This window comes from Sminthopsis crassicaudata, chromosome 4 (assembly GCF_048593235.1).
Source record: "Sminthopsis crassicaudata isolate SCR6 chromosome 4, ASM4859323v1, whole genome shotgun sequence".
Classification (NCBI taxonomy): domain Eukaryota; kingdom Metazoa; phylum Chordata; class Mammalia; order Dasyuromorphia; family Dasyuridae; genus Sminthopsis; species Sminthopsis crassicaudata.
In genome coordinates this window covers 352,351,480-352,490,825 of record NC_133620.1, presented here as the reverse complement: position 1 = coordinate 352,490,825, position 139,346 = coordinate 352,351,480, and the positions used below count along the sequence as shown (strand labels likewise).

Below are 139,346 nucleotides of genomic sequence, written 5' to 3'. Positions count from 1 at the left end.
CTGATTCCACTTCTTAAACTGAAATTGGGCTATAGGTTTGGCCTTTTCCAAGAAATAACACCTTTTAAAATTCTTATGAAACATCTATAGGAAAGGTCTTTATTGGTGGGAAACTACAGTAGATCTTTTCTTCTTTCAATTAAGGGGTTTTTCTATTCATTCCACAAATATTAAGTACATATCATGAGCAAGGAAACATGCTAGACATGGTGGATATCATGACAAAACAAAACAAAATTATTCCAAATGAGGAATTTAAATTCTACTAAGAATGTAGTGAAAATCTATGAAGGAAAAGAACACTAACAATTACAGGGATTAGGTCAAGAAAGATTTCTAATCAAAGGAGGCATGTGGGTTGATAAGGATTCTGAGAAGTGGGGGAAAGGAGTGAGTTCTTACTAGGGATATAAGAATAGAATCTGCAAAGAAATGAGAGGATGAGATGGAATGTTGAGTATGGGTGATAGCTAATTCTTTTTTCACTTAATATTTTTTCCAATTACATGTGAAGATAGTTTTTGACATTCACTTTTATAGAATTTTGTTTCAATTGTTTTCCCTCCTTCCCTTCCTTCCCTCTCCCCTCCTCAAGATAGCAAGCAATCTGATATAAACTATATATACACAATCATTTAAAACATATTACCACATTAGTCATGTTGTGAAAGAAAATCAAAACGAAAAGGAAATGCCACAAGAAAGAAAAGAAAAACCAGAAATATCAAAAGAGTGCTTTGACTGGCATTTAATTTCTGTAGTTCTTTTGTTGGATGTGGATGACATTTTCCATTCCATGATGAAATCATTTTACTCCTTACCAAGACTAATCTATCTGTTCAAGAGATGCTATTTCATTCCCTATTATCCAACCCATTATCCACTCTGTCATTCTCACATTTTCTCTTATTTTAATATCTCCCTTTATATTAGCAACTTTCCTACTGTCTTACAAATATGCCATTGTCTCCCCGATCCTAAAAAAAAACCTCATTTGATCTTTCTATCCTAGTAAAATACCATCCTATTTCTTTCATGTTTTTTTGGTAGCTAAATTCCTGGAAAAGATCTAAATGTCTCCATTTTCTCTCATCTCATTGTCTTCTTAACCCCTTACATTGTAGCTTTGTACCTTATCATTACACTGAAATGATCTCTTGGTTGCCAAGTCCAATGACTTTTTCTCAGTCCTCATTCTCCTTGATTTCTCTGTAGCCTTTGAGAATTTTGATCATTCTTTCTTTGTTGATACTCTTTTCTCTAAGTTTTCAGGTTTTACTCCTGGTTTTGCTTCTATCTAACCACCCCATTCCATCTCAGGTTTGCTAGATTCTTTTCCAGATCACACCCTTTATAACTATAGATTTTGCCTTGGGTCCTTTTTCTTTTCTCTCCCTGTATTACTTCATTTAGTGATCTCATCTGCTACCATGGATTTTATTACCATCTTGATCCTGTTGATTTTCGAAACTATCTTTCCTCCCCCAATATCTCTGCTAATGTTTAATCTCACATCTCCAATTGCCTTTCAGTCATTTTGAAATGATATACAATTAAAATCTTAAACTCAATATATCCAAAACAGAGCTCATGATCTTCAGCTTAAAACTTCTCCCACTCCTACCTTTCTTTTTATTGTAGAAGACAACACCACCATCCTCTCAGTCCCTCAGACTCGACAACCTAGGAATCATTCTGGATTCCTCACTGTCTCTTCCCCACCCCATATTCAAGCTGTTGCCAAGAACTGTCAATTTTCACTTTGCAACGTCTTATATATGCTCCCTTCTACTCCTCTGACATTGTCACTACTTTAGTGCAGACCTTTATCACCTCCCACCTAGATTATTGCAATAGCTTGTTTGTGGATCTGCCTGACTTAAGTCTCTATTCCAATATATTCTCCATTCAGCTGCTTCCTCAGATGCACCTTAATTTTCTTTAAGTCCCAATGTCATCTTTGACAGTTTTCTGGATATTAGGTGAAACTTCAATTATCTTAAATTGCATTTTTCTTTTTAGTTATTTGGAGCAATCTTTTATAACTCACTTTTAAGAACTTGCAATTCTTCTTTTGATAACTATTCATAATCATTGACTACTTTCCCAGTTGAGAAATGGCTTATATTGTAAATTTTCTGTGTTGCCTGGATATCAGAGATATTTGATGTAATTTCCCCTTAATTTTTAAGTAATCAGAATGATATGTTTTATTGCTTATAATAACTATATTCCTTGTGTAGTTAAGAATTTCCCCCCAATTCATAGTTGTGAAAAGCATCTAATTTTCTTCTTTTCTAATTTTTTAAATGATGACCACATTTATTTTTTCCCTCTTTTTTTTTTTTTTTTTAACATTTTATTGACATTTTTTTAACTTCAGCTTCAATTCTATTAATAACTGGATTTTAAATAGTTATTATATAACTTTAAGTTTTCTAAAACAGTACACAAAATATTATTATTTGAGCCTCACAAAAGCTCTGGGAGATAGATATTATTATTATTATTATTCATATTTTATGGATGAAGAATATGAGATAAACAGAGGTTAGTTAAGTGATTTGCCCAGGTCACACAACTAGAAAGTGTTTCAGGTCATTCTGATTCCATGTCTAGTGCTCTATCCATCGTGCTTTCTCTCATTCCTTGAGAGCATTACTCCTTATAATAAATAATAAAAAAGAAAGGAAAAATAGTAATTCAACAAAACTAACCAACTCATTAACCAAGTCTGGTGGGAGTATGAAGTGTTCTAACCATAGTCCCCTACTATGAAAGAAGGTTAGTGCATCATTATATTTCTTTTTCAGGACTGAGCTTCATCGAAATTTCCATAACATTTCAACTTTGTTGCTTTCTTTCCACTTATACCATAGTAGTTGTTGTATATATTGTTTTGTCTGGTTATTTCACTTTAAATCAATTCATGAAAGTGTTCCCATTTATTCCTTGTTTTTCATACTAATTCTTTCTTATGGTAGTGCTCCCATAGTGATGGGTACATTCCATCATATCCATAAACAATTTGTTAAATTATTCTCTAATCAATAGATTTTTCTTTGTTTCCAATTTTCTGGTATTACAAAAAAGGCTGCTCAAATATTTTGTTGTACATGGAATGTTTCTTTTAAAACTTGACTTCCCTAGAGCATATGTCTTGTGACAGAATCTCTGAGTAAAAACAGGGATATTTTAGTCACTTTCTTCACAAGATTCCAGATTGATTTTTAGAATGGGAATTTCACAAATTGACCAAAAGTTCACTAGTGTGTCTTTCCACAACACTGCCATCATTTAACCATTATTACATTTTGTTATCTTTTATCTTTTATTTTATTTAAATTTAAATTAAATTAATTATTTATATTTTATTTAATTTTACCTTATCTATTATATTTTATCATTTTCCAATTTGCTAAGTATGAGATGAGATCTAAAAGTTTTTTGATTTGCATTTCTTTTGCTATTAGTGAACTAGATGATGTGACCATATTTATTTTTGTTCCCTCTTTTATTTTTTAACATTTTATTGACATTATTTGTTCATGTATTGACTTCAATTTTCTCCCCCACTTTTTTATTAAAGCTTTTTATTTTCAAAACATATGGATGGATAATTTCTCAACATTGACCCTTGCATGGCCTTGTATTCCAAATTCCAAATTTTGCCTTCTTTCCCTCCATCTCATCCCCTAGATGGCAAGCAATATATTCAACTTCAGTTTTCAATGTAATTGCTACTAATAACTGGAATTTATGTAGTACTTTAAGACTTCTAAAATAGTTTCTAAATATGATCTTATTTGAACCTCATAAAAACTTTGGAAGGTAGTTGCTTTTATTATTCATATTTTATGGATGAGAATCTGAGGTAAACAGAGGGTAATTCATATTATTAGTTCAGTTGTTCATATCATTGCTTATAGTTTGCAATTCTTTTGTGATCTATCTCTTTTGATCACTTAAATGCAATATTTGAAAGCATATGTCATTGAAAATGGCTTTTGATAGCAGAACTATTTGGTAGAATTTTCTCCCCTTAATCATCAGTTTCTCTTCTCATCCTAGTTGCTTTGATTTTGTTAGTTCCCAAATTTTTCAGTTTCATAGTATAGAAAATATCTTTTTTAAAAAATCCTTTATAATCTTTTATTCAATTTTTTGTTAAGAATTATATATCTAGACATAGTTATTATCTACTTGAGTTCCTCCTTTTTCTCCTCCTCCACTTTTTCCTCCTCCTTCTCCTCTTCTTCCTTTTCTCCTCCTCATCATCTTCTTCCTCTTCACCCTTCTTTTCATTCTCCTCCTCCTTCTCCTCTTCTTCCTCCTCCTTTTCCTTCTCCTCTTCTTCTTCCTCATCCTTCTCCTCCTTCTTTTCCTCCTTCTCCTCCCTTCTTTTTACTTTGATTCAATAAATACATATTAATCACCTACTATGGGGAAGCCAGCTAATATTGCTAATTTAAAAAAAACTGGGATTCAAATCCTGTCTCTGACACATTAGCTTTATAATTAGGGGCAAGAGACATTCTCCTGTTTAGGATAATTCTTTAAGTCACTAAGTTATAGCTAATTTGTTGATCTTCATTAGTGGAGGAAGTTTTCACACTAATGAAATTAAATTCCAGAATAGATGAAAACATCGAGGAAATCCAGAGGATCAGGTTAGGTTGCATCCTTTCATCCTGATACTGGCTTGTGCTTATAAAAATACAGATTCTTAGAATGCCAGAGAAATATAATTATTTAATTGGGAATGGGATATTTAGTTATAGTTGCCTTTTTAGACCTGAGGCACTTATAATGCATCACTCGCCTTAACTGTCAAGGGAAGCCCTAGAAGGTATTATAGGCTAGCCTTCTCCTATGCCAATGATCTCCTAATTATTTCCATTATTTACTCCTCACTACAAACTTTTGAGATTGGTCATGTTTATATCCCTAATTTACTCTGCTCAGTTGACTGAGAGGGTAGCCTGTTTGTGACTATAGTCAGAGCCTGGATCAGAAATCGCAAGAGCAAGTTTATACTTTTTTTTCAAATTGGTTTCTTGAATGTATAACATTGGGTTTCCAAGTGAATTAAAAAAAACTCAGAAGAAAAATTTATTTCAAAATCAAATCGATTGTCTCACCCAGTAGTGCTTACCTTGTTAACCAGGAAAGGCTAAAATTAAAATTTCAGATCTTTCTATTTATTTTGGTGACAATCAAAGCAAAATCATAGAATCTTGAAATGGAAGGATTCTTAGAGGTCATCCAAGTTTTTACATGTCATAGATGAGGAAGTGGGGATTCTGCAAAGTCAAATGCTTTGCTTAACATCATATGCATAACAAGGAACAAAACGTTGGTTCAAACCTAAACCTTCTGAATCTGGATTAAGGGCTCTTTCCATTTTACCTCTTATTCCATCAGCATTTAATAAGTGTTTACTATGAGATGTACATCATGCTGGGCACTGGGGACACCAAATACAAAAACAAAAATTCTTTCTTCAAGTGATTTACAAAGAATTATTAAATCAAACTGGACATACAGAAAATTCCAAAAAGTTACCAGATATTTGGATTGACATTTTGAAAAAAATAACAAAAACTATTCAGTTAGATTGAAATTTTGTAATAGGGCAAGAAGGGAAAAAAAGCTTGTCTCTATGATGACTTTCCTTAGAGTTACAAAACCTAGGTTGAATCTCATTTCTGCTTCCTGTAAAATCTTGGCCAAATAAACTTTTTTGACCTTAGTTTGACTTGTAAGATGGGCACTTTATTATATTACTTCTAACTGTAACTTTTTGTTTTCCTATGAATTTATCCTAGCATTTATTTCATGTCCAGTTTGTGCATAGCAAACAGAAATGTTTGTATTTTCTTGAAACTTTGAAGAATTGGAAGTCATTTTGGCAGTTCTCAATTTACTCCAGATATAGGATTCTTTCAGAGGTAATCTGATTAAGAGGGAAAAAAATGCACATTGCTGTTTCATATTTTATATATCTGAATATATTTAGAGATTGTGGCTTAATCAGCGTGAGGCACTTCCTTAGATCCTAACTGATCAGCTTAGTTGCTGAGTCCTATTCAGTTGTCCAAGTTGTCTTAGCATAAATATGACTTTTCCAGAGTCACACAGCTGATAAATGTCACAGGTAGAATTTGAACCTGGCTCTCAACCTAATGCTGAATCCATTCCCTCAGTGGTGTCAAAATCAAATAGAAACTGGGATCACTAAAATGTACATAAAGAATTTTGTAGGCCACACATTGACTTAGAAAGCCACATAGTAACATTATCTATGTTTTATTTTATTTTTATTCCTAAATATTTCTCAAATGATTTTAATCTACTTAGGGCTAATTCTAGAGTGTTATAAGCTATAATTCAGGTCCTTTGGCATATGTTTAACACCTTTGTAGAGTACCAAGTTGACTCTTTGATACTTGACGGTAAATATCTTAAACATCCAAAAAGGCTCTTTACCTAGGCTACTTGAGTCATGGTCTGCAGTATGGAATTTCTGCTATTAGCTTTCTAGGGATCATCCAGTTTAACCTCCAACATTACTGAGAGATAATAGTTAAGAGTTGTCTCATCTTCAGCATATGTTTAATGATAAAATGAAATGTAGCACTGGTAAAAAATCTTGAAAAGAAAAATCTTTGCAAGAGTCTGGAAATATTCTTTATTAATAAGTAGAACAGGGACCAACCTGACAAAGAACTTCTTTGAATTTAGCTAGGGAAAGAAAGAGGTTATGGAAGAAAGAAAAAAAAAGAAGGAAGGAAAGAGAGAAAGATAAAAGACAAGAGGAAAGGGAAGAAGGAAAAAATGAAGGAAGGAAATAAATATCAGTATATACAACTTTTATTAAAAATGCTAATCATTGTGCTAAGTCCTGGAAATAATGCATAGAATATTCTCCCTATCTTCAATGAATTTGCTTTTTAATAAGATAGTGTGTGTATCTATCTATCTATCTATTTATCTATATATACATACACACATATATGTATATATACATGAGACTAAAAAGACAAATGACCTTTGGAATTCATCTATACATAAATATATGTGTATATATACATACACATATATACTTCTTTTGGTGGACAGATTAGTCAGTCAAGAAACCTCTACTAAGCAATTATTGTGTGCCAAACAACATGCTAAATGTTAAGGATACAAGAAGGGAAAAAATGGTCTCAACCTTCAAGGAATGAACATTCTAATGCTGAAGGGACTGACAGGCCATGTATGGCCAGGGATGAGGGAAAATTTTGTAGCCTCTAGTCTGGAGAGATGTTCCTGTTGTTGGGCTATGGAAAAGTCAAATAACTAATCTGATCCTAAAGATTTGAAAGAGTGAATGTAATTTCCAGAGCCTATAATTTCATCATCACAGATTGCAGAGAGCAGCCCATTTTATCAATATGTAAACTTTTTTTTCACTAAAGACAGTTTTGATATGTTGGATTGATTATATCACTTGATATACTATACTTTGAGGTCCTATGCTTTTATTGATGTGGGAGCTTTCTCTGTTGACTCAGGGAAATCCCTTTTTTGAGGTAGAGATGGTCTTTGAGAAGTACTGTGATGGATCTGAAGACAACTTCATAAGGGACTGTGAATTTAGCAAGACTGATCATTTAATGATGATCTATCTCCCAACTTGGGGGAGAGTCTTTTCATCTTAGGACCTGCCAGAACTAGTACTCTGTTGACATTACCATTGAGAACCTAGAGTTGGCTCCATGCTATAATATGATACAAGGGCAAGACTCTAGAATGTAAGCTTCTTGAGGGTAGGGATGATTTTTAGTTTTGTATTTATATTTCCAGTACTTTGCTGATTATTGGATCGAACTGAATTGGATTACATACACCTTATTGGGTAAAATTTTTGCATGCATGTAATTTTTTGATATTTCTTCTAAAGAGATCTCATTTTAGGAGCATGTCCTATATGAAGATCCAATAAAATGTGCATTCTTTTATAAAGGAGAGGAATAATAAGGGAATATTATTATATTGGATAATCCATTTTGAAAGAAGTAAGGATGCTATTGTGAGAAATATGGAAGGCAATCTGGAGGGAAGAGAGAACCAGATTTGGAGGTAGAAGACATGATTTCAAATCCTACCTGCCATTAATTGTCTTATATGATTTTGGACATAATCACTTAACTTTTCTGGGAATTAGTTTATATCTATATTTATATCCACATTTAAATCTCTACCTCTATGTCTATGCTTACATCTACATGTTTATGTTTTTGTCTCTCTCTATAGCTAATATCTTGAATGAGGGGGACTGGGCTAAATAATTTCTATGGCCCTTTTCAACTCTAATTTTATGGTTCTACAACCAACTTCTCATTTAATTATGTACCCATTTTGGTAATCCCCATTGGTGATTCCTTTTAGTTCTTAGATATTATAATCCATTCCCAAATCATTTTCCTTTGAACATGTTCATTTGATCTCAGTGAGATTTTGTTGATTTCCAGAACTAGACCTTGGTACATTCCCTGTTCATTTGGGTGATTCTTTGATTTTCTTTTCAAATTACCTCTCTACTTTCTAAACATCAGCATTCATTTTCCCCAGTTGTCAATTTCTCAAAGACCCCAAAGAGTCAACAATTCACTCAAGTGACTATAGAGAAACTTGTTTCTAACATTTACCTAGTTTCTATAGTTATTCTCAACTCTAGTGGTGCTTTTCTCAACATTAGCTCTGGGAAAACATTAGAAAGAAAAAAGTATACAAAAGACTCCCCAATCTTTTCACTGAAATTAATGGCAGAACTTGAATGATAAAGGGAACATCTGATAGACATATAGCTCTACCCTAGGCTGGGAAGTCAGGGTTCCTTGCTGTCCTCAGACCTGAGTCATGAAGGCTGCCTTTTAGGACTGTGATGATCCTGTATCTTTAAAGACAACAGATGAGGCACTTATTTCTCCACCAATAGCATCTATGAAGAGTCCTGACCTAGCACAAGCCAAAGTGGAGACTTTTATGAGATGAGGCAGGACTCTTTGAAGGTCTCTAACCAGAGTATTTTTGGAAAAAAATTGACCAAAAGTGAAGGAAGGAAACAATGCTAGCTGATGAGCTCACACCCACTTCTTGGGGTATAAAAGGCCCAGGGAGCCAGGTAGACCTCACACACCTTGAACATTGTACTACCCCTCCAACCACCCTACTCATCATCATGCCTTACACCTGCTGCCTTCCCAGCATCAGCTGCCATACCACCTGTGCTTCTAGGCCCTGTTTGCCTTCCAGTTGCCATGGCTGCACCCTCCCTGGAGCTTGTGACATCCCTTCCAATGTGGGCAACTGTGGATGGTTCTGTGAAGGTGCCTTCAATGGCAATGAGAAGGAAACCATGCAGTTCCTCAATGACCGCCTGGCCAACTACCTGGAGAAGGTGCGGCAGCTAGAGACTGAGAATGCTGAGCTGGAATGTAAGATCCGGGAGTGGTGCCAGCAGCAGGTCCCCTATGTCTGCCCAGACTACCAGAACTACTTCAGGATCATTGAGGAGCTCCAGCAGAAGGTAATGGCTTGGGATATCTAACAAGTGCTTAGAGACAATGAAACCATTTATTTAAAAGCTAGCAGGAGATTTTGAAGTCTAAGAGATACTCAATGTGGGCTCTTTCATTTCTAGATCCTGTGCACTAAGTCTGAGAACACCAGGCTAGTGGTGTGTGTTGATAATGCCAAGCTGGCCTCTGATGACTTCCGAACCAAGTGAGTTTGAGTAGGAGGAAAGAAAATAATGTCTCCCATTGAAGAAAAATTCTCAATTTAGAATTGAATTGCAAAATGGAATCCAGAAGAACTAATTAAACAGATAAATGGAGCTATAGAGAAGGAAATCTTTTTTTTTTCTTTTTAGATGACAAAGCAACTTTGACCAATGTTGTCCATAGGAGTCTCAGACAACTGCTTTTTAATTCAACTTTTTGATCACTGGGACAATTTTGTCTCCTTTCTAACCCCTCTTTGTAGGGATGGAAAGAAAGAAATTGAAAAAAAATTTCCAGTAGAATATAAACTACTTAAGTATAGGGCCTGGCTTATTTTTGTCTTTGAATCCTTAACATTTTCATAGCATCTGATGCAAATAGATGCTTAATAGATGTGGGATTGTTTGCCTCTGCCTTAGCAGCTGATTAAAAAATATTTGTCAAACTGAAATGAAATAGACGCTCAAACAAAAACTACAAAGTTAAAAAACATTAAGGCAATATTATTCAACTCGTGTTTTTCCTTTGCTTTTCACTTGTACTTAAAGGTATGAGACTGAGCTGTCCCTGCGCCAGCTGGTGGAATCTGATATCAACAGTCTGCGCAGAATCCTGGACAATTTGACTCTGTGCAAGTCTGACCTGGAGGCCCAAGTGGAATCCCTCAGAGAGGAGCTTGTTTGCCTAAAGAAGAACCATGAGGAGGTGAGAAAAAATCTGCAAAGAAAACATTTTTGGGTATAATGAATAGACAGTCAATCTACTGGATAATAGACAACAAAGGCACTTTCTTGGTTACTCACTTGTAAGTACCAGGGAATGAAGATGGAAAATTTATTTAAAGATGTGGGACTAGATGAATAGATAGATACATAGAGATAGATAAGTAGATAAGAGTTTTTACTAAGAAGTTACTGTATACTTGGTATTTTGCTAAATAGTGAGGATACAAATAAAAATAACTCTTACCCTCAAGGAGCTTATATTTTAATGGGGAAAAGACAAGAGGTACTGAAAAATGAGGCTGGGGAAGAGACTACAAAATGCAGTACTTATTTGGTCCACAGAAAAATGAGACAAAAGGTTTATGCACTGGGGTGGCAGGGAAGTGATAGAGACAAGGAGGGAATTCAAGTTTCTGTTGGGGTAGACATGGTTGGAAAGTGGGAACTAGTCATTTATTTTCAAATATTTGTCTGAAGCAAAGTTGTTTAAGGGACTAGGATGAGAATCTGGGCTAAGTAAATCTCTCTTTTTAAAATTCCTTCACTGACTACAAAGCATCACATAGAAATGATTTGCAGGTCTAGTTTTTTTAAAATCTTACTTTTCAAGTTCTTTCTCATGCTCCCATCTTACATCTCCATTTAAAAAAAGAAATATACTCATGCATTCCATTTTTTTTTTTCATTTAGGAGGTCAACTCCCTGCGTACCCAGCTTGGTGATCGACTCAATGTGGAGGTGGATGCTGCCCCAACTGTGGACTTGAACAGGATACTGAATGAGACTCGGGCTGAGTATGAGGCCTTGGTGGAGAACAACCGCAGAGATGTGGAAGAATGGTTCACCACTCAGGTAAGAATGTAGCCCATGGCCACTTGCACAACCAGAAACTTCCTGGGGTCTTGAGGATCACATGCTCACCTTTTTGCTCTCCTTTTGTGACATTTCAGACAGAGGAACTGAACAAGCAGGTGGTAACTAGCTCTGAACAGCTGCAGGACTGCCAGGCTGAGATCATTGAGCTGAGACGCACTGTCAATGCTCTGGAGATTGAGCTGCAGGCTCAGCACAACCTGGTGGGTAATTTTCAGTATCCTTTGAGGTAAAACTGAGTCACTTATCAACCATATAGTCAGTGAAACTCTAGGCTTGGAGTTTCCATGGAACTATATGGAAAAATCCTTTAGAAGAGCACCTCCTCTGAAATTTTCTTCTTTTTTCCATCACAGAGAGACTCTCTGGAAAATACACTGACCGAGTCCGAGGCCCGTTACAGCTCCCAGCTGTCCCAGCTACAGTGTATGGTCTCCAATGTGGAGTCCCAGCTGGCTGAGATCCGTGGTGACCTGGAGCGACAGAACCAAGAGTACCAGGTTCTCCTGGATATGAAGTCTCGGCTAGAGTGTGAGATCTCCACATACCGTAACCTGCTGGAGTGTGAGGACTGCAAGTAAGTCTCATGCCAGAGATTTTTGGAAAAGTCTATCTCTGTCTTTGTCTCTATCTCTCTTTTTCTCATACACAAACACATACTGAAATTAAAAAAATTGTACAGATCTTCCTGTTAAACATTGTCTAGGAACAGACATATATATATATATTCTTTCTCTACTAATTTAAATCCTCTAACTTCCTAGGAGGGGTATTTGGTAATAATCTCAGTTTTCTCTGATTTAATTCAGCCACTCAAAACCCACTGGTGGCTGAACCTAAGCTTTAATAAAATTTGTGGGCTTTGTTCTTAGAGGGATTTTTGCATAGACCATTCCCATTCCCAACCTAACCTAAACAATTGTGTTTTTCCAGGCTGCCTTGCAACCCTTGTGCCACCACCAATGCCTGCGGCAACTCCTGTGGGGGCTGTGGCAGATCTTGTTCCCGCACTTGTTGAAGTCCTATCTTTCAGTCTCACCATGTAAACTCATGATGGGAAAGGTCATTTGATCCTGACTTCTGACTTTGTTCAGTTCTCAAAGCCATCAGCAATATTTTGGTTCTTTTCCCATCATCCTCACTTCTGTCAACTATACCACCATTTTCAGGATCTCCCATGTACTGCAGTGAGTTCCAGAGCCAACACCAAGAATAGCATCATCAACTCCCAATTGGTTGGAACAATCCTAAATGGAAAGCATTAAAGCGTCTTAATTTCTGATGATGCCCAACTCCCTGTAACTTTGTCATGGGCTATTACTTTGGGGTGTTTCCTGTACAGATGGTGTTTCCACCTTCCTTGCATCTTCTGGAATGCAAGGAGGCACCTTCATTTACCTTCCAATAAACTTTATTTCTTTGCATTATAAATGTCATTCTCATCTATGTTTACTCTCTGAAATGCATTCTTCATGTATGTCTCATAAAAAACCTTCCTAGTCAAGAGAATGAAATGCTTTCTATGCTCATCATATACTATGAACAAACACTGATCAAAAGTTAAGGGGTAATTCCCAAAATTATTTAGGGTGACTGTCCCAGAAAACATCTACAAAAGTCTATTTTATGCTATCCTTGGTCCCTTCTTCCTCCATACCAATAGATGGAACCCAAATTAGGGCTGGATTCCTCATCATTCATTTTCTTCTGCCAATCATTTAATGGAAACAGCTGTTAGATCACTAATGACACCTTCTAGTCAAACAAAAAATTATCTTTCCAAGCCTCTGGTGTTTTTTTTCCTTTTTCTCTTCTGATGTTTTGACATGGCAAATACTGAACTTTATTATTATCCTACCTCAACTCAACCTCAGCCACACATGAAGATGGCCATGTCTTTAATCTTGCCATTACCCACAAATGTTCTACTTCCATGATCATTAATGCTGAAATTTCTTTAGTGGATCATCATCATCTCCTATCACTTCCTCACTCTATGCTTTACTTTGTGCTTATTGTGACCTGCAATATTCTTTATACTTTCCTAAGACTTTACTTTTGTCCTTTCTCAATCTCAGTCCACTAGTAAACATGTTTAATTTTAGACTGTTCTCCATTCTTGAATCTCTTGCTCCCTGGTCCTATTCTGCTATATTTTGCTCTGCTTTTTTTTCCAAACCCCAATCTTACATTACTTTCATCATCCAACTTCTTTATTCCTACTCATGTGCTGCACTATGGAGCTGGAGAAAACCATATAACTTAGCTGACTAGATCCACTATAAATTTGTTAATTAATCTCAACTGGGCCGTCACTGCTACAAGGAAATTCTTTACTTCTCCTCAGTTGATTTTCCATCACAGTCACCACATTGATTGGTTCAAATCTTTTCTACACTTGTAACGCTACTTTGCAGTTTCCCTGTCAGTAGGCTAAGCATTAGCATTAAGGTTCACTCAGTAGACTCTATAACTCTTAACTGTGTCATCTCCTATTCAAATGACATAGCAAGAACAATGATTCCAAAACATTTCTCCCATAAACCTAGATCATATTCTTCCATCAATATACCAGCAGCCACATGAGAGAGTGGGTACAAACTTAAATCATAATTACAATGAAGCAAATGTATAAGGGAAGGCATATAACCAATGCAGCTCACAACTCTTCAATATTCCCAATGTCCCTTCTCTTTCTGAAAATATAGGGCTTTAATGTCTCAACATTTCTCTGTCTCTATGCCTCTGTCTGTCTGTCTGTCTCATTCATACACACACATGCAGAATTCACAGCTGGAAGCTAGATGGGTAGCTCTTTTGATAATCTAGGCTGCTCTCTTTCTGGATTTGGAATGCTCTGCATATGGTCTTGGTTGACTCTTCATAGATAAATGGGTTGCTTTGATTGATGACTATAAGTGAGCTGCTCTGCTGCCAGCTTGGATTGTTAATTTTTTGGGGGCAGTTGGATTTTCTCTTTAAGGTGATTTTTTTAAATTTCCCCTCCTACTTCCTTTTTCAAACTCAGCTGAAGTTCTTTTTCAAAGAGCAGAGACCCTTACTTAGCCTAAGATTGAAAGAAACCTTTCTAGTTCTGGGGTGAGGAATATTTATTAAGTACTTAATACTATGTTCCAAGTACTGTGGTAAGCACTTTACAAATTTACAGAAAAAGGAAAATGACAAATTTTCTTTTTTATTATAATTTTATTTTTTCTGTTTATACATGTATATTCATTATTTAAAATATACATTGCTTTATGAATCATGTTGGGAGAGAAAAATCAGATGTTTTGAAATGAATGAAATGAAATGAAAAAACCATGAGAGGAAAAAAACAGAAGAAAAAGGAAAAAAGTGAAGATGGCATATGTTGAGTTACAGAAAATGACAAATTTCTGAGGGAATATAGGAAAGTTGTTACACCAATGAGACACTGATGGAGTTGTGAACTGATCCAGTCATTCTGGAGATCAATTTAGGATTATGACCAAAAGATTATAAAAGTGTATACCCATTGATGGAGTAATACTGCTCTTAGATGTGTACTCCAAGGAGATCAAATAAAAAGGAAAAGGACCATATGTATTTAAAAACTTATTATGCATCTTTTTGTGGCTGCAAAGAATTGGAAATCTAGGGAAAGCTCATCAATTGAGGAATGACTAAATAAGTTACAGCATATGAATATGATGTAAAATATTCTGTTATAAGAAATGATGAAGGGAATGATTTCAGAAAACTTGATAAGACTTTTATGAACTGATATAAAGTCAAGTGAACAGAATCAGGAAAACAGTGTACATGATAATAGCAATATTGTAAGGATAATGAAGTTGAATTTAAAACATTACATTCTGAAGCATGGAGTTCAAAGAGAACATTCTAGGTATATGGAACAGATTATGTGAATACAATGATATGAAAGATAGAGATACAGTAAGTTTGACTGGATAGAGTCAATAAAGGGAAAAAATGTAAGAAAAGTCTGGGAAGGTAGAGTAGATTCTAATTATGGAAGCCTTCAAATACCTGGCTGGATCAATTTATATTTTATTTTGGAGACAATAAGGAGCCACTGAAAGTTTTTTGATCCGAGGAATATCAAGGTCAAATTTGTTCCTATAAAGATAATTTTGGCATCTGTGTAGAGGATGGATTCCTCAGAAGGAAAGACTATATCTAGGGAAACTAATTAGCAAGCTATTGTAATAGTCTAGTCAACACATCATGAATAAATGCCTAAATGAAAGAAATTAAAGAGGCAGAATCAATGTGACTTGTATGTTGATTGGAAATACAGGGTGAAGGAGAAATAAGAGTCTTTGAGATGGGTGATTTATTCTTTGCCTAATGTTATTTCTTTTAGTCTATGTGAACATAGTGCCTGACATTATTATTCCTCCCCTCCTTCAACCCCATCTCATAAAAACCACCTCAGGCTAACTACCTTATTTGAAAGAATATGATAAAAACTTATGCTTGTATAATGTGTAAGATTTACAAGGCATTTCCCCTATACTAACCCTTTGAGATAAGTAGTATAAGTATCTTTATTTTCTAGGTGAGAAAACTAAGAGAGGTGAAGTGATGCAAGGACCACATGGGTGTCTGGGATAGAATTTGAATGCAGATATCTTGATTCTAAGCCCAGGCTTTTTTATGCCTGGAACTTGTTCATACTAAGGTGTAAATAATTGACAATCTCTCATAGATGTACTTATCATTTTATTAAAAACAATCACAAGGAAATTTCTAGTGGTGGATTTTTCAGATGTTAGCCTTAGGCAGGTAGAAGGGTTGTTTGGAGATGGCAATGAAACTTTTCTGAATCCATAAGAAGAGAGCTGCCTAGTTTGTCCATATAGAAGCCCTGCCCTGACTGCTACTGACTGACAAGTGTATGTATCATCTTATCCTCTGAGATACTATTACTTCTCTAAAAACATTTTTTAAACCTCAAAAACAATTTATCTGTCATACTATGTTCAGATCCTGTACTATGGTGTTGGTCACAATGGCTTAACATTGGGTTGGTTGATATTTTGTTTATCCATGATGTTTACCCCAGACCCACTGAGTTTTTACTCAATTAAAGTTTAATATGGGTTGAAGTTGACTATAAAAAGAATAAATGAAAAGTAATAGAAACAAGGAGAGGTTAGCAACTTTGTTACACCCTTCCTCATCCCAAGCTCACTCAGTCAGAACTATATGATATGATTATAATTCTGTAATAACAATAATTAAACATTGCTTAATATCTATGGAACAGGCATGGCATCTTGGATACTGGGTGCAGATCATAGAAAGTTGTGGTTCTTCACTTCTTTTATTGAGATAGAATAAACACCTAGACAAGCTTGGCAGCATTGGCTGGAGACCAAAAAGATAGTTTTTTTTCTTTTTCTTTTCTTTTTTTTTTTCTTTTTTAAGAAATTTCTGTGTTTTCCTTCAGCTTCCTCTCTTCACCTTTCTTCTCTCCCTTCTTCCTTCCCTCCTTTCCTTCCTTCTTCCCTTCCTTTCTTTCTCCTTCTTCCCCTCATTCCCTCTTCCCTCCCTTTTCCTTTCTCTCTTCCCTCTCTCCCTCCCTTCCTTCCTTCCTTCCTTCCTTCCTTCCTTCCTTCCTTCCTTCCCTTCTTTCCTTCCTTCCTTCCTTCCTTCCTTCCTTCCTTCCTTCCTTCCTTCCTTCCTTCCTTCCTTCCTTCCTTCCTTCCTTCCTTCCTTCCTTCCTTCCTTCCTTCCTTCCTTCCTTCCTTCCCTTCCTTCCTTCCTTCCTTCCTTCCTTCCCTTCCTTCCTTCCCTTCCTTCCTTCCCTTCCTTCCTTCCTTCCTTTCCTTCCTTCCTTTCCTTCCTTCCTTTCCTTCCTTCCCTCCTTCCTTCCTTTCCTTCCTTCCTTTCCTTCCTTCCTTCCTTCCTTCCCTTCCTTCCTTTCCTTCCTTCCTTCCTTCCTTCCCTTCTTTCCTTCCCTTCCTTCCTTCCCTTCCTTCCTTCCTTCCCTTCCTTCCTTCCTTTCCTTCCTTCCTTTCCTTCCTTCCTTCCCTCCTTCCTTCCTTCCTTCCTTCCTTCCTTCCTTCCTTCCTTCCTTCCTTCCTTCCTTCCTTCCTTCCCTTCCTTCCTTCCCTTCCTTCCCTCCTTTCCTTCCTTCCTTTCCTTCCTTCCTTCCCTTCCTTCCCTCCTTTCCTTCCTTCCTTTCCTTCCTTCCTTTCCTTTCTTCCTTTCCTTCCTTCCTTCCTTCCTTCCTTCCTTCCTTCCTTCCTTCCTTCCTTCCTTCCTTCCTTCCTTCCTTCCTTCCTTCCTTCCTTCCTTCCTGAAATTTGGAAAATCTGGTTATTCACTACTTGAAATATGACTTTTATCATCTCTCTCCAATTCTCATTTCAATTTCTATTCATTTTGTTATTTTTCAATACATATTTTATTCTTTAAAAATGTCTTTATTTCTCAATAAATTACCCTTCCAATTCTGTATCCCCTCGCTATCCCTAGCAATAGAAATCTCCTTTGCAACAAAGACATGTAGTTGAAATAAATCATTGGCCACATATGGCAATGAATGTCACATTCCACACCTATAGTCTATTACCTGCATGCTAAGAAAAGATACATTTATTTCATTATTAGCCAAGGTTGTATCTTGCCTTTGATTAGAATGAATATTATTTCAATTTTGTCCTTTAAATTTCTGTATCTGCTACATACATTGTTCTCTTGATTTTGGGTACTTTGCTTTGCCTCTCATTAATATATTTTTCCTTAAACATTTTTTGTAACTTACTCTCATATTGTTTCCCTCAATAACTCTATGTACTTTGAGTCTAACTGGTTTATTTAAGCAAGTATGCACTGCACACCAAATCTCAGATTAAATTTGGGAATTGAAGCCCAATCTTCCAAAGGGACTAGTTGAAGGGGACGGCATTCATTTGTGTAGATAGTATTTTACTTATTTATTTAAAATAAATCAGTCATCTTTTTTCAAACTTTCACACTGACATTTGTGTGATGCTGCTAAAAATGGACCAGGGGAGAGTAAGTCTGCCTCTCATCTAAGAGTACCAAGCGAAGTCTGGTGAAAATAGTAGATAGAATGCTGGACTTTACATTAAGAGAAGTGGTTCAAAGTCTGCCTGAAATACTATCTGTGTAATTTATAGGCAAGTTCTTTGAACTCTCAAATCATCAGTAAAGTGGAACTAATAACATATTACCTATTTCATAGCATTATTGTAAAATTATTATTGCTGTTTATTATTATGGGGGCAGCTAAGTGGAACAGTGACTATAGTGCTGGACTTAAAACCAGGAAATCCCATTATCTTGTGTTCAAATCTGGCCTCAGACTCTTACTGGCTGTGTGACTTTGGGCAAGTCACTTAATTTTGTTTGACTTAGCTTCCTCATCTGTAAAATGAGTTGGGGAAGGAAAGGATAACCACTTCAGTATCTTTGCCAAGAAAACGTCAAATAGGGTCATGAAGAATCCGACATGACTAAAAACCAATTTATTATTATTCTCCCTTTGAAGAACCTCAGCTTTTTCTCCCTTAGAAAAATGAAACATTTTTAAAGCTTCCAATTAGTAGGGAGCTTTATTTGTATAAATTATGTATTATACATATTATATGAATTATATTAAATATTATATTACATGTTCTATTATGCATGTATAACATTACATTCAATTCTATTACATTATATCATATTATATTACATTACACCCTAAAATTTTTTTTGTTAGAGTAGAACCAATCTTTGTCTTCTTTGGTAAGAGAAGCATTATCTCTTTGTTGATAAAATTAAGTTGGGTTTTAAAATGACCTTGTCCATATTTGACATGTTACACAGTTCATTTCCAAGGAGCAACAGCTTTCTATCATCCCTGAACTAAGGTTCAGGTTTGGAGAAGACCAAGGTAGCCGGGAAACAATGGAAAGAGAAGTAGTTCTGAAGTCAGGTGACCTTGGTTTAAATCTTGTTTCTAGCCTGAATAACTTTGGTTAAATAACTCAACCTTTGTGAAGCCAAGTCCTCATTTGTAAATTGAGGAAGCTGAACCAGACTATACCTGAATAGTTTTCCAGATCTTTCTTGCTACCTGTGTGACCTTGGACAGGTCAACTAACCTAAGCTAGTTTCCTCATTTGTAAAATGAGGATGAATGACAGGATCTACAAGGTCATTTCTAGCTATAAATATTTGGGATATACAATGCAAATTTCTGGAATAGTCATGAAGGACAATTATAGAATTGTAGAATCTTTAGAGGTCAGAGCCTCCAATTCTAGTGTTTTCCCTTCTGCATCAACCCTTCCTCAGGGGATAGCTTCCTGGCCGACTTTGCCTGGAAGGAATAGATGACTTTAATAATCCATTTGATCTTAAGATACAATAATCTCCATTATATACCTCAACAACAATACTGTATGAAGATGTATTCTGATGGACGTGGCCCTCTTCAACGAGATGAACCAAATGAGTTCCAATAGAGCAGTAATGAACTGAACCAGCTACACCCAGCGAAAGAACTCTGAGAGATGTCTGTGAGCCACTACATAGAATTCCCAATCCCTCTTATTTTTGTCTGCCTGCATTTTTTATTTCCCTCACAGGCTAATTGTACACTATTTCAAAGTCCTATTCTTTTTGTACAGCAAAATAACTGTTTGGACATGTATACATATATTGTACTTAACTTATACTTTAACATATTTAACATGTATTGGTCAATCTACCATCTGGGGGAGGTGGTGGAGGGAAGGAGGGAAAAATTGGAACAAAAGGTTTTGCAATTGTCAATGCTGTAAAATTACCCATGCATATATCTGGTAAATAAAAAGCTATAATAAAAAAGATACCATAATCTCTACACTGGCATATTCAGGTCTCAGTTATATTTTTTCAGTAGCTTCATCACAAAGATCTTCCAAATTTCAACCCAACAATACTTTAACTTTTTAGAATGGGAAAAAAGAGTCAAGGATGATCAGCTCAGAGTGTATATATGGTGAAGTGTAAAGCCAGCAGCTCTGACCCCAGTCGTTGGGGACACCATGAGATGGAACTGTCCCTCAAGGACCCCACACCCAGTGAATAAGGGGAAGTGATGGGTTGGCCACTTTGAAGGTGAACCATAAAGCTCTTACTTCACCAAGAAATACAATTGGTGAGGAGTCCTGACTTAGCAAGAAGCCCAAGTAAAATCTTTTATGAGGTGAAGGACTCTTCTGAGGTCATTAAATAACAGACTGAGAAGTGCTTCAGAAACATTGCTAGAGGATAAAAAAGGAGAAAATGCTATATACTGTGACCACACCTACAGATGAAAGAATATAAGAAGAACTTAGAATAGGAAGGGGATTCATACAACAGGAAACAGGCAGACTTTGCAGTTCAGGGGACTTGACTGAATTTACCATGCCTTACAATTGCTGCCTTCCCAGCATCAGCTGCCGTACCAGCTGTGCTTCCAGGCCCTGCCTGCCTCCCAGCTGCCATGGCTGCACCCTCCCTGGGGCCTGCAACATCCCCGCCAATATAGGCACCTGTGGCTGGTTCTGTGAGGGCTCCTTCAATGGCAACGAGAAGGAGACCATGCAGTTCCTGAATGACCGCCTGGCCAACTACCTGGAGAAGGTTCGGCAACTAGAGAGGGAGAATGCTGAGCTGGAGTGTAGGATCCGGGAGTGGTGCCAACAGCAGGTCCCCTACGTGTGCCCAGACTACCAGAACTACTTCAGGATCATTGAGGAGCTCCAGCAGAAGGTCAGTCTGATGGCTGATCTCAGCTAATTCATGCATCTGTTGCATGGAGAAAGGAAACAGGCAGAATTATCCAAAATACTACATTTAAGAGAGTTAAGGGAAAAGCTTTAGGGATACTGGGAAAGGCAGGTAGGATCCCATTAGGATCAAGAGAATGATTCAAGATCTTAAATTATAGTAACTTCACATTGTTCTCAGAGGTGTTATCTCATTTAAAAATCATGAAGAATTTCTATTTCATCTTGGCTCAATTACCTTCTGAATTTCATAGCATTTTCATTAATAAACAGTGATCAACATCAGAGGCACTGAATGAAGACCCAAATAATTCATCCTTCTTAAATTGCCAGCTAGTATATAAATTGAACTAGATAATGGATTCTTAACTGGAGTTCTATGAATTTGTTTTATTAGTATTTTGCTTAATATATTTCAACATAATTTTTCCTCCCTTATATTTTATTTTATTCACTTAAGAACATTATTTCAAGAAGGGGTTCATAGGTTTCATTAGACTTCCAAAAGAGGCCATGCCACAGAAAAGGCTCAAAATCACAGCCTTATCAGACTCAAGGATCTGTAATTCCATTGTAGCTGATGTGCGTAAAACTTTAAAGCAGGTAAAGCATAGTTTAGATATTTGGTTTTTACAATAATCCTTGGAGATCTATACTATAGACACTATATCTCCATTTATAAGTTGAGGAAACTGGATTTCAAAGTGGATAAGTGACTTTCCAATGGTTACATAACTAATAAAGTTCCAGAATGGGCTTCAAGCCTGGATTTTTTTTTCAAGACCAGTTATCAATGCAGTCTTTAACATTTAGTCACTTAAGTCTTCTGGGGCTGTTTCATTTTCTGAAAAGTTAGGAGGGTTGACTAGGTGCCTTCTAAGGCCTTCTTCAACCTTAAACTTCCTCTTTAATGCCTCCTATTTTCTTCTGGCCCTGTTTCCATTAACCCCTTGGAGTAGTTGGGGGCAGATTTTTTTCCTTAAATGTCATAAATAAATGGCAGAAAACATCATGGAATTTAAGTGTTATCCAAAGTTATCTCTATGAGATTGGATGCATGAAGCTGAAGATAATCTAATGTGGGGGGGGGAGAAAGAGAATGGGGAAGGGAAGGAATGAGGAAAAGAGAGAGGGAGGAAAGGAGACAGAGACAGAGAGGGAGGGAGGAAAGGAGAGAGAGATAGACAGACAGAGAGAGAGAGAGGGAAGGAGGAAAGGAGAGACACATACAGAGACAGAGAGAGAGACAGAGTGAGAGAGACACAGAGAAAGAAAGAGACAGAGACAGAGACAGAGAGAGAGAAAGGAGAGAGAGACAGAGAGAGAGAGAGAAGGAGAGAGAGAGAGAGAGAAAGAGAGAGAGAGAGAGAGAGAAAGAGAGAGAGATGCAGTTCTGAGTCTGTAGAATAGGAAACTGGTTAATCTAAGTAAGCCCTAGTAATTATGTGCAACTTGGATTGCTGGTGCCATTCCCTTGTGCAAATATTATGTAATATTTCTGGTCTGTGACAAAGAGATGAACTTTTGATTGGCTGTTGGGTTGGAATTAGGGTGCATTCAGGAAACACTAACTACCAGAGTGAATTTTTTTCTCCTTGATGGTATAAGTATGAGAAAGACATTTTGTAAGCCTCTGGATGGGAAAAGGACTTAGGTTGTCTCTTAGATTTGGAGATAATCTAATCTCACCTCCTCATTATACAGCTAAATAAACCTCTCAGACCTGAAGGCTAGAAAAATTAAGAAGTGTGTTCAAAGTCACAGAACTAGCTAGTGGCAAAGTCAGAAATAGAACACAGGGTTCCAGATTCCCATTGAGGTGTATCCTTTCTGTTCTATCATATTACATTTATCTAAAAGCTGAATAATCAATTAATCAATAGAAAAAATTATTAAGTATCTATTAAGTGTGAGAAACTGTGGTAAACAGTGGGGAGACAAAAGACAATGGCTTGCTTCAAGGAATTTACAATCTAATGGATTATGGAAAACAGAATTTGAACTGGAGATGTGATATTGTCATCCATGATGAGAGGATGATAGTTGATTTTTTTTTTGATTTATGAAATGAAGAATTATTTCTAAGTATAATTCAGCTCATACTCATTCATTCCTTTAGATCTTATGCACCAAGGCAGAGAATACCAGGCTGGTGGTGCAGATTGACAATGCCAAGCTGGCTGCTGATGATTTCAGAACCAAGTAAGAAGTTTTGAACAGTATGATTTGCTAAATGAATAGCCTCAACATGTAGTGACTTCTGTATTCCTGTATTCAATTTGACACTAACCCCTCCCCACCGGGGTTAAGTGACTTGCCCAGGGTCACACAGCTAGGAAGTGTTAAGTGTCTGAGAACAGATTTGAACTCGGGTCCTCCTGAATTCAAGGCTGGTGCTCTATCCACTGCGCCACCTAGCTGCCCCCTGCATTCCTGTATTCAAACAGAGTCAAAATGATTTATTCCTATTGAGGGTATTTAATCTGGGGCATATACTTTTTCTTTAAAATTTTTTTGATAACTATCTTTCAATGTACTTAGTTTCCTTCATAGTCATATGCATTTTATTTGAAACATTTAAAAACATGGTAGCTAGGTTCTGATTAGTGAGAATAATGAATCCTCTGAAAAGTGGACAAATTATTCAAATTCACACCACACATTTCCACTAGGCTTAAACCAATTACAATACTTTACATAATTATAGCTTTGTATAGTATGAATTTGAGAGCTTTTTATGAGATACATTATTCACACTAATTGGGATGAAGCTGAATTCTAAGAAGGTGGCCTTTTGGCTAGACTAGACTGCCAAAGGAATCTATAAGCTCCAAAAAGTGAAGATTCCTTGGCCTAGGATGGTATCCCTAAATACATTCTGATTCTATATCCTATGCTCCTATGAGACTGGTTTATGAGAGTGGGGGATTTTCCCTTTGTACTTTTGCTTTCTTTGCAAGTCTTTTGACTTCCTTTCACATTTTAAAGGTACCAGACAGAACTGTCCCTACGTCAGCTGGTAGAGGCTGACATAAATGGCCTGCGCAGAATCCTGGATGGGCTGACCCTCTGCAAGTCTGACCTGGAAGCCAAGGTGGAATCCCTGAAGGAGGAGCTGCTCTGTCTCAAGCAGAACCATGAGCAGGTAAGGGAATATTGCCAGACTTAGGTATCTTGTCTAGTGAGAAGGGTCTGACAAGACTATATAGAGGACAGAAGGAAATGCATTTTCTGTGTCCAAGAAAGTAAATATTTCTTGAGCAAGAAATGATCCTTGTTTTAGTCAGTAAACAAACAATTATTAAGCACCTATGATGTGTCATGCATTGTGTAAAGTTCTATGGATCTAAAGAAAGGAAAGACAGTGGAGGTACATGAAGAGCTCATTAGAGAATAATTAATCCACTCTGCTTTGTTGGCATAAAGAAACGTGGTCATGAAATGCAGTTGGTTAAATATATATCTGATAGCTTCATAGTACTCATTAAGCTTAGCATCTGCACCAATTCAGAGATCAGCAAAATTTCTTTGAGCAGCAGGAGACAAGCCAAGTCTTTCATATTATAATTAACCTGAATGTAGTAAGCATGAAATCTTGGTCCCAAAGTCCCTGTATGAAAATCATGACTAAAAATTGGGCATAGAGTCTTGTAAAGAATAGAAACTAGAAAAACATTCTCAATAACATCAATAAATATTTTCTACAAAAGGCAATGATAATAACACTGTAAGTCTTATAAGATTGGCAAAGTGTTTGATATTTGAGAAGTAGGTACTACAAACTATTGATCCCATTTTCCTATTGGAGAAACCAAAGTTCAGATGAATTGTCCAGGATTAGTTACATAATGAGCACTTATTAATCAAATACTATGAGTCAGGAAGAGTAGCTAGACAGCATTATGGATAAGTGTGGGACCTGGAGTTAAAAAGATCTCAATTTAAATTCAGGCTCAGACACTTACTATATATAATTCTGAGCAAGTCACTTAATCCTGTTTGCCTTGGTCTCCTCATCTATAAAATGAGCTGGAGAAGTCAACAGCAAATCATTTCTCTTTGACAAAAAAAACCCCAAATGGGATCATGAAGAGACACAATTGAAATGACTGAACAACAATAAAAATGTATCAGATACTGTGCTAAGTTTTGGTAACACAAGGAAAGGCAAAAACTTAATCCCTGATTTTAAAGAATTTATATTTAATGTAATTATGTACATTCAAGATTTATATGGAATGGGTAGGAGGTGAGCTGAAAAGCTTCCCCATGAAGCTAGTGATGATCCAAAGAAAGTTTTGAATCTAGCTTACTCTTGAGTATATGTCCACTCAATCTTCCTTCTATTAGTATTCTCAGATAATGAAAAAGATGTTGATGGTCCTGAGGATGGTGATAGTGAAAAAGACCGTACTGAGGAAGAGTAAGAGTAACAAGGAAGAAAAAAATAGGAGGAAGAGATGCCAGACTCCAGGAGATAGTAAATACTGAAGGAAAACCTGGAATAAATGGCAATGAATAAATTGTTTTTATCATTTTAGAAAGGGTATGATATAATGAATTAAGAGCCAGTGAACCCCAGGAAGGCCCATGTACAAATCTTGTCTTAAATACATATTGAGGGACCTTGGGCAAGTATAATGGCTTATAGTCATTGGGTGCCAGTGAATGGACTTGAACCCAGTAGACAAGTTACAGTGCTCCAGGAAAATCTTGGAGACTATAATTTCAAGCCCAGTTGCTGACATGTATGAGTAAAAGGAGTTTCATTACCTGGGAAATCCTTATACTAATGAAATCATAAGATCAGAACTTATTCCTATCTTTCTCGTGAGTCATGGAGATGGTGACATAATGGATGGACTGTTGAAGTCAGAAAAGGGCAAGTTAAAATCCTGCTTTTGCTATTTACTAAGTGTGTAACCTTGGGCAAATGATTTAGCCCATCTCTCTCCCATTCTTAACCTATCTTCCCATTTATAAAATGGGGACAATAATAGTATTCATCTTGTAGGGTTATAGTGTGAATTATTGTATGAAAAAAATGACTAAGCAAATACTATTACTATTTTCTTCAAGCTTTATGTTCCCAGAGAGCTGAAAAGCTTAATTACTGCTTCAAGGGGAAAAAAAAAAAACTTGATGTGTTTAATAATAATGCTCTTATAAGAGACTTTATGAGCAGCCTCATTTCTGCTGGGTTCCTCCCTTTTTTCTTCCGTAGGAAGTCAACACCCTACGATGCCAGATTGGGGAGAGACTCAATGTGGAGGTAGACGCTGCTCCAACTGTGGACCTGAACAGGGTGCTGAATGAGACTCGGTGTCAGTATGAGACTGTGGTGGAGAACAACCGCAGAGATGTGGAGGAATGGTTCACCACTCAGGTGAGGATGTAGTACACTTCCTCTAATTCACCAGAATGTCAGGCAGAATTTGTCAGTCCATCTTCACCAGCTGCCTCAACAAACTTCCTGACCAAAACCGATTTCTTTTTCAGACAGAGGAATTGAACAAGCAGGTGCTGTCCAGCTCAGAACAGCTGCAGAGTTGCCAGGCAGAGATCATTGAGTTGAGACGCACTGTCAATGCTCTGGAGATTGAATTGCAAGCTCAGCACAACCTGGTGGGTTGCCCCTTGGCTTTGAGTTCACCTTGTGACTCCAGATGAAACAATCAATCAAACAATCAATGAGTCCACAAGCATTTTTTCTGTACCTACAATTCACCAGGCATTCTGTTAGGTGCTGGGGATAAAAACAAAAGACAAAGAATCAAAGAGTTCTTTCTCTCAAGTTGCTTACATTCTATTAGAAGAAATAACACACACACACATACACATATATATATATGTGTATGTGTGTGTGTATATATATATATGTATATATATATATACACACACACATATATATATATATGTACTTTTGTAAGAGAAGGGAAGATGCTAGCAATTGGAGGGGATCAGGAAAGACTTCTTATAGAACAAAGAACTAAGCCTGGGAATAGATTTCAAGGGTCTTTGAATTTAACTGAAGAAAAATATTTTAATTTTCACTCACATCTAACTGAAATTTATCATTTCCTTCAATTACTTAAAGACATGATTCTGGAAAAAGGTCCATAGATTTCACAACACACACACACACACACACACACACACACACACACACACACACACACACACACATACACCCCCCCACCCCCACAAAATTAAGAATCTTGGTTATAGATAAAAGGCTTGGCTAAAGATTGATAAGGATTTTAAGAGATGCAGGTGAGGAGTGATTGTATTCTCGGCAAAGGGGGGAAATAAGATAGGGTATCATGTATTGAGACAGCAAAAAAACCAGGTTGGCTGGATCAGATGGTGGGTAAATATCAGATAATGAGACTGAAGAAGTGAGTGAAAGCTATGTATAAAGGGTATTAAATGCCAAACAGAAGGGGCTTGTATTTTTTCTTAAGGAGAATAGAGAAGCACTGGATAGATAAAGATAGAAAAACAAGTAATGTTCACAGGGAGACATCTGATTTTTTTCTTATTTATCATCTTTATAAGGTGACTATGAAACTTAGGGAGACATTTTTGGAAGTGTCTTACAAAGCCTTGAATAAATGACCTGATATTCTTTTCTGTCCTTCATCACAGAGAAATTCCTAGAGAACACCCTGACAGAAACTGAAGCTCGTTACAGCTCCCAGCTGTCCCAGGTACAGTGCATGATAACCAATGTGGAACACCAGCTGGCTGAGATCCGTGGTGACCTAGAGAGGCAGAACCAAGAGTACCAGGTCCTTCTGGATGTCAGAGCACGGTTAGAGTGTGAGATTTCCACGTACCGTGGCTTGCTGGAGAGTGAGGATTGCAAGTAAGTCATCCTGTGGATTTTGGACAAAGCAACATATGTGATTCCAAATTATGACCAAAATCTAAAGCAAAGGGACCCAAAGAGCAAGAAATTTGTTACCAAAGTTTGAAAATGTTAATCTGTCTGCATGGCCTTTCAGAGTATGTTGTTGGGAAGAAAATGTCCACATTATTTGCTCTCCTTCCCCGATTTAATTTTTTAGAAATGTCCTTATCATTCATTGTAGTAAAAAAAATACCTTCCACAGAAAATAACAATTTTGGCTGTCTTTATCAGTGAGAGGTCTCCTTATAAGCTTCCAAGACCCTGGATAAGTTCAGTAACTTGAAATCAATAAGACTTGGGTCCAAACGCTACTTTAGAGACACTCATTAGCTGTGTGATCATGGGTCAATAACTTAAACTTTCTGTGTCCTTGGTCCTTTCCTCATTTGTAACAAGAGCAGCTCGGACTCAATAGCTTCTAAGGTTCCAACTATGATTATAGGTCCTATCATTTCTCATGTAGAGGAAGAAATGCATTTTTAGTATTGGAAAGTTGCTTTGAACATTGAGAAGTTAAGTGACTTGTCCAGAATCACTCACTCAACATATGTTAGAGGTAGGAATTAAAGTCAGATCTTCTCAACTTTAATACCAGTTCTCTGAATTGAAAGTTATGTTGGGAGTTTGATGCATACCTAGATAGCATAAAATGGTATCTTCCAAGGGAGTGATGCCATCTTAGGTAACTAAGCATATGTCAAACCCCCACTATACAGGGTTAACAGTCAATTCATTAGAGAATTAAATCCAGATTATCAGTGCTATGCCTTGATTTTTATATGACAAATAGAGAATATGTATATGTGATAATGTATATTTTTTTGATTGTATTACTGTCCACATTATACTTGTTGGTGAGGAAATGATTCTTATATTTACATTTCCATAATTTTGTCTCCCCAGGCTTCCCTGCAATCCCTGTGCTACCACCAATGCTTGTGGCAAGCCCATTGGCCCCTGCCCAATCAGCAATCCATGTGTCCCCTGCACACCTTGTATGCCTCGTTCTCGTTGCGGTCCTTGTAATTCCTTTGTACACTAAGTTTCCCAACATCCCTCAGAGAGTGGAGGACAGAGGGTCATTTGTTCCCAACCTTTCATCCAACCTCCTCTCACAGTGATTATATCCTGCCAAATAGAAGAGGCCAAAGAAAGATTAGAAAGAAATGGGCACAAATTTTCACAAAAATTGTCCATGATTCGAAGAGACTAGAATTTGCTGGTTTTACACATTGAAGTTTCATGTTCCTGGAGGTTTTTGATTTTCAGATGTTTGAAGATTATTCCCTTCAGAAAATGTCATCTCCTCTGTTGCTTTAACCTCTCCTATTTTCCTTGCGGTTCCCCTGTCATGCTTCTAATAAACTTCTACCTTTGCAAAGCACTGATGATTCTCATGTATATTCATTCTTTCCAAAGTGTATGATGTTTATATTTCATAAAAAGCCACTTGAAAGCAAAGGGTTAGTCACTACTCTGGGTTTACAAGTAGTCATCGTCATGAATAACTCTCGTTAACAAAACAGGCTTTGAGATACCTTAAAGCACTGCATGAAACTGCATGAAAAAAGCTCCCTGATCTGAGTAGGACAAGTACTTCAGTGGATTGTAGCTTGTTTTAGTAAGATTTCCCCAAAAGATATTTTTGGTAAGAACTTTCCCATCCATTGGAGACATCTTGGCAGAGATACTGGAATAGTTTGCCATTTCCTTCACTGTCTCAGTTTAAAGATGAGGAAACTCAAGCAAATGGGGTTAAATGACTTGCTCAGGCCCATATAGCTAAGAAATGTCTGAGGCCAGATTTGAAATCAGATAGATGAATTTTACTGACTCTAAAGTCTGGCACTCCAACCACTGTACCATCTAGCTACCCAAATGAGTGGAACCTTTTCATAGTAATCTCCACAGGAAGCTAGACACATTCCAAGGATTATACCAGTATTCAAAATGTGCTGGAAATATCTTTTGGGGAAATCTTTTCAGAATTTATGGCAGGTTAATAGTAGCAAATCTATGTTTTTTTTTTCTTTTTTTTTTCTGAGCTGTTTTTAACCCTTTGGAATCACCAGAAATCAAATCATGGAAAACCAAGTCTAGTGAATGAGGTGGGTCATGAAGTTGAGTAAATCTCTTTTGGGTCCTAAAAAGAGGTATGACAAGAAGATAATAAGGAGAAGTCTTACATGGGGATAAAGGTCTAAAGGTCATTCTTAAAGAATTCCAAGTGTGTTGGGACCAGAATTCCAGAATTGTGAGTCTTCAGATACCATTTTCATCATTACCCAATGAGCCATGAACCATTAAAGAAATTTTGATTCCTGTATGTCAATATAATTGGTTTTTATTTTTGATCATATGCATTTTCTTACGTCTTTAAAATATTATTTCCAGGGTTTCACTACACTTCCAAAAGGGCGTTTAGCACAAAAAGATTAAGAACCTTTGATCGATCTAGAACAAAAGATCTATTGATTTAAATCAAAAGATCCATTGTAAACCTAACAAGTTTACTAACAAGTAAGGGGAAGCCTCTTACTTCCTAGGATAACCCATTCCATTTATAGATAGCTCTTCTTGTGAGGAAATTCTTTCTTATAGCAAGTCCAAATTATCCCACCCCATCCATCGGATAATTCTTCAATATTTTAACTTTCCCTCCCCACTCTCCAATCTCCCCTTCCTCCCCACCTTTTCTATTTTTCTCTTTCTTTCTCTTCCCTTCCCTTTCTCATTTCTCTCATTTTCCTCTTTTTCTCTTGTTCTCTTCTGTCCTATCCTATCCTCTCATTTCTTCTTCTTTTCTTATCTCTCTATTCCTCTTTTTTTTCTCTCTTCTCATTGTCTTCCTTCTCCTGACCTCAAAACTTTTTGTTTCTTGACTCATTTCCAATATTACTGGAATAACTTTATAGCTTCTCATGGTAATTACTTCAATGGTGACTTTTCCCCCCAAACATCTTCAGCTGATTGATGTATGAAATTCTACCATCAGAAAAGTATTTGTTTTTTTTAAAAAAGCTTTCCCTCCCTGAATCTCATTTGATCTCACAGGTTCTGGAATGCTTGTAAATAAAATTAGCATCACTACTCTTGAGTCCCAACTTCTTTATGCCAAAGTATGAGAGGCTGACAGCATGACATAATTTCTTTAGCCACAAGAAAGTATCTTCCCTTCTGTCATTAGGCAAGCATAGATGCTCAGGACGAAGGTCCATTAGTTGTCTCTTTGCTGATCGCTGTCATTCTAGTTTAGGAGTCTAGAAGATGTCATTTGCAATGAGGGACATGAATTATAGCTGTCATGCTTCAGGGATTAAGTAGCATGAGGAGAAGCCCACCCTCTAACCCTGTTATCTTTCCCCTTCCCCTTTCAGTCTCTTTCCAACACAGAATTGAAATGTTGGTGCTAATGGAAACATCTAGGTAAGGAAACCTCTAACTCTAACATTCTTAACAATGCTCCAGTCCCCAAATTCCCTTCACATCCTTAATGTGAATTCATAATATCATTAGATCATATACATGGACTAAAACAAAGCTACTTAAAGTGTGGGTCACAGCCCCATATGTGTGTGAAAAATTTGGCAGTAGTAAAAAGGATCAAATATTCTGTCAAGATTTAATTCTTTACATAAAAATAAGCATATCCATCTCATTAGTATGCAAATTTGCTTTCATCTTCAATAAATGGTAAAAATATATTTATAATAAATGTTTTAAAATAAATTTTATGATATTAATAAATGTTTGATTGGTATACCTATTTTATGTACCTATATATCCGGGATTGCGTAAAAATTTCTCAGATGAAAAGGGATTGCCTGTGGAAATAATTAAGAAGCCTTCTTTGTAATTTTGTTTTAGTTAGCAGGAGCCATGGCCAGTAGTCATGACTTATATCTTGCCAAAGGATTCTAATGACTTTAGAGGAGAGAATGAGGCTTATGACTTTGCATATACCTGACTAGTTTAAATCCAATGCACTTGCAAATCAAGACATGACCTTACTGAGATGTTACTGGTCCTCTTCCAGAAAGAAGGACAAACAACAATAATAACTGATTATCCCTGTGGGGTTTCAATCAATTAATCAATCAGTCTACCAATTAGCAAGCATTTAATAAGTACCTACCATGTGCCAGGTGTTGTTCCAGATGCAAGGATACAAAGACAAAAGTGAAAACAATCTGTCCTCAAGGACCTTACAATTCAGTCAGGCATTTACCCTCCTCCCAATACAAAAAAGTTAAATGTAATTTAAGGGGAAGATGCTACCAAACTAGTGGTGGAGTGGGTAATCACTCGAGATCAATCTTCATCTAACATATGTGATGTAAAAATGATCTTTTTGGCATATTTATAAAGCATAGGTATGTCTCTGTCACTGTCCTGCTCAATAAACCTCAGTGGTTCCCTAGTGCCTCTAGGATAAAATACAAACTTCTTTTTTAGGTACCTAAGCCTTAGGCAACCTGAATCTCCAAACTCTCTTTCCACATCATTCCCTTTACCACATTCTGTGGTTCAGCCAAACTGATTTTCTTGCTCTTCCTCAAGAAGATACTTCAATTCTTGCCTCCAAAATCCTCCATAGATTGAGCATACTTCCCCTTTACCAACATCTTTTCATATTCTTAGCTTTCTCCAGAGCTCAGGTACCACTTCTTACATAGGCTACCTCTAGGAGCTTTTTTCCTAACCTCCCTTCAATTCACTTGCATTTATTTTGTATGCATTTTGTATGTGAGAGATACTGTGGCATAGAGCAAAACTTCCTGACTTGTGGGCTGGAAATCCCAGATGAGGTGATGTAACTGAATGTGGGGGGTAGGTGAAAAATTTAGCAACAATAAAAGATATCAAATATTCTTCTAAAATTTAATTCCTTACATAAAATAAAAGCACATTCATCTGAATAGTATGCAAATTTGTTTTCATCTTTAATAAGTGGTAAAATTATATATATATCAAAGAATTGTTTTTAAATTTTAAAATAAATTTCTTTATGATTTATTATCAATAAATGTTTGCTTTATATATTTATTTTATATATCTCCATATTTAGAGTCATGTAAAAAATTCTGGGGTGAAAAGGAGTGGGGAGTGGAAAAAAGTTTAAGAAGCTCTCCTGTGGAGCAAGAGGACCAGGATTCACACTTAGAAAGATCTGCCTCTGATGTTTAATTAACTGTGTGGACAAATCACTGAACTTCTCAGAGCTCTGGGCAACATTCTAACACTACAAGCTAAGTCTTGATTAGAGTAAATAATATATCCTATGAAGTGGGCTCATATATTCAAATTCATACTATTCAAAGTTATAATTATGTAAAATATAATTGATTGCAAGTCAGTAGAAATATAAAATCAGAATTTGAATAATGTGACCACTTCAGGGATGCATTATTCAAACCAATGGGGATTTAGCTCATATAAGATACAGAACAGGAAATAGCCTGCGGGGTTAGAGGAATTTTTCTCCTCAAGAGTTACCTAATAACAGTGAAATCACAGTCACAATTTTTTAAAAAAATGCTATCTACTTCAGAGAAAGTACTAATTTTTTTTTTTTAATACAGACTGAAGCATACTAGTTTTTCTTCCTTCCTTCCTTCCTTCTCCCCTTGTTCCCTCCCTCCTTTCCCTTTTTCTTTTTCTATTTTTGTTCAAATCTTTATAAAAAATGACTAATATAATATTTTACATAATTGCATATTCGTAACTCAGATTACTTATGTCTCAGGGAGGGAAAAGAGTAGGGAGAGAAGGAGGGGTATAAATTGGAACTCAAAACTTTAAAAAATGTTTAAAATTGTTTTAGCATATAATTGGGGAAAATAAAATATTATTAAAATGCATGCATCTATATGTATACATGTTGTTTCTTCTGCCAGCTGTCAATCAGCCTGATTGGTAGAAGTTTGCTCTGAATTAACATTTTTTTTTCTTCATCAAATCAAGCCTTGATTTGATTCTTGTCAGTTTTCTGAGGTTTAAATGTCCACGCTGGTAATTGAATTGAGCTGGCTTCAACAAGCCCTTGGCCTGATATATACGATATTCTTAAGGGCAGGGATAATTATTTTTCCTCTTTGTAAAATCAGTGCTTGGCAGTGTCTGTCACATAAATATTACATTATTAATATTTGTTGATGCTGCTGACATTCACCAATCTCATCTTTAAATTTATCAGGAATGAGGAATCAACACATATTCTGGGAGTCTTCTCCTCTGCCTCTGAACTTAAATCCGCCACTAACTCTCTTTGTGTGGTTTTAGGCAAGATACTTCCTCTTTCTTTGCATCAGTTTCCTTAATAATCCAATGAGAAATTTGAGTTAGGTGTTCTCTAAATTCCCTTCTCTAAATTCTAAATTCATTATAAATTCATTATAAAATGGTTCTTTCAAAGGGATTTTGGGACTTTCAATGGAGATGATAGTCTAGCAGTTGTAAAATTAGAAGAGATGTCAAAGCCAGTTAGTCCAATTCTCATTTTATAATGGAGGAAAGAGAAGTTGAGAGAGTTTGTGTGATTTGTCCAAGGTCACAAAGCTGGTAAATAGGCAATCATGATTTGAACTTGGGCTGACTGATTCCAAAGCCATTCTTTTCCAAAAAATGGAAACTCAAAACATTCTTTTCAAGCCCCTCTCAAGACTTCATATAATACACACACACACACACACACACACACACACACACACACATACACTATATTCCTTTCAATGTCTTTTCAAATGTCTATACATGAAGAGGGTGCAGAAAGAGGTGGTATTATAATATTAAATTTATATTATAATACCACCTCTTTCTGCACCCTCTTCATGTATAGACTTACACTGTTCCTAGTAGAGTATGAGGTCCTTTAGGGCAGGGAAATTTTTATTTTTATTTTGTTCATTTTTCTGTCTCCAGTGCCTATCATAGTATCTTCCACAAGTTATCTGTTTAATAAATGCTCATTGGATTGGGCGAGTGGGAAATATTTTTCCATAGGCTTCTATATATTCATCTGTTGATTAACAATAAAGATAGCAATAATGATTAACAATAACAATAATGACCAGAACCTAATAGGGTTCTTGATTTCCTTGGTGCTCTTTCTGGGGTTCCCTCAAAGGTTAAAGGGAGCTCAGGGAGGGCATAAGGATGAACACTCATCAAGCTGTAGCCTTTGTTTCTGTAATGACTGGTGTCTTAGATCTCTAGTGATATTTAATTAGCACACTGCAATAATGGCCTTTGCTTGGCTTCTTTGGAAATCTTTTAATGTCTATTTTTTTCTTCCTGCCCAATCTGGTACAAGTAATTAGCCAATGACAGAGGTCAGTCCTTTTGGTCTGATTAATTGAAACATACTAGCTGTATAAAATAATAAAAAGTCAGGAAGAAAACAAAGGGAATATAGAAACATCTTTAGAAGCAGTTTAAAGGATTCTCAAAGCATAGATTTGGTTTATAAGTTATAAGTTGACATTTCCATTTTTTTTCCTGATTTGACATTTGCAATATAATTCATATTTAGGACTGAAAACAACTTTAGAGTTCACCTAGTCCAATCCCCTTGTTTTATAGATGAGGAAACTGAGGCCCACAGAAGTTGGAACTTTCTTAGAGGTCACATGGCTAGTAAATATTTGAGATAGAAATTGAACCTTCCATGTCCACTATACCAGTGGTGATAAAGTCAAATAGAAACAGTGGCCTAAACTGTGGTCCCATAAACATAAAGATCTCTATGGAGCACGTATTGACTTAGAAAACTGCATTTTTATATTTTACATGTTTTATTGTATTTCTATTTTTGTTACCAGTTTTCCAATTACATTTTAATGTTTTGGGCTGTGGTGGAGAGTATTGTGAATCATAAGATGCCTGTAGACTGTCTTTCCATCCATCTAGTTATTCTTTTAGTCATCTATCTGTCCATCCATACTAGTCTTGTCAAGGTGAACTGAGATATTAACCCCCTTCTTCAATTCTTTCTGATCATTAATCTAGCCATTGGTACCTACCTACATCAATGATAAAAGGGGCAGGTGAAGAAGCACAGATTTCTAGATAGGAAAACACCTCTGAAGTCATCTAGACTAGGGCCCTAAAAACTCAAATGGTTGTCCAGTCTCTACTGCAAAGCTCCTAGAGAGGAGACACCTGCCATCTCTTCCAATGAGCCAGCCCCTTTCACATTTGGATAGCCCTAGGTTCAAAAACTATTTTGTTTCTGAAGCAAACTAAAATCTGCCTCTCTACACTTCCTAACCACTGACTCTAGATTCTCTGGAGTCAAGCAGAACAATAATCCATCTTTCAATGTCTCCAAGTTTTCTTTCTCTGGATTAACAATCCTTACTTTCTTAAAACGATCCCATTCATCTATTTATTCATCCATTTCTCTATTTCTTTATTAATCTATTTTCCAATTTATTTAATCATTTCTATGTATCCATTCATTCATATATGTTCATCTTTCTATCTATCTACCGTGTTTCCCCGATAATAAGACACTGTCTTATTATTTTTTTGGGACTAAAAAACACCAGAGGGCTTATTTTCAGGGGAGGGCTTATTTTATCCTCCATCATGCCCCTTTTATCCTCCATCATGCCCCTTTTATCCTCCATCATGCCCATTTTAGCCTCCATCATGCCCCTTTTAGCCTCCATCATGCCCCCTGAGTGCTTATTTTATTCTCCATCGCTTACTGAACTTACCGAGTTTTTAGATGGTCCTGTCTCAGCTCTACTCCGCGGCGCTGCTCTCAGTAGCGCCAGCAAGCAAATCACCAGGGAAGAAGAGGATGACGCGCTCACTGCTGCAGCTCTGATTGGATGCAGCTCGGAGCGCGACGTGCGTTTCACCCGGGAGGGGAGGGCGGCGCTGCTTACTGAAGGTACCGCTACGCAGCATATAGCGCAGGGGATCACCATGATGACCGTTTTCATAGTAAGTTCGATAGGGCTTATTTTCGGGGGAGGGCTTATTTTAGCGGAATATTAAAGAGTATGTGGGTGTCTTATTTTCAGGATAGGTCTTATTATCGGGGAAACACGGTATCTATCTATCTATCTATCTATCTATCTATCTATCTATCTATCTATCTGTATATCCTCCTGTTCTCTCACCATCTTACTTGCCTTCATCGAGATGTGCTCACAGTTTGCTAATATCCTTCCTAAAACATGGTAAATAGTCTCAACACAATATCTCATATGTGGCCAACAAGAATAGAACACATAGACATGTATTGTTTCATTTATTCTGGAAATAATGTCTCTTTTAGTGTACTATAGGGAAACTAGGTGGCAAAGTGGATAATGTGCTAGGCCTGGAATCAGAAAGATTCATTTTCATGTGTTCAAATTCAACCTCAGACACTTATTAGCTGTACCTCTGGATAAGCCACTTCGCTCTATTTGCCTCAGTTTCTTCATTTGTCAAATGGCTGGAGAAGAAATGGCAAACCATCCAGTATCTTTTCAAGAAAACCCCAATGGGTGTCGTGAAGAGTCTGAAACAACTGGTTGCCAAAGAATTAGGCCATGTTCAGATTTATTCAACTGACAGTACTTCTGTAGTTTTTGTAAGGCTGTGTTGAAGACTTGATATTATTTGCCTGCATATGATTAGGAATGATGTTGGATCTTACTTCTCTTTGTTCTGTTTCACATCCATTAGAACAGGCAATAAAGAGTTCCTCAGCAATCAGCCTGAAGAAAACATCAGGGAAGAGAATGGATTTTCTGTGCATTGCTTTGTTAAGGAAACATGCATCTCCTCAGTAGAATATAAGCTCCTTAAAGTTAGGGACTGTCTCACTTCTCCATTTGTATCTCTGTAGTACCTGACATATTACTTACAAATTGCTTGTGGATTAATAAGCAGTTTTTCACTTAGGCAAATAGATGGTGCAGTGGATAGAGTACCAGATCTGAAACCAGGGAGACTCATCTTCCTTAATTCAAATCTGCCCTCAGATACTACTCGCTGGGTAACTTTGGGTAAATCACTTAACTTTGTTTCAGATCATCTGTAAAATGATTTGGAGCAGAAGATGACAAACCATTTCAATATCTTTGCTAAGAAAAACCCAAATAGGGTCATAATGGAGAACAACTGAACAACAACAAGAAATCTATCTTCTATTTTTATTCTGGTTCTTGTCTTTTCCTTCTGGGTTTGTCTTTACCATACCTAAAGGAAATTCACAGAACCATCTCCCATTTGGTAAATACCATATATCAACATCTACATTTATAAAATGAATTGGGGGTGGATGTTCATTTTTTAAAAATAGTATTTGTAGAAAGTTTGACTATTCTTTTAACCAATGATCTCTCTTCACCCATATAAAAGAATTTATAAAAATTCATTTAACAAATTTACAAACTAATTTACAAAAATTAATTTTTCCTGAATCTTATCTGTACAACTTTCGAAGGTCACTCCATCCTTACTACTCCCTCTCCATCACCATATTTAGTGGTCTTTTCTCCTTCTCACTCTCCTTGTCTTCCCTGAAGCATTTAATTTTGGTGAACACCCTCTCCATTCTCAAATTCTTTTTTCTTCCTTCCCATGAATACATGAAGCTTTCCCCCCCCCCCCTTTTCCTGTTTCTTCTCCCATTTCTCTGATACATGTCCTCTTTCCTCCTTAGTGTGAATATTTCCCAAAGATTCTCATTTGATCTTCACTATTTTCTCTATCTTGGAATTCTCACCTGCTTTTGCTGTTTCATTTTTTTCTATTTAAGTTTGAGCTTAATACTTCTCTCAAGCTCTAAATCTTATATCTCTAATTACTAGTAGGGCATTTTTTTCATTATATATTATAGTAACACTTTAAATTCAGTATATCTAAAATTCATCCTTTCCCCTCCCAACATGACTCTTGTTTGTATTTTATCACTCTCCCACCAATACTTCAAATTAATGATTCAAATTAACAACCATTTATTAAATGCTAATTATGCATTCAAAGAAGAAAACTAAGTGATCCCCAATCTTAAGGTATTTTTTGGAGGAGGGGAAAGGAAGATACAGTGGCATTTATAAAGATAAATGCAAGTAAAATATGAAGTAAATACAAAATAATTGATAGAGGTGATAGCATGAGGAAAAACAGGGAACAGGATAGCACTAACAACCGGTATATATGTGTGTGTGTGTGTGTGTGTGTGTGTGTGTGTGTGTGTGTGTGTGTGTATAAGTAATCAGGAAAGGGCATATGGAAGAGGTAGTACTTGAATTGAACTTTTGAGGAAGATCCAAAAAGTCAGGATGAGGAGCAAGGGCATTTCTGGCATTAGGGACAATTTATGCAAAGGCAGGGAGATGAGAGGTGGAATATCAGGAATGGGAAATACCAACTAGGGCAGTATGACTGGAATATCACATATATGAAGAGGAATAAGGTAAATATATAGAAAGCTCAAACTTTAGTGTTTTCCTGATTTCTCCCTCCCTGCTACCCTGATATTTATCTGGCCATTGAACTTCATTGAGTCTTCAAGAAATTTAAATCTCTCCCTTTCCTTTTTTTGATGTAACTACTCTCATCCAAGTCCTTGTTTCCTTATCACTGTGCATTTATGAAAACCACCTAATAGGTCTGCATGGTTCTAATCTATTGTCCTTAACCCAATCTGAATAATGAAACCAGATAAACCTTTCAAAATTTTTTTTCTCTGATCAAATTACTTCTCTTATTAAGAGCCAATAATGGATCTCCGTGGTTTAAATGCCAACACTTAAGCCTTAAATTCAAGGTCTTTTATAGTTTGGTTCCAAAGTATCTTGCCAACTTGGTCTCCCCCTATTCTTCCACATTTGTTTTTCAAGAATTTTTCAGTTGTTTATGATTCTTTGTGACTTCATATGGGTCTCCATACTGAAATGTTTGCCATTTCCTCCTCTAGCTCATTTTACAATGAAGAAACTGAGTGACTTACTGAGCACCCCTAAGTATTTGATGATAGATTTGAAGTCATGTCTTCCTGACTCTAGACCTAACAATCGATTGTGCTGGCTTCCCTAATATTCTCTTCTATATTATCCTTCCAATTCTAAACCAACCTCTTTGTCTCCTAAACAATAACTTGAAGGACTTTCTTCCATATTGTGTTGAAACTATTTCTTCTGTGAAAAATACAAGTTCTGAAATTCAAATCTCACTTATACTTGTCTGGCTTTAAGAAAATCCCTTAACTTTCCTGGCCTCATTTTCCTAATCTGCAAAATGAAGCAATCGGACTAGATGGCCTGTGACAACCTTCCCAACTCTAAATCTAGTATCTTTTGGAATATCTTCTGTTTTCCTACCTATAGAAACCACGGCCATGGAAACATAAAATATCAGAGCTAGAAGTGATGTTGGAGGCCAAAAAGTTCTATTCTCTCATCTTTTGCATCATTTAAGGGCCAAATCAAAATTCATTTTCTTTATGATTGTACCAGCTCATGGTGAACTCTCCTTTTTACTTACCAATTGAACTACTAACATCTCACTCTTCTCTATCTAGTACATAATTGTTATTTGGTCATTCAGTCATATTCAACTTTTTGTGACCCTGTGGACCATAGAGTACCAATACTGTCATGGGGTTTTCTTAGCAAAGACACTGGAGTAATTCGCCATTTCCTTCTCCATTGGTACATCATATGCATTTAATAAATATTTCATTGAGTGCTATTGTGAATTATCTTATCAAGACTCAATTTTGTCCCCATTGGATTGAGGTCCCTGAGGGTATGGCCTATACTTTCTTGAAATTCCTGTCCAGTGCCTACCAAAATTTATGCCCCTCAAAATTTTTGTTGACAAATTGATATTTATTGAAACTCTCAGTTTAGAAAAGGAGATATGTGATAAAGGGAGAAAAAAAAAAGCTCTCTGATTTTTGCCACCTGTAAAAGGAGTCAGAGGCAGAGTCAAGCTAATAGCTGGAAGTTAGGACACCAGAGCTAGGTGGCAAAACAATGTCACCTTACCCACCAAGCCAAATTAACAATAGTTGGCGTGAGGGTTTTAAAGATTCTACCTCTTTGAAGCTAGACACATGAAGCTCTTATTTCACTGACAAAAAGCTCTGGAGAGGAGTCCTGACTTAGCAGGAAGCTCAAGTAAAGTCTTTTATGAGGTGAGGGACTTTTCTGATGGATGTAAATAATAAGCTGAGAGGAAAGGCATTTGAAAATCTGTGGGGTAAAGAGGTAAAAATAAAGGTGTGGTACCCTGTCCACACCCTCTGCTGAAGGGCTATAAAAGCTCCTTGGTGGACAGAGGCTCCACAACTTCGACTCTAGAGACGAGTCTTCTGCACCCAACCGAACAACCCATCATCCTACTCGCTACCATGCCTTACAACTGTTGCCTGCCCAGCATCAGCTGCCGTACCAGCTGCGCTTCTAGGCCCTGCCTGCCTCCCAGCTGCCATGGCTGCACCCTCCCTGGAGCCTGCAACATCCCCGCCAATATAGGCACCTGTGGCTGGTTCTGTGAAGGCTCCTTCAATGGCAACGAGAAGGAGACCATGCAGTTCCTGAATGACCGCCTGGCCAACTACCTGGAGAAGGTTCGACAACTGGAGAGGGAGAATGCTGAGCTGGAGTGTAGGATCCGGGAGTGGTGCCAACAGCAGGTCCCCTACGTGTGCCCAGACTACCAGAACTACTTCAGGATCATTGAGGAGCTCCAGCAGAAGGTAATGGGGAGTTGGGCAGCTCAGAGTCATTCTGAGAGTTGATAGCAGAGATGAAATCACAAATGTGAAACCACTTGTATTATGAAACTAGGCAAAACGAATTCCATTTAAATTTAAGTCTTTTGAAATAGGCAATGAAATTTTCAATCATTACATTTTTTTCAATTATTAAGTTTTTTGGCCATTTCATACTCTGTCTTTCAGTGACCTGTTAAGTATGAATATTTACACAATGCTAATGATATAGAAATTAACAATACTTTGCATAAGAGAGCTGTAATTATGAGTTCCTTCTGAGCACTAGTAGTTCATTCAACAAAGAGAGTGGAATTTTTCAATTATTGGCCAGATAGATGAAAAATGGTGTTGAAAAAAGTTGGCAGTTTAATTTTTCTGAATAAACCTCATTCATCTTTTAGTTTAGGCTTTAGTCAACCTGAACATTTATTAAATTTTGGTTGCACCATTTTTTTGGGACTATAAAAGAATAAAATGGTCTCTGACTTTTGCCACATATAAAAAGAGTCAGAGGCAAAATTAAGCTAATTCTCAGGAATAAGGACACCACAGTTAAGTAGCTAAGCAATATTTTCATCTTGCCCACCAAGCCAAATTAATGAGGGTTGGCATGAGGGCTTTCGTTATTCTACTTCTTTGAAGCCACATACATGAAGTTCTTCACTGACAAAATAACTCTGGAGAGGAGATCTTAGCAGGAAACAGAAATTTTTTTGGGGGGTGGAGTAATTTTTAATCTCAACTAATATGGTAGTTCCCTATTTTCCTAGTGGATAAGTAAATAAACTTTTACAAAGTGCCTTTTTGGTGTCAGGCACTAAGATAAATGCTAGGGATACAAAAAGGTAAAATCCATAGATTTTGCTCAAAAGTGGTTTTTATGGGCTAGTTAGCTGTGAAGAAACAAGAGTAGGAATATCTGGAAGTGTGTGGTGTGTGTGTGTGTGTGTGTGTGTGTGTGTGTGTGTGTGTGTGTAGTTTGGGAAAGAATAGGAGGATGTTGTAAGAGCCACAAAAAATGGAAGGGGTCCATGATAATTTTCATGGAGAACAGTATATTAGGGAGAAACTTACCTGATAACATTTTTCATAAATGATTTTCTGAGTTTCTAGTACATCCATAACAATGAATGACCTTTTACAATCTAGTAAAGATACTAGGTCAATCAGCCAGCCCCTTTTATATTGCCTAGATACAGTGGATGAGGGGCCTAGATGTATAAAGCTCATAAATGACTAATTGCTCTAACAACTTATTTCCTGTGTGCTGTATTGGAATATTCCAGATCTTGTGCACCAAGTCTGAGAATGCCAGGTTGGTGGTACAAATCGACAATGCTAAGCTGGCTGCTGATGACTTCAGGACCAAGTGAGTTGGCATGGTGAAGCAGAGGCTATTGGTTAACTTATAGGAATCAGGGCTGGGAGGGACCTCAGGGTCTTTTGGTCCAACTTTATTTTATAGTTGAAGAAACAGAAACCATGCAATGAAGTTACTAGTTCAAATTCCATGCAGGTATCACTGAAGAAGCAATAGATCTAGAATTGGAAGTGACCTTAGATCATATCATTGAGTTTTCTCCTTTTACAGATAAACTGAGGCCACACAGGTAGCTAGCAGCAAAACCTCAATTAGAACTCAAGATCTTATGTTCTGGACTTGGAAATCCAATAATCTTTCTATTATACCACAACTGCCTCTCTTTTTCCATTAATTTTCCTGGTCTGCTTCTTCCCCTTCCTGTCATGAAATGGAACTCATGGCTCTTTTCTTGAATTTTCACCAGAGATCTATTGGAATCAGAGATCTTCAATGCTAGAAGGGTCTTTGGGAGAGTCCTTTTTATGTGTTGAGATAATTAAGACTCAGAAGAGTTGAAGTGACTTGAACTAGATTCTGTGGTGAGAAAACATCAGGCCATTGACGATTTCTGTTTCCAAATCTACTCCATCATGCTGTTTCCCTTGTTTCATCTAGAAAAAAACCTCAGGAATATGGTTTCTTCTTGGGAATACAAATGATTACTGGACATCTTTTTCCTAATACCACATTCATCACTTTTTGATGATTTGAATACATATTAAGTGTTCTGTCTGATGTCTAAGCTTTAAAGGGAGGGGAGCTTGGAGGAAGCGCAGCAAGCTGTCCTGAGGAGACTCAATGTAAGGTGTCCCAAAAGTCTCAGAGGTTGAAAGCTACCTGAATTGAGACTTGGGATATCTTGTGTAAAAGTGATTAAAGACATGGACAGAGATGGACAAAAATGGTTGCTATAATCCCTAGGTCCTAATTAGAAACAGTAAAATAAAAACTATAACAGAAAAACTGCAGAGTCCCAAGTCAGAACTTATTCCCACCCTTCACTCTACTAATCATCCTTTCCTGGGGGGGGGTGTCACAGGTATGAGACTGAGTTGTCCCTGCGCCAGCTGGTAGAGGCTGACATCAACAGCCTGCGCAGGATTCTGGATAATCTGACCCTGTGCAAGTCTGATTTGGAGGCTAAAGTGGAGTCCCTGAAGGAGGAACTGCTCTGTCTCAAGCAGAACCATGAGCAGGTAAGGCATGCTGAGCACCTGTGGGACTCCAACATGATAGAACTTGTTGTAGTGTAGTAAGTGGGGGTAGGAGGCAGAGAGGCCATTTGATATGCCCCAAGGATCTAGGGAAGTTATTTTAGTAACACAAATCCTATTACATAAAATGAGAGAATGAGTAATGTATAAATTGGATACATGATATGGAATTTGAATTTTTCTGCTTGAGGCCAGACACCTGAGCAAAGAAAAACTAATGTATACATTCATGAAGTAAGGTCAGCATCAGGGCAGCTTTCCATGGCCTCCTTTTCTGAATTCATGATAAAAATCCTTATGGCTTCAGGAAGAATAGGAGAAAGATCTGGAAAGGGCCTTTGAGACCTCTTTGTCAGGGAAGAGAATGCTGAGGTTTGAATGATTGAAGTATTCCAAAATCACCTGACAAGTTAAGGGGATAATTGGGATCAGAAACCAGAACACAATTCATCTTAGTAAAGTGCCATTGGCCACACACTCAGAGTATGCTGAATTCTGTCGGATTTTTGGTTTGGTGAGTTTTGCTTCAGAGTAAGGACTTTGACTCTTTGGCAGCCTGTGGGAATATGTGAAGGAGGTTACGACTAGAAATGTCTAGAAATTTTCCTTCATGGGGCATCTACTTTCACCAAGAGAATCAAACAGCCTATTGGACATTCTAATTCTGTCCATGGATGAACACCTTAAGCATTTGCTTCTTACCCTGCCCTCCCTTTCTCTTTCCTTCCATGTTTCTCTCCCTCCATTCCTCCTTCACTTCCTCCCTTTTTCTATTCCTCTCTTCCTTCCCTTCCTTTCTCTCTCTCCCTGCCTCCCTCCTTCCTTTATTCCTTCATTTCTTCCTTTCCTTCTTCCCATCTTCCCTTCCTCCCTAACAGTGCTACTCTTTCTTTTCCCATGAGTGTGTTTGAGGTTGCATGGGAATCAAATGCTGGATTCAATTGCAAGAGACTTTAGACTTAATTAGTCTTGGGCTTTTCCCAAGTACAAATACTTGGGCAGTAGAGCTATCAAGAGAGATCTAACAATGGTGGTTTTTCTCCGTAAGCTAAAATGACCAGTGCTTTCTCTTGTAGATGGAAATACTTTAGTGTGTGGTCTATGGAACCTATAGAATCCTTAGAAAGACTTTGTAGGTCTTTTAGGGAAGAAAGTTATCAGACTCTTTGCTTCCTCAGGAAGTCAACACCCTGCGATGCCAGCTTGGGGAGCGCCTCAATGTGGAGGTGGATGCTGCTCCAACTGTGGACCTGAACAGGATATTGAATGAGACTCGGTGTCAGTATGAGACTGTGGTGGAGAACAACCGTAGAGATGTGGAGGAATGGTTCACCACTCAGGTGAGGATCTAGCTCATGGGCACTGCACAGCTAGAATTTTTCTGGAGCCTTGAAGATCATATTTTCACCTTTTGATTTCCTTTTGTGACATTTCAGACAGAGGAACTGAACAAGCAGGTGGTTTCCAGCTCTGAACAACTGCAGAACTGCCAGGCTGAGATCATTGAGCTGAGACGCACTGTCAATGCTCTGGAGATTGAGTTGCAGGCCCAACACAACCTGGTGGGTGACTAACACTGGGTGACAAAATACATTCATCTAATTTAAATGAGAGAAGATTTAACAGGGATAAATGTAAAGTATTATAGTTTAGGATCCAAAACATCAATTTCAAAAATTACAGGAGTAATGGTTATGTAGCAATTTTTCTGGAAATGCTCTGGGAATTTTAGTGAATTGTAAGCTTAATGTGAGTCAACAGAGTGAGACAGCAGCCAGGAAGGCCTATATAATTAAGATACATTAAAGTGAGTGGGACATCTAGGCCTGGGAAGATGAAAAGTTCTGTATTCGATCTTAGTAAGAGCTCATCTGGAATAAATGTGTGAAGTATATGCTATACATTAAAAAAGGATGCCAGCAACCTGTAGAGTATCCTGTTTGAAGGCAAACAGATTGGTGAAAGATATTGCAATCATGTCAATATGAGAATTGAATGAAAGAACTAGGATATTTAGCTTGTAGAAGACCTAATAAGGATATGATTAATCTCTACTTGAAAGGTGGCCATATGATGAATGAATAAGACTTGTTTTGTCTTGGGAGACACTATTAGGGGAAGTGGGTAGAAGTTTTGAAGAATCAAATATGGGATTAGTAACAGAACCTCCCTCCCAATTCCAAATCTTCTAACAATTAGAGCTGTTCCAAAGTAGCATGGGCTCTTGGGAGGTACTGGGTTCTCCATTACTGAAGGTTTTTCAGCAGAGGTTGTGTGGGACTATTTGTCTGGTATAGAGGCAATTATTGTTCAGGTATGGGTGGGTTTTGGATAGCTTATTCTACCCAGTTCTCACATTCATTAATACAGGTCACAAAAGAGTTCTCTGCTTTGTGGCAAACTAGAATGATAGAAAAATATGAGGAAGAAGAACCATTTGAATTTGGGGAAGGTCAATACTATCATGAATGAAGAGTAATTGCTATTTCTGACATTCTTTTTTCTTACCCATCACAGAGAGATTCTCTTGAAAATACTCTGACAGAAACCGAAGCCCGTTACAGCTCTCAGCTGTCTCAGGTACAGTGTATGATCACCAATGTTGAAGATCAGCTGGCTGAGATCCGTGGTGACCTGGAGAGGCAGAACCAAGAGTACCAGGTGCTTCTAGATGTTAGAGCCCGGCTAGAGTGTGAAATCGCTACATACCAGGGTCTGCTGGAGAGTGAGGATTGCAAGTAAGTACAGTAGTAGTGATTTTTTCCCTGGCACTGTGATTTTTTGAGGAATGAGTAGGGAAGGGATATATTAATGTATCATTTCAAATGGAGAGGATTTGGGTTCAAAATCTATCTTTGCTTCTTGCTATTTCTGTAACTTTGGGAAGGGTCTCCCATGCTTTAGTTTCCTTTTCAGTAAAATGAGAAAGCTGAACCAGATGGACTTACAACCCACATCTATGATCATATGAAAATGGTGGGGCTAAATAAGTTGCAGTATATTACCAAAGGTAATTTATACTCAAGAGCAGAGTTCAGGTTTTAAATAGGAAATGTATGATCCACAGAGCCCTCTAATATAGATGTGGAGTCAAAGCATTTTGGCAAAGATATTGAGAGTGAGTGATAATAGATGCACTGGACAAGGGCTGTACTTGCATGTATGGAATATTAGGAAGCACACAGATAAGAATCTTTCTTGCAGAATTTATGGGAGGGTTGAGGCAAGATTTGAGCAAGAAGAGAAGGCATGGGGGGTTGTGATTCATTTCTTCAAAGTAAGTACATATTCACTTTGATGAAATCACAGATCCAACAAATTATTCAAGAATTCATCTTGGCATTGAAAATAATAAGATGATCCAATTAAACAAGCATCAGGCACTGTGCTAATATTCTTAGCATCTATTCTCACACAACTTATCTTCTACTGGGAGATTTTTAGTCCTTTTTGTTCCCTTGTATTCTAATCAAAAGTTACCCTTCATCCAACTAATCCAACTTTATTTTGTCTTTCCAGACTTCCTTGCAACCCCTGTGCCACAACCAATGCCTGTGGGAAGCCCATTGGTCCTTGCCCAGTTAGTAATCCTTGTGGCCCCTGTGGTCCCTGTGCCCCTCGCTCAAGATGTGGCCCCTGCAACTCTTTCATATGCTAAGGACCCCAGGGTATCAAGGAAGAGAGAGGAGGAAAGGACCAAACACTGTCTGACTCTGCTTCAGTACTGTTTCATCTGAAGACTTCAAAAACAGAAATTGATTGCCCCCAGGCTTTCCCACCAGTCAAAAAGTACATTTTCAGGAAAATATGAATTTGATCTCTGTAACTCTTGTCTCTCACCCATTAATTACTTTCATCTGCCGCTCCTTCAGCACAGCATCTGCTTTTGGAGTGTCACTTGAATCGGGCAGGGCCCACTTATTGTGAATGAAATGCTTTCTCAAGCAGCACAAAACAGATTGGTTCAGACAAAATGATGTTAATTATCACAATGATGAATGTTTTTGATGCTTTACATTTTAATAACTTATTTTCTAAAATAACTACATTTAGTAGAGATGAGATGATCAAACCATAAAAAGAATGATTTTTTTTGTCATTTCTGATAACTGTCTCTAGAGATTCAGTAAAAGTCTTAGGTTATCCTCCTAATAAACTCAATTATTCTAGCACAACATAATCATGTTTGTTCTTTTCTGTTTATTGATTTTGGCCTTGTTAGACTGAATGGCTTAAAATTGATTAGGTGTTCTTCATATGGACCACAACTTTCTACTACATAAAAATATCCCTGTCTACCTTGTCTATGGAGCTAATTTGTATGTTTGGAAAGAGGAGAGAGGAAAAGAAAAGCAAAAATGTGAACTGAATGTCAGATAGTAGGCATACTGTCATACTGAATATCTATAGAAGGATAAAAGTACTTATTCTCTGAAAAGTGAGTAAGGAACAAATGCTAGATTTGGAATCTAAGAACCTTTATTCAGATTTTGCCACTTGCATTGATCAAATTGCTTAGTTTCTGTAGACTTTAGTTTTCTTCTCTTTGAGTTGGGTTAGATATAGTCTCTTTCAGAAATCTATATTCTTTTGAATTTATGTCAGCTTTTCATGGCAAACTGTTAAATTTATCTTTCAAGACAAATGGTCTATTCAGAATTCCTTGAATCCTATTTCATTCAGATTTATTCATCTATATTTGACAATTAGGTGGCACAGTGGATAGTGTTGCACGTTTGTAGTCAGCAGATGAGTTCAAACCTGGCCTTAAGATACTAGCTATGTGACTCTGAGCAAATCTCTCTTTTTTTCAAGGTAAAAGTAGAAAGGAATTTTATTATAATCTTGTGAGAACAAGCAGTTAGGCAAGGAGAGGCCTGGACAAATCTCTTTTACACTCGTTTGCCTCAGTTTCCTTATCTATAAAATGATCTGGAGAAGGAAATGGCTTCGATAGCTTTGCCAAGGAAAACTCAGATGGAGTGGCAAAGAGTTTAACATGACTGGAAAGCATTGAACAACAAAATTTGACTTTACCAGTCAGCAATATAAACCATCAATATGTGAAGTCAGTGTATTTAAGAAAGATAGATCCTTAAGTAGAGATAATTTAACTATGAGAGTTGATCAAGAAGAGTTTGAGTATCTATCTTTTGAATCATTATATAGTGGAAATGGACTGAAAATAATAGAACCTTAATTTAATTTTAAATTTATGTACTGTATAACCTTGTCAAGTTATTTTTCTCCCTTTTTGAATATCAATCACTTCATCAGTATTCTAAGAAAGTCAGACTACATGATCTTTAAGTTTTCCTCTGTCTCTGAATCACTAAGCATAATATGCAAAACATTATTCTAGGTTTTGTATCGATAAAAAGACAAAAGGAATACAATAGGTAAAGACTATGTAAAAGATATCCAGGATATTGTTCTAGGATTGTTATAAGCTAAGGGAAGACAATGCATATGAACTGGATTTCAAAGATCTCACTTATCTTAGCCTTTTGGTCCTTTCAGCTTTTTTTCTATGCTCCTTGATGCCAAGAGGTCTTGGTCCTGATTGTTTTCTCCACTTTCTGTAATAATGATAGAATCCAATCTTCCAGTTCCCTGCTGATTTGGAAGAAAAAAACAAGGAGGCCCGTTACAGTTCACAGTTCTTTTTTCCATATCTGTATATAACTTTTCTTCATCTCACTTGAATGGCTTCTGAACTGAAGGAAGAAAGTGGGAGGAAATTTTTTCTCAGGTTTAAAATCCCCAGAAACATTAAAAACGTTGAGAAAAGCTTATTTATCAATATTCTCACTCCACCAAGCTTATAAGACAATTTCTCTGGGTGAGGAGTTATAATTAAAATTCAATTATATTTTCTTTCTCCATGCTAGTTTCCTCTCTGAATCTGCCTGTTCCTGTCATTAATGTTATCATTCTTTTAGTCTTTTAGCTTTGTTTTTTTTTCCTTCTATTTGTATCCAACTCTTGATGACTTCATTTTGGGTTTTCTTGACAAAGATACTTCTGACAAAGATAATGAGCTGCAATTTCCTTCTCCAGTTCATTATTACAGATGAGGAAACTGAGGTAGATAGGGTTAAATGACTTGTCAGGGTCATACAGGTATGAGGTCAGATTAAACTTGGGAAGATGAGTTTTCCTGACTCCAAACCTGGCATTTTATCCATTGTTCCACCTAGCTGTCCTCAAAATCCTGTAGTCTTCCTTAAGTCTATCTTCTCCCACTTCCTCTATATATAGTGATCAAATCCTATGAATTTTTAAATATCATATCTATTTTGGTCTCTCCATTTCCATTGCCACTACTTCAGATCAAGGTCTACTCATTCATTGACTAGAATCTTAAAACAATCACCTCTCTTTACAATTCATCTACCCAATTCTTAGGAAGATCAAATATTTTTCTGAAAAAAATACCTGAGATCATTTTAGCTTCCTTTATTCTTTCCTTTCTTCTAGTTCTGTGCTCCAAATCTCAATATTGTTCCTTATCCTTCCTTTCTTCCTTTACTCTAGTCTTGAAGGAAAAGGGGGACATTCTTCTTGCACATTTTAACTTCTCTACTTGTGTCTTTCAAACCTGACATAAATTTCCTAAGAAAGGAAAAGAAAAATAGTAAAAACAACAAAGGAAACCCCCTATCGAAAAAAGTGTTTCCTCACTTACCTATGTAAAGCTTTTGCTCATAGCCCTGAGGTGATGGGCTGACTCATAAAACAACTATGAAAACTCAGTGTAAAGTAGTTGTGATATATAGAAGCTGCAATTCAATGGAAAAGCACCAGAAAACATTAGCCTCTCAGTGGAGAATCAACAAATGGCAACTTAGGAGAGGAAGCAGTTCAGCAGATGACATTAGCAGTTCTCTGGGGAAAACAGTAGGTGGAAACATTGGATACAGAGTGGTATTTAAACTAGGTTGTGACTCTAGGAGCTTAAGTTTTGACAACAAACATTTGTTTTGGAAACTTGTGGGGATATGTGTTCCTTGTGTGTAAAGGGTGGTGGTGAATTTTGTCTTATTTACTTTGTTAAATTGGTTTGCATTTGAGCCTTTGTTTTGAATTGTATGACAATGGAATATTTAATGAGGTATGTGAACTATATTTCTACATAGTAGAGTACCTTGAACCTGGGAGTAACATTTATAAAGCCACTGTGAGGAGGGCCTGGACAAAATTTGGAAGATGAATTTGGCAGTGCCATGTAGGATGGAATAGATCACAAGAGACTGGAGAAAAGAAAAACAGATAGGAAGCCATTTCAATAATCTTGGAGAAATATGATAAAGGCTGGTACTTAAATGATATGATATATGTTCAAAGAGCCAGGATGGGGAGAATTCAACACTATTGAGAGCAATAATTTAGGAAGTATGAAACTAAAAATTATATTATGCATAAACATATGATTAAATATAAATGAATAAAAATCACTTTGTGACAAGAAGAGAATTAGCACCATTCCCAGTTTTTGCTTAAAATTTTGGTTCCTCAAGGAGATGTCTTGAGCAGAAACTTGTTACTATATATCTAGACAATTGCAATAGCCATCAAACAGTGCTTTTTACTTTAATTTCTTTTCCCTTTCTCTTCTTATACCCATCCTTCATACCATTACTGTACTAATTTCCCTTATACACAAGGAATATGTGCTCAAATATTTTGAGTGTCTCCCTATTGCCTACTCGAGTCTCTCGATATTTAAAATTTTCTATATTCTGGTGCCATTATCTTATCTAATTTTACTTCCCTCCAGTAAAACTCTGTAATACTTTATACTACTATTCTTATCCTAGAATGAGACTTTATTCTTTTCCCATATTTTGTTTTGTTTCCTATACCTATGATACTATTCTTCCTCTATCTTCACTTGCTGAATCCATTTGTTGAAGCCCAACTTAAATTCTACTTCTTGAAGTTTTCCCCAATCTTCTGGTTGGTAAATAAATTATCCCTTAGATTCTGCCCAGATCTTTATTTAAACCTCTTTCAAAGATGTGTAGGACCTAGGAGCACCTTCTCTCCAACTTAAAGGTCCAGTTTCTCTAGGGATAACTATTCCATATTCAAAAAGCTTTTGTGTTTTTACCTATAAAACTATGTAATCATAGATCTACACAGATGTGCTTGTCATCAATAGTAAGTCAGAAGACACAAATATTTATAAAAATGGTATAATAAGTAAAGTATCTTCCCAATGAAACTGGGGAATGATGTCTTTATTCATTGCACCACCTAACAGCCCCCATAATATCTCTTGATTAGAGAATAGCTACATAACCATTGTAGAATGTGGATCATGAATGCAATGGAATATTATGCTATAAAAATTCGTGTGAACAAGGACTACAGAGAGGCTTAGAAATACTTATATGAACTCAAAAGCAGTATACACAACTGCTACAGTAATGTAAAGAACATGAAACTGAGTGATACAAAATCACAATAGTAACATTTGGCTATGGAGATTGTGAGAAAATTCACTTTCCTCATTAGTTTATAGTGAAGGAAGGCAGGGAGCAGGAGATATAATTATGGAGCTCTGTATTTTATGTTGGCCTTTATATACCTATTTGTTAGCTTTGTTTTCCTTTTTTATATACTTATGTTGATATATTGGGAAAAACAGGTGTTGAGAAAATAAAATCAATAAAATGGGTCATATTTTACAGCTTTTTTTAGTTTACAAAGGACTATATTCAAAATATGCTATATTGTAAATTAAATTACATTCTTGTTTTATTTTTATGGAAAAATAAAAAAGATAAATGAATATGATAATGTCCTTACTTCAGTTCACCACACCTATGAGAAACTTTGGTCCTGGGACTATGAAGTCATATTGGTATTATAGTCCCTCTGGTGACATTCTATTCTACCTGTCACTGGAAAACAGTAAACAACCTCTTCTCTTGCCAGTTTTAACTCAAACTATTATTTTTCATTTGTTGTACTCATTTAGCATTCATTAGTATTCTTACAGGGCCATGTCGTGTTTCTATATTTATCTTTGGTTATCTACTTTTGTTTTGGTCTTCTGTTTCTTTTAAAAATATTTCATTTTTTTCATTTAAATGTAAAGGTAAAAAAAATTAGTTCCCAATTTTCTTTCTTTTTTTCCTTCCTCCCTCACTGAGAAGGCAAGCAATTTGATATGAGTTATATATGTGCAGTCATGCAAAACATATTTCTATATGTTGTGACCACAAAACCCTAAGAAAAAATAAAAGTAAAAAAAGTATCCTTTGATCTACTTTCAGACTCATTTCTTTCTCTGGAGGTAGATGTTTTTATCATGAGTGCCTTGAAGTTGTCTTAGCATTGTATTGTTGAGAATAACCAAGTTATTCACAGTTGATCATTATACAATAATGCTGCTGTTGTGTACAATGTTCTTCTCCTGGTTCTGCTTACTTCACTTTGCATTAGTTCATCTAAATCTTTCCAGGATTTTTTTTTGAAAATACCCTAGTCATCATCTCTCTTATAGCATGATAGTATTTCTTTCATAATCAATAATATAACTGGTTCAATCATTTCCCAGTTGATGGATATCCCCTTAATGTCCAATTCTTTTTTTCTTTTTTTCTTTTTTTTTATTATATATATATATATATATATATATATATATATATATATTTTATAATATTATCCCTTGTATTCATTTTTCCAAATTACCCCCCTCCCTCTATTCCCTCCCCCGACGACAGGCAATACCATACATTTTACATGTGTTACAATATAGTCTAGGTACAATACATGTGTGCGAATATCATTTTCTTGTTGCACAATAAACATTTGAATCCGAAGGTACATGCAACCTGGGCAGACAGATATTAGTGCTAACAATTTTCATTCCCCTCCCAGTGTTTCTTCTCTGGGTGCAGCTACCCCTGTCCATCATTGATCAACTGGAAGTGAGTTGGATCTTCTTTATGTTGAAGATTTCCACTTCCATCAGAATACATCCCCATACAGTATTGTTGTTGAAGTGTACAGTGATCTTCTGGTTCTGCTCATTTCGCTCAGCATCAGTTGATTTAAGTCTCTCCAGGCCTCTCTATATTCCTCCTGCTGGTCATTTCTTACCGAGCAATAATATTCCATAACCTTCATATACCACAATTTACCCAACCATTCTCCAACTGATGGACATCCATTCATCTTCCAGTTTCTAGCTACAACAAAAAGAGCTGCCAATGTCCAATTCTTTAACATCAAAAAAAGAGCTGACAAATATTTTTTTTTGTAAAAATTAGCCCTTTTCCCTTTTTCCCTTTGGATATCTAGTAGCAGTCAAAGAGTATGCACAATTTTGTGGAGCCTTTTGGACATTGATCTAATTTGCTCTTCAGAATGATTGAATCAGTTCACAACTCCATCAATAAGTACATGAATGTCCTAATTTTCCCTTTTCCTTCCAATATTTGTTATTTTCCTTTTCTGTCATTAGTCAAGACTGATAGGTGTAAGATGGTATCTTAAGAGTTGTTTTAATTTGCATTTCTCTAATAGTGATTTAGAGCATTTTTTAATATGACTATAAATAGCTTTGATTTCTTCTTCTGAAAACTGCCTAATGGTCCTTTGACCATCTATCAATTGTGGAATGACTTGTATTCTTATAAATTTAACTCAGTTCTCTAAATATCAGAGAAAATTGCTAGAAAATTACCACCCACCCCTGCCTTTCCCCCGGAACCTTTTATGTTTTGTAATTTTGGAAGTATTGATTTTGTTTGCAAAACCTTATGAACAATTATGTAATACAATCACTAATTTTATATCTCATAATGCTCTCTAATCTCTTTTTTGGTCATGACTTCTTCCTTTAATCATGGATTACAGGTATACTATTCCATATTCCCCTAATCTGCTTATGGTATTACCCTTAATATCTAAATCATGTACTTATTTTGACCTTTTCTTGGTATTTAGTGTGAGATATTGGTCTTTATGCGATTTCTGCCAAAATGCTTTCTAGTTTTCCAAGTATTTTCTGTCAAATAATGAGTTTTTGTCCCCAAAGCTTGGGTCTTTGGTTTTATCAAATCTAATTTATTACACTGATCCACCATTCTATTTCTTAGCTAGAATTACTCTTCTGTTTATTTGAAATGTATACGTTGATGAGTTCCCTGTGTATCCACAAACATCTTTTCAACTCTTGATTCCTACTCTCCCTCATTGGAATGCTTTCCCTTTTTATTTTTGGAACTTTAATCTTGAGTCTCCTGTCCCCCTTTAATTAATGGGATTTTCCAATCTTTTTCCTGAACCTTTGAAATTTATTTTTCCAAAATCTCTTGTGTGTCGGAGATAATGCTCTAATTTCTTTTACTTTTCTATCACAAATTCTAGAAGGGAGTGATCACAAGTTGGGAATGGTCTCTTATTAGCCAGATCTATTGGCTTTTCTTAACCTTCATCCCTGTAACCCTTGACACATTGGCAATCATCCTCTTCAGTATACACTTTCCTTTCTAGGTTTTCATAGTAACTTTAATCTTGATTCTCTACCTACCTGTCTGAATTATCTCCCTCAGATTCCTTTGCTAGCTCTTCCTCTAGGTCAATCCCACTAAAGTAAAGGTTATTTCCCTCCCTTCAAGGGTTTATCCTTGGTCCTCTTTTTTTTTTTCTCTTTAAATTATTTTTCCAGGTGATCCCATTAGCTCCATCAAGTTCACTTAACTCCACTCAAATGATTACCAAAGCTATTTGTTGAGTCCTGACCTCTGCCTATTGGAAATCTTAAATGCATTATCTATTTTTAACATATCCAAAAACAACTCATCCCCCCAAAATTCTTCCTTCTTTTGAATTCTTTTATTACTTGAGGATACTATTATCCTCCCAGGCACTTAGGCTTTTAACTGGGAGTCATGCTCAAGTCTTCCTTCACACTCATCCCATAAATTTGATCTGTTCACAAGACTTGTCATTTTTGCCTTTACAATATTTCCTTCAAATTCTACTGCAGGGGCAGCTAGGTGGCGCAGTGGATAGAGCACCAGCCTTGAATTCAGGAGGACCTGACTTCAAATCTGGTCTCAGACACTTAACACTTCCTAGTTGTGTGACCCTGGGCAAGTCACTTAACCCCAGCCTCAAAAAAAAAAAAAAAAAAAAAAAAAATTCTACTGCAAAGACACAATTCGAATGGGTTGGCCATGTAACCTCAATGCAAATGCACATTTATATAAAAAGACTATTTATAGAGAAATGGTATTCATTACAAGGAAAGTATTCAGTTGGAGATCAGAAGTGTTACAAGGACACTCTCAAGGTTTCTCTGTGGGAGATGCTGGTACTAGGTTGCTCAATGAGCAAAGTAGAATCCAAGTAGCACAAAGGAAACATGAGATGTGAAAATCTAGACATCTCCACCCCAATTATTCAAATGTACTATTTGTCCCCGATCTGTGGTAAAGCCTTTTAAATTTGTATTGGACTTTTCAGCTACAATTGAACATACTGTACTTTGATCTCAATATCATGTCATTAGTCCTGTTCAAGTTTAAAGAATTAACAAAAAGTTGTTTTCAAGTATTTTAAGGTCTGTCACATGGAAAAGGGATTAGATTTTTTTCTTTCCTGTGGGCCCAGTGGGCAAAGAGTAGAATTTACAAAGAGGCCAGTTTAGGCTTGATGTCAGTAAAAAACCTCATTATCTTACTTCCAAGTAGGATAGATCATCTGGGGGAAGACTTCAAGCAAACATGAGGTCGACACTTGTTGAGTAATTAAGGAATTACCTTTATTCATGGGTTGGACTAGATAGCTGCTGAAGGCCTTTCCATTTTATAAATTCTATATGACAACATTTCTCAAAGTGTAGTCTGAGGATCTGTGGGACTCCTGAGATTCTTTTAGGAAGTCTATGACATCAAAACTCTTCATAATTTTAAGATTTTAATTCAAATGTGTTTAACATAAGTATAGTTCACCTAAACCAAGGCTCTTGGAAGTCTTTAATAATTTCTAACAGTGTAAAAAGAATATGTTTTGCATGATTTCACAAGTATAATGGTATAATGTATATCATATTGTTTGTCTTCTCGGTAGGTGGGGAAAGGGCAAGTGGGAGAGAAGTAGGTATTCAAATTTTTTTTAAATGTTAAAATTAAATATTGAATGTTTTAGAATCATGGGATAATGTAATTTATATATATTTGAGAAACTAAATAAAATTTAAAAACACAATATTTTTATATGCAACTTCTCTCCACTAATATAAGCATCACCTTGGTACTCACTGGCCCTTATTGCTTCATGCCTAGATTATGGAGATAGCCTCCTGGTTGATCTATGTCTTCTTTCTCTATTCTAGTGCATACTTCGTTCAGCTATCAAACTAATAATACAGGTTTGACCATGTCATTCCTTCTTTCCCTATCTCCCCCTGCAAACCCCAGCCAAATAAATTCTTTGCAGCTGCCTACCACCTCCAGGATCAACTATTAAGTCCGCTGGTTGGTTTTCATAATTTCTATAAAAGTTACAGTAGAAGGCTAGAAATGAATAATGTTGATCTCTGTATAAATGATTGATCCAATACAAATAGCTGAAGGAATCTTGTGTTTCTAAATACTTAATATAAATCAAATCAATCATTGGTGCTGGTTCATGACAGGAATTTGGTTTGTCTTATACATTTCATTAAAAGTGATATTAAGTTGGGAAGGTAATTTTGGAAAGGTGTTTCCTAAAATTTGGGCACCGGGCTCCTTTCATATTCTATCACTGGACCTTCTATAGCTCTGTCAGTCCCACCTTTTCCCCTAGGGAACAATTGTAAATTTCTTCTGAGCCTTCTTTAATGTTCCTAAGTCTTTTGTTAGCTATGCTTTTGACTTTTCAGAATGCAATGCTGTGTCTCAGCTGCAGTTTTATCCTGGGATCTTCTACTTTTTGTCAATGGTGAGCTCCTCCTAGGACCTATATTTTGGGAAGGGACCAAATCAGTTAATTTTCATTCTCTGCCAGTTGTGTTTCTAACTTTCTAGAATTCAACATCATATTTCAGCTACAATTTATTAATCTTGGCAATTCCTCACCTTGGAACATCTTTCCACCATGCCAGTCCCATTCTCCCATTGATAAATTCCTCTTTGAGCCTCCAACTTGGGAAGGGCCCAGATCAATCAACTTTCATTTTTCATTTCTCTCTGTTACTCTTCTGATTTCCATACTTTTATATCATGCTCCCAAAGAGGGAATGACATGGTCAAACCTGTATTATCAGTTTGGTAGCTGAACGGACTATGGACTGGAAGAGTGTGTTTTTTCCCACCGTTTCCTCACAATCCCCTTTTGAGTCCCTTTCTGTATTATATTCCATTCTATTAATAATAGTAAGTATAGTATTTAAGAGTGAGAGTATACCTTTGCCATGTAGTTAATTTCTTTTGGTATTTCTTGGGTTTCTTTTAAGTCATACTTTCTTCAACATGTTAGATGTTTTCTCCTGTTTATTTCTAGCTTTACTTTCTGGGTTGAGACTCTTTGCTAGCACTAGATGCTGTTGCCTCCTCTCTTGTACATGCAAGTGTTCATTATCTTATATACATACTAAGACATTTAAAGTATGTGTATGTGTGTGTGAATTTGTGCAATGAGACTTTTTACAAAATTCAGGAATATAATAAGCAGAAGCATTACTCTGGAAGGTTGTGTATTTTATTTACTACAAAATATATAATGAATAAGAACATGTATACATATAAACAGTTGTTTGATGTCCTTTGTTTTGAAGAGGACCAAAATGACATTATATTGGGGTCAAGATACAATGTGTCTGACTGTGGCTGATTTGATCAAAATGGGTTATTTCTATATTATGTATATTAATTATATATTAGTATTAATGTGTCACGTATATATATATATATATGCATACATATGTATATAGAGAGAATGTAATTTGCATGTATGCTATTATAAAATTGTCTTTCTTGAAATATTCTATCCAGGGGGATTTTTTGTTATAATACATACCTTATGATCAGAACTCAATCTGGGCTCTAATTTTTACCATATGTTCTATCATTTTCAACTAATTATCTTCTAGGTCTTCTTTGATAGATTATCTAAGGTCTTCTTTGATAGATTATCACTCATGTTTGATTCTCTAATTAGGGATCTCTCCTTCCTTCTCTTTATATATACTCCTTCATGGTAACTATCAGCTTCCTTTATTGATCATCTCTGATCATTTTTAAGCAGATGACTTTGTTAGACATTATGGAATGCATTAACTAATGAATATTAATGCATAATAAATGTATGTCTTCCATCCAGTGTCTCTTCTGAGTTCCAATTCTGCCTCATTAAGAGTTTTATTAAAACTTTTATAACAATATTCAAGGGCAGCTAGCTGGACCTGGAGTTAGGAAGATCTGCATTCAAATTCCACTTCAAGACACTTCCTTGCTTTGTGACCCTGAACAAGTCACTTAATCCAGTTTGCTTTAAGTTTCCTCATCTGTAAAATGAGCTGGAGAAGGAAATGACAAGCCACTCCAGTCACTTTGCCAAGAAAACCCCAAAAAGAGTCATAAAAAATTGGATATGACTAAACAACAAACTTAATGTCCCATAGCCATTCAACATTTCCAAAATAGAATTGTAATTTAAATTTCTGTCTTCCTAACTTCTCTATTTTTACTGATGGCACCACCATCTGTTATGCCACACAAATTTGCAAACTTACTTATATGGACTTTTCTTCTCTCTCAAACTCAAGGTTCACTCAGTTACCAAGTCTTGTCAATTTGATCTCCACAACATATTTTTCATTTTATTTCCCTTTCTACTCAGAAGGCCCCCAACCTAATCCAGCCATTGTCACAATCTCTTAATTGACCTTTGAATTTCCAATCTATCTCCTCTTTGTTTTCATAAGTTCATAGTTTAATTCAATTTTACCATTGTTTATTTTTAATAGTATTGTATTCCCCCAGATACATGACACGAACATTTTTAACATTCATTTTTCACAAGATTTTGAGTGCCAAAATTTTCTCTCTCCCTTCTCCAAAGAATTTGGGCAGTTTAATCTATTTTATACATGTGCTATCATATATTTTCTTTTTTTGCTGAGGCAATTGGAGTTAAGTGACTTGCCCAGGGTCACACAGCCAGGAAGTGTTAAGTGACTGAGGCCAGATTTGAACTCAGGTCCTCCTGACTTCAGGGCTAGTGCTCTATTACACCAACTAGCTGCCCTGCTATCATATATTTTCATGTTATTCACAGTTATGAAAGAAGAAACAGCTCAAAAGGAAAAAAACACATAATAAAGCAAGTGAAAAATATGCTTCAATTTTCATTGTGAGTCCCTCAGTTCTTTATCTGGCTATGGATAGCATTTTCCTTTATCCTTTGTACTTGTCTTAGGTCATTGTGTTGCTGAAAAGATGTGAGTAAATCATAGTTGATCATCACACAGTATTGCTAATCATGCATACAATGTTTTGCTGATTCTTCTCATTTCACTTTGTACCAATTAAAAGTTTTTCCAAATTTTTTGATTTTCTCATTCACCATTTCTTATTGTACAAAAGTATTCCATTCCATTCCCATACCATAGCTTATTTAATCTTTCCCCAATTGGTGGGCATCTCTCAATTTCCAATGAAAAGGGATATTTTAAACATTTTTGTATGTGTACTTTTTCCTTTTTAATGATTTCTTTGGGATACAAATCCAATAGTGGTATTGCTGGGTCAAAGGCTTCAAATTGCTCTCCAGAATGTTTCAATCAGTTCACAACTCCAACAGTGTATTAGTGTCCCATCAAATCCAGTATTTGTCACTTTCCTTTTTTGTCATATTGGACAATATAATAGGTGTGTTAGTACCCCAGAGTGGTTTTAATTTGCATTTCTTTAATCAAAAGTGATTTAGAATACTTCTTCATATGCTTATAGTTATGTAGTTATCTCATTTTACAAGGAAAAGACAAACCCAGGAAGACTAAATGATTTACCCAAGTTATACTAGTATCAGAAAAGGGATTATAAACCTTGGTTTTCTGACATCTATTGTTTTATTAGAATGCAAGCTCTTTAAATTCAGAGAAATAGTCTTCATATTACTTGTGCCTAGAATAGAGCACGATGCCTAATAGCCACTTACTTTTTTTATTTATTCATCTAAAATTAAATCTGACTGAGATAAGTATTAAGTCTGATACTGGAGGTAAATAAAAAACTCATAAGAGTATTATGGAATATTTGGGGAGGAGGAAACATTGTCAATAAGTGCATATATTAAACTTAATAATTTGTCCTGGTTCAATTTTTTTTTTTGTCTATTTGCTTTACCTTAAGAAGCTTTTAAAAAGGAATTTGCTTAGATTTATTTTTACCAGATTAACTTGTGATGACTTTTCTGTATCATAAATTGTTTTAAGATTTTATCCCACAGGACTTCTGACTTCAAAATAAGAGCTAAAGGTTTTCTATTCTTGTCTAAATCTTAAAATACTCTTTTCAGGCCACTTCATCCCACTTTGACTTGTTTTGCCCTTTGTAAAGATGAAAAATGCATTAACATTCTTCTTATAGTAGAGACATATCACATATGTCTTTAAAAAGTAATTTGGTGGAAAATTAAATTTTCCTTAGACATTCCTCCATATAGTCTTCCCAGATGGCTAGGGACAAATATGATTTCTCTCTTCTTAGAACCTATTTGACAATTCCTTCCCCCTCTTTTCCAAGAATCTTCACCAGTGCTACCCTACCTCCAAGAGCCATCTTCTTTCTTGACTAGGTCCAGGCTTCTAGGCCTAATGTAACTTGGGCTTCTTGAGGACTGAGCAGACACAAAGTCACTATCATGAAGTTAGACCCTGGTCTCCAAATTCTGATAATCTGACTTTATTCATTCCTTAATGAATGGTATCTTCTAATCCCTTTTGGCTCTCTCCATCTCAGTGATCTGGAGCTTTGATTATTGATATGCAAACACTAGTAGCCCATGTCCAACTGTTTCTACACTTTTCCCATCTACCTCAGTCTAAGTTCCTCAATCTCCAACAGTAGATCTGCCTGATCCTTTCCATGTCCTCTGAAACATTTTCTCCCAGACTTCTTGTCTTCTTTCATCTTTTGACACATCCTGAGATCTGGCTCTCTTCTGATGACATTTCTTCCCTAACTACCCTTTTAATACTGGTTACTTCCCCAAAATTACTGGTTAAAGTAGGGGAATAGTAATATTGTAGTACCCCTTCTGGAATGCTACCACTTCCAGATTCTCCTTTTCTATCATTACTCAGTAATTTCTCTTTCCTTGAGGTTGAAGATACATAAATTTATTACTCAATCCAGATCCTAGTGGTTATTAGGTACAAGATCCTGAGACATACTCCTTCCTACCTCATTGAATTCAGTGCCTGGTTCATAGTCTTTCTTTATATCCTAACCCCTACCCTCATACTATATATATATTTCTCATTTACTCTGACTTCCTAATTCCTCAATATACTAAGTCCTGCCCACCCTATCTCAGCTACACGCACACATTTACCTTAATCTTATCGATACATTTCTATGTTCATCAACTCCAAAATTCTTTTATTTGATTTATTTGATCAAATTTTTCCCCATTCTATTGTAACAGTGAGGTTGTCAAATGAAGGCCAAGGCTTTGAAGCAGGTATAAATATCTTCTGGGTCTTAGTTTGAGAAAATATAGAAACTTGAGTGAATTAGGTTTCAGCCATGATAATATAAAATTAATAAAATTAATATTATGTGATGATAAAAGACTTATGATTTATGACTGAATCCAGAAAGCAGATGATACAAGTAAGGGTAACATCACTTCATTTCCTGAATACTATGGCTATGTGAGCCCAGGAGCCTCTTTTGCCTTTTTTTTTTTTTTTTGGTCATTTTAGGTGAATGAGTATTCTGAGAGGAGAATTCCCAAGTGTCCAGGAGATTCATCAAAGCCTTTACAGGTCTTACCAGCAATCATAGCAGATAGCAGAGTCTGTCAGAAAGGTTGTCATCAACAATGATGAAGTGGGAAGGATAGCATACCAAAGATGACTTCAGCTTTAGGAAGCACAGCTTTTAGTTATGAAAAGAACTTCTGATTATGCTAGTAATAAAGAGAATTTCTGGTTATGGATACTAGACAATTAACTTATCCATCTAGCCCAAAAGAGAGCTACTGCTAAGGCAACCTCATGGGAATGATATAAAAGGAAAAAGGACTCCTGCATCCTAGAATTATGAAAAACTGTTCAGTCTTATGTATTTTAAGACCTTTTGTGTGTGAGCAGAGAGATGTGCTCCAGGTATGTGTTTTAAAATGATTACTCTTGTTATATCTTCTGAATAAATATAGTTTAGATAATATATGTTCAATCAATCATGTTAAACATACTTTCACATTAGTCATGTTGTGAAGGAAGATTCAGAACAAAAGGAAAAAGTCATTTGAAAGAAAAAAGTGAAAAACTGAACTTCAATCTGCATTCAGACTCCACAGTTCTCTGGATATGGTAACCATTTTTTACATTTCTTGTATCTTTGAGTGTCATGTATCATTGCTTTGCTGAGAAGGTCTAAAAATTTCATAGTTGTTGATGTTACTGTGAAAAATGTTCTTCTGCATCTGCTCACTTTACTCAACATCAGTCATATAAATCTTCGAAGGTTTTTCTGCCTGCTTATCATTTCTTATAGCACAATAGTAATCCGTTATATTCACATACCACAACTTGTTCAGTCATTTTCCAATTGATGGCCATACTCTTCACATCCAATTCTTTGACATCATAAAAAGAGATGCTATAAATTAATCACACTTTTTGTAATATCTAGTTATCATCAATTAAGTGATTCTGGGATAATATACTGAATAGGAACTAAAGAGCTCAAATGTTAAAAGTCATAACTCCTAGAATCTAAAGGGTTTGAGGAATTCATTCTGGGGACAAATTGTTCAGTGCAAGTGCTATTTAAGCAGGTAGCCTTGGGAGAGGGTGCTACATAATTTTTACCTATATCTTACAATTCTTAACCCTATGAACTTCATATTCTCTTCTCCTTCATTCTTTACTGGATCAATACCCTTACTGGCTATATTGTCCTCTCTTTCTAATCTCAATCTCTTCATGAACCAATTCAACCCTAGAGTATCTCTATACTTTTTAATCCCTTACCCCTTGACCTTAGCAAACTCAACCCTGGGTCACACCTACCATTAGACTCCTTTGTTCTTAAATATATACTGATGAAAAAAATATATATATATAGTGATAGAGCCAGAGGAAAACATGAAAGTGCTGTTTGGGTTCAGTACAAATCTATGCTTATAGAATCTCATCTGAGCCTCCACCATAGTAAGCATTTTGTACTTCATAGTAATCAATTTGCTATCTCCTTGCAATAACAATTATTGCAGATTTTCTTGTTTTTCCTCAATCCTACCTGGGAACAATCTTTCCTATCATTTCATCTGCCAATCTTATATCATACTTCATTAGAAATATTGGGGTCATTCTCTGAGAGATCCCACTTATCCCCAATGTCACATCTCATTCCCCTCACATGTATTACCCTCATCTCCTTTAATCTTGTTTCTTTAGAAGAGACTTCTCTTGTGACGATCAAACAGCCTTGATTCATCCTAAATGCATGACTGATGTAAACTCTTCAGTTTTTTCTCAAAATACTGCTCTGTCATCTTCATTCTCTGTAAACTTTCCCTATCTTCTTATATAATGTTTCCCTCCCTGTTGTCTACAAATATATTCATATATTATCCTACCTTTAAAACCTCTTATTTGACCCTAAAATCTCTGTTATTTTGTCTTATATCACTTCTACTCTTTTGGACTAAACTTTTTTTGAAAAAGTTAACTACACTGGATGCCTCTGATTGCTCTCGTCATCTAAACCCTCAGGATTCTGACTTCTTATCTCATCCAACTGAAAGTGCATTCTCCAAAGATTCTAGTCTCTCTTAACTGCCATGTCTAACAGCTTTTTCTCAAATATCATCCTTTCTAGATTTCTTGGCAGCTTTTGACACTGTAGATCACTTTTTTTTTGTCCATCCTTTCATTTCTAGCTTTTTGGGAAACCACTAATACATGTCTATTCCCCCTATATATCTATTCTTATTTCCTGGATTTTTGTACAAGTACCCATTAACAACTGTGGGTGGTATTACCCAATGCTTTGTTATGGATCCTCATCTTTCTTCCCTCTGTATTTCACTTATTGATCTCATCAACACCCACAAGTTCAGTTATAATCTCTATAAATGATACTTAGCAACCCTAGTGTCCATCTTTAACTTCAGTCCTGCAGCATCAAATGTCTTTTTCTCAAATTAAATGTTGCATGGGCATCTCAAATTCAGCCTATCTGAAAACTTTTTATATTTCTCCCTTAAATCCTTCCCTTTTCCAGTCTTCTTATCAGTGTTGAGGTTACCACTATCCTCCCCGTTACTTAGGCCTGCAATCTTAGTATTTTTCTTGAGTCTTCATTTCTACTCATGCCACATCTTTTTGCCAAATCTTATTTTATTTTCACATCATTCTTACATTTCTCTTTTTCTTCACTTACCTATCTACTAACCTAGTTTTAATTCTTCATCACTTCCTTCCTGTAATGTTGCAATAGTCTGTTGGTTGTTCTCCAGAGTAAACTAGCTGGAACAGTAGATAAAAGAGTACTAGCTCTGGAGTCATGCAGACCTGAGTTCTGAGTTCAAATTTGAACTCAGATACTTAAACTATGTGATCTTGGGCAAGTTTCCTTAATCTTTTAGCTTGACTTTTCTCAACTGTAAAATGGGAATAAAGTAATAACGTCAAGTTGTTGTGACGGTTAAATGAGATAATATTTGTAAAGTGCCTAGTAGAGTACCCACATATAGTAAGAACTTTAGAAGTGCTAGCCTTAGTTTTCTCAACTGTAAAATGGGAATAAAGTAATACCTACCTCACAGGGTTTGTTGCAAAGTGTTTAGCACAATGCCTGGCACATAATTTGTACTTAAAAATGCTATTCCTTTCCCCTTCTCTTCTCTGCCTCAGTTCCTTTCTATACCAATCTATTCTCTACCCAGCCAAAATGATTTTCCTAAACTGTTGTTTTGTTCATGGCCTTTCTCCTACTTGATAAACTCCAACAGTTTCAACTGCACTGCTGTCATTTAAAGTTATTCATAATTTGGTTGCTTCCTGCCCTTACAGTTTTGAATCTTGCTTGTTTTCATGAATTCTATGATCCAGCTATCTTGGTTTTTTTGCACATAATACTCCATTTACCATCTCTGTGTTTTTGTACTAGTTGTCCTCCATGTATGTGTAATGTGTAAATATAATGCCTGATTTTTGATTCTTTTCTTCAAGATTCTTCTTAAAAGCCATCTTCTGTTGGAATACTTGTTTTCCCTTCTAAAATCACTTTCTATTTACTCTGAATATATTTTGTACATATCTAGTTATTTACATGCTATCGCCTTTGGCCTTTGTATCTCTAATGTTGAGCAGAATGTCTGGCATATTCATATCTTTCTAAAGGCATTTATTGAGTTCTTATCATGACATAGTAAGAATTTGTGATTACATTGGAGTTGCCTCCAGCAAATACCAAATACCTCTATACCTAGACAGTGGATAAATTTTTTGAGTTTCTTTGCCTGAAGAAGTTAATCATCCACAGGCCAACCTTCTGGTGATAAGACACTCTGAACTTAGCTAGGTGGGCTCCTGGATGCTGGACACAGATCTATTGCTTTGTCTATACTTGATGCCTTTCAAGCTTGGTGGATTCTGTAAGAGTTTGCTCTCTAAAGACATAACCTTTGAGAACCGTTGTCACAGTAACATGGGAGTCCCACAGTGAGACATGGGAGGAGGACTTCAAGGGGGAGAATTATCGCATACTTTTTTTGTTTGTGTATGTATCTGATCACACTATTTTAGACTGTAAGTTCTAAGAGGGCAGAGAGCATCTCTCCCCTTTTTGCTGTAATTTGTGACCCAGTGCTCCCAGTTTTGGATTTATATAGATTGGAGATCATACTTGTGGTTGCATGTATGTTATAGGCTGACATCATGAGATTATTTAGGACTTTTGGAATGGGGAGTGGAATTCACTGGGTGGTTGTTTATAGCATATTGTGGGTCTCTGATGTTTTCTGGGTTCTTTTTCTGCATTTGGTATGAATTATCACCTTCAGGGAATGCATAGCAGCTATAGATGCTCTTACCTATCCCTGCAGACTCAGAGCTAAACATAAGCTATGACCAAGCAGTAGTTTGAGGATTAGTATAGAAATGAGTTGGATGTTCTAACATATGCTGGGGAAGCATTTCTAATGAAACTCTGGGTGGGCAAAATGAACCAAGATAAGATTTTGTGTGTAGGGGAGGTGATAAGGGAGCAGGGTGTGAAATCTAGTTCACATACACCCAGAATCTGCAGTACCACATCCATGATTATAATTATATACTGCACAAAGCTTAGTTTATGCTTTTTATAGTTCAATCACTGTTGCTGAATTTGGAAATGAATTAAATTTTTGTGTTCTGGCCATTAGATGGTTAAATGGTTATATTGTGATTCTCAGGGTTGGTTGAAATTCTGAGCTTTGTTACATTTTACATTGTACATTTATATTACATTGTAATTCCTTCAGGATTGTTTTTAAGTTCTGATCTTGGCTACATTGTGATCCCTAGCACTGGTTTAAGCTCTGAACTGTGTAAACTTTTTTTTCCTCGGGTAAAACAAAAATGTTACTGGACAGCTTCAGGGTAGATAGTAGTAACTGCACTGTCTGTGATGCTTCAGCAGGCAGGTATGACCTAAGTGAAAGGGAATCCTTTCAAATATTGGTTGTAATATCACATATGAAACACTAGGGGTCACTAGAATAGATAACATTCCTTGCTTTCTATAACTCTTTGGGTCAAAGTATTGTGTCATTAATTTCCCAAGGCAGAAGCTCTCCAGGTGCCCAAAATAACCAAACCAGGAAGTTCTTAGAAAGCAGGTTCTGTCTGGTGACAATGAGTGTGTATCAGTGTGATATCTTATATCAACAAGCGCCTGCTTGTTGAAAATCTAACAAGCATCTGAGTTGCCAGGAATGCCAAGATTGGCCCATTAGCTCAATGTCAAATCTTGGAAAGCAAAGGGATCCTAATTTTCTCCCTGAGCCTTTTCTAGAGAAGCATTCTGGTACAGTGGCAGCAATCTGATAATTAGAATCAGAGAAACTGAGTTTGAATTTGGGGCCTGAATAACATTTTGGCTCTCAGCTGGCTACCAATGAATTAGTGGGATAGTTGAGTGCCATTTCTTATTGCATCTTTAGATGTATTGCTTAACTTTTCTAAGCTACAGTTTCCTCATCTGTAAAATGAGAGATTGAGGCTAGATCATCTCTAGAGACACTTCTGTCCCTCTAGCTATGATCTTCAGGGCCTTCTCTGCTACTGAGTCTCTCTTAAAAGGAATTTAATTCTGCTACTGTTCAATAAACATTTATCAAGTGCCTGATATCCTCATAGCATTGAGCTGGGGAATGGAAAAATGAAAAGCATGGTATATTTCCTGCACTCAGAGTGTAGGAATAGGAATACAGTCTATATATATATATATATATATATATATATATATATATATATATATATATATATATATATATATATATATATGTAGTCTGTATATAAGGGCAAAGGAGGGATGTCTCAATGAACAGCTGCAGCAAAATTTGTTGGGATGGGTGGGCCTTTTCATTAAAGATTTAAGGGAAAGCAACCAGTAGAGAAATTTAATGGGGGAGGGTGTGTCTTTGTTTTAATTTTGATCAGGCTGGCTTGCTTATAGCAAAGGCTGCCTTACTTAGTTCTAGCTGTTTGGAGACAGGCTGTCTTTTTCATTGTAGAGTTTGATGATGGAACAAAGCCTCAAACTGAAAAAATGAATAAATGTCGTGTCTCAAAATGCCTTGTATACTAACATTCATAATTAAAGATTCTACTGTAAAAGTTAGCTAATTCATAGAAAATATTCTACTGTGAAAGCTAGCTAATTCTTGAAGTTTCTTCCCAGGGATGAAACCTTACATTACATATTTTCCTTCATTCCCAAGACTTCTAAACCCTGACTTTTCTCAACTAACAATGGTAGTTGAACTCTAATGAGTTGTAATGAACAACATCTAGTGTTGGAAAACTGATAAGATAACATGAGCTTGCTACTCTCAGGATAGAGGGGAAGACTATGAGATGGAGAAATATATTATATGCTATTAGATATTGCTTTGTCCAGTAGCTTTGCTTGAATTTTTCTCTATATTACAAAGAAGGGCTCATTGTCAGAAGGTGTTTTAAGAAAAGGCAACAATAATTAAAAAAATTTTTGAAGAACAATACTAGTCACAATTCTTTGGATCCTGAAGTGTCTTCCCATTTCCTATTCTTCCTCTTTACTTTGTTTCTTCTAAAAAACACATTTTTATGGATATTTTTGTTTTTATATCCCTAAAATTCTTATCGACATTTTCATCCTCACCACCCCTTATTATCAAGTCTTTGTTTCTCTTCTTATCCCTGTTCATATCTACTCAAGACTTTGCCAGATGCAAGCAACACTTGGAAATATCATGTAGAAATCTGGTGTGACTTCTTTAAGAGGTGCCATGCATCCAATAATGTCACACCCAGGTCCATAGTGTTTTACGATGAGTCTCTTTTCATTTCACAGGAGGCGTGTCTATTCCCAACTGATCTCATCAACAGCTACCAGATATGCACAGGCGCGTGCACACACACACACACACACACACACACACACACACACACACACACACATTTACTGTACAAAAATGACCTGATAACGAAGATGACTTTCTTGAGAGTAGTCAGGTGAAAAGCTCTTATCACCTGGTTTTGTCAGTACCCCTTCATGGACCAGGTAGATCAGAACACTCAACTTTTTGGCTTCCTGGCTGCTCTCTTGATGGAACAACGACTCAAAATAACTGGGTCATTTATTTTAGCTCCTATTTGCTCACCAATGAGCATGTGGGAGAGGAGTGTGCCATTGCTGGCTTCACATACCTCTGATCAACACATGGTTAATGATGGCTGAGGTTTACCTGATGATGATGATAGGTCTCTTGCAAGATGTATTTTTATTCCCTGGACAAATAACAGTTGGGGTGAGTCCTAATTTAGCACCAAACCAAGTATGATCCCCTTCTCCCTCCCCATTTTTTTTTTTTTATGAGTTTAGCTACTCTAGCCTGGAAAATAAACAGCCAGATAATAAGCCCTTCTTCTGGAAATGGGCATAAATAATAACAAAGAAAACATCCTGTGCTTCATACCAACACCCTCTGGCAAGGGAATATAAAAGCCACAGGCAGGAAGGCTCTTGTCAGACTTGGAGAACTCTGGCTTCGTTGCCGTCCTGAGACCTGACCAGCTGGGACCATGGGTTGCTGTCCCACGGACTGCTTCAACTGCTGCGGCGGCTGCCAACAAGACCAGTCCGGGGACTGCTGTGAGATGTGCTGCTGCCAACCCAGCTGCTGTGGTTGCTGTGGGTCCAGTTGCTGTGGTGGCTCCGGCTGTGGCGGCTGCGGAGGAGGTTGTGGTAGCTGCGGAGGCTGTGGAGGCTGTGGAGGCTGCGGAGGCTGCGGAAGCAGTTGCTGTGGTTCTGGTTGTGGGGGGTGCGGCTCCGGTTGCTGTGGGTCAGGCTGCTGTGGTGGATCCGGGTGCTGTGGGTGCTGCTGTGGGCCAGTTTGTTGCCAACCAACACCTGTGTGTGACACAAAATGAAGACATCTGGAGGGAAGCCAGAGACCAAATCTTCACTGGAAGATCCTACATGGAAAGACCCCTCTCCATTCCACCTGCTGCCTAGGACACCTCTCAATCCAAAGACAGTGTCCTCCCTCCCACTATCACTGTAGATCCTGTCCTGTGTACATTCAGAGAAGGAATGCAACTCAAATACCCAATCCAGGGGGGAAAGACCTATCTGGTGAGGAATTAAAAAGCTATATCAAACAAGGGATCCAAAGAAAGAAAAATAAGGGTTCCTTACCAAGACTTGACTCTTATGAACTTATTCAATATCTTGTCATTTCAGGACATCCTTCTTTTCAAGGTGTCTTTGGGATGTATTGCCTGTCTGTCCTCTCTACTGCTTCTGAGGTGCAAAAGGCTTCTTTGCTAATCTTTTAATAAATTCAATCATTCTGGCATAATTCAATTGGTCTTCTTGGCTTTTCCTTCACTTTATTGGGTAGATCCAAGCAAGAAATGTGAAGGGTAGGAGAAAGATTTGGTCATTCTCTCCATTCAAGTGCTTGAGGGAGAGAGAACATTTGGCCTATAATTTCTGAGGGACTATTAAGGACTGGGTCTCAGATTAAGTCAAGACCATCTTACTAAGTCAAGATCATTTTGGTAGGGCCAGGAGAAGGCCAGTTTGAGCTGGGGAGGTTCCAGATGCAAGGCTTTGTGAATGGAGAATTTTCCAAGAGGATTCTTTATATTCTTATTACCTTCTGTCTGATACTTCTCTTTGACCAGGGTTTCCAATGTGTGTCAAGTATTTACTCATCCTTTGAAGCTATAATTTATCTTGTTATCTGAAAACCCAGAGTAAATCTAAAGTGATCATATACACTGGCCAGGAGTTGCCTGATTCTGATTGGGGTCTTGGAACTGAGCTAAATGAAAGAGCCAGAATTTCTCTTTTCTTTCTTCATCTCTCAAATAAGAAGCTTTTAAAAAAGAAACCTAAAGTCAATGGATGATAGATTAAGAAGAATTATAAGGAAGTTAGAGTTCATGTAGTCCAACTTTTTCATTTTACAGATGTGGAGATAAAGGCCCAGAAAAGTTAAGTGACGTGCTCAGCTGTTTAGGAATCCAGGTCCCCAATTTACATTATAGTATGGTGGCTTTCCTAGTTGATCATGACAAAGTGAGAAATGCAGAACTGAATTAAATCAAACTTAACAAAAACCAAGTATCCATTTTCCTTGGGTAGATAGAGGCATGTGTGTGTGTGTGTGTGTGTGTGTGTGTGTGTGTGTGTGTGTGTTGTGTGTTTTTTCCCAAGCACACTCCAAAGTGATATCATCCCATTGTGTCCCAGAGAGTATCAAACACTAGCCACATTGGGTATGAGAAGGGTATGGGTCTCTTTTCTGGTTCTGGGGGTGTTGGGCTCATGCTCAATATGGCATGAACTTGCTACATCCAAAAGTCTCTCAGCGCTGCATTTTTGGCTTTCTAAACTGGTATTTTTGACCCTCAAGAAAGGGACTCCCAATCTATTGTTACATTGCTAATTGGGGGGGTGTCCCTATATTGGCTATGTCTTTTGTGATCCTCACTGTATATTAGACTTAAGCAGCTTAAATAGATTCTTATTTTGCTAGGTAGAATTAAACAAATTCAACATTTAACATATGTTTGACTAGATTATGGGACAGAAAGCTCATCCTTTTTATGTCCACATCCCATTCTACACATATTTTTGATGAAGGAAATTTAACATTTTGTCTCAGTTTCCAGGTATTTATGTAAATCAGGCCTTATTTAATAGATCTGTAATCTTCAATCAACAAATATTTATTATGCATCTACTATGTGTCACATACTACAGCAGACATAGAGATAAAGTACAAAGAAAGTAACAAACTCCATATGTCATGAATTTACATTCTAATAAAGGAGATAAGAAGTACAAATAAAAATATCGCATAAATATAAAGTTTATAAATATCAGTGAATACAAAGTAATTAAATCCATGAAATTCATTCTTAAGGTTATCAGCATTCTACTTAGATGAAAAGTACATATACTATATTCCAATGATAAGGACTGGGCCAACGGAGGAGGATTTCTTGTAGAGGAAAGCAGGAAAAACTTCCATTTTCAGTATTCCAACTGATTGCTAAAAATGTTTGCCGGACATACACTGAGTGATAAATGAAGTGAAGGTGGAGAGAGAGGGAAGATTTACCAGAACAACATATTCCTAAAGCTGCACAACATTCTACAACACTGAACTAAAAGGCTTATTGGTTTTCATGAGATAAAACTTGACTTCTGTCCTTGAAATGATAATACACTATAATTGCTTGCCTTCATATAGTGCTACAAAACTAGGAGACTACTGCAGATCTCATTCATTTCTCTCCTATCAACTCTATAAGGGAGGTGCTAAAATTAAGGTCATCTTACAGATGAGGAAACTGAGGCTTAGAGAGTTTTAATTGATTGTCTCAAAGTTTCACAGTCTTGGGCACAATTAGAACTCAATTTATCATGAAGCCCATATTGATACTATATTGAGGTGTAGAAATTGACTTCTTCATGAAGAAGGAGATCTGGCCCTTGTAGTTATAAAAAAGGAAATACAGCTTATTTTCATTTCACTCAAGCATATGATAGCAACAATAAATTTTCCATCGATAACATGTCTTTGAGATACAAACACTGAGGGAGGGCATTGGTGACCTGATGTCTTTTGATGCCATCTTTTGCTTCTTTTTTGACTCTCAAAGTTAGGAGCCCTTCAGTCTCACAGGTAGACAAGGAGATGGAGAATCTGGAGGATTTTTGAATTGAAGGCAGAGAGGTCTTGGCAAGTGATAATTATGAGCGGGGAGAATGAATGGTTTGGATTGAACTTGGATGGTTTCAGAACTTTGTTCTATGGTGAGTCTGTGGTTTTATGGAAGATATCTTGCTGAGAGATTGTTGTCTTTAACATTTGCTCTTTGTGCTTCAGCTGTTAGTAAAATAGAGGAAATGCAGTAGCTAATCTTTAATCATCTAATCATCTGTGAATGTATGAATCTATTAAGATTTGCATTGACAAATTTTGTTTTCATAACATCTTAATTTCCAACTATATCCTGTCTCCTAAGCCAGTTATTCATTGTAACAAAGAATAGGAAAAAAAGAAAAATATCATTTATCAAAGCTAATCATAACATCAACTTGGTCTGACAATAAAGGTGATTCTCCCTACCCAAAATCTTCAAAGAATGTCTTATTCTTCCTGACACATAGTATCCATGGGATTTTCTTGGCAAAGATACTAGAGCGGTTTGCCATTTTCTTCTACAATGGATTAAGGCAATGTGGGGTTAACTGATTTGTCTGGAATTATAGAGCGAATAAGTGTCTGAGGTTGTATTTAATCTCAGATATTCCTGACACTAGGCCCAGCACTCTATCCACTGAGACACTAGTTGCCCCAAAGAAGGTTAGGGGACATATATTTTCTCATCATTTCCTTCTGGGCCTGACTTGTGAACCTATCATTTTAAAAGTATAGCTTATTTGACACAGAAGCCAGAGAAGGATTATTGCTGTACAAATTGTAATACTGAGGAACTCAGATCTGTCTTGTATCACAAAGTCATAGTTGGAAGGACTTACAGAAGCCATCTAATTTAACCTGCAACAAACAATACTTTCCCCCCAGGAATAATAAATTAAAAATGTTGGAACTTATGTATTTTGTGTATAGATTTGCAGATATGGTAACATCCTAGTTAACCAGTTCCAGTTCCCTAAAAAAGGGGCCCCATGGAGATTCCCAAAATATAAGAAGAGCATAAATTTAGTAAGAAAATAAACAAACATTTTTTAATAAGGAGCCAAGCAACTCTCCTGCAAACAAAAAACATTCTAATAAGATGTTTCTGTGCATATTGGTCCAAACAACAACAAGGAAAAGATGTCAGGTCTTCGGGAAGTACCCGTGACTTAGGGGATATAAAAACTCCAGGGCACAAGGCAACATTCAGACATAGGTAGCTCTCTCCGTACAGCTTAAAGACTAATCGAAAGAAGTAGATCAAAGATGTCTGGCAACTGCTGCTCTGGGACTTGCACCATGGTGCCAGCCATCTCTATCTGTTCAACAGAGGTGAGCTGTGAAAGTCCTGCCATCTGCCTGACCACTTCCTGCCCAAGTCCAACATGGCAACTGGTTAGTTGTGAAGAACCATGCAGCACATCCCCAAGCTGTGCCCCAAGCTGCTGTGAATCCTCTTGTTGTGAGCCCAGTTGCTGCCAGCCAGTATGCTGTGAGCCTACTCCATGTGAACCATCTTGTTGTGAGCCCAGTTGCTGTGAGCCCAGTTGCTGTGAGCCCAGTTGCTGTGAGCCCATCTGCTCTGTGTCTTCTTGTTGCCAACCAGTCTGCTCTATACAAGCTTGCTGCCAGCCTGTTTGCTGTGAGAGCAGTTCTTGTGAGCCATCTTGCTCTGTGTCAACCTGCTGCCAACCAGTCTGCTCTGTACAAGCTTGCTGCCAGCCTGTTTGCTGTGAGAGCAGTTCTTGTGGGCCATCTTGCTCTGTGCCAACTTGCTGCCAACCAGTCTGCTCTGTTCCAACTTGCTGCCAGCCTGTTTGCTGTGAATCGAGTTCTTGTGTGCCATCTTGTACTGTGCCTGCTTGCTGCCCAAACATATGCTCTGAGTCCAGTTGCTGCCAGCCAGCTTCCTGTGTGACACTGGTCTGTGAACCTGTCTGCCAACGTACCGTCTGCTGCTTACCCAGTCCTTGTGAGTCAACTTGTGTAGTCCAAGAGCCACCTTGTTGCATTCCCAGCATCTGCTGTCAACCCACTCTTTGCCAACAAAGTGTCTGCCTTCCCAGTCCATGTCAACCATCTTGTTATGTAGTAAAACGCTGCCAATCAGTTTCCTGTGAACCCATTTGCTGCAGACCCACTTGTGTGTCCACCTCCTGCCAACCACTCTGTTGCCGTCCTGGATCTTCTGCCTCTGTTGTCTGCCGACCAGCTTGCTCCAGACCTACTTTCTATGTACCCAGTTCTTATAGGCCGCCTTGCATCACATCTATTTCCTACCGCCCAGCTTGTTACCGCCCCATCTGCTCTTCTCCTCTTAGCTGCAGACAACCTTACCTGTCTTCTCTTTATCGTCCAAGCTGCTACCGCCCAAGCTACTCCCTACCCTGTCTGCGCAGGCCAGCCTGTGTCACTTCCATTGCTTCTCGGCCGGCATGCTGTCAACCAGTTTGCTCTGAGCCTAGCTCCCCTTCTAAGCCGACTTGTGACAAGTCCACTTCCGGACAGCCAGATGGTACTGAGTCTATTCCCTGCAAACCAGCCGTCTCGGAGGCTAGTTCTAGTGAGCCAACAAGCTCAGTGACCACTTCCTGTACTCCCACCAGCCCAACCACCTGCGAGTCAACTGCTGGCAAAGTAGAGGATGGTAAATCATCTGGCTGCTGCTCCAGATCCTGCAGGTCCAGGCATTAGAAAACTTGCCTCAACTCTGAAGAAAAAAGCCTCTGGCCCTATAAGTAGTTATTATAGGTCTAAATTCTCCCCCCTCCCCCTTCTCTGTCCCTTACCCCGTTTTGCTTATGCTACAAAATATCCATTTGAAATATCCAACTACAATCTAGAACTCAAGTCGAAGACCCAGTTAATCCTGAAAAAAAGGGTACCTGGTATCCTTTTCCCAGGCTGCCATCAGACCATGGAGTGGCGAATGTTGTCTCTTGTCTCCTGACCTATCCCCTTCCATTTCCGAAGCTTCTTCTAGACTGTATGGTTCACTTGAAGCCTTTTTTTTTTTTTTTTTTTTCTTGTTCATGATGTTCTTTTAAGTGTGAGAAACTTCTCTTGTTTTCAAATAAAATTGGCCAGATATTACTCTCATTACTGACCACTCATTCCCATGCACTTATCACTATTTCTCAATCTTCAGCGGAGCTAAATGACCGGAATTAGGTTAATGGCACTGTGGACAGGGACTTTGGAAAGAATGTCTTATAATAAAAGGAGAGCAGAGGCAATAAGAAGTTCCATTAGGCCTGGTCCATAGGGGAATAATGCTCTAATTTTCCTTTCCTAGGAAATACTTTTCATAAAGATTTCTATATTCCTTATTGAGATATATTAATATAATGGATGAATATATTGATATTGAGATATAATAATATAGTGGACAAAATGCTGAATCTGGAGTCAAAGTCCAGGATTCAAATCTTGCCTCTGATCATGGATGAACATTCTCTAAAGCTTAGTTTTTCTATCTGTTGAATGATGGGGTGGGACTAGATGTCTTTTCAGCTCTAAAGCTAGTGATTAATAAGTGGATAGCTATATAGCACATTACTTATGAATATTATCTAGTCTAAGCCTCATATAAACATTATGATATGGTTAACATGGATGTGATTATCCAGTCTCTTCTGACCCCAGGTTTAGGATTACTAGACTGTATTGTCTCTAAAATTGAATTCATGCAACAAAGATCTCTACAAGGAGAATCCTAGATGGAAGAGGCATAATTATGATTACATATTGTAGAATATATAATTATAAGTATAATCAAAGCTCATTCTGCACCTCCAGATCAATTCAAGGAATATTATTAAACCCTTGCTATGTATAAGTTTCTGATATATGCTGGGAATTCAAAATCAAGATGAGACAGTTCTATTCTTTAGTTTATCTACTATTGAGACATAAAACACACACATATGCATACAGAGGTAAGTTATATTAATATAGGTAGGAAAAGAACATTAAGAACTGGGATCAAAAACACCATCTAGGTGGTAACAGTAGATAAAATAGAATTGGGAAGACCTGAGTGTAAATATTGTCTCAGACACTTAACTACTTATATGACCTTGTGTGAGTCACTTAAATGCCATCTGCCTGTTTCCTCATCTGTAAAACAAGGATGATAATAATAGCACCTAACTCTAAGGATTATTGTGAGAACAGAATGAGATTTTTTAAGCATTTTGCAAACTTGCTATTACTACTACTATTTCAACAATAATTATGATGACAACAACAATAACAATTACTACTACTACTACTACTACTACTACTACTACTACTACTACTACTGCTGCTGCTGCTGCTGCTGCTGTTACTACTACTATCGCTATTACTACTACTGCTGCTGCTACTACTACTATAGTAGTACTTTACTGTTACTACTGCTATTGCTGCTACTATTGCTACTACTACTACTACTATTATTATTATTCACCCTTCTCTTTCTCTTTCTTCTCTCCACTTTCTCTTATGGTGTCAGAACTGATTCTTGAAAAAAAGCTAAATGAGAGAGAAGCGGAGAAATCCAGGTTTGAGGGAAGCTTGTAGGAAGGTGTGGAGAAGGAAGATGGAGTAACAAATTCAGAGACAGCTTAGTAGTCTAGTTTTGCTGGGATATAAAGGAATAATGGGAAGTAAGGTTAAGAGATAGTTTAGGTTCATTGTGAAGAACTTTCCATATCGGAGGGGCGAATTTGTATTTTACATTAGAAAGCAATAGGAAACTAAAGAAAGTTTTATTAAATACATGAAAGTCTAGGACTATATGAAATGAGCACTCTTGTGTTTTCCCCATTTTATAGAGAACAGAGTGAATTTTTTTAGCACTTTGCAAACTTGCTATTACTACTTCTACTATTTCTACTATTGCTACTACCACTAACTACTACTATTCCTCTTCTTCCTTCTCCTCCTTCCTTTTCCTCTTATAGTATAAGAACTGATTCTTGAAAAAGAGCTAAGAGACAGAGGAATGAGTGAAATCCAGGTTTGAGGTAAACTTGGAAGTCATGGAGAAAGGAGGTAAAGTGACAAGTTCAGGAGATAGCTTAGTAGTCTAGTTTGTCTGGAATATAAGTGGAATAATGGGAAGTAAGGATTAGGAGATGTGTTAGGGTCATTTTTGAAGGACTTTCTATATTGGAGGGAAAAGTTTGGATTTTTATCTTAGAGTAATAGGAAACCTTATAAAGCATTTTTTATCAATTATGTGAAAGTCTAGATCTATATGAAGTATTCTCCCCATTTTATAGATAGGAAGTTGAGGCTCCAAGAAGTTAGGACAGGAAAAAAGGAAAATGAATTGCAAAAATTGTTATAGGCTATTGAGTGATATAGGTCCTGGGGTTTGCTACTACTTCTTCTCATGGCAATGTGGTTGACTAATCTTATCTTAACTTGGCATAGAACCCTCTTTAGGGCCAAGGAACTTTCTTGGAAGGGCAAAGGTTTAAGAAATAGAATTTAATTTACTCCATTGACTCCTCCTAAGAAGAATGCAAGAAGAATGTTTGAAAGGCCTAAGGGTCAGAATGCTAATTCCAGGAGTCCTTGGATAATATGTTGGTTGTCCATGGCCCTCAGTAAATCACAGCTTCCCTCTCCATAAAAATCAGAGAATGAATATACATATTATCGGGGTTGAGAGGTCACACAATGGCAGGAAGGATGACGAAAACAGGGTAATGCTAGGAAATGAAGATCTGGATCTGGCATTGTCTTTGCTGTTCTCAGGATTATCTCTCTATCATCTGTCTGTCTATCTTTCCATCCATCCATCCATCCATCCATCCATCCATCCATCCATCCATCCATTTAATCATGAACTTAGAGAAGTCCAGCATTTAGGGGTAGATGGGATTCTGATCCAGGTGTCTCATACAGAGGAGGAAACCTAAGATCAGATAAGGGAAGGTCACAAGAATAATAAGTGACAATTGAATATGCAAACCCAGGTCCTTTCTTCTCATTCCAAATCCCATGCTTTCTCTAACATGTTACTTCTTAAAAAAAAAAAAAAAAAAGGAATTTAAGTGCCAACTATCTGTCCTCTTCTTAAATGAAGGATAAAACAACAACAATCTGAAGCTGAATTTGAACTCAGATTTTTCTGACTTCAGGCCAAGTACTCTTATCCACTGTGTCACCTCAAGTTGCCTCAAGTGATTAGATCACATTAAACAGGGAATCTCTTGAGCAGGAGAGGTAAATTCTGGAAGGGGAATCAACTGTGAAGAAAGTGGGATCATCAGATGCTGTCTTTTCCAAGCTCCTGTCTTTTCCAACTTTTCCAACTGTTGGTCAGTTGTTTGCAGTTGTGTCCACCTTTTGTTGACCCCATTTGGGTTTTCCTTGGCAAAGATACTAGAATGGTTTTACATTCTACATTATATTTTACATTTCCTTCTCCAGATCCTTTTACATATGAGGAAATGGAGGCAAACAAGGTTAAGTGGGTTGTCTAGGGTCATATAGTGAGGAAGTGTCTAGGGCTAGATTTCAACTAGAAATCGAGTTTTCCTGACTCTAGGCCCAGTTCTCTGTACACTATGGCATCACCTAGAAGACATCTTTTCTGCTCTCTCTGAGAATGAGTAAAAAATTTAGGCATTGACCAGGCAATCATCAAACTTCAAAACCCTCTCCTCAAAGAGAGTCCAACCAAGAATAAGGAGGCAGTGGTCCCAGTGTGCTCTAGCCTGATCAGACCACACCTGCACTTCTGCATTCAGTTTTAAACATCACATTCTGGGGAGGGCATTGGTAAGCTTGGGAGCATCTAGAAGAATAGAAGCAGACTCATCAACGACCATGAGCTTATCTAAGGATAAGTTGAAGGACCAGGGGATGCATAAACCAGAGAATGAAAGACTTTGGGGGATGGCAAATGTCTCCAAGAACTTGAAGGATTGTAATTGGGAATCGAGATTTCACTTGTTCTGTTTGCTCTCTTGCTAAGAGTAGTGGGTGGAAATTTAGATTCAGTATAAGGATAAGCTTTCAAATGCAGACAAGTGGTATTGTGGAAATCATGTCGTGCATTGAGTCAGGAATAACTTAGGTTGTTGTTAGCTCTGAACCCCTGGCCATGTCATGTGATCTCTCTTAGCCACAGTTTCTGCATCTGTAGAATCATCCCACATCACAGGGTTGAGATGAGGACTAAATGAGATACCTTATGCAAAGTGCTTTGTAAATCTTAAAGTGCATTTTTAATGCTGGCAAGTAGAGAAATCTTGGAGTTTTCATTTCAGTTGAAGACTTCAAATAAAGAATCAGTGACCCTTCCTCCCCCCCTGTTTTTTTTTTTTTAAACTGGGTGTGCCACAGAGGAGATTTTTATTTAGGTATGGGTTGGATTAGTTGATCACTGGGGTAACTTCCAATTCTGAAATACCACGACCTTGGGAACAGAGAGAATCCTGAAAGAAGAAGGGAATTTTCATTAGGTTCATCCTGATTTCCTCCTGACTCTGGGTACAGGAGGCAGAACTTTGCTTCAAGGCAGCATCAGTGGTTAAGGGCAAACATTCCAGGAACAGGAGGGAGTGACATTTGCTTAAGTATGAATGGGGGTGCAGCCCTGATGAGAGGTTAGCTCACATTCTGTTCCTTTTCAGGTGAGGCTCAGGAATTCAACTCTAAATAGGACAGCTGAGTTTGAGGGCTAGCGCACTCTGACCCTCAATTTAGCTGAGAAGATTCCAAACCCACTGGACAAGTTTTCTTTAAGTGGGGCCAACACTTCTGAGGCCAATGAAGCATACTAATCAGCTGTTTGTATGTACATGGAACCTAAATAATAACAAGGAAGAGATGCCTAAGACCATGCCCATATGACGTGAGGATAGACTATAAAAGCTACAGGGTATAAGGGACCTTAGACACAGCTCATTCACTTCTTGAACCAATTTAGCCACCAACAGATCTCTTAACACTATGACTGATAGCTGTTGTCTCAGAACCTGCCAAGCCATTCCATCTGCACCTACCATCCCTTTCTATTCCAATGGTGGCACCTATGGAAAAGCTATCTGCCTCCCTAGTTCCTGCCAAGGCAAAACGTGGCAACTGGTTACCTGCCAAGAAAACTGCCAGTCATCTGGCTGCAACTTGAATTGTGCTGAACCTACATGCTGTGAGCGCCCATCTTGCCAACTAACTTGCCTTCCATCAACATCTCGCGTGGGTTTTGTATGCCAACCCATTTGTAATAGTGCTAGGTGCTGTGAAACCAGTGGTGGTCAGTCAGCTTGTATTGTCAGCAGCTGTCCACCACCTTGCTCTGAATCTAAGTCCTGCCAATCAACTTGTGATGCTGCTCCCTGCCAACCAGCTTCCTGTCAGGAAGCTATGTGTGTGACCAGATCATGTTCATCATCTTGCTGCCAATCAACAGGCTGTGAGACCAATTCCTGCCAGCCAATCTGCTCTGAATCCACTTCTTGTCCTCAGATGTCCTGTCAGCCAGCTGTCTGCATACCTAGTTCCTGCCAACCAACTTCTTGTCAGATAAGTTCATGTCAACCAACTAACTGTGAAGGCCAGTCCTGTGGACCAACATACTATCAGCCTGTTTACTTTCTCAGCTCTTGCCAACCATTTGCTTGCATGCCTGCTTCCTGTCAGCCATCTTTTTGTATTCCTAACACTTACAAACAAACTTACTGTGTGCCTTTGTCCTTCCAGTCCTTTTATTGCCAGCCATCTTCTTGTATGTCTTATGTCTGTCAGCCAAGCAGCTGTCAACCCAAATGCTCTGTGCAGAATTCCTGTAAACCAGTCTGTGGGACTTCTGTCTCATGCCAACCAACTCACTGCATGCCCCTTTCCTGCAAAGGGGATGAATGCAAATCTACTTCTTTCCAGCCAGCTTGCTGTGTGACTGGTTCTGAAAAACCATCTAGCTGTGGCATTGATTACTGCCAATCCACTTACCCAAGGTCCTGCAAAACAAGTAGCCGCCTGCTCAGATCCTGCCGACCCAAAAGCTATGTAACCAACATCCGCAAAACTACCTATTGCTAATGGAGAAGACTGAGAAGCTGAGTCTGCCCATCAACACATTGCTGCATTGCTTGTGTCTTACTTCTTGGTATACAACAAATTTTTCCAAGTGTATATTTCTATTGTTTACCAGCTATGCCATGTATACTCTTTGATTCCAAGCCTGAAAGTCTCTGCAGGCATTGACTAGGTATTGGAAGCAGCTGCTAGGAAATGATTTTCTTAAAATACAGAGAAAGACAACGGGCAACAATGGGTGAAACTATGTCCTGCATTTCTTGATGCTGTCAATTTCGCTTCAGCAAATGATCTTCCCTGGGTTCTTCACTATTCAAAAATCAACTTGCTATCTTTTTTTAGTAATAGCTAATAAATGTAATTGTTTAAGCAGCAAATGTCATTCTTATGGTTCTTCACTGATTACAATCTATTTTCTTCACTATATTTCCTCTATATTTCATTTCAGCTTGATAGCCCCCAGCTTTAGGTTTAATAATCTAAATTTCTTTAAGATTTTCATATAAGATAAGGTTGTGCAGTGGATAGAATGCTTGGCTTGTGGTCAGAAAGACCTGAGTTCAAATCCAGCGCCACTATTTATTAGTAGTATGGCTCTGGGCAAGTCATTTAACTCATTGCCTTAATCCACCTGAGAAGAAAATGGCAAACCACTCCAGTATCTTGGCCAAGAAAACCTCCTGAACAGTATTGGCATGCCATGGTCAACAGGGTCATGAAGAGTTGGATGTAACTGAATGACTGAACAATAACAACCATGTAAAATGAATTGTTAAAATATTATTTCGATCTTAGAATTTAAGAACCTGAAGTTTGAGGTAATTACAACTTATCCATGCTCAGACAGCTAATAACTCAAAAATGACTATAAATTTGGTGGTTTTTAACACTACACCATAATACCTATTCTGTGAGTTCTATGGTCATCTATTTTCTGTTTACTTTTATTCATATCACTGATGATATAGTTTTCTTGATGCTCAGATCACCATGACACTCCTCTTATCAAAATACCACTTTGTTTCCCTGTTCTTGATGTACACATAAATACTCTGTACTCTGGTGCTCAAAATTTGGCACAACCACTTCTCTCAGACTGTTCTTTATACATATTTACAAAAGCTTATTTCAAAATGACTATAATTTGATAGCACTTTCCTCAATATTTAAAAATTTCTCAATTTCATTTTTAAATACCTGATGGATATCTCTTTACAATATCAGCACCTTAAGTGCTCCCTATCCCATACCTTCCCCATTTCTGTTGATGACATCACCATCCTCCCAGTTATCCAGGGAATTTCCTTTGATTTTCATTCTATTCTACTCTCCAGTTCGAACCCTTATATATTAAGAAGATCTACTCTGCTCCTTTTGTTTCTTCACTGTAGTCCATATTGCTACCCATAGAACCCCTGTTCATGGTACCTCATCTTTTCCACTAAAAACAAAGGGAGTTGAGAGCCAGATTCTCTGGAGGCCAGTCTATCCTTTTTGTTCATGTGATTATACCTGTGGGAGGGCTCTATTTCTTCCCTTCATACACCTGTCCTCTGCATACTATAGTTCCTCTCCCCCAACTGCCCCCAAGTAAAAAAAAAAATCTATTTTGGGTTTTGTAAGTACATTGTATATTCCTAGATGAAAGTAGCTATATATTTAAAATCAGATTCCTTAGCATTTAGTATAATACCTTACACTCATATGATCCTTTAATTTCATAGATTGATAACTAGAATAACTCTCAGAAGTCATAGTGTCCCTTCACTTTATAAAGAGGCAAATGACATGCCTAGGGTCACACAAAGTATCCTTACTTGAGGTCTGTGGCCCTATCTACTATGATCTCTAGCTTTGTAGTTGTTGGATGTTTCAATCCCATCTGATTCTTCAAGACTCCACATGAGTTTTCTTGGCAAAAATACTGAGTTTGTCATTTCTTTCTCCAGCTCATTTTACAAATGAGGAAACTGAGGCAAACAGAGTTAAATGACTTGTCCAGATCACACACTACAATTTGAATTCAGGTTTTCCTGACTCCACAGTCAGTGATCCAACCACTGTGGCACCTAGTTGTCCAGGAATGACATCTAGCTAGCTTCTTCTTAAGTACTAAGTAGATGTTTAATAAACTCTTAATGAGTTGTTGGTGTGTTAGGTTTGTGTAGCTTCAAATAGAAATCTCTACTTGAAGTTCAAGATGAACTAAGCATGGGGAGAATGTGCCTGAGGCCTCCAAATCTATACTCTACACTTAACTTATGCATGGATGTGATAAACAGGAATAGATAAAAATGGAGTGGTGAGCAGAAAGTGGGAGAATTGAGAAGTTATGGGATGATGGAAGGGAAGAAGAGTGATTGAGCTCCATAGAACATGGAAACCAATGAATTACTGGAATTCAGAGATATGGGATATAATAGAATTGGTGGTTTGTTCTATCACAGATGAAGCTAGTGAATGAAAAATCATAAGGAGAGACAGATGATTTAGGAAGGAGAGTAAGTTTATCCATAAGCAAAATGGGAACCTGCATAGTGTTAATTTAAGGATTCATAGAAAGAACACCACTCCTCAGATAACTACTCAATCTATTCTCTAATGATTAGAATTCCTTTAAAAGGAGAAAATAATGTATTTATGTTTTACAACTGGTTTACCAAAAAAGTATCCAGAATGTATTTTAAATTTTAATCTGAATTATTAACATTTTCTCCATAACTTTTTTCCCCTTGAGGCAACTGGGGTTAAAGGACTTGCCCAGGATCACAGCTAGGAAGCGTTAAGTGTCTGAGGCCAGATTTGAACTCATGTCTTCCTGACTTCAGAGCTGGTGCTCTATCCACTTGACACCTAGTTGCCCCTCTTCATGACTTTCTTATGATAATCAATAAAGCAATACATCAAGCCTTAATGTGTACATGTGCCAATTTCCAGGGAGTAAATTCTCACAAAGAAAATTTAATAGTTAGCTCTCAAGAAAGCATGTAATATCTGTCCCTACCATACGTTTGGGGCAAAGTCACAACTGGCTTTTGTAATAAGACTTAAAGTGCAGACAGAGATAATAATATTGACACAGCTAACATTTTAAACTCATGCTAAGGCGTAAATGACTAATACTTGAACACAAAGATCATAGACAAAGTTAAAAGGTTCTTTTTGCCCATCTCCTTAAATTTAAAGATGAGGCAACTGGAGTTTGGAGAACTTAAATGATTTGCAACAAGGCACATAAGTGTCAAACCAATTCCTGCAAGGAGGTTTTGATAGAGAAAAGGAGAGAAATAGTTATGTACCATTTGCCAGAAAGCAATACTAGTTAGCATTTATATAATTTCTTATGTAAGGAATATTTAAATAAGAAACTATTTTTACATTATATATTGTGTAAATTATATATTATGTAATTGTTAAAGTGCCTTCAAGATACTGTACATACATTACCTTATCTTATTCTCATAATAACCCTGTAAAGTAGGTACTTTTATTAACTTCCATTTTACAGATGAGAAATTGAGGCTGAGAGTGGTTAAATGATTTACCTAGGGTAACACAGCCAGAAAATGTGTAAATTTCATATATATACATGTAGATAATCTCTCTCTCTTGTTTCTATATATCTACATATATTTTTGTTTATGTGTATGTATAACTCAGTGGTCCTCAAACTTTTTAAATAGGGGGCCAGTTCACTGTCCCTCAGACTGTGGGAGGGCCAGACTATAGTAAAAACAAAAACTCACACTCTGTCTCTGCCCCTCAACACATTTGCCATAACCTGGTGGGGCCGCATAAACGCCCTCAGCGGGTCTCATTTGGCCCGGGTTGCAGTTTGAGAACCCCTGGTATAAAGAAAGAGTGTGTATGCATGTGTATGTGTATGTGTTTGTAAGGAAAGAGAGTGAGAGAATATATGAACATATATGAGTGAGTAAAAAGAGCAAGAGAGCACATACATGTGTGAATGTGGACATTTGTTTCTATAAAGAGCAAGAAAAAGACTCTATGTAAATGTATTTTATTGTATATGTGTGTGTGTATAGAAATGTATACTCAACTATATATATGTACATGAGTATATGTGTATAAGAATGAATGAACCTATACACACATACACACATATAAATGTATACGTTTATTGTATAAAGAGTGAAAGAGGCTATATGTGTATGTTAATATATATAGGTGCATATGTTTATGTTTAAAGAAAGAATGAGAGAATATACATATATAGTATGTATATGTATGTGTTTGAACAAAGAGTGAGAGAGCCTATAAATGTGTGTATATAAAGAGCGAGAGCACACACACACATATATATGTGTATACTTATATATCTAAATTTATATAAATATATATACACATGTCTGTGTATGTATAAAGAGAGAGAACATTATATATATATATATGTATATGTGTCTTTGTGTATATATAAAGAATGAAAGAGACTATAAAAATACATATATGTATATATAAAGAGCAAGAGCAAGAGCAAGAGCCTATACATAATGTATATTTATATTTATGTGTCTATATGTTTGGGCACAAAGAAAGAGGAGAGAGCTTAATATGTATGTATATTTATATTTGTATATTTGAAGAGCAAAAGAGCCTATAAATATGTGTGTATGTATATGTGTGTGAAAGTGTATATAAAGAAGACAAAGCCTATATATACATACATATGTGAGAGTCTATACATGCATGTATATGCATGTTTGTATAAAGTGAGATAGCCTATATGTGTGTGTATATGTGTGTGTGTTTATAAGGAAAGAGGGAGAGTGTATACACACACATGTAAAAGAAAAAGTGAGAGAATGTCTATATATGTATATATGTCTGTGTGTAGAGATAACATATATATATATACACATATTCAATTATATAAGTGTATTTATAAAGAGCAAAAAATGTGTATGTGTAAACAGTCTATATGTGTATATATGTAAAGAGAGAGCCTGTCTGTCTGTCTGTCTATCTGTGTATCCATTTATGTATGTGTATCTACCTGTGTTTTTATATGAAGAAAGCAAGAGAACCTATATGTGTATTAAAGAGTGAGAGTCTGTGTGCATGTGTTTTCATGTATAGAGTGATAGTCTATATATACATATATATACCCATATATATGCATATATAAAGAAATAGCAAGAGAGAGTATATGTAAGAGCTCTTTAAATGGGCAGCACCGCAGTGCCTCGGGAGATTGAGGCCCGGAAGTAATTTCTGTGGATATTAGGACTGCTTTGTAGGTGGGGTCCTGTCCATTTTGAGATAGCTTCGTAATGGGTGACTCTCTCTGGCTGTGTGTGTGACCTCACAGGCCTTTATAAGCCCACTGCAGGCAGCAGTCATTCTCTTTAACCTGGCGCTCTTCACCCTGGCTTCCTAGCCTGGGTGGCCAAACCGAGATGGGTAGCCAAAAGAGGTAAGGATTTTAGTAGTGAACACGTGGGTCTTCTGACCAAGTGTTCACTCGGGAACCAACAAGTCAGGGCATCAGTCAGGGCATTATGTGAGTAGGTATAATAAAGGCTTTTAAGATTACACGTGGCTGTTCTTGAGCGCGCTACCGGTTATTAAGCTATAGATTCAAGAGATTGTGGCCAGAGACCTTTGAAGGCCTCAGAGGAGGCGAGCCGGGTAGAGTTCACACTGCAAAGGACAGTGGTCAAAGGTACTCTGGTGGGTCTAGGACAGACTAGTAATAGTAACTGCCAGGAGAGCACATTACAAGTATATGTATGCATGTATGTATCTATGTGTGTATAAAAGAAGATTGAGCAAGAGCCTTTATATATGTATGTATATATAAATGTATCTATCTATGATCTATACTTATGTACACATGTATACAAAGAGAGAGCCTATATACATACATGCATGTAGGTATGTAGATATATGTATAAATAGAGATCACAACATGTGTGTATAAAGTGATAGAGCATATATACATGCGTTCTGTGTGTACGTGTATAAAAGTCTATATGTGCATGTGGTGTATAAAGAAAAAAGGAGTTAGATAGATAATATATGTTTATGTGTGTATAAAGACATAGCAAGAGAGCCTATTTATGTCTGTGTGTGTGCATAAAGAGTGAGAATGATAGCCTCTCTCTTTCTCTCCATATGTACATGTGTGTGTATGTATATGGCTGTGTGTTTATAGTGATAGCATACACACACATATAAATAAATATATTTGTATAAAGAAAGAGCTCTCTATGTATATGTATGTGTTTGTATGAAGAGTGAGAGCAAGAACAAGATAACCTATATGTGTGTTTATGTACACACACAGTACATATTTACATAGTACACTCACACAGATACATACACAAATATATGTGGATATGGATATATATGTGTATAAAGAGAGAGAGAATCTACACACACACACACACACGTGTATATTTGTGTATAAAGACAGAACATGAGAGAATGTACATATATATGTATGTTTGCATATAACAAAAGTGAGAGCAAGCATATATGTTTTTGCCTATATGAAGAGTGAGAGAGCTTATATTTATGTGTATATGTATGTATATGTATATATACATACATATGTATGTATATATACATATATAATCATATGTGTGTATAAAAAGCAAGAGAGTGAGAGCTTATACATATGTATTCATAAAGTGAGATATCCTCTCTATGTATATGTGTGCATATAAGGAACAAGACAGAACCTATAAGTGTGTGTTTACATAGACACATGTAACATACACACATGTATGTATAAAGAGTGAGAAAACATATGTATATGTGTGCATGTGGGTGTGTATAAAGAGTGAGAGTCTTTATATGTCAATGAGTATACACATACATGTACATATATTGCATACATGTGCATAAAGAATGAGTATATATGTGTGTGTGTAAGAATGAGAGAATCTATGAGTGTAAAGAGAGCACATACACATATAGTGTATTTGTATTGATAAAAAGTGAGAGAGAACCTATTTGTGTATGTGTATGTGTGTATAAAGAGAGAGCTTATCTATATCCACATATATACATATACACGTCTAGGTGTTTTTACAAAGAAAAAGAGCTTATACATACATACATATACATATACATATACATATATAAGTATGTATATGTGTGTATGTGGGTGTGTATAAAGAGTGAGATAGTTTATATGTATATATATATGTGTGTATAAAAGAACAAAGTGAGCCCATACATACATACACACATCTACATACATGCATACATACATACATGTGTGTATATAAAGAAAGAGCAAGAGATCCTATAAAAATATGTATGTGCTTATAAAGAATGAGAGAGCTAATTTAGAAGGGCACTAGTTCTAGAGTAATTAGGACCTGAGTTTGTCTCCTACCTCTGATGATTACTATTTGTATGACCTTAGACAAAGCACAAAATCTATCCAGGCCATGGTTTTCTCAGATGTCAAGTGAGGGGTCCTCTGAGGTCCATTCCAAATTCATTATAACCCTCTGTCTCTAAATTACTATGCATATATGTGTACATATATACACACATGTATATATGTATGGGTGTATGAAGAGTGAGAGCACAAATATATATGTGAATGTGTGTGTGCATAAAAAGCAAGGGAATACCTATATACACAGAATGTATATGTGCGTGTAAAAAAGAAAGAGCAAGAGCCTGTGTACACATATATGTATATGCATGCATGCATATATATGTGCATGTATGTATAAAGGGTGAGAGAGGGAATATATTTGTGTGTGTATGTGTGTTTGGATAAAGAAAGCAAGAGACCGTGTCTGGATAAATGTGTATAGATATATGTATATAGATAGATACAGATATGTATAGGTGTGTGTATAAGGAAAGAGCAAGTGAGTGAGAGATATTTTATGTGAGTGTGTATAAAGAGCTAGAAAGCCTTCATATATATGTATATACAAGTTGGTATAAAGAGCAAGAGAGAGACCATACGTGTGTGTATAGAGTGAGAGATTCTCTCTTTCTCTCTGTGTGTGTATACACACATACATACACACATACATCTCCATACCTCACTCATATATATGTGTATGTGTATGTGTATAAAGAAGGGGTGTGAGCTAGATCCTATGTGTGTGTGTGTGTGTGTGTGTGTGTGTGTGTGTGTGTGTGTGTAAAGAGTGAGAGAGTCTACATACATACACACATACATACATACATACATATGTATCCAGGTATCTGTATAGAGAGTAAGAGTGCCTACATTATACACACATACATATATGTGTTTGTATAAAGAATGAGAGAGCCAGTATATAGGTATACAGGTGTCTGTATGGGTGTATAAAGAAAGAATGAGAGTATATGTATGTATAAAGAGTGAGAGAGAGCCTATATATGTGTATAGTGTATATAAAAAGAGTGAGAGAGCTTATACACAATACACAGATACCCACACACAATCTAGCTGTCTGTAAAATAATGAGAAAGCATGGGTGTGTATAAAAAGTGAGAGTCTACATAAAATAGATATGTATATATATGTATATATGTAAATGCATGTGTACACAAAGAAAGGTGAAAACATATGTATGTGTATAAAGACTAGGAGTGAGAACCTAAATGTATGTGTGTATGTATAGATATATAGATATATATAGATGTGTGTATAAGGAAATAGCATATGAGAGATTATAAGAATATGTGGGTGTGTATAAAGAGTAAGAGAGCCTACATATATGTATGTGTACAAATAAAGAGCAAGAGAGCATACACATACAGACACACTGATATACTGATATTATATATATATATGTGTGTGTTTAAAAAGAGAGCTTACACATGTGTTATGTATGTATTATGTGCACATGTATATAAAGGGAGTAAGCATATATGTGTGTCTATAAAGAGCAAAAGAGCAAATCTCTATATAGAGATATAGATATAGAAATATATAGGTGTGTGCATAAGGAAAGAGTGATAGTCATCTGTCTATCTGCATGTATGTATGTATATGTGGGTGTGTATAAAGAGTGAGAGAGCCTATCTATATATGTACATATATATATATACACTAAAATATAGTATATAAATAGACAGAGCCCATATAAATAGACCCCCACCATCTACCCTATACTCTTAAAGATGTATGTATGTGGGTGTGTCAAGATAGAGCAATAGACACCCTATTTATGCATGTATTTATGTAAGTATATGTGTGAATATGTGTGTGTGTGTTTGTGCATACAAAGAGAGATCCTGAGAGCCTATATATATAAATGTGTATATGTGTGTATAAAGAGTTAGAGAGAGCTTATATGTGTGTATGTGTATATATTTGTATAAAATGAAAGAACAAGAGAGCCCAGATATGTATGAGTGTATATATATAGTCTATACACATATGTATGAGTGTGTATATAAAGAGTGAGAGAGCATGCCTGTGTGTGTGTTGTGTATACAGAACAAGAGAGAGTCTTTATAAATATATGTATGTGCATATCTGTGTATGTGTGTGTGTATGTATAAAGAAAGTGTGAGCAAGCTTATATGCTTATATTTATGTATGTGTGTATGTGTATGTGTATGTATAAAGAGTGAAAAGGAGAGTGTATATTGCCATACATATGTGTATATAGAGTGAGAGATATGTATGTGCATATCTGTGTATGTGTGTGTGCATGTGTATGTATAAAGAAAGTGTGAGCAAGCTTATATGCTTATATTTATGTATGTGTGTATGTGTATGTATAAAGAGTGAAAAGGAGAGTGTATATTGCCATACATATGTGTATATAGAGTGAGAGATATGTATGTGCATATCTGTGTATGTGTGTGTGCATGTGTATGTATAAAGAAAGTGTGAGCAAGCTTATATGCTTATATTTATGTATGTGTGTATGTGTATGTGTATGTGTATGTATAAAGAGTGAAAAGGAGAGTGTATATTGCCATACACACATATGTGTATATAAAGAGTGAGAGAGCCTATCTATATGTATATGTGTGTAGAAAGAAAAAGCACATGTGTGAGAGTTATGTGTGTGTATGATTGTGTAAAAAGAGTGAGAGCCTACACATATAAGTGCATATCTGTATAAAGAAAGAATGCAAGCCTATATGTATATATATAAAGAAAAAGGACATATGTGAGAACCTACATGTGTGTATATGTATTGTGGTGTGTGTGTGTGTAGAAAGAATGAAAAGGAGAGTCTACATTGCACACATATATGTGTGTATAAAGAGTGAGAGAGCCTATCTATATGTATATGTGTATATAAAAAAGCACATGTGTGAGAACCTATATGTGTTTATATGCATTATATGTGTGTGTGTAGAAAGGAGAGTGAGAACCTGCACATATATGTGTATAAAGAGTGAGAGAAAGAGCCTATATATGTATATATTTATATGTGTGTGTATAAAGAGAGAAAAAGTCTAACCCCTCTGTCTCCCCTCCCCCCCTCCACCTATCTAGATCTGAGAAACTTCCTCAGCCTGGTATTTACATTTAAGCTTATTTTCATATCTCTGTGTTATGTGTCCCTGTAATTTGTGCCCTGAATTCCCAAATCTGCAATAAAGTTGTGTCTTGGATGCTAAGTGTGTAGCTTAGGAAATGACTCATTATCAAAGAATGGAAAGGGGGAAAATGTTTAAAGTATTTATGTCTCCAGAAGTTATAGATAATGTATGGGGGGAGGAGAAGCATAGGATTTAGAGATAGATAATGTGGCTTCAAGACCTTCACATTATAATTATTAGCTGTGTGATTGCAGGTATTATTGACCTGTGAAACGGAGATAAAAATAATTATACTACTTACCTCCTAAGATATTTGTGAGAGAAGCTTTTTGTGAATTGCAAAATGCTATGCAAATTGGAGGAATTATTATTATCAGTGTTAATAATAACTATTTCAACTGGATGGAATCCAGTCCAACAACTTCATTTTACAGATGAGAGAACTCAGGAAGGGCTTTACTTTCAAGAGGGAACTCCCCTGTCTCACTCCAAGTTGCCTCCACTCAAGTGAAGGTGACAGAAATGACTGGTAGGAAAATTGAGGCCATTCATTAAATTATTCCTCATGTTTTCTACTGCTTGTCTTCCAATCAGTTTCCAAGTTTTGTCTATTTCCAAAACATCTCATTACTCTTCTAATTCCTTGGATAAATCATGTCAAAATTAAACATAATTGATCAACCAATTGACTTGGTTGATTGATTTAACTCTTCTGAGGTTAGGCTTTTTATCTGTTAACATGGTTTACTGTCCTGTGACTCAGTTTCTTCAACTTTATATGAGGAAAAGGAGACAGTGTAATATAGAAAAACTTCTGAACTGAGAGACAGGAGACTTAGGATCAATGACTGGTTCTATTAATTATAAGGTATGTGATTTTAGGCAGGTCACTTTGCATATGGGAGCCTATGTTTCATTATGAAATGAGACCATTGGATTAGATGCCCTCTAAAATTCATTCCAGCTCTACAAAAGTATATATGATTCTATGTGGTACAGAAAAAAGAGCACTGGTTCTAGAGTCATTAGGACCTGAGTTTGTGTCCTGCCTCTGATGATTACTATTTGTATGATCTTAGATAAAGCACAAAATCTATCCTGGCCTTGGTTTCCTCAGATGTCAAGTGAGGGGATCTCTGAGTCCATTCCAAATTCATTATAACCCTATGTCTCTAAATTACTATAATTGACTGTATGGTGCGGCTATTGAGAAAAACTAATAACCATAATTTGAAGCTTTTCCAACCTTGCTATTAATTGTGCTTCTTTTCAATCTCTTATGTGATTATATGTGCCTGAAGAATATATCAGGGAGCTTTGACAACTTAATTCAACAAGTATTTATTAAGTGCTAATTATGTACACTGTGGCAGATGTTGGATATGGATTAAATGATGCAAAATTTCTGCCTGCTAGGAATTTATAATCTAATGGATAGAAATGCACATGGACACAATGAAGCTAAACATGAGAGATATAAGAGAGGCCCAAAAAAGATGTTAGCAAAAATCTGAGGAGGGAGAAGTCACTTTCCAGAAGAATGGAGATTTTTTTTTCACTTTGGATATTTTATTTTGTATTTCTTGTATTATCCAGTTTCATATTATTATAGAATCAGCAATGATAATAGCACCTATTATTCTTCAAAGTCTTAATATAAACAAGACAGCAGTAAGCAGCAATATGATATGCTCACAAAAAGAAAGATTGCAAAATTCGTTTCTTTGAATTTTTAAAAACTAATTCCTGATAAAAATGTTCTTTCTTCAAGCTTCAACCTAAACATTATGTGATTAGCCACTTCTTTTTTTATTAATTGAACAGAAACACACATGAAATCTTTGTGATATGTAAAGATAGTGTTTGTTACACATTTTTTTTTTGGTTATTTGGAAGTTCAGAAAGGATGATAGCAATTGGCAAGGTGGGTAAGGGCATATGCTCCATTAGCAAGTGGTGAGGAGGAACAGAAAGCAGAGAGGTTAAGATTATCAAGGAGAAAATACTACAAGCAGCCAGAAAGAAAAAAAATTCAAATATCAAGGAGTCACAATTAGGGTTATGCGGAACCTAGCAGCTTCAAAGATTAAAGGACCTAGAATATAATGATATTCTGGAGGACAAAGGCCTTGAACTGCGGCCAAGAATCAACTACCCAGCAAGAATAAGCATTATCTTTCAGGAGAAAAGATGGACATTCAATGAAGTAGGAAATTTTCAATTATTTTTGATAAAAAGACCAGAACAGAAAATTTGATCTTCAAATGCAGAATTCAAGAGAAGCATAAGAAGATAAAAAGGGAAGGAAAAACATTTTTTAAAGGTCAAAATGTTTACATTCCTACATGGTAAGATATTTAACTCTTGAGAACTGTGTCTTTGTTAGAGATATATTTGCAGGATGTAAATATAAGTTGACTTTAATGTGATGATATAAAAAAAACTGAGGGTAGAAAAGGGATTGTACTAGAAGAGGAAAGGGGAGGTAAAATGGGGCAAATTACATCACATGAAGAGGCAAAAAAGATCAGTCACAATCTCATCAGATTTGGCTCAGAAGAAATATAACTGAATAGAAACTTGTCTCATTTCTATAGGAAAGTAGGAGGAGAAAGGGATGAGAAGGGGGAGGGCTAAAAAAAATGGAGAGCAGATTGAGGGAGGTGGTAGTCAGAAGCAAAACACTAGTAAGGAGGGAAAGGTAGAAAAGAAAGAGAAAAGTGTAACTTGGGAAAAATAGGATGGTGGGAAATAGTGATTTTAAATGTGAATATGAAATGAACTCTTCCCCCAAAATGGAAATAGATAGCAGAGTGGTTTAAAAGTCAGAATCCTACACAATATATTGTTTACAAGAGAAACAGTTGAATCAGAGACATATTCAAAATAAAGGGAAAAGGCTGGAGCAGAATCTATTATGGTTTAGTTGAAGTTAAAAAAAAAAAAAAAAGCAGGGGCAGTGATCCTGATCTCAGATCAAACAAAAGCAAAAATAGATCTATAAGAGATAAGGCTGAAAATATCTTGCTAAGAGTACTATAAATAATGGAGCAATATCAGTAATAAGTATATATACACCAAGTAGTATAGCACCCAGTTTCCTAGAGAAGTTAAGAATTAGAAGAAGAAATAGCAAAAAATATACTAGTAAGCAATTTCAACCTCTATCAGGACTAAATAAATCTAACCACCAAAAGAGTTAAGAAGATATAGAATTTAAGAAAAGTTAGGCATAATAGACCTTTGAAGAAAATTGAATGGGGACAGAAAGAAATATACTTTTTTCTCAGCACTATACAAAAATTGACTATTACAGCATAAAAACCTTACAATCAAATGCAGAAAGGCAGAAATAGTAAATGCATTCTTTTCAGATCATTATGCAATAAAAATTACTTGTAATAAAGTCATGGAAAAATAGACCAACAACTAATTGGAAATTAAATAATCTAATCTTAAAGAATAAGTGGGTAAAAAAAATAGAACAATAAATAATTTCTTCCAATAGAATTGAGATAACATGCCAAAAATTGAGATAACATACCAAAATGTAGCCAAAGCAGTTCTTTGGGGAAATTTTATAATTCAATATGCTTACATGAAAAAAAAAGAGAAGCTCAATGAATTGGACATGCAACTAAATAAAGCTAGAAAAAAAATTAAAAAAAACCCAAATACCAAATTTGAAATTCTTAAAATAAGAGATTAATAAAATTGTAAATAAGAAAACTATTGAACTAATAAACAAGATTAAGGGTTCTATGGGGAAAAAAACAAAGTAGATAAATCTTTAGATAATTTGATTAGAAAAAGGAAAGAAAACCAAATTACCTGTATCAAAAAGGAAAAGTTTAAACTTACCATTAATGAAGAAATTAAAGCAATAATTAGAGCTATTTTGCCCAACTGTATGCCAATAAATCTGATAAACTAAGGGAAATGGATGAATACTTACAAAATTATAGATTTCCCAGATTAACAGAGAAGAAAACAAACAGTCCCATTTTAGAAACAATATTATATGATGCTCAATTCTGATGGGCTTGACTCTCTTCAACAATGAGATGATTCAGGCCATGACATGTAATCTGTAATTTTTTTTTTTTGCAAAGTTGGGAGCCAGAGGATCTAGTTTTAAATGTTATTTGTGCTATTAAATGTCTGGGGGATTTTTTTTCTAAGCCACTTAACCTCTATCAGAATCAAGATTCTTCATTTATAAAGTAAGGAAGTTGGATTAGAATCTAAGGTTACTTTCTTCTTGATGTAAACAAATTATCATGTGATGGGCCTATTAAGTTATTATGATCTATGGCTTGATGATAATTATGAACATCTTTGAAAATGGACTTTTTAATGTTTGAGGAAGGATTAGATTGAATGAGTTCAAGTAGAAGAAGCAATGAAATAATTTATTCTAATAAGATTAAAAATAATATATAATTAATGGCCACTAGTCTGGACAATGTCTTGTCACTAAGAGCATAGCATAAATAATAATCAGGAAAGATCCTGATCATGGGTTCAAACTCAACAAGTGGTGATTTAAAAAAAAAAAAAAGCCCTAGAAAAGGAAGGATTTTCAGGCTCTGGAAAACTTTATATTGCAACTCAATAGAAATCTACCCAATCAAGACCACGACCAGTTCATGTTTTTTCTCTCACCTGTTTTTAATCAACATGCTCAAGACAGTCCCTAGCCCAAAAATCTATTGTAAACCTTTCTGTTATGGGTCCAACTTCTGCCAGCCTTGCTGTGACCCAAGCTACTGTTTCCAGATGCTGCTTATCTTGTTGCCACCCAAACTGCTATGTGTTCAATTGTTGTCAGCTAGCTTGTTGCAGGAGAGTTTGTTGCAGAACCATATATTGTAAGCCAGTATGCTATGGGTTTCAACCTGTGACTCCAGCTGTTACCAACCAACCAACTCACTGCCAGCCTATCTGCTGTTAAGCAGTCTGTTATCAAACAACCAGCTGCTACCCTTCCTTTTATTTATTCAGGTGTTGCCAATCTTCCTATTATTGACCAACATGCTGTCTAATAAACTACCCTTTTTTCTAGTAATGCTGACAACCATCCTGTGCAATATGTTGCCAACTCACCTGCTTTTATCCTATTGCTTATGAAATTGGCTTTATGTGAAATACTGAATTTACTATCTTTCATTTATCTTTTGATTAGTTTATAGGAATCTGCTTTATACCATTTCGATGTTAAAGGATATTGTGACCATTATGATACTGCTGCTGGCTAAATCAAAAACTTTCATGGCTTTTAGTGCACTGGATTCCTTTGACAACTCATTACTTCCCCTTCTGTAATAATTCATTCTGCTTAGCCACTGTGTCTACTGATGGAAGGAACTTCCAGTTGCCAATTCTATTTTCTTTGCATTGTTCTAGGGTTGACACCTGTCCTATTTCACCATCATTACATTACTTGTTTGCTTTCCTGATCTCTTGGGCATATAATGGATTCATTTCTTTTCCTTCAGTTTCACTCTCATCTTTTCCTCTCTCAGTCCTATGTGTCAATAATTTGTGAACCAAATGGCCATACTGGACCTTTATGGTCCACTGTCAGTACAGAAGCAGTGGAACATAATAACTTAGGGAAATGGAAAAAAGGAAAGAGCAAGGATTATAGGATCATTGTTTTTGGATCAGGTTTGAAGAATATCTGGTGGAGATGCTATGTTGATCTTCCTTCTCTGTTCAGATTCTCCACAAAAATTTGAAGCCTTTTCCTCATGTCATGAGGAAAATGTTTATCTTTATTTTAGACACTTTATAAATAGCACAAGTTATTGATAGTCTGATTGTAATTATTGGAAATATAGTTGGGAGGAAGCAATTGAGAAGAAAACCTATTTTATAGAGAAAGATCTAATAGGGAAACATTTTTTAGAATGTGATCTCTGGATGGGGACAGTATTGAGAGAGACAGAGACAGAGAAAAAGACAGAGAGATAGAGACAGAGAGGGGAGGCAGAGAACAGAAAAAATATTTGTACAAAGAAACCCTTCTAGGTAATCAGTGGGGTGATAGGGAAGAAGAGGAGGCCATGTAAGATAGAAGTGCTTGAATATCCCATATTTCCTCATTTGTTATACTTCCTTAGATTCCCATTCAATAAATGCCAGATAGCTCTCATGAATTTTAGTAAAACTAGGTATTTTAGACCTTTGGATAAAATTGATTGGAGACAGAAAGAAATACACTTTTTTCTCTGTGCTATATGGAACTTACACAAAATTGACCATGTATTAGGGTATAAAAACCTCAAAATCAAATACAGAAAGTTAGAAATAGTAAACAAATCCTTTTCAGATCATGATGCAATAAAAATAAATAATAAATAAAAATAAAGAACCATGGAAAATGGACCAAAAATTAATTGGAAATTAAATAATCTAATCCTAAAGAATGAGTGGGTGAAAGAACAAACCAAATAACAATCAGTAATTTCTTCCAAGAAAATGACAGTAATGAGACAACACACTAAAATTTATGGGATTCAGTCAAAGCAGTTCTTATGGAAAATTTTATATCTCAAATTGCTTACATGAATAAAATAGAGAAAGAGAAGCTCAAGGCATGCAACTAATAAAGCTATAAAAAGAACAAATTAAACACCCCCCCAATTAAATACCAAATTTGAAATTCTGAAAAATAAAAAGAGAGATTAATAAAATTGAAAGTAAAAAATGATTGAACTAATAAACAAATTAATGGTTGGTTTTATGAAAAAAAAAGTAGATAAATCTTTAGTTAATTTTATTACACCCTTTGATCTAGCAGTGCTACTACTGGGATTATATCCCAAAGGAATATTAAAGAAGGGAAAGGGACTTGTATATGCCAAAATATTTGTGGCAGCCCTTTTTGAAGTGTCTAGAAACTGGAAAATGAATGGATGCCCATCAATTGGAGAAAGGTTGGGTAAATTATGGTATATGAATGTTATGGAATATTATTGTTCTATAAGAAATGACCAGCAGGATGAATACAGAGAGGCTTGGAGAGACTTACATGAACTGATGCTGAGTGAAATGAGCAGAACCAGAAGATCATTATACACTTTAACAACAATACTGTATGAGGATGTATTCTGATGGAAGTGGATGAAGATCTAATTCAGATTTAATTGATCAGTGATGGACAGAATCAGCTACATCCAGAGAAGGAACACAAGGAAATTAGTGTAAACTGCATTTTTGTTTTTCTTCCCAGTTTATTTTTACTTTCTGAATCCAATTCTTCCATGCAACAAAAAATTTGATTCTGCACACATAAATTGTATCTAGGATATAGTATAACATATTTAACATGTATGGGAATGCCTGCCATCTAGGGGAGGGGGTGGAGGGAAGGAGGGGAAAATTTCGAACAGAAGGGAGTGCAAAGGATAATGTTGTGAAGTTCTGTTGTCTCCAGAGATTGCCGATTGCTCTCTGGGAGGAGATCTGCTGTGTCAACTCAAATCTCTCAGACAGATTCTTCTTCCTGTAGAGAGCCCTTGTCTCCAGACAGTTGCTGCCAACTCTGGTCCAGAGTAGTGACTTCTTCCTCTGGAGAGCCGCTTCAAGTCTGGCCCAGACAAGACTCTCTATCTCTCGAGTGCTGCCCTCTTTTATCCTCTCAGAGAATGGGAGTGGGATAATGCAAGGACTTCTGGGAAAAATTACTTCAACCAATGAAGTTGCTCCTCCTAAGCATGCAAGCTCCTCCCCAGGAGTTCAAAGGGGTTAAACTCTCAGTAAAGACCAGAACTAGAGAATTGTTAAGTATCGACTTAACACTTAGTAAGAACCTAATATCTCATTATCTCATTAGCACTTAGTAAGACCCTAACATAATGTTGTAAAAAATTATCCATTCATATGTACTGTCAAAAATGTTATAATTATAAAATTAATTTTAAAAAATTTTATTAGAAAAAGGAAACAAGAAAACCAAATTACCGGTATCAAAAAGGAAAAAGAGTGAACTTATCACTAATAAAGAGGAACTTGAAGCTATAATTAGTAGCTATTTTGCTCGATTGTATGCCAATAAATCTGACAATCTAAGGGAAAGGGATGAATACTTACAAAATATAGATTTCCCAGATTAACAGAGGAGAAAATAAAGTATTTAAATAGTCCCATTTTACAAAAGGAAATTAAACAATAAACCCTAAAAAAATTCTCCAGGGCTAGATGGATTTACAAGTGAATTCTACCAAATATTTAAAGAACAATTAATTCCAATATTATACAAGCTATTTGTAAAAATAGGGGAAGAAGGAATCTTACCAAATTTCTTTTCTGACACAGATATTGTGTTGATACTGAAGCCAGGAAGGGGGAAAATAGAGAAAGAAAATTACAGATCAATTTTCCTAATGAATATTGATGCAAAAATCTTAAATCAAATAAATATTAGCAATGTGATTCTAGAAACTTATCACCAGAACACTATGACCAAGTGGAATTTATCCTAGGAATTCAGAGTGGGTTCAATATTAGGAAAACTATATTTATTGACTATATCAATAGCCAAACTATCAGAAATTACATGATTATATCAATAGATGCAGAAAAAAAATTGAAAAAAATTCAACACCCATTCCTATTAAAAACACCAGAGAGCACAGGAATAAATGGAGTTTTCTTTATAATGTTAAGTGGCTTCTAATACCATTGGCAAGCATCATAAATGAGGATAAGCTAGAAGCATTTTCAATAATATTAGGGGTGAAACAAGGATGCCTACTATTACCATTGCTATTCAATATTGTATTAGAAATGTTAATTATAGCAATAGGAGAAGAAAAAGAATTTGAAGGAATTAGAATAGGTAATGAGGAAATAAAATTATCACTCTTTGCAGATTAGATGATGATATACTTAGAGAATCCTAGAGAATCAATTAAAAACTACTAGGAATAATTAACAACTTTAGTAAAGTTACAGGATATAAAATAAATCCACATAAACCATCCACACTTCTATATGTTACCAGCAAAGTCCAGCAGAAAGAGATAGAAAGAGAAATATCATTTAAAATAAATGTTGTGAAGGGCTGAAACTCTTGAGTCAATGCACTGGGGTCAGACAATAGAGCACTTGAGGCTAATTACTGATTGGACAATACTTTATAAGAATATGCTTGGAAAATGGCCCTTCCCACTATCCTGTGCTGGCCCAGTCCTTTGGTGTATACAGAGAATTGTAGGAAGGACTAGGAGATGCAGGGAGACTAGGCAGGGTCACTTCTGTGAGAGACAATGAGGTGAGGTTGCAGAGATCCTATTTGTCCACTCTCTTCATTTCTACCACTAAAGACCAAGAATAAAGACTTTTGCTTATCCTAACTCCGACTGATTCTAAGGTACCCAGGGTGCTAACACCGTCACCACAAAATGTAGATAATATAAAATATTTAGGAGGCCATCTGCTAAGACAAAACCAGGAACTACATGAACACAATTATAAAACACTTTTCACACAAATAAAGTCAGATTGAAACCATTGGAAGAATATCAAGTACTCATGGGTAAGCTGAGCTAATATAATAAAAATGACAATTCTATCTAAATTAGTCCACTTTTTCAATGCTATACCAATCAAATTACCAAGAAATTATTTTACAAAGCTAGAAAAATAATAACAAAGTTCATCTTGAAAACAAAAGATCAAGAATTTCAAGATAATTAATGAAAAAAAAAATGCAAACAAAGGTGACCTAGCTGTACCAGACCTAAAATTACATTACAAAGCACTGGCTAAGAAACAGAGTAGTTGATCAATGAAATAGGCTAGCTCACAAGACACAATAGTCAATGACAATCTAGTGTTTGATAAATTCAAAGACTACAGCTTCTGGGATTAGAACTCACTCTATAACAAAACTGTAGGGAAAATTGGAAAATGCTATGGCAGAAACTAGGCATTGACCAATACCTAACAACACATACCAAAATAAGGTTGAAATGGATTCATGATTTAGATATAAGGGTGATACTATAAGCAAATTAAAAGAACAAGGGATAGTTTATTTCTCAGATCTGTGGAGAAGGAAGAAATTTATGGCCAAAGAAGAACTAGAGAACATTATCAAATAAAAATGGATAATTTTGATTATATTAAGTTAAAAAGTTTTTGTACAAACAAAACCAATGTAGCCAAGGTTAAAGGGAAACAAAAAACTTGAGAAAAATTTGCACCCCAGGTTTCTGATAAATGTCTCATTTCTAAAATATATAGACTATCAACTCAAATTTTAAGAATACAAGCCATTCTCCAATTGATAAATAAAGAACATAAATACATAATTTTCACATGGAAGAAGTGAAAACCATTTCTAGTTATATGAAAAAAATGCTCTAAATCACTACTGATTAGAGAAATGCAAATTAAGACAACTCTGAGGTACCACTTTATAACTCAAAGATTGACTAAGATGACAAGAAGAGATAATGATAAATGTTAGAGGGATGTGGATAAACTGGGACACTAACCAATCTAGACATTTTGGAGAACAATTTGGAACAAAGTCCAAAGGGATTTTAAACTATGCATACCTGTTTATCTAGCAATGTCTCTACTGGGTCTGTAACCCAAAGAGATCATAAAAAGGGGAAAGGACCCACATGTGCAAAAATATAGCAGTCCTTTTTGTAGTGGCAAGAAACTGGAATGGTTGAATAAGTTATGACATATGAATATAATTGAATATTATTGTTCTATAAGAAACAATCAGCAGACTGATTTCAAAAAACCCTGGAGAGACTTACATGAACTGATACTAAGTGAAGTGAGTAGAACCAAAAAACATTGTACACAGAAAACAAGATTATATGATGATAATCACATCAAATCACATCAACTGTGTGATGGATTTGGCTGTTTTCAACAAGGGATAGTTCAGGCCAATTCTTATAGATTTGTGATTGAGAGAGTCATCTGCATCCAGAGAGGATTATGGGGACTGAATGTGGATCACAACATAGTATTTTCACTTGTTTGCTTACATTTTATTTTCTTTCTCATTTTTTCCCTTTTTGATCTGAGTTTTCTTGTGCAGTATGATAATTGTGGTACTGTGTTTAGAAGAATTGTGCATGTTTAATTTATATTGGATTACTTGTTGTCTAGGGCAGGGAGGGACAAGGTGGGAGGAAGAAAAATTTGGAACATAAGATTTTGCAAGGATGAGTGTGGAAAATGTCTTTGCATGTATTTTGAAAAGTAAAAAGTTATTAGGAAATATTCAATTCTGTGATTTTTAGAATTTCTCTAACATCAACAAAAAAAGACAAAAGAAGAAAAACTTCATCAAATCACTGGATTCATTTAATTGCCGGGAAGTTTTATGTGAAATTGGACAAACACTAAGACAGAGAAATCAATGTGATGGGAAAATTAAGGAAAAAAAACCCCACCATTGCAACTTCAGTATGAATATCTCAATGTGAACTAAACAAATGGTTGATTTTGTTCTAGTTAAAGAGCAAAACTTGGTGATAGAAGGTTAGGAAGACAAAGAGGGTGCAGTGGAATTATGAAGTTTTATTTGATGGATTTAAATTACATAAAAAACTTGATGTCCACTTAAGAGGATGAAGGCAACAAAGAGATAATAGTTGGATGTTGAGTAGCTCACTTTAAAATGGGTCTCATGATTTAATTGATTATTGTTTGCTATGAACAACCTCTTCTTCTACTTGAGTAGAGGAAGAAAAGATCTGGTGCCTGACTGAAAGAGCATGTGGATGGTGGACATTTGCAGATAGGTGTGAGAGTTCAGTAAAGCTCAGCAGCAAGAGCCACAGCAAGCTGGGCGGCAGCAGTTGGTTCTACAGCAAGTTGTGTAGCAGCAGGGACGGCAGCAGCAGGGGCGGCAACATGGCTGGCAGCAGCAGGGGCGGCAGCAGGGTTGGCAGCAGCTAGAAGTACAGCAGCTGGGGCGGCAGCAGGATGGCTGACAGCAGCTAGAAATGCAGCAGCAGGGGCGGCAACAGGGCTGGCAGCAGCTAGAAGTACAGCAGCTGGGGCGGCAGCAAGGCTGACAGCAGCTTGAAATGCAGCAGCTGGGGCGGCAGCAAGGCTGACAGCAGCTAGAAATGCAGCAGGTGGGGCGGCAGCATGGCTGGCAGCAGCAGCCGGAGCCACAACAGCCAGAGCCATAGCCTTGGCCACCACAGGTGGAGCCACAACAGGAGCTGACCATGGTGTTGGTGGATTGAGTTCTGGGTTGGTTTGCAGGTGAGGGAGGTTCTTGTGTTTGGATGTCCTCTGGTCTCAGAGACCTCTTTTATACCCACCTTCTCAGCAGATGCTGTTACCAATTACCATTTATTTCCTTATTTTTTTAGATAAAAACATGATTATCAAATTAGCCAGTGATGTTTTTTACATGAAATGTTTTCTACTTATAATCCGTTTCCAGTTATTATTTTCCAATGTATTTTTTATTGCTGAGTCATTGCTTATCTCATCTGCTTATTATTTCCACCTTAAAGCATTTCATCATTATATGACAGCTCTAATTGGGAAGATGTTCCTTCTCTCAGGCCTAAATATGCCTCTCTTTAACATCTTCCCACTGTTCTGCCTTCTGACCTCAGGGACCAAGTAGAATGAATGGAGTTCAGTTGTTCAGTTGAGGAAAATTTTTGTCAACACATAGAGAAGAGTTAGGGTACAAATGGTTCATGACAAAATGTTTTTGCCCTATAACCAAGTAAATAAATGATCATGAGATTCAGAAGGAACAAACACCTTTTCCTTGGTTTAGAATAGAATTAAAATAATTAGTCTACTACTTGTTTTGATGACAAAGGGAAATGAGAGAGATAATTTTTCAAAATGGCATTATGGTGTTAAGATGTGGCAAAGTAAAATGAGTAAGAAACTCCCTCCATAGTGTTTGTTTCAGCTGTCTGCACAGAGGCTGTAGTTTTTGCTCAAAATAACCAGTTGTGATCCCAGGTTGGATTCCTGGGTGAGTCCTTTAGATGCATAGTTATTTCTGGTTTTGTAAGGAGAAACATTAGAAGCCTTAGGAGGGGATTGCTCTTAATTATATTTGATGATAACAGCAAAAAATTGCCTTAGAAGTTGGATCAACCTTTTGTTTTGCTCTATTTGAGCTTACTCAGACCTTGCTATGAATCATAGTCTTTGAAAATTCTTTGTATAATCAAATTAATTTCAATTGCTTTCTATTAATGTGGATTTCCATTAGATTTTGGAGATTTTGGGGAATTCTTTCTTATCTCACTTGCGGCTGTGACCAAAAGGGGATTTTTCACCCCAATTCTCATACCTCTTCACTACTACTAACCTTATCACTTGCACTTTAAAACTTATGGAACTAAATCTTTGAAAAAGGAAGTATTTCTAGAAAAGTTTGATATGACAGATCTTTGGAGAAAGCTAAATGGAGACAGAAAGGAGTACACTTTCTTCTCAGGAGTTCATGAAACCTATATAAAAAGTTACCATATATTAGGACATAAAAACCTCAAAATCAAATACAGTAAGGCAGAAATAGTAAATGCATCCTTTTCAGACCACAATGCAATGAAAATTACATTCAATAAAAAGCCAGGGGAAAATAAACCAAAAAATAATTGGAAACTAAATAATCTCATACTAAAGGAATTATTGGGTGAAACAGCAAATCATAGACATAATTAATAACTTCACCCAAGAAAATGACATTAATGAGACATCATATCAAAATGTGTGGGATACAGCCAAAGCAGTAATAAGGTGAAATTTTATATCTCTAGAGGCCTACTTGCATAAAATAGAGAAAGAGAGGGTCAATGAATTGGGCTTACAACTAAAAATACTACAAAAGGAACAAATTAAAAACCCCTAGACAAACATGAAACTTGAAATTCTAAAAATAAAAGGAGATATTAATAAAATTGAAAGTAAAAAAACACTATTGAATTAATTAATAAAACTAAGAGTTGATTCTATGAAAAAACCAACAAAATAGACAAACCTTTAGTAAATCTGATTAAAAAAAGGAAAGAGGAAAAGCAAATTGTTAATCTTAAAAATGAAAAGAGAGAATTCACCACTAATGAAGAAGAAATTAGAATAATAATTAGGAGTTACTTTGCCCAACTTTATGCCAATAAATTCCATAATTTAAATGAAATGGGAAAATGCCTTCAAAAATATAGCTTGCCCAGATTAACAGAGAAAGAAGTAAATAGTCTAAATAGTCCCATTTCAGAAAAAGAAATAGAACAATCTATTAACCAACTCCCTAAGAAAAAATCCCCAGGATCAGATGGATTTACACGTGAATTCTACCAAACATTCAAAGAGCAATTAACCCCAATGCTATATAAACTATTTGAAAAAAATAGGGATTGAAGGAGTCTTAGTAAATTCCTTTTATGACACAGACATGGTACTGATACCTAAACCAGGTAGGCTGAAAACAGAGAAAGAAAATTATAGACCAATCTCCTTAATGAATATTGATGCTAAAATCTTAACTAAAATATTAACAAAAAGAGTACAAAAAATCATCCCCAGGATAATACACTATGACCAAGTGGGATTAATACCAAGAAAACAGGACTGGTTCAATATTAAGAAAACTATTAGCATAATCAACTATATCAATAACCAAATTAACAAAAACCATATGATCATCTCAATAGTTGCAGAAAAAGCATTTGATAAAATCCAACATCCATTCCTACTGAAAACACTTGAGTGTATAGGAATAAATGGACAATTCCTTAAAATAATCAGGAGCATATATTTAAAACCATCAGTAAACGTCATATGTAATGGCGATAAACTGGAACCTTTCCCAGTAAGATCAGGAGTGAAACAAGGTTGCCCACTATCACCATTACTATTCAATATGGTATTAGAAAGGCTAGCCTTGGCAATAAGAGTCAAGAAAGAGATTAAAGAAATAAGAGTAGGTAATGAGGAAACCAAACTATCACTCTTTGCAGATGATATGATGGTATACTTAGAGAACCCCAAAGATTCTGGTAAAAAGCTATTAGAAATAATTCAGAACTTCAGGAAAGTTGCAGGATACAAAATAAATCCACATAAATCCTCAGCATTTTTATACATTACTAACAAAATTCCACAGCAAGAGATACAAAGAGAAATTCCATTCAAAATAAGTATCAATAGTATAAAATATTTGGGAATCTACAAAACACTTGCCACAAAAATAAAGTCAGATTTAAATAATTGGAAAAAAATTAAGTGCTCTTGGATAGGCCAAGCGAATACAATTAAGATGACAATACTCCCTAAACTAATCTATTTATTTAGTGCTATAACAATCAAACTCCCAAGAAACTATTTTAATGACCTAGAAAAAGTGACAACAAAATTCATATGGAAGAACAAAAGGTCGAGAATTTCAAAGGAATAAATGAAAAAAAAGTCAGATGAAGGTGGTCTACCTGTACTTGATCTATAACTATATTATAAAGTAGCAGTCATCAAAACCATTTGTTATTGGCTAAGAAATAGACTAGTTGATCAGTAGAATAGGTTAGGTTCACAGGGCAAGACAGTGAATAAAAATAGCAATCTAGTGTTTGACAAACCCAAGGATCCCAACTTTTGGGATAAGAATTCATTATTTGACAAAAACTGCTGGGAAAACTGGAAATTAGTATGGCAGGAACTGGGCATGGACACCACATACTAAGATAAGATCAAAATGGGTCCATGATTTAGGCATAAAGAACGAAATCATAAATAAATTAGAGGAACATAGCAAAGTTTACCTCTCAGACTTGTGCAGGAGGAAGGAATTTGTGTCCAAACGAGAACTAGAGAACATTATTGATCACAAAATAGAAATTTTGATTACATCAAATTAAAAAGCTTTTGTACAAACAAAACTAATGCAAACAAGATTAGAAGGGAAGTAACAAAAGAAAACATTTTTACAGTTAAAGGTTCTGATAAAGGCCTCATCTTGAAAATATATAGAGAACTGACTCTAATTTATAAGAAATCAAGCCATTCTCCAATTGATAAATGGTCAAAGGATATGAACAGACAATTTCCAGATGATGAAATTGAAACTATTTCCACTCATATGAAAGTGTTCCAAATCCCTACTGATCAGAGAAGTGCAAATTAAGACAACTCTGAGATACCACTATACACCTGTCAGATTGGCGAAGATGACAGTAACAAATAATACTGTATATTGAAGGGGCTGTGGGAAAACTGGGACACTGCTGCATTGTTGGTGGAGTTGTGAAAGAATCCAACTATTCTGGAGAGCAATCTGGAATTATGCCCAAAAAGTTATCAAAATGTGCATACCCTTTGACCCAGCAGTGCTACAACTGGGCTTATATCCCAAGGAAATACTAAAGAAGGGAAAGGGACCTGTATGTGCCAAAATGTTTGTGGCAGCCCTTTTTGTAGTGGCTAGAAACTGGAAAATCAATGGATGCCCATCAATTGGAGAATGGTTGGGTAAATTATGGTGTATGAATTTTATAGAATATTATTGTTCTGTAAGAAATGGCCAGCAGGATGAATACAGAGAGGCTTGGAGAGACTTACATCAACTGATGCTGAGTGAAATGAGCAGAACTAGGAGATCAACAACAATACTGTATGAGGATGTATTCTGATGGAAGTGGATATCTTCAACATAGAGAATATCTAATCCAGTTCCAGTTGATCAATGATGGACAGAATCTGCTACACCCAGAGAAAGAACACTGGGAAATGAGTGTAAACTCTTTGCATTTTTTGTTTTTCTTCCTAGGTTATTTTTACCTTCTGAATCCAATTCTTCCTTTGCAACCACCACAACAACAATAACAAAATTTGGTTCTGCACACATATATTATATCTAGGATATACTACAACATATTTAATATGTATAGGGATGCCTACCATCTAGGGGAGAGGGTGGAGGGAAGGAGGGGAAAATTTGGAACAGAAAGGAGTACAAGGGATAATGTTGTAAAAATTACCTATGCATATGTACTGTCAAAAATGTTATAATTATAAAATTAATAAAAAAAAACCTGGAAACTAAAAATTAATTAATTAATTAATTAAAAAAAAAAAGAAAGAAAAAAGGAACTATTTCACCTAGGACATGCCCCTAGGAAATGGAAGAATTGTGGCAAATTATTCTCCATAATTATAATCACATTTGCCCCTGGAAGAGAGAAGAGGAGAGAAGGAAAGGGAAGGAAAGGGAAGTGAAGGAAAAGGAAAAGGGAATGGGAAGAGTGAAGAAGTTGAGAAAGGAAAGGAAGAAAAAAAGAGAGTGTATATAAGTGTGGGAATAGAAGGTGAAGGAAGTGAAAGGAATGAAGAAGAACGTCAGATCAGGGAATGGAAGGGGAGAAGAGGGAATGGAATGTATGGGATTTGGGGAAGGAAGGAAATGTATGTGAGAGAAGAAATATAGAGGAAAGAAAGGAGGAAAAAAGTGGAAAGGAAAGGCAAAGTAAGAAAAAGGAGAGGCAAGTGAAATAAAAAATGTATCTCCCTCCCCTCTCTGTAGATGTAGAGGAATATGGCTGTGGAACTGATCAAAATGTTTCCTAATTATGATAAATTCTTTTTTTTTTCTTTTTCTTCTTTATTTAAAAAGATGACCAATTAAGTATAGAAAGACGTAAAAGTCCATGCATAAATGATGTTGATCAGAAAGATATCAAAACAAATTTGTAAATGGTTAAGTTCTGGCAAGATTATAGATATGAGTCACTGCTAATGTCTCCTCTAAATCTCCACAAGCAACATTCATATATGCCAGAACCCAGAAAAGAAGAGAAGGTAGAATTTTGCCGCCAAAGACAATTTTGAGGGTTGACAAAAAAGTCTACTCAATCCTGGTGAAAGTGGACTATAGTTCAGCATTAGCTATGCCTAAACTAGCTAGCAAGAGGCCTTGAGGACAGTGGTGGCAGTGCTGGCTTCTGGGCTTCTTAGGCATAGAGGGGAAGAGCATCCAGGCAACAGATCAAAAGGAGCTGACAATGGTCTATCTGCTAAGGACAAGACTGTATTTCATCGGCCATCCTTGGATCTGGGTCACAGTTTGGGACCTCAGTCTCATGGTAATGCGGAGCACTCAATATGCACAATGTGGCAAACCTTAACTTATGAACCAAGAGCACTGGGATCCTGGACTCAGTTGTACCTAGAAAAAGTGCTTGTGGTAATTTTAAAACCACAGCATAATGCATGAGCAGCAAATACAGTTCTCCATAAATCATACAATCTGGAAAGAACTAAAAATTTAGAACCAGAAAAAATAAAACAAAGGAAAGAAAGATTTAGAGAATATAAGCTCCTACTGGGCATGTCACTTACTGGTTTAAAGAAAGTATTTTACTTGGTAAAAGAAAATTCATCCCAGAAAAAAATTTTTGTTAAAATTAATTTTTTCCAGGGTGTGCACTTCAAACTGTTAGTTGGAGCTGGATGTCAGTAGATCAGGAAAGATATTATGGATGGATTAGAAAATTTGTGCATCATCAGCCTGGAGCTTCAGACTATTGAATCCATGGGAGATGAGGTGGTCATCTTGGCAAATCTAATAGAAGCCTATGAGAAGATTGTCAGGAAAGAAACTTACAGGAAAAGAGAGTTGCTGAGGTTTTCAAAAGCTACAACTTGAGAATTGCTCAACTGTCAGTACATGTGTCAATTGAGATATCACTGGTAAGTTTGGGTAGAATAGTATTTATTGAATGATGAGGTCTGCTGTGAATTCAGAGAATTCAAAAGTGATGGAGGAGAATGGAAGATGAAGCATTGATTAGAGATGAGAGTATGGTCTGGAGTTCCTCACATAAGGGAAATCCAAATTTTCACCACCCTCACTGAAGCAATATCCCTACACAGTTTTACACTAAAGGGGTAAATTGGTCCTGACAAAAGAGGTTGGGAACTACAATATGATTATGAAAGTAATTTTTAATCTCCTGGGTTATTTACCCAGGGACTGGCTGGGATGGCAGGCAGTGTACTCAATGTATCCCCAAAAAACCTTCCACAAAATGTTCATGGTAATTATAAAAGTCAGTCAAAGTGAAGAGGAGGAATAATGCATCATTGGTACATTAATGTGATTTGATTAATAGTCTGACTTGCTGCCTGGAAATTGGCTTGATTCCTAGGGCCTGGATGCAAGGTCAGTTCATGTAGTTAAATCTTCAGACACAGAAGGTCAAGTAAGGATCAGTTTGAGTAAGTTTTCTAGATACACAGTTTTCTGTTTGACACAAGAACCCTGATGATGGCTTTTATTCCCTTGTTATTGCTTTCACCTCCTTAGCTATGGCCTTCACTCTCACCGCAATAGGGACCACATATCCTATTTGTGCAGTCCCCTTTCAGGCTATCTTTAATGAGATCCACAGAGTGACTATCTTAATGAGTTTTCCTAGAAGAGGGAAGAAAAAAAGAGCATGGCAGCTTTGCCATCAAGCATCAATAAATATAGAACCCCTAACTGCGAAGGTCTGGTCTAGCTCCTCTTGTCAAGATAAGCAAAAGTCCTTGCCCCACGTTGGGCGCCAATTGTAGCGTGCTGTCGTCTCCAGAAGCTGCTGGATCGCTCTCTGGGAAGAGATCTGCTGTGTCTACTCAAATCTCTCAGACAGATTCTTCTTCCTGTAGTGAACCGTTGTCTCCAGGTAGTTGCTGTTAACTCTTGTCCAGAAAAGTGACTTCCCTTCCTGTAGAGAGCTGCGTCAAGCCAGATGTAATGCAGAGTCTTCTTCTATCTCTGGGAGTCCTCTCTTTTATTCTCCCAGAGAATGGGCGTGGGATAATGCAAGGGCTTCTGGGAAGAACCACCTCAGCCAATGAGCTTGCTCCTTCTATCAAGTCAACCTGAGTTCTCACCTTGTAATTGTCCAGACAACCTGAATTCTCACCTTGTCACTGTCCAGACAACCTGAGTTCTCACCTAGTAATTGTCCAACCTGAATTCTCACCTTGTCACTATTCAGACAACCCAAGTTGTCACCTAGTAATCCCAACACCTAACCACATCATCAAGAGAATTCTTAATCAGGATTCTGGAATCCTTGGAAATGCTTGTTTTGTTTCCTTTGGTGATATTTTCCCCCTGACAGGCAGCTGGATTAGATAATGAATATCAGGATGAGAGGTGCCAGGATGCATTTTGTCCTATCCTAGCTAATAGCTCTTGGAATAAAGCAAACTTTGTCATTGTTCATAGAAGACAAAACCTTTTCTTTGATCTAATTTTTGATAATAGTGTGAAATTGATGCACTTGTTGTATGGGTAATCATGTGTCTCAAAAGTTAGAATTTCTAAAGGTATCCTCATATCTTCTAAATAAATGTCATGATATAATAAAAAATATATTCAATAAAATGTGAAGGAAAGAAAAGAAAGACTTAAAACCATTTGGAAATTAAATAATCTATTTCTAAAAAATGGGTGGGTTAAGCAACAAATCATAGAAACCATCAATAATTTTACCCAAAAGAATGACAGTAATCACACAATATACAAAATCCTGTGGCATGCAACCCAAGTTGATATTAGAGGAAATTTTATATATCTCAAAAGAGTTATATGAATAAAATAGAGAAAGAAGAGATCAATAAATTGGGCAAGCAACTAAAAAAGCTAGAACATTACCAAATTAAAAAGCCCCAAATTAAATATCAAATTAGAAATCCTACAACTTGAAGAAATTAATAAAACTGAAAATGTAAAAACTCTTGAACTAATTAATAAAACAGAATTGGCTTTATGGAAAACCCAATGAAAGAATTAAAACTTTGGTTAATTTGATTAGAAAAAAATTACCAGCATCAAAAATGAAAAGGGTGAACTTCCACCAATGAAAAAGAAATTAAAACAATAATTAGGAGCTATTTCGTCCAACTGTATGCTAGAAAATCTGATAAGATAATAGAAAATTAATGAATATTTATAAAATATAAATTGCTCAGATTAATATAAGAGGAAATAAATTAGTTAAATAGATCCATTTTAGAAAACGAAATTGGATGAACCATCAAAAAAGTCCCTAAGAAAAAAATCTCCAGGGGCAGATGGATTTACAAGTGAAGTCTACCAAACATTAAAAAAAAAATTAATTCCAATATTGTGTAAACTATTTGGAAAAATAGATAAAGAGGAATTCTCCCAATTTCTCCTATGATACAAATAAAGTACTGATACCTAAAGTAGGATGAGCCAAGCTAGAAGAAGAGGAGACCCTCCCCCAGCAGGATCAAAGAATGTTGTGTTTAGTTTGCGGTCTGTTAAAAGTATTGTAAAACCGGCAGCTAGGACTGAGAGAGATAGGAGAAGCAGGGACTCATTCGTAATCTTCACGCCAACGGAGCCTCTATATTCTTTATATGCCTATTCTTACACGTTGGTCGAGGAATTTATTATGGATCATACCTTTACAAAGAAACCTGAAACATTGGAGTAGTCCTCTTGCTAACTGTTATAGCCACTGCATTCGTAGGCTATGTACTACCCTGAGGCCAGATGTCATTCTGAGGTGTTACTATAAAGAAAATTATTACAAAGGCGTGAGCTGTGACAATTACATTGTAGATCTGATCAGAGTTCCGGGTTGACCAAATTCTGCCCGAATAAGAAGGCTCACGGCAGTGCCAATTATGCCTGCTCAAGCGCCGAACAATAAATAGAGTTCCACTATCTTTATGATTAGTAGAAAATAGTCATCGGGTAATGAAGACTAAACTCCCTAATGCATGATGCAAACATTTTAAGTTAAATATTAGCAAAAAGGTTACAATAACTTATCAGTTGGATAATACATTATGATCAAATGGGATTTATACCAGGAATGCAGGGATAGTTCAATATCAGGAAAATTATTGCCATTGATTGACCATATGAGTAACAACAAAACTGACAGAAATCGTTTGATAATTTGAATAGATGCTGAAAAACTTTTGACAAAATTCAGCACCCATCCCTATTAAAAAGACTAGAGAACATAGGAGTAAAGTGAGTTTTTCCTTAGAATGAAAAGCAGTATCTATCTAAATGTTACAGCAAGCATTATTAGTACTGGAGAGAAGCTGAATACATTCTCGATAAGATCAAGATTGAAAGTTGCTCATTAACACCACTATTAAATATCGTACTAGAAATGCTAGCTTTAGCTACAAGAAAAGAAAAAGAAATTAAAGAACTTAGAGTTGATAATGAGGAGATAAAACAATACTCTTTGCAGAGGATATCATGATTTGCTTAGAGAAGCCTAGAGGATATCCAAAACCATACTTGAAATGATTGCAGCCTTGTCAAAGTTGCAGGATATAAATTAAAGCCACACAATAATTAAATATAATAATAATAATTTTAGATATATATATCTAAAATTATTATTATTATTATTAACAAAGGCCAGTAACAAGAGCTGGAAAGAGAAAATCCATATATATATACAGACACATATATATTTATATACACACACATATATATATATTTATTATTATTATTAACAAAGGCCAGTAACAACAGCTGGAAAGAGAAAATCCATTTAAAGTCACTGTAGATAAAACAAAATGCTTGAATTTCTTCCAGACCAGACAAACCCAGGAAATGCATGAAGAAAATTTCAAAACTCTTCTCACACAAATAAAGGCAGATAAATAATTGAAAAAAAAAATCAGTTCTTCATGGGTAGGCTGAACTAATATAATAAAATGACAATTCTATGTATATTATTCTGCTTTTCAGTGCCATACTGATCAAACTGCCAAAAATTATTTTGTAGAGCTAGAAAAATCATAGCAAAATTCATTTGGAAGAAAAAATGTCAAGAATATCAAAGTAAATAAAGAAAAAAAAATTACAAAGGATGGTGGCTTGGAAGTACTAGACCTCAAATTGTATTATAAAGTAACAGTCATCAAAATCATTTAGTACTGGCTAAGAAATAGAGTGCTGGATCATTGAAATAGATTAGATATAGGTTGCCCATAATTAATGACTATGATAATCTAGTATTTGTGAAACCCCAACATTCCAGCTTGAGGGATAAGAACTCAGTATTAAAAAAAATTACTGAGAAAACTAGAAAATAACATGTCAGAAACTCAGTATAAACCTACATCTCAGAGCCCCTACCAAAATAAGGTCCAAATATGTACAGGATTTGGGCATAACAGGTGATACTATAAATAGAGTAGGAGAGCAAGGGATCATTTACCCATCACATCTTTGGAGAAGGGAGGAATTTATAATCAAAGAAGAACTATCTCATGAGTGTGAGAAAAATCTCATGAAGTACAAAATGGACAGCTTTGATTACATTAAACTAAAAAGTATCTGCACAAAGCAAAATAATACAAAGAAGATTAAAAGGGATATACAAAAGTTAGAAAAAAAATTACAACCAATGTTTCTGACAAAGGCATCATTTCAACAATGTGTAGAGATCTGTGTCAAAGTAATAAGAATACAAGTCATTTCCTAATTGATAAATGGTCAAGGGATATGAACAGATAATTTTCAAATGATGAAATCAAACCCATCTATAGCCATACAAAAAGATGAATAGAATAGAGAAATGCCCATTAAAATGACGCTGATCTACTACCTCACACCTTAGATTGGATAAGATGACGGGAAAAGATAATGATAAATGTTGGATGGATTGTGGGAAAACTGAAACATTAATGGATTGTTGGTGGAGTTGTGAAATTACCTAACCATTCTGGAGAGCAACTTGTAACTAAGGCCAAAGGACTATAAAACTGTGCATACCTTGAAACCAGAAGTGCTACTACTGGTCTGTATTCAAGGAAATCATTAAGGAGAGAAAAGGATCCACATGTGTATAAATGTTTATATCGGCTCTTTTTGTGGTGGCAAAAAATTGGAAAGTGAGTAGGTGCCAATCAATTGGGGAATGGCTGAATAAGTTATGGTACACAAAAATAATGGAATATTATTGTTAAATAAAAATGATGAAAAACTGATTTCAGAAAGCTCTGGAAAGATTTACAGGAACTAATGCTAAGAGAAACAAGTGGAGCCAGGAATACAGGATACACAATAATGATATTGTTTGAGGACCAACTATGAAAGACTTGATTCTTCTCAGGGATTCAGTGATGCAAGGGAATCTCATTAAACTTAGGATAGAAAAAGCTATCTGCCTCCAGAGAGAAAACTATGGAGAATGAATATAAATCAATACATTCTATTTTCATTTTTCCCCTTTTTCTTCTGATTTGTTTCTCTCTCATGTTTTTTCCCCTTTAGTTCTGATTCTTCTCTCCCAACATGATTCATAAATAAAAGTCTATTAAAAGCAATGTACATATAAAATAAAAATAAAATAACAAGAAAAAGTAAAAAACAAAAACAAAAACAAAAACAACAACTATGTGCCCCCCCCCCAAAAAAAAAATCTTGCATCAATTCTGTATTTGTTCAGATTACATAGATGCAGGATTTATGATAAGCCAACTTTCCTTCATGCCTCAGTGCAAAAGGATCATTGTAAATCTAAGGCTATTAGTCTTTTTTTTTTTTATGAAAGATTGTTATTTACAAAGCAGATCCATGGGTAATTTTTACAACATTGACCCTTGCAAAACATTTTCCTCCAAATTTTCCCCTCCTTCCTCCGACCCTCTTCCCAGCTGGTAGTTTGCCTGCCTCCTTCACTTCTCCCCTAAAGACCAAGGACTTTATTGATCCTGACTCTGACTGATCCTGAGGCCTTTCAGAGAGCTAGCCTGAACATAATACGTAATGGTATGTCAGAGTTGTCTTAATTTGCATTTCTCTGATCAATAGTGATTTGGAACACCTTTTCATGTGGCTACAAATAGTGTCAATTTCTTCCTCTAAAAATTGTCCGTTCATATCCTTTGGCCACTTATCAAATGGAAAATGCCTTGAACTAGTGTAAATTTGAGTCCATTCTCTATATATTTTAGAAATGAGGCCTTGATCAGATTCTTTGGTTGTAATAATGTTTTCCGAGTTTATTGCTTCCCTTCTAATCTTGTCTGCATGAGTTTTATTTGTACAAAGACTTTTCAATTTAATATAATCAAAAGTATGTATTTTATGGTCAATAATGATCTCTATTTCTTCGGTGGTCACAAATTCCTTCCTTGTCCACAAATCTGAGAGATAAACTATCCTATGTTCTTCTAATTTGATAATAACCTCATTCTTTCTGTCTAGATCTTGAATCCATTTTGACCTTATCTTGGTAGTTGGTGTTAGATGTGGGTCTATGGCTACTTTCTGCCATGCAAGTTTCCAATTTTGCCAGCAGTTTTTGTCAAATAGGGAATTCTTATCCCAAGGATAAGTTTCTCAAATAATAGATTGCTATAGTCATTGACTATTTTGTTTTGTGAACCTAACCTGTTCCACTGATCAACTTTTCTATTTCTTAGCCAGTACCAAATGGTTTTGATGACTGCTGCTTTATAGTATAGCTTTAGAACTGGTATACCTAGGCCATCTTCAGTTGCTTGTCTCTTCATTAATTCTTTTGAAATTCTTGACCTTTTGTTCTTCCAGATGAAATGTGTTGTTATTTTTTCTAGGTCAGTAAAAAAGTTTCTTGGGAATTTTATTGGGATAACACTAAATAAATAGAGTAATTTAGAGAGAATTGTCATGTTTATTATATTCGTTCGACCTATCCATGAGCATTTGATATTTCTGCAATTGTTTAGATCTGACTTTATTTGTGTGGAAAGTGTTTTGTAGTTCTGCTCATATAGTTCCTGAGTTTCCCTTGGCAGAAGGATTCCCAAATGTTTTATACTATTGATAGTTATTTCAAATAGAATTACTCTTTGTATCTCTTGCTATTGGATTTTATTACTGATGTATAAGAATGCTGATGATTTATGTGGATTTATTTTATATATTTCCACTTTGCTGAATTTGTGGATTGTTTCTAATAGTTTGTTAATTGATTCTCTAGGGTTCTCTAAGTATACAATTATATCATTTGCAAAGAGTTTGTTTCCTCATTACCTATTCTCATTCCTTTAATCTCTTTTTCTTCTCCTATTCCCAAAGGTCACATTTCTAATGCAATATTGAATAGTATTAGTGATAGTGAGCAACCTTGTTGTTATTGGGAATGGTTCCAGTTTATCTTCATATACATATGATGTTTACTGGTGATTTTAAATAGATGCTACTAAGTATTTTAAGAAAAATCCATTTATTCCGATGTTCTCTGGTGTTTTTATTAGGGATGGTGTTGGATTTCATCAAATACATTTTTGCATCTATTGAGATAATCATATGTTTGTTGTTAATTTGGTTATTGATAGTTTTCTTAATATTGAACCCACCCTGCATTCCTGGCATAAATCCTACCTGGGTTGTGGTGTATTATATTGGGGATGATTTCCTGTAATCTCCTTGCTAATATTTTGTATTTAAGATTTTTGCATTAATATTCATTAGTGAGATTGGTCTATAATTTTCTTTCTCTGTTTTTGTCCTACCTGGTTCAGGTATGAGTACCATGTCTGGGACATAAAAAAGAATTTGGTAGGAGTCCTTCATTTTCTATTTTTTCAAATAGTTTATATGCTATTGGAATTAATTGTTCTTTAAATGGTTAGTAGAGTTTACATCTGGTCCTGGTGATTTTTTTTCTTAAGGAGTTGATTACTAGCTTGTTTTATTTCTTTTTCTAAAATGGGACTACTTGTGTAATTTATTTCCTCTTCTGTTAATCTGGACAATCTATATTTTTGTAGGTATCCTTTTACTTAGGTTGTCAAATTTATTGGCATAAAGTTGGGCAAAGTAACTCTTGATAACTGCTCTAGTTGCCTCTTCATTGGGGGATACTTCTCCCTTTTCCTTTTTGAGACTAACAATTTGATTTTCCTCTTTCCTTTTTCTAATCAAATTAAATAAAGATTTATCAAGTTTGTTGGTTTTTTTCATAAAACCAACTTTTAATTTTATTAATTCAATAGTTTTTTTAGTTTCAATTTTATTGATCTCTCCTTTTATTTTTAGAATTTCAAGTTTGGTATTTGATTGGGGAGTGAGCTTCAATTTGTTCTTTTTCTAGTTTGTTTAGTTGCAAGCCCAATTTGTTGATCTTCTCTTTCTCTATTTTATGCAAGTAGGCATCTAGAGATAGAAAATTTCCTCTTATTGCAGCTTTGGATGCATGCCACAGATTTGGTATGTTGTGTCATTATTGTCATTCTCTTGAATGAACTTATTGATTGTGTCTCTGATTTGCTCATTCTTTAGGATGAGATTATGTAGTTTCCACTTTCTTTTTGGTCTATTTTCCCCTGGCCTTTTATTGAATGTAATTTATAGTGCATCATGATCTGAAAAAAAAAGTGCATTTACTATTTCTGCCTTTCTGCATTTGATTTTGAGGTCTTCATGTCCTAAACATATGGTTATTTTTTTATATAAGTTCCATGAACTTCTGAGAAGAAAATGTACCCCTTTCTGTCTTTATTCAATTTTCTCCAAAGATATATCACATCTAGCTTTTCTAGTATTCTATTTACCTCTTTAACTTTTTTCTTATTTATTTTGTGGCTTGATTTATCTCGTTCCAAGAGAGCAAAGTTGAGGCCTCCCATTATTATAATTTTGCTGTCTATTTCTTCTTGCAACTCTCTTAACTTCACCTTTAGGAATTTAGATGTTACACCACTTCGTGCATATATGTTTAGTATTGATACCGCTTCATTATCTGTGGTACTCTTTAGCAAGATATACTTTTCTTCCTTATCTCTTTTAATTAGATCAGTTTTTGCTTTTGCTTGATCTGAGATCAGCATAGCAGCCCCTGCTATTTTTACTTCAACTGAAGCATAATAGATTCTGCTCCAGCCTTTTATCTTTACTCTGTAAGTATTGCTCTGCTTTAAATGTGTTTCTTGTAAACAACATATTACAGGACTCTGGTTTTTAATCCAGTCTGCTATCTGTTTACATTTTGTGGGAGAGTTCACCCCATTCACATTTACAGTTAAAAGTACTAATTCTATATTTCCTGCCATCTTATTAACCCCAAATGATACTTTTCTCTTTCCTTTTCCCTTTTCCCTCCTTGCCAGCATTTTGCTTATGAGCACTACTTGCCTCAAGCAGTCCTCCCCATTTAGAGACACTTCCCCTTTCTTATACCTTTACCCTACTATTTCTGTTTCCCCTTCTATTTAGCATGCCCCTTCCCTTTTCCCCTTTCCCCTCCTACGTTTCTATAAAATGAGAGATGTTTCTCGGTGAAACCAAATATATCTAATATTCTTTCGTTGAGCCAAATCTGATGAGAGTAACATTCACACAATATTCCTCACCCTTCTTCCTTTCCCTCAATTATAATATGTTTTCTTTGCCTCTTCCTGAGATGTAATTACCCTAATTTTAACCTCCAGTTTCCCCTTTTTTTTATAGTACAATCTCCTTTCCAACTCTAGTTTCTTTTTTATATTATAATAGGAATATCAGATTATACATGTACTCTTTATTTATACCCATAAGGGAAACACAGTTCTCAAGAGTTTTTTTTTTCTTTTTGCCTTTTTATGCTTCCCTTAAGTTTTAAATTTGGAGGTCAAATTTTTTGTTTAGCTTGAATCTTTCCATCAAAAATAAATGGAATTCACCAGTTTCATTGAATGTCCATCTTCTTCCTTTAAAGAAAATGCTCAGTTTAGCAGGGCAATTTATTCTTAGCTGCATTCCAAGTTCCTTTGCCTTTGTGGGTTCTGCTGGTACAGCTAATTCAGATGCTAGATTTGCTAATTAGTCTGAGGGTTGTAGGAGAAGGTCAGAAAGGAATGTATGTCATCTCTGCCATCTTGGCTCTGCCCCAAGGCTTTTAGTCTTAATGGTAGCATATACAATCTAACTTACTACTTAACAAATAACCACTTGGCACAGAAAGTGAACGTGTCTAGTCTTAAAAATATGTGCGTTAATATTGCATATTTTACATATAGATCTTGCCTCAGGAGTTCACTTGTCTTATTTATGGAAAGTGTGAACTCTGCTCAGAAGGGCAGATAACATACTCAATTACATTTGATGGCAAGAATGAGAAGAAATTGTCAATGAAACCCATCTTGGAATGTCTTGTGAATTTTTATTCCTTGATTCTCCATACTCTGTTGACCACATATAGAGCTACCCTTTGCTTCATTATTCAAAAGTGAACCTTAATAATCTATTTTTTTCTGTCATTTCCATATCAGAATACTGTCTTTCTCTTCCTTGATAGTAGCAAGGAGGTTCAACACAACGATCATGAACTAGCTCTATCCATGGGGTGACACAAAGACATGACAAAACGATCAGTGGAAGACTGCAAGTCACACAATTAAATGGCTAGCTCACTGCATAAGAAAGCATGTTTAGGATAAATTTTGTATGGGAATGATTTACAGGCAAAAGAAAAAAAAGTTATAAATTCTTGACTTTGTACAAAACACCTTGTAGTATGCAGAGGCAGGATGAGCATCTTCTAAGCTTGTGAAAGCATTCTGTTGAGGTATGGGTTAAACTGAAGGGCAACTGAAGAGAAAATATGCAATTCTGTGATTTTTCTGAATTGCACTAGCATTGGCAAAAAAGACAAAAAGAGAAAGAATTCATCAAGCCAGTGAATTTATTTAATTGCCAGAAAGTTTTATTTGAAATTAGTAGACAAAGAGAAATCCATGTGATGGAAAGTTGGGAAAGAAACATTATTGCAACTTTATTGTTAATACTCAATGTGAACTAAACCCATGGTCGATATTGCTGCGCTCAAAGAGCAAAATTTGGTGATGGAAAGTCAAGAAGAAAGAAAGTCAAGAAGGGTGTATGGAAATCTCATGCATAGTTTTATTTGATAGATTCAAATTAAATAAAAATTTGATGTTCACATAAGAGTATGAAGGTACCAAAAAATGATAGTTTGATATTGAGCTGCTGGCAATCACATCAAAATAGGTCTTATGTGGACAAATTCATTACTGTTTGCTGTTTAACAACGTCTTCCTCTACTTCAGCAGAGGAAGAAAAGATGTTTTGCCTGACTGAGATAGCATGTAGGTGGTGGGCATTTGCAGACAGGTGTGAGAGCTCAGTAGAGCTCAACAGCAAGAACCACAGCAGGTTGGGCGGCAGCAGTTGGTTCTACAGCAAGTTGTGTAGCAGCAGGGACGGCAGCAGCAGGGGCGGCAACATGGCTGGCAGCAGCAGGGGCGGCAGCAGGGCTGGCAGCAGCATGGGCGGCAGCAGGGTTGGCAGCAGCTGGAAGTACAGCAGCTGGGGCGGCAACAGCATGGCTGGCAGCAGCTGGAAATGCAGCAGCGGGGCTGGCAGCAGCTAGAAGTACAACAGCTGGGGCGGCAGCAGCATGGCTGACAGCAGCTGGAAATGCAGCAGCTGGGGCGGCAGCAGGGCTGGCAGCAGCATGGGCGGCAGCATGGCTGACAGCAGCTGGAAATGCAGCAGCTGGGGCGGCAGCATGGCTGGCAGCAGCGGGAGCCACAACAGCCAGAGCCACAGCTTTGGCCACAGCAGGTGGAGCCACAACAGGAGCTGACCATGGTGTTGGTGGGTTGAGGTTCTGGGTTGGTTTGCAGGTGAGGGAGGTACTTGAGTTTAGTTGCCCCCTGGTCCCAGAGACCTCTTTTATACCCACCTTCTCAACAGTTGCTGGTGCCAGGTCCTATTTATTTCCTTATTTTTTTAAAGAAGAAAACATGATAATCAAATTAGTCAGTGCAATCTTTACTTGAATTGGTTTTTAGTTATAATTACTTTTCCTGTTTTTATTTTCCAACATATATTTTATTGCTTAGTCACTGCTTGCCCCTTGTCCATTTATAATGGATTTTAAAGCATTCCATCATTATATGGACAGCTCCAATTGGGAAGAATTTCCTTCATTCAAGCCTAAATATGCCTCTCTTTTCATTTTCCCACTGCTCCTCGTTCTGGCCTCTAGGGCCAAGTAGAATTAACTGAGTTCTGTCTCAACATGTCAGCTGTTTTCACCATGGAGCCATTTTCATGAATCCACAGTGCCATTCTCTTTCTACACGTCTCCTGTAATTAATTTTGTTCTAAGATGTATGCCAGAACAGCACTTGATCAACTGAGGAAAATTTTTGTCAATCCATTCAGAAGAGAAAAACTTCCTAGTTAGGCTACAAGTGGTTCATGACAAAGTGCTTTTGTCCTCTAACCAAAGAAATGGTCATGAGGTTCAGAAGGTACAAGGGGCATTTCCTCCTTTTCAAATAGACTTGAAATAATCAGTCTAGCTATTGTTGTCATAACAACATAAGGTCAGTGAGAGTAATAATTGTCCAATTACATTATAGTGTTAAGATGTGCCAAATTAAAATGCACAATATAGTTGTATTCACAACTAAGTCCCTCCCATGTATTTCTTTCAAGTATTCCTCACAGAGGCCACAGTAGTTTTATTGTGTTCTCCTGGGTGGGTCCTTTGGTTATATATCTGGTTTTGCAAGGCAAAATATTATAAGCCTTTGGAGATGATAGTTCTTAATTTCATTTGATGATAACACAAGAATTTTTTCTAAGAAACTTATATAGAGTCATGTTATTCTCCTGTTGACAGTAAAAAAAAAAAAAGAACTATGCTGGTTTATTTTTTTAATTAATTATTTTATTTTATTTTTAAATTTTTTTTAATTTTATAATTATAATTTTTTGACAGTATATATACATGAGTAATTTTTTATAACATTATCCCTTGTATTCATTTTTCCAAATTTTCCCCTCCCTTCCTCTACTCCCTCCCCTACATGACAGGCAATCCCATACTTTTTACATGTGTTACAGTATAACCTAGATACAATATATGTGTGTAAATCCAATTTTCTTGTTGCACGTTAAGTATTAGATTCCGAAGGTATAAGTAACCTGGGTAGATAGACAGTAGTGCTAACAATTTACATTCACTTCCCAGTGTTCCTTTTCTGGATGTAGTTGTTTCTGTCCATCATTGATCAACTGGAAGTGAGTTGGATCTTCTTTATGATGAAGATATCCACTTCCATCAGAATACATTTTCATACAGCATTGTTGTTGAAGTGTACAGCGATCTTCTGGTTCTGTTCATTTCACTCGGCATCAGTTCATGTAAGTCTTTCCAAACCTCTCTGTATTCATCCTGCTGGTCATTTCTTACAGAGCAATAATATTCCATAACCTTCATATACCATAATTTACCCAACCATCCTCCAATTGATGGACATCCATTCATCTTCCAGTTTCCAGCCACTACAAAAAGGGCTGCCACAAACATTTTGGCACATACAAGTCCCTTTTCCCTCTTTAGTATTTCTTTAGGATATAAGCCCAATAGCAGCACTGCTGGATCAAAGGGTATGCACAGTTTGATAACTTTTTGGGCATAGTTCCAGATTGCTCTCCAGAATGGCTGGATTCTTTCACAGCTCCACCAACAATGTATTAGTGTCCCAGTTTTCCCACATCCCCTCTAACATTCATCATTATTTGCTCCTGTCATCTTAGCCAATCTGACAGGTGTGTAGTGGTATCTCAGAGTTGTCTTAATTTGCATTTCTCTGATCAGTAGTGATTTGGAACACTCTTTCATATGAGTGGATATAATTTCAATATCATCATCTGAGGATTGTCTGTTCATATCCTTTGAACATTTATCAATTGGAGAATGGTTTGATTTCTTATAAATTAGGGTCAGTTCTCTATATATTTTGGAAATGAGACCTTTATCAGAACCTTTAACTGTAAAAATATTTTCCTGATTTGTTACTTCCCTTCTAATCTTGTTTGCAACAGTATTGTTTGTACAGAAACTTTTTAGTTTGATGTAATCAAAATCTTCTATTTTGTGATCAATAATGATCTCTAGTTCACCTCTGGTCATAAATTCCTTCCTCCTCCACAGGTCTGATAGGTAGACTATTCTCTGTTCCTCTAATCTATTTATGATCTCATTCTTTATGCCTAAATCATGGACCCATTTTGATCTTATCTTGGTATATAGTGTTGAGTGTGGGTCCATATCTAATTTTTGCCATACTAATTTCCAGTTTTCCCAACAGTTTTTTTCAAATGAATTTTTAGCCCAAATGTTGGTATCTTTGGGTTTGTCAAACACTAGATTGCTATAGATGTAACCTTTTTTGTCCTTTGTACCTAATCTGTTCCACTGATAGACTGGTCTATTTCTTAGCCAATACCAAATGGTTTTGGTGACTGCTGCTATGTAATATAGCTTTAGATCAGGTACACCTAGACCACCTTCATTTGTTTTTTTTTGTTTTTGTTTTTGTTTTTGTTTTTTTTTTTCATTAGTTCCCTTGAAATTCTTGACCTTTTATTCTCCCATATGAATTTTGTTGTTATTTTTTCTAGGTCATTAAAATAGTTTGTTGGGAGTCTGATTGGGATAGCACTAAATAAATAGATTAGTTTGGGGAGTATTGTCATCTTTATTATATTCGCTCGGCCTATCCAAGAGCACTGAATGTCTTTCCAATTATTCAAATCTGACTTTATTTTTGTGGCAAGTGTTTTGTAATTTTGCTCATATAATTCCTGACTTTTCTTTGGTGGATGGATTCCCAAATATTTTATACCCTCAACATTTGTTTGGAATGGAATTTCTCTTTGTATCTCTTGCTGTTGCATTTTGTTGGTGATGTATAAAAATGCTGAGGATTTATGTGGATTTATTTTATATTATGCTGGTTCATTTTCACTCCTCCTTTAATGACATCTGTGGTGGTTGAATGACCGTGGTACTGTCAATGATTCAAAGCATCTTTCGATGGAGTTTATCATTCTAATTATCTGATAATCCATAATACTCTGGAGTTAAAAACTTCAAGGAATATCTTTCCAGCTTTGAATGGCCAAGTTCAAAATCAGGATGTTATTTAATGCAGTGGTATGAATGTAAAGATTCAGAAGAGCTCTCATATACCTGTTGCCTGAAATATATTGTTTTGCAAAGATATAATACTTGTGAAGAAGAAAAATGTGAAAACATGTTTCTTCCCTGAAGTCAATGTGCTTTGTTCACTGATTTACTACCTATCCAGTGATCTGTACTCACAATGGAAGATTGTACATCTTCTTACATCTGTACCATCTCCACTCCCATGGCTCATACGTTGAGAAAATGTCTTGCAAACAGAGAGACAGCCTCATATTTTTGTGCAGTCATTCCCCTAGGGTGAGGAACAAGTGTGCCCTCAAGACCTTGAGACAAGATAATGGCAGGAAACAATTGCAGGAAAGCAGAAGGTCGTTAGGCACTTGCCCCTTTTGGTGGGAGTTATCAAGTAGGGGGGAAAACATCTCTAAGGAGAATAAAGTATAGTGGTAGGGAGAACAAGAGCCAGGTGAAAACAGGATAGGGAGGAACTCATCTGGGATGCAGCCAGTGGGAGTGGGTGAAGTGGGGCTACTTGAAGGTTGATTCTCATTTGATCTAATCAATCTCTGAGGGGTGGTTATGGGTCAACTTTTGCATTATCCTCATGGAAACCCAAAGGTACCTGAGGACAACGAACAGTCCATGGACAAGTAGAGAAACATGAGGTCTCTTCAGGCTAGAGAATTTGGGGTTTTGCGGTTGAAGTCATGGCAACAGTTAAAAATTCATTCAGGGGAAGTAAAATTATTTCTACTATGCCAAAACCATGACACTTTTACAGTTCGTTCAGAAGGGGAAGAGGTCTAGTTGACCATCCTTGTGTCTCTGATAATAAGTAAACATGAGTCACAGAAACCTTTGCATCAATTCAATTAGCAGCAATAGATGCAGGATTTCTGATCAACCATGCTTCCCTTTATGTCTCAGTTCCTGTTTCTGTCCATCTGTCCCGAAGCCCAAAGGCAGCCTATGAAAAGGGATGGTTACGCAACAAATATCTGCATGGCACAAAGGGTGAGTTTGTCTACTCTTAAAATTATGTGAATTGTTATTCTCACAGTCAATGTCAATACTGTGCTTTAGGAGATCCCTTGTGTTTTGTACACAGGGTTTAAGCCCTGTTCTAAAGCAAGAGTGATTCCTTGACAATGTTTTCAAGGCAAGTATTGCAGGGAATTAGATATCAAGCCCAATTTGGAACAACCTGTGTATTCTGCTTTCCTGATTCTCCATACTCTGTTGGAGCTAGACACTCATCCATTGTGGATAAGTGAAACAGAGTAACCTATTTTTTCTCTCCTACACACATCAGAATTTTGTCATTCTGAAATGATCCTCTTCTCTCCTTGATCACAGCAAGGATATTCAATTCACAATGACTATTCACCAAGTCTATCCCTGCCTGACTGAAAAAAGATATGAGGAAATGATCCATGAAAGATTGTAAGTCACTCAGTCACCTGGCTAGCTCTTTCCTGAGAAGAATCATAATGGGTGACTGAAGAAGATTCCTTTGTGTTGGAATGAGTAGGGGGAGGACAGGGGAAAAAAACAAAAACAAAAACAAAAACAAAAACAAACTAGAATTTTGGCGTATTTTTACAAAACATGTGACAGAACACAAAGTCAGGATGACCCCTTATGAAGTCTAAGATAGTGAATATTCAATTGGCATAGTGGTTAAAGTGAAAGAGAGTGGGAGAGACCCTTTGAAATTTGCAATTTTGTGAAGTTGAGAGCTGCTCTAACATTGAAAAAAGAAGACAAAAAGAGAGAGCACTGGATACCTCTCATTTCCAGGAAGCTTTATTTGGAATTGGACAAACATTAAGAAAAAACAAATGGATACAATGGGTAATTTGAGAAAGAAACATCATTGCAAGCTCAATAATAAAATCTGATGGAAAGCTAAACACATAGTCGATATTGTCCTGCTCAAAAAACAAAACTGGGTGACCAAAGTCAGAGAGGAAGACAATGAGGGTGTGGGGGAATTGTGAAGAATCATATTGGATGAATATAAATTGAATTAAATAAGAATTTGGTGCCCACATAAGAGGAGGAAGGAAACAGAAAGATGATACTGGGATGTTGAGTAAGTAGTGATCATGGGAAATGGTCTCATGGGGATGAATGTGTGATACTGTTTGCCCTGAAGAAGGCTTTTTTGAAGTGAATCAGTGGAAGAAAATATTTTCTGCTTGTCTGAGAGAACATGGAGATGGTGGGCATATGCAGACAGATATGAGAGGTCAGCAGAGCTCAGCAGCAAGAGCCACAGCAGGTTGGGCGGCAGCAGGTGGTTCTGCAGCAAGTGGTCTGGCAGCAGCAGGGGTGGCAGCAGCATGGCTGGCAGCAGCTAGAAATACAGCAGCTGGGGCGGCAGCAGCTAGTATAGCAGCTGGGGCGGCAGCAGCAGGGCTGGCAGCAGCTAGAAATGCAACAGCAGGGGCGGCAGCAGGGCTGGCAACAGCTAGAAATGCAACAGCAGGGGCGGCAGCAGGACTGGCAGCAGCAACGGGAGCCACAATAGCCAGAGCCACAGCCTTGGCCACCGCAGGTGGATCCACAACAGGAGCTGACCATGTTGATGGTGGATTGAGGTTCTGGGTTGGTTTGCAGGTGAGGGAGTTCTTGAATTTGGATGTCCCCTGGTCTTAGAAACCTCTTTTATACCCACTTTCTCAGCAGTTGCTGGTTCCAGGTCCTGTTTATTTCCTTATTTTTTTCCTCGATGAAAACGTGATCAGCAAATTAGTCAGTGCCAATTTTTACCTGAAATATTTTTATTGTAATGACTTTTCCTTTTCCCGTTATGATTTTTCAATGTATGGTTTATTGTTGAATCATCTCTCCTCCATGTTGTGTGTCTTAAAGCATTTCTTCATTATTTGCACAGCTCTCCTTGGGAAACTTTTTCCTCCTCTGAAGCCTAACTCTTGAACCTCTGATCCCTGGTTTTGGCCTCTTGGGCCAGGGAGAACAAACCTTCTTCCCTGCCTCAACAAGTCAGTCTGGTTCAGCATAGAAGAGAGTTCTCATGTGTGCTCCAACCAAGGAAATGGACCAGAGGCCCAGAAGGAATGACTTGTGGTTCCTTGGTTTCAAACTGAGTTGAACATAATTGTCCTAGAACTTACTTTGGAGTCAACATCAGGGAAGTGCGTGAGAGAATTGTCCCCAGACTGATTATGGTGTTATGATATGCCAAAATAAAGGAAGCCATAGGAGAGCAAAGAAGAGAAGAGCAGAAGAAGGAACAGAAGAGTAGAGCAGAGGAGATAGGAAAAGTCAAGGAAGACAAAGGGAAGAATGGGAAATGTGAGAAAGGGAGCTGGCAGAACTGAAAGGAATGGAGTAAAAGGAAGGCTAAGGAATGGAAGGGAGAAGATTTGCAGTGAAGGGGAATGTGTGTGAGGGAAGAAATATGAAGTAGGAGCAGGTGAAGGGAGTGAAGGGAAAGGCGATATAGGTTAGAAAAGGATAGCAAAGGGAAGACAAAAATTCACCTCCTTCTCTTTTTAGATATGATGAAATATGGCTTTGAAACTGATCACAAGGTTTCCTAATTTTGATAACAACTGTCTTTTTTATTTTCATTTTTATTCCTTGAGATGGCCAATTTTATATAGAAAGAGGGAAGTCCATTTATGAGTGATGTTGATCCAAATGATATCAAGACAAATTTGCAAACTTTTAAGTTATGGAATGTTGCTGGAGATAAAGCAGGGTGCCCCCTGAGCTCTGCCTACAGCCCTGCAATCAGTTTCCAGTAATGCTGCTAACACCAACTGAGAAATGGAGGAAACTACCAAAGGAAGGGAAAAAAACACAGTTTCCCACCCAAGACAATTTTGAAGGTTGAGAAGAAAAGTCTTTGGAACCCAAGAAAAAGAGGATTACAATCCAGGACTGGCTGTGCCCTAGCAAGCTGGTGGTCATCCTTGGGATCAACGGCATCTGGGGTAGAAGTGGCAGTTCTTGGACTTTTAAGGCACAGTAAGAGGATCCAGACAAATGGGCAGAAGGAGATGATGGGGAGCCATTTGCTGACCCTTAGGGCAGGAGTCCATTTCAGCACCAATCCTGGGATCTGGGTATCACTCTTGGACCTCAGGTTCAGGACAATGTGGAGCATTAGTGTAGTGTAACGTGTGCCCTCAGGGGAACCAGGAGCCTGCACATACATAGTTAGTTGTAGGATGTGTAACAGTGTTTGCGGCAACTCACAGACCAGAGCACAGTCCCTGAGAGCCATAAACATGGCTTTCCTGAAATCATACCACCTTGCAAGAACCAAGCAAGAACCAAGATCCCAGGAAGTGGCTCAGAAAAATGTCACCCCCCCCCAAAAAAATGCTGAAAATTAGAAGGGTGCCCCTTCCACTCTGCTGGCAGAGTCCCACTTTAGCTTAGAATTAAAAGCTGTGGGATGGGATGGAGAAATGAGCAAACACAGAAAAAGAGCCTAACTATCGAAAGTTACTAGGGTGACAGACAAGATCAAAACTCAGAAGAAGACAACCAAATCAAAATGGCAATATCCAGAGCCTCACCGGAAAAGTTTTCCATTGGTCTCAGGCCATGGAAGAGCTCCAAAAGATTGAATGCACCTCTTTCTCCTCCTCCTGGAGCTCACCTATAGATATCTGAGACCTCTCACTAGCATTCCAAAGCTAGAGCAAAGTCGTGATGGAAAAGCTCAGAATAAGAAACCTTCTTCCCCAGATTTTAGAAGTCAGACACCAAACCAAGACTATCTGTGAAAGAGAAAGTAATCATTCTACATTTCTCCAAATCATACTTTGTCATAGCTTATGTGATTGTTAATTTTAAAAAATCTTTCACTTTCCATAAGAGACATACATGTATTGAGTTCTGAGTGTCTTCTTCTAATTTTGGGAAACAATTAACACTGCACACTCATTGCAAACCCTTTCAGGTGCTATTGTCTAGTTTCCTTGGTGTGGGAGAACAAAACCAGATTAGCAGAGGGTCCAACCAGCAGCTATTCTACCTGAGAAACAATATGATGGGGAAATTTGGCAATCTATGGGTCACTGCCCGTGACATGAGAAAAAAAGGAATTGCAGAAGAGTAAGTTTTCCTTGATTCCTTCCTGAAAAAAAAGAGTAAGTTTTCAAGATTTGATAGGTTGACTAATGGGTCAAGGGACAGATCCATTCATTCAAATCTTTTTGAAAGACAAACATAAACAAGCCATCCATGGTTGAAGTCCCTGCCATCAGTCATCAAGAAACATGGGATGCAATCATGGGAACAAGAGCAAATTCACCCAGAGACTTCTTGATCAGGATTCTGGAAAACCTGGAGATGCTTTCTGTTGCCTTGGGTGGTATTTTCCACGTTACACCAGATGGAGTAGATCAGCACTCTTAGGTCTCAGAAGTCATTTTGTTCCTTCCCTAGTTAACAGCTCTGGGAAGAAAGCAGACTGTGTCCTGACTCATAGAAGGCAGCCATTGTGCTTTGTTCTCCTTTTTGGGATAACACCTTAGGGTCTAGTCACTTATTCTATGGGTACCACGTATCTCTTAGTTTAGAGTTTCCTACTCCAGCTCTGAAAAAATCCTTATGTCTTGTGAATAAATGAATTTCATGGATTGCAGAATGATGTACAGGAAACAGGGAGGTATAAGGACTCTTATGTTGAGCACAGGATGTGGCCAGATTGTTTGGAAGTTGAACAAGCAGAGGAATTTGCTTTAGTACTTAAGGCAAAGTGGTACACTCCCTATTCCTTCCCCGCCCACTTTGGCCAGTGAGAAAAAGAAAAAAGTCTAGGTATGGCTGACAAGACCCATCCATAGTGATATAGATCTTACTAAGCCTGATACTTCACTAGCATAACCTTTATGTAGCCTAGATCACCTCCAAATCATGAAAAATAGGAGTTTAAAAATAATGAAATGGACATTTTCATGCACAGAGTTCTCTGGCAAGATTCTGGAATCCTGGAAAGCCTTGTTAGCTTCCCTTTGGGGAACTCTCTTGACATTCCCTGTACCACCAGTCTTCTGTGGAACGATTTCTCTACAACTTAGAGACTCGGCAAATCTTTCTCATTTTCAGCAGTGTAGATGGAGGTGATGAATCTGGCATGACAAAAGTTGTGTAGTAGAGGTTGGGAAGGGCATGATGACCATTGGTTGATGGGATATAGGTACTTCAGTTGTCCTCCACTTGTTTCGCTTTAGTTTCCTCTTCAGCAATTCTTCCCTGCCCCTAATGAGCCAAGCTGAATGAATCACTAGCTTTTCTTTTCTGTCCAAATTCATGCCACAAAAGGCTCTGCTGAAGCCCTACTACTGCCAATGCCATAAGACTTTCAGAGTTCTTTCGAAAGGGAGGCTGGAAAGTCTACTTGACCATCCTGGTGTCTCTGATGGTAAGCAAACATGAGTCACAAAAACCTCTGCATCAATTCAATTTGTATCAACAGATGCTGGATTTCTGGTCAACTCTGTTTCCCTTCATGTCTCAGATCCTGTCTCCGTCCATCTCTGTCATGAATCCCAAAGGCAGCTTATGAAAAGTGATTGTTACCCAACAAATATCCACATGGCATGAAGGACAACCTTGTCTACTCTTAAAATTATGTGAATTGATATTCTCACAAACCCGACCTAAATCTTGTGCTTTAGGAGATCCATTGTGTTCTCTACACAGGGTCTAAGCCCTGTTCTGAAGCAAGAGTGATTCACTTACAACATTTTCAAGGCAAGCATTGCAGGGAATTAGCAATCAAGCCAACTTGGAATATCCTGGAAATTCTGATTCCCTGATTCTCCATACACTGTTGGAGCTAGACTCTCATCCAGTGTTCCTCAGTAAAGGAGAATAAACTATTCTTTTCTGTCCTACACACATCAGAACTTTGTCATTCTGAAATGATCCTCTCACAGCAAAGATCTTAATCCACAATGAACACTCACCAAGTCCACCCCTGACTGACTGACACAAAGACAAGAGGAAATGATCCATGGAAGGCTGTAAGTCACTCAATCATCTGGCTAGCTCTCTGTCTGAGAAGAATCACGATGGGTGCCTGATGAAGATTCATTTGTGTTGGAATGAGTAGGGGAGAAGTGGGGAAAAAATTGAATTTTGGTGTACAAAACACGTGATAGGATGCAAAAGTAGGATGACCACTTATGAAGTCTGTGATAGAGAATATTCAGGTGGGGTAGTGATTGAAAGGAAAGGCAGTGGGAGACCCTTTGAAATGGGCAATTCTGTGCTTGTGAGAGGTGCTCTAACATTGACAAAGAAAACAAAAAGAGAGAGAATTCACCAAGGCATTGGATTCCTTTAATTGCCAGGAAGCTTTATTTGGAATTGGACAAACACTAAGACAAAGACAAATCCAGAGGATGGGCAAATTGAGAAAGAAACTTCATTGCAAGCTGAGTAATAAAAGCCGATTGTGAGCTAAGCACATGGTCGATATTGTCTTCTTCAGTGACAATGAGGATGTGGTGGAATTGTGATGAATTATATTGGATAGATATAAATTAAATAAGCATTTGGTGTTCATGTAAGAGGATGAAGGCAAGAGAAAGATGACAATGGGATGTTGAGTAGGTAGTGTTCATTGCAAATGGTCTCATGTGGACGAATGTGTGATTTGGTGAAGAAGGTCTTTTTGAATGAAATCAGTGGAAGAAAGGCTGTGGTGCCTGTCTGAGAGAGAGCATGGGGAGGCTGGGCCTTTGCAGACTGGGGTGAGAGGTCAGCAGAACTCAGCAGCAAGAGCCACAGCAGGTTGGGCGGCAGCAGGTGGTTCTGCAGCAAGTGGTCTGGCAGCAGATCGGGCGGCAGCAGCAGGGCTGGCAGCAGCTAGAAGTACAGCAGCTGGGGCGGCAGCAGGGCTGGCAGCAGCTGGAAGTACAGCAGCTGGGGCGGCAGCAGGGCTGGCAGCAGCTGGAAGTACAGCAGCTGGGGCGGCAGCATGGCTGACAGCAGCTGGAAATGCAGCAACTGGGGCGGCAGCAGCATGGCTGACAGCAGCTGGAAATGCAGCAGCTGGGGCGGCAGCAGGGCTGGCAGCAGCTAGAAGTGCAGCAGCTGGGGCGGCAGCAGGGCTGGCAGCAGCTAGAAGTACAGCAGCTGGGGCGGCAGCAGCATGGCTGACAGCAGCTGGAAATGCAGCAGCAGGGGCGGCAGCAAGGCTGGCAGCAGCAGCGGGAAACACAGCAGCCAGAGCCACAGCCTTGGCCACCGCAGGTGGAGCCACAACAAGAGTTGACCATGGTGTTGGTGGATTGAGGTTCTGGGTTGGTTTGCAGGTGAGGGAGGAGGTTCTTGTGTTTGGATGTCCCCTCTTCTCAGAGGCCTCTTTTATACCCACCTTCTCAGCAGTTGCTGATGCCAGGTCCTGTTTATTTCCTTTTTTTTTTTTTTTTTTCCTCGATGAAAACATGATCACCAAATTAGTCAGTGCCAATTGTTACCTGAAATGTTTTTATTGTAATGGCTTTTCCCGTTATGATTTTCCAATGTATGGTTTATTGCTGAGTCACCCCTCCTCCATGATGTGTGCCTTAAAACATTTCTTCATTATTTGGACAGCTCTCCCAGGGAAGCTTTTTCCTCCTCTGAAGCCTAAAGATGGCTCTCCTGAACCTCCTCCCCCCGGTTTTGACCTCGGGGGCCAGGGAGAACAAACCTACTTCCCAGCCTCAACAAGTCGGTTTGCTTCAGCATGGAAGAGATTTCTCATGGATCGTCAATGCCTTCTCTTGGGTAAAGAAATGGACAAAAACATTTCTCTCTTTCTTGTGCTTTTGGGTCGATGCCCTTCACAAGAAGGCTGACCAATTGAGAAAGATTTTTCTCATTGGATGAAGAACAGGAAACTTCCTAATTAAGGATACAAGTGGTTGATGACAGAGAAGTTTTGTGCTCCAACCAAGGAAATGATCCAAAGGCCCAGAAGGGAATGAGTGGTGGTTCCTTGGTTACAAACTGAGTTGAACCTAATTGGTCTAGAACTTACTTTGGAGTCAACATCAGGGAAGTGAGAGAGAGAATTGTCCCAAGACTATTTGTGGTCTTAAGATATGCCAAAATAAAGGGAGCTATATGAGAGCAAAGAAGGGAATAGCAGAAGAAAGAACAGAAGAGCAGAGCAGAGGAAATAGAATTGGTCAAGGAAGACAAAGGGAAGAATGGGAAATGTGGGAAAGGGAGCTGACAGGAATGGAATAAAAGGAAGATTAGGGAATGGAAGGGAGATTTGCAGTGAAAGGGAACATACCTGAGGGACGAAAAACAAAGTAGGAACAGATGAAGGGAGTGAAGGGAAAGACAATAAAGGTAAGAAAAGGATAGCAAAGGGAAGACAAAAATGCATCTCCCTCTCCTCATGGTAGAGCTATTGGAATATAGCTTTGCAACTGATCCATCTCAATAGAAAGCAATTGAAATAAACTTGATTTTAAAAAGAATTTTCAAAGAATATGATGACTCAGTGTCTGAGTTAGCCTAAGTAGATGGAAACAGAAAGTTGTTCTTCTGTTATTATCAAATGGAATTACGACCACTCCCCTCTGAAGACTTATATTTCTCCTTACAAACCTGGAAATACATGCATCTAAAGGATCCACCCAGGAGAGCTCAGCAGGTTGTTTCAGACAAAAACTACTGTGTCCTTTGTGAAGAATAGCGGAAACACTATGGAAGGATTTAGTTCTGAATACAACCATATTTTAATATGGTACATCTTAACACCACAATGAGAATTTGGACAATTATCTCCTCTACTTCCCTTATGTTGTCACCAAAACAAGTACAAGACCAATTATTTCAAATCTATTTGAAAAGAAGGAAATGACCATTTCCTAGATTATAGGACACAAGCACTCTGTCATGAACCACTTATACCCTAACTAGGAAGTTTTTCTATTCTCCACTGACAAAAATTTACCTCAACTGATCAAGTGCTTTCCTGGCATAAATCATACAACAACATTAAATACAAGCAACATGAAAGAAGAGAACAGCACTTGGGAATCAATGGAAAGGGTTCCATGCTTTTAAAAAGACCCTGACAAGTTGAGAGCAGGAATTTGGGTGAGTCTACTTGACCCAGAGGCCAAAAGCAGGAATAGTGGGAAGATGTAAAGAGAGGCATATTTAGGCTTGAAAGAAGGAAAATCTTCTCAATTGGAGCTGTCCATTTGGTGATGGTATGCTTTATTTATTTATTTGTTTGTTTGTCTTTTATGATGGAATGTTTTAAGGTAGAAGTAATAAATGGACAAGAGACAAGTAGTGACTCAGCAATAAAAAATTCATTGGAAAATAATAACTGGAAAAGTAATTATAACTAAAACTCATTGTAAGTAAAAAATTGCACTGACTAATTTGATTATCAGGTTTTCTTCTGGAAAAAAATAAGGAAATAAATGGTAGCTGGTAACAGCATCTGCTGAGAAAGTGGGTATAAAAGAGGTCTCTGAGACCAGGGGGCATCCAAACTCAAGAAACCCACTCCCCTGCAAAACCAACCCAGAAGCTCAACCCACTATCACCATGGTCAGCTCTTGTTGTGGCTCTACCTGCTGTGGCCAAAGCTGTGGCTCTGGCTGTTGTGGCTCCCGTTGCTGCTGCCAGCCTTGCTGCCGTCCCTGCTGCTGTATTTCTAGCTGCTGCCAGCCATGCTGCTGCCGCCCCAGCTGCTGTACTAGCTGCTGCCGCCCCAGCTGCTGTACTAGCTGCTGCCGCCCCAGCTGCTGTACTAGCTGCTGCCGCCCCAGCTGCTGTACTTCTAGCTGCTGCCAGCCTTGCTGCTGCCGCCCCAGCTGCTGTACTTCTAGCTGCTGCCAACCCTGCTGCCACCCCTGCTGCTGCCAGCCCTGCTGCCGCCCCTGCTGCTGCCGTCCCTGCTGCTACACAACTTGCTGTAGAACCAACTGCTTCCGCCCAGCCTGCTGTGGCTCTTGCTGCTGAGCTCTACTGAACTCTCACACATGTCTGCAAATGCCCACCAACCCCATGCTCTCTCAGTCAGGCAAAAGATCTTTTCTTTCTCTGCTGAAATAGAGGGAGACATTGTTCACAACAAACAGTAACAAATTTATCCGCCTGAAACCCATTTTGAAGTGATCGCCAGCAATTCAACATCCAACTATCGTTTTTTTTTTGTTGCCTCCATTCTCTTATGTGGACACCAAGTTTTTATTTAATTTGAATCCATGAAATAAAACTGCACAATATTCCCCCACATTTTCTCTGTCTTTCTTCCTGACCTTCCATCACCACATTTTGTGCTTTGAGAACAACAATATTGACCATGGGTTTAGTTCACATTGAGATATTAACCATGAGGTTGCAATGATGTCTCTTTCTCAATTTTCCATCACATGGATTTCTGTTTGTCTTAGCGTTCCTTCAATTCCAAATAAAACTTCCTGGCAATTAAATAAAGCCAGAGCCATTCAGAAAATAATTTAACCCATGACCCAACAGAATACTTTCACAAGCTTAGTAGATGTTTATCGTCCTCTGCATACATACATTTCTACAAAGTCAAGAATTTTCAACTTTTTTTCTTTGCTTGCAACTCATTCCTACACAAAACTATGCTAAACATGCATCCTTAGGCAGAGAGCTAGCCATTGTGCGACTTGCAATTTTCCATGGATCATTTTGACGTATCTTTGTGCTAACTCATGGATAGAGCCAGTGTATGATCATTGTGCATTGATGCACCTTGCTGCTATCAAGGAGGAGAAAAGATCATTTCAGAAAGATGTTATTCTGATGTGGAAATGACAGAAAAATAGGTCATTAAGGCTCACCCATGAACAATGAA

General features: G+C 36.8%; 7 protein-coding genes and 1 long non-coding RNA gene across 8 annotated transcripts; 6 read left to right on the top strand and 2 right to left on the bottom strand.

The window, feature by feature from the left end:
* Positions 1–9,229: 9,229 nt before the first annotated feature.
* Positions 9,230–12,795, top strand: LOC141539159 (keratin, type I cuticular Ha3-I-like). The gene is made up of 7 exons (XM_074261484.1): positions 9,230–9,577; positions 9,692–9,774; positions 10,322–10,478; positions 11,189–11,350; positions 11,449–11,574; positions 11,728–11,948; positions 12,305–12,795. The coding sequence occupies exons 1-7, from the start codon at positions 9,230–9,232 to the stop codon at positions 12,387–12,389; spliced, it is 1,182 nt and encodes a 393-aa protein (XP_074117585.1). The 3' UTR covers positions 12,390–12,795.
* Positions 12,796–20,788: 7,993 nt separating this feature from the next.
* Positions 20,789–29,176, top strand: LOC141541353 (keratin, type I cuticular Ha3-I-like). The gene is made up of 7 exons (XM_074265493.1): positions 20,789–21,136; positions 23,273–23,355; positions 24,142–24,298; positions 26,378–26,539; positions 26,653–26,778; positions 27,804–28,021; positions 28,970–29,176. The coding sequence occupies exons 1-7, from the start codon at positions 20,789–20,791 to the stop codon at positions 29,106–29,108; spliced, it is 1,233 nt and encodes a 410-aa protein (XP_074121594.1). The 3' UTR covers positions 29,109–29,176.
* Positions 29,177–41,053: 11,877 nt separating this feature from the next.
* Positions 41,054–48,552, top strand: LOC141539157 (keratin, type I cuticular Ha3-I). The gene is made up of 7 exons (XM_074261483.1): positions 41,054–41,777; positions 43,082–43,164; positions 44,198–44,354; positions 45,551–45,712; positions 45,809–45,934; positions 46,890–47,110; positions 47,892–48,552. Exons 1-7 carry the CDS (start codon positions 41,430–41,432, stop codon positions 48,028–48,030), a joined length of 1,236 nt encoding a protein of 411 aa, XP_074117584.1. The 5' UTR covers positions 41,054–41,429; the 3' UTR covers positions 48,031–48,552.
* LOC141539158 (uncharacterized) lies at positions 48,460–65,334 on the bottom strand. Its single transcript, XR_012481212.1, has 4 exons — positions 64,982–65,334; positions 64,135–64,210; positions 50,811–50,987; positions 48,460–49,988 (listed from the first exon to the last, which is right to left on the bottom strand). It is a non-coding gene; the product is annotated as an uncharacterized LOC141539158 (long non-coding RNA).
* A 5,497-nt stretch (positions 65,335–70,831) lies between these two features.
* Positions 70,832–71,656, top strand: KRTAP17-1 (keratin associated protein 17-1). Its single transcript, XM_074265492.1, has one exon. The coding sequence runs from the start codon at positions 70,888–70,890 to the stop codon at positions 71,233–71,235; it is 348 nt and encodes a 115-aa protein (XP_074121593.1). The 5' UTR covers positions 70,832–70,887; the 3' UTR covers positions 71,236–71,656.
* A 3,637-nt stretch (positions 71,657–75,293) lies between these two features.
* KRTAP16-1 (keratin associated protein 16-1) lies at positions 75,294–76,721 on the top strand. The gene has a single exon (XM_074265491.1). The coding sequence runs from the start codon at positions 75,294–75,296 to the stop codon at positions 76,719–76,721; it is 1,428 nt and encodes a 475-aa protein (XP_074121592.1).
* Positions 76,722–81,680: 4,959 nt separating this feature from the next.
* On the top strand, positions 81,681–83,418 carry KRTAP29-1 (keratin associated like protein 29-1). Its single transcript, XM_074265490.1, has one exon. The coding sequence runs from the start codon at positions 81,981–81,983 to the stop codon at positions 83,067–83,069; it is 1,089 nt and encodes a 362-aa protein (XP_074121591.1). The 5' UTR covers positions 81,681–81,980; the 3' UTR covers positions 83,070–83,418.
* A 40,274-nt stretch (positions 83,419–123,692) lies between these two features.
* LOC141540813 (uncharacterized) lies at positions 123,693–135,780 on the bottom strand. The gene is made up of 4 exons (XM_074264764.1): positions 135,300–135,780; positions 132,422–132,429; positions 129,775–130,012; positions 123,693–124,231 (listed from the first exon to the last, which is right to left on the bottom strand). Exons 1-4 carry the CDS (start codon positions 135,778–135,780, stop codon positions 123,693–123,695), a joined length of 1,266 nt encoding a protein of 421 aa, XP_074120865.1.
* Between the last annotated feature and the right edge of the window lie 3,566 nt (positions 135,781–139,346).

Bases quoted from the DNA above. Each gene is read 5' to 3' on its own strand.
- LOC141539157 (XM_074261483.1), top strand. From the start codon at position 41,430: ATGCCTTACAACTGTTGCCTGCCCAGCATCAGCTGCCGTACCAGCTGC. The intron at 44,355-45,550 runs GTAAGGCATGCT...TTGCTTCCTCAG, and splicing joins TCAAGCAGAACCATGAGCAG to GAAGTCAACACCCTGCGATG. The intron at 47,111-47,891 runs GTAAGTACAGTA...TTGTCTTTCCAG, and splicing joins CTGGAGAGTGAGGATTGCAA to ACTTCCTTGCAACCCCTGTG.
- KRTAP17-1 (XM_074265492.1), top strand. From the start codon at position 70,888: ATGGGTTGCTGTCCCACGGACTGCTTCAACTGCTGCGGCGGCTGCCAA.
- LOC141539159 (XM_074261484.1), top strand. From the start codon at position 9,230: ATGCCTTACACCTGCTGCCTTCCCAGCATCAGCTGCCATACCACCTGT. The intron at 11,575-11,727 runs GTGGGTAATTTT...TTTCCATCACAG, and splicing joins TGCAGGCTCAGCACAACCTG to AGAGACTCTCTGGAAAATAC. The intron at 11,949-12,304 runs GTAAGTCTCATG...GTGTTTTTCCAG, and splicing joins CTGGAGTGTGAGGACTGCAA to GCTGCCTTGCAACCCTTGTG.
- LOC141541353 (XM_074265493.1), top strand. From the start codon at position 20,789: ATGCCTTACAATTGCTGCCTTCCCAGCATCAGCTGCCGTACCAGCTGT. The intron at 24,299-26,377 runs GTAAGGGAATAT...TTTCTTCCGTAG, and splicing joins TCAAGCAGAACCATGAGCAG to GAAGTCAACACCCTACGATG. The intron at 26,779-27,803 runs GTGGGTTGCCCC...TTCATCACAGAG, and splicing joins TGCAAGCTCAGCACAACCTG to AAATTCCTAGAGAACACCCT.
- KRTAP29-1 (XM_074265490.1), top strand. From the start codon at position 81,981: ATGACTGATAGCTGTTGTCTCAGAACCTGCCAAGCCATTCCATCTGCA.
- KRTAP16-1 (XM_074265491.1), top strand. From the start codon at position 75,294: ATGTCTGGCAACTGCTGCTCTGGGACTTGCACCATGGTGCCAGCCATC.
- LOC141540813 (XM_074264764.1), bottom strand. From the start codon at position 135,780: ATGGTCAACTCTTGTTGTGGCTCCACCTGCGGTGGCCAAGGCTGTGGC. The intron at 124,232-129,774 runs GCTGAGCTCTGC...GGTATAAAAGAG, and splicing joins AACCTGCTGTGGCTCTTGCT to GTCTCTGGGACCAGGGGGCA.